The sequence below is a fragment of the Eriocheir sinensis genome, chromosome 30, assembly GCF_024679095.1.
Source record: "Eriocheir sinensis breed Jianghai 21 chromosome 30, ASM2467909v1, whole genome shotgun sequence".
NCBI classification, from domain to species: domain Eukaryota; kingdom Metazoa; phylum Arthropoda; class Malacostraca; order Decapoda; family Varunidae; genus Eriocheir; species Eriocheir sinensis.
The window spans coordinates 794,700-935,231 of NC_066538.1; the positions used below are offsets into that span (position 1 = coordinate 794,700).

Sequence of the window (140,532 nt, forward strand, 5' to 3'; positions counted from 1 at the left end):
CACCCACCCCTGAAGATCCCTACTACAACTAATGCCTCTTTAATCTCATGGGAGTCTCGTGTATAGTTTATTAATGAAGAGGCAGCGGACGAGAGGCCTCACACTCCCCCATTGACAAATAAAGGTCATTCTTAGCGCATGCGTCCACCTATCTCCTCATCCCCCGCCCCTTTTAAACTTCACGCCCATATACAATCCCATCCCATCCCAGAAAAGCTCTAACATGACCAATAGTACTTTGAGTTCATTAGAGACTCCTGCATAACTGATTTCAGGGAGTTATTAAGGCCACAAGCCGGGTTTTGCGAGGTGACAGGTGGTGCAGCATCCCGGTCCGAGCAATGACTTTGACAAGGTCGTGTGAAGGTATACTGTTCCGGACGATCTAATTTAAGACCAAGGTGGAACAATGTGACTTACGTAATATAATACTTCATAACGGGGATTCCCTAGACGTCTTGCACCTTTACCTTCCTGCATATAGGTACCAAAATCGCCCAATGCAGAGGTAATGTGTTCTCTGCAGCATCTTGCGGGGATCAATAAATGTGCGGATAAGGCCATTGAACTATGAGCCAAGGGAGCGAAATGACAACCCAGTGACTTTAGGATGCCAAGACAGATAATGGACTAGGTAGAAGGATGAAATATAACATTCAACTATATGCTAAAGGAACAAAATGACAACCCAGTGATTTTAGGATGCCAAGGCAGATAATGAACTAGGTAGGGGGATGAAATATAACATTGAACTATATGACAAAGGAACAGAATGACAACCCAGTAATTTTAGGATGTCAAGGCATATAACAGGACCAGATGGAGGGATTAAATTATATGCTGAAGCAGGTTGGAATATAAGTGAACTATATATATGCCAAAAGAACAGAATGACAACCCAGTAACTTTATGATGTCAAGGCAGCTAATAGGACCAAATGGAGGGATATTGTGAATTGTGATCTAAGGAGTAGGATGATGTATGTAGCATTGAACTCTATGCTAACAGAATGACAGCCTCCAAAACTATAATCTTTGCTGGAACAGGATGGAATATAACGCTGATCTATATGCCAAAGTAACAAGATAACCGCCTCAAATTTAAAATAAAGCAATGCAGACAATAGGATCAGGTGAAGAGATGAAATTACACTCTGTGCAGGAGCAGGATGAAACTTAGCATGTAAAAACCCTTGGGAAATACCTTTTTTTCAGGGTCAGGGAGAGCAGTCCAGTATTTTATCCGATTTGGCACCGTGTAGTCTTGGTGTGGGTCAGGAGATTGCCTTCTTGGATCAGACATATAATTAGTATGCAGCTACGTACCTCTGCCAAAGCATTTAAACACACACACACACACACATACCTTAACTGTATGGCATGTTTCATCAGTCATTTGCCTTCAGTTCATGGTTCTTTCCCTGGTCTATGCCCTAACTATTCTTACATAAATACATGAATATGGTCACAGATATAGATAGATAGGTAGATAGATGAAGGTGCCTATGTACTATCACATTCTATCTCATATAGGTTAAATAATTGAAGGCCACATGTTTAATCGTTTATTATATACCGGTTTAACATATCAAAATAGGGGAAGATGACTATCATGAATGATTGCTGTGGTTGGGTCAGTGTGAGTGTCGGGGGTCACCTTGGTATGACTTCCCATCACTCTTAACACTCATTGCCAAGTAGACTCATCCTGTCCTGCTGTGTGAAGCCATGGTACGGTAACTAATATAAATGAATAAAGGAAAGCTGTATATACTCACGTTAAAAGTAAGATCTGTATACTGATTATTATTTATTTTTCTTAAGGTCAAATTGAGGGGGTTGAGTTTTGCATGGGTACTCCTTTCCTTGAGGTCATATGTACTCCTGGGGTTGAGTTTTACATGGATATTCCTTTCTTTGGACGTCAAATATACTCCTCAATTAACCGTATTGTGACCTTGGGAGGAATGATAAACTCTTCACAAGTATATGCAGTACATCCAAATCAAATACATCTTTTTATGTCCCTTCAAAACAAAGTTGAGCTCCATGATCCAAGAAGTGTGTTGTGGTCTTCATTACGGATGTGTTGTGAGGTGTTTGTGAGGCAGGCCACGAGGCGCACACCCACCTCCTGCCACTAGCCTTGGAGGGATAGACACACACACTAGCTGGAAGACTCCCTCCTTCACATCAGAAACTTAGAAATCAAGATAATAATCAAAACATTACTCCTCACCCAAGCTGCAAGTTATTCACGTCGCGTATGAGGTATTTTTCCGATCTCTCACACTCTGAGGCATTTTCCAGTTTACGCTTTAGGTTAACCCTCGCAAACCTGGCTCCTGGACCCTCACAAGCTTCAGGGAGCAGGTCAGCGCTCTCCTCACTGTCTGTGGTCTCGCTGAGGTTCTCTCCGCCTGGTTCCCTTGGTATCACATTGTGCTCAGGCAGTTCTAAGTATCTGTGGTGGGTAGGAGGTAACATGGCTCCTGCCTGATCTTGCTGGCACTGAATGAGAGCACTTGGGGCCCTCCAACTGTCACCGGGTGCACAGGCCTGCCTGGAGGATGGCACAGAGGCTTCATTCATAGGTCTACTAGTCCTTAAGTGAGTGTTTTCCCGGACAGGCGACACACTGGCACTCCCTGATTCACTGTCACTGCACTCTATGCTGCTGCTGTGCCCGCCCTTCGAGGGTTCACTGCCCCTCCACTGTCCATCCATGCCACTGCCCTCACTGCTGGCACCCTCTGCATCCCCCGGCATCTCTGGGCTGAGTCTCCCTTCGTCCTCTTTGGCCAGCCTTGGAGGTATGTGGTGAGGCCCAGCGTGGTGCAGGGAGGGCCGGGCTGCTTCACTGGGCGGGGAGGTCCTCACACTACACCTTGAGGCTCCGGTTTTCAGGTCAACATCATCTGGGGCAATAATAATTTTGATGAAGGGAAGACACAGAAAAATATATGAAACACATTACTTTAAAGAGAATATAGAAGGTTATCTAGCTCAAATAGGTATGGACAATGACAGAGAAAGCTGACTGTCACCTTTGTTCTGAAGATATGACTCTGGATGCAAGGTCTTTGCCATACTGCCCCACTAGTAAAATAATCTCAAAAAATCTATTCACTAGTTAAACTCTGAAACATCCTTCAACTGTATTTCCTTCCTCTTACAACTCAACCTCTGAATTAATACACTTTAAGTTCAGCATATTCTTTTACTTTGTAGCAGTGTCTAACTTACCATAAGCAAGGATGAAATAGGAAAATAAAGTCAAAGCAGATGTATTTACAACCCCAACATTAAAAACTCCACCTGTGTAAAGAAGGTTTCCGGTCAAGATCTCCAGATACTCGTCCATGGAGAGGGACAGCACCTGCAGCACCTCCTCCAGACCTGGCACGGCCTGGCGACCAACCTGCTCCGGGCTGAAGGAGGTCTGGCTGTACCGGTCGAAGATGCCTCGCCGCTGACACTTGCTGCTCTCCGCCGCAAAGCTGTGGTGGAGAAAGGGTGGTGGTACCTTGCCCTCAAACCTGCTTACTATGACCTGCCATGATATACACTTTTGTACAATATAAAGATCAAAGAGAAATGCAGGGAAGTGATGCTTTGTAGAGAAGTGAGGTGCTGTAAAGAGGGAGAGTGAGGTGCTGTAGACAGGATGTGAGATGCTGTACAGAGGAGACTACTAAATCACATACAACATACATCATTTCTATGCCACAATCTAGACTATAAAGAAGTAGAAACAAAAGAAGAGAAAATGAACAAAAGCTAACTGCTAACTGTACATGACATAACTTATTTAGCTTCCATGTTTAATTAGCTTATCTCTGGCTGACTGTGCAACTTGGAGATCAGAAAGCAAAGGTTCAGCCCCTCGATGCGTGACCCAAGAGTGGTGTGCATCTGCTCGGCGTCAGAACGGACCCACACACCGTGATGCAAGGATGCTTATTTGCTCATTTCGTACTCAGTGGCAAGAAAAGCTAAAACCCTACACTACAAAACCTATGAATTAAAAGTACCATGAATCACTGATGAGTTTGGGATGTGTTTACCAGTTTACACACACACTATTCCAAGTTGTACTCGCAACAGAAGAAAACTCGGTAAATTTTAGATGTAGAACATGAACTATCAAAACACAGATAGATACGCGTTCTATAATTTGAATAATCAATCGTAGTACCCCATTAGAACTTATCCTGAGCTTTATCAGAAGAAAACCTGGTAAATTTTAGATGCGGTACATGAACTAACATCAAAATATAGATAGATATCCAGTCTACACCAATAATTAATCATTCTACCTCATTAAAATTTATCCTGAGATTATTCCGAAGAGAACCAAGTGGAACAACGAAATTAAACCGGTCAAAACAAACCCTCGCCCAGACCCTAGACAACCTCAGTCACCTTTACAAGCACGCAGGGTCGTGGTTCTTTAATCCTCAGCCTCGCAAATGCTAGGCCTCAGTTGCACTCCTCTATCACTCAGAGTTTGTGACTCGGGGACCCTTGGATAGCCTTACACGCTCCCTTCCACACATTACATACACCTATGCTAGTGCCCTAAAATGACCTCAAAATGTAACAAATAATCAATGCCTTGCTGTGGTGGTGTGTTTGCATTTCATCATGTCTCTGTTGCACATTATCTTATCATTACTTATTATTATACTGTACTGATACTACTCTCAAACTCTCACTTCTTGCTGTAGACAATGACGAGGGGCTGGACCAGCATGGCGTGGGTGAAGCCGGTGATGGGCTGCAGGTTGGGCCAGGGCAGCCGGGCCAGGATGAAGCCCAGCATGACACACGAGGCAGCAATCTGAGCGAGTGTGGTCTTAGGAGGGAAGGCGCAGGTGGTGGCCAGGTCCGCGACGAGCTTGGTCCACTCCTGTGTGACCGGTGGCGCCCTCACACACTTGAGTAGCACGGTCACGTAGTCCAGGATTGTCGGGAGTGCCACATTGGCCCTGAGTGCTGCCATGATGTGTCCAATGGTGCGCACGACGTGGCTGGGGCAGTAGGTGTCGTCGGTCACCACGCATGCCCCGGTCACTGTCATGATGGACGCGCCCGGCATGAACCTGGTGGCCAAGAGAACCGCTGTGATGCCAATGAGTTGTAGCTGATTGCTCGTCACCTGCTCCATGCTCAGGTACGCATCCACGATCTGTGTGGCAGTGTGCAGGACCTCCGAGCCTTGGAGTCGTATGTTGGCAACCTGACAGAGCCAATCCACCAGCACGTGATGCATGTGGGGGGAGATGTGCTGCTGGTAGGCCAGGGCGGAGTAGGTGCGGGAGGGAGGGCTGCTCTGGACAAACTCTCGGATCTCTGGCAGACCCTGGATTTGAGGACACCGTGACGTGGCCAGGAAGAGTGCGAGGGTGCGCGCCGCAGGGTAGTAACCAGTGAGGCACATCTCCCGCATGTCCCTGATGGCCTGCAGCTCTGTACCAGGGTCTAACTGACCTTCGTGGTGCCTCTTCTCGTAGCGCTTCCGCCAATGCATGAGACGGGCGTGTATGTCCCCGTCCTCTGTGGCCCTCTTCACCCAGTTGACCTCCAGGGCGTAGGAGTGGTCTGCGCCATCGGGAACAACCTCGGAGATTCGGTTCAGGGCGCGGATGGCCCACGACGCCTCCTTCAGCTGGGCAATAAGAGCAACTCGGGCAAAAACGTCATGCTTGCAACAATTGTCTCCCCAGGGCGGCCGATAGAGGACCCAGAGCTGTGAGCGAGGCCCCAGGCTGCCCCCCGTCTCCAGGCTCTCCAGCAGGGTGACGGCCAGCTCCCCATCCCACTCTGGTACAGCTGAAAGAATGTTGGCGAGTCAGTTTAGGGATGAGATAAAAGATGTGATTGTTTGTGACTCCGAATGCTTGGATGATGTGTTCAGAAATGCGGGAATGGGATCACTAGTAGAAAATGAATGTGCATAAATACTAGGCATCATGCAGCCCGTCCAGTGTTTTCAGTAATGTGGGAATGGGATCACTAGTAGAAAATGAATGTGCAAAAATATATGGCACTATGCAGCCCCCCTCCTACACACCTCCCTCATTGTAGAGCAGTGCCACCAGGAGCTTGATGCAGGCCTCCACGTTCCCGCAGTGCGCCGCCCTCCGGAACCAGCGTGCAGTCTTCGTGTTGGGCCAAAGCTCCTTGGTGTGTACGCGGGACCAGAGGAGGGGAGACTCTTCAATGAGGCTCTTAAGGTAGGAACTAGTGGCCAGCAGCGTGGTGAGGTCCCGGAGCGAAGCGTGCCTCAACACACGGTACACCAGCTCCAGCGGCACGCCCTCCACACCGAACTCGCTCCAGCCGGCTCCCATCCTAGGCCACACTCAGGCACCCTATGGCAATGAATGGTGCTAGGGGTCAAGGGGTCACAGAGGTCAGGAGAAGCAAAGGAAGAAAGATGATGAAAGATAATGGAGAAAAAGCAGATAAAGAAGAATAAAAACAAGAACAACAAGACGAAAAAAAAGGAAGATGAATACGAGGAAGAATAAGAACAAGACAAAAAGATTAAGAAACAGTAGAAGAAAAAGACAAAGATAATGAACAAGAACAAGAAAATAAAGATAAAGAAGAAGAAAGAAGATAGAGGAGAGAAAGAAGAAAAATGAGAATATAAAGAAGAAGAAGAGGAAGATAAAGAAGAAGACAAAGAAAAACAAGGAAAAGAAGAGGAAGAAGAAAATAAGGATAGAACATGAAGAAAAGCAAGAACAAGAACAAGAAAGATAATGGAGAAGATAGAGGAGAAAAAGAAGAAGAGGAGGAAGAAAAAGGAGAAGAAAGTGGAGACTATAAAGAGGAGGAAGAAAAAGGAGAAGAAAGCGGAGAATATAAAGAAGAGGAAGAGGAAAAGGAAGATAAAGAAGAAGAAAGAAGACAAAGAAGAACCAAGAAGAAAATAATGCACAGGAAGAAAAGTAAGAACAAGAATAAAGAAAATAATGTGAAGATAAAGAAGAAAATGAAAACAAAAGTCCGTAAAAAAAAAAAACTACAGATACCTTTAGGAAAAATCTGAGCCATACAAGTCTTCTACACGTATACTCAAATATGCACACACAACACCAGCTTCCTTTAAAACTGACTCATGGCCCCAAAAACATAACAAACCATCATTAGTGTCTTAAAAAATGTAACAAAGAACCACAAAAAAAACCCATACAGGATTATTTAAGTTTACAAAATGCTGAGTGACCACCATCCCGAGACATACCCCGCCCAGTCAATATTGCTGTTTTATGCCCTTTATAAGCTACTATAGAGGCAATTTAAATGGGTACATAGGTGGATCTATGCATATTATTCCTTTTGGCATCTTGAAAGTTCAGGAGGCGGCTTACCATAGAGAAATATTGAAGGAAAAATGCCTCTGCCTGTCCACCCCCGCACCAGCCCGCCACAACACGGTGTCTCTACCCTCTTCCTCCCTCCACTCCCCTGTTTGACATATCTACAGGGGTATTTAGGGTTTTATGGCGATATTTAGGAAGAAAATGTAGATATATGAGGATTGTATACGTAGTTGGAGTTTTTACGAGTGATCTTAGTGGTTATATAAGGAAAGTAACCTCGGGCAGGCATTCGAACACATCCACCCGCGTAATTCAAACATGTGGTTAGCTAATGGATCAGCTGGCAATGCCTTATTTAAGACCTCATATAGCTCTTTTTATCGGTCTATGGCAATATTTAAGGAGAAAATGTAGATATATAAGGACTGTATACGCATAGTTTAAATAGTATACTATATAGAGGATACGCGTATACAGACACGGCTTCACTAGGGACAAGATGGAGCTTGAGAGATTGTCATTATGAGTTACAAGTCCTTTCGTCACTGGCCATAACTTACCTTGTGGGGCAGTGAAACGTGTACTACTCAGATTTAAGTTGTAATTCACTGTGTTAAAACATTGTTGTGGTTTCATCAACTCTGAATAGACAAAGCATGCGAAGGTCAATTTTCGACACAAATAAACAAAACTTCAACCATACTTGCATTTTACTATATCTCATCACAATATACATATGTAAACAATTATTAACACAGGTGATTTCTCCCATCAACAATATAGTTTATCCTTAAAAAGAAGAAAGTGAAAAAACAAAAAATCTTGACGTGAGGTCTTGCCAACATCCAGAGTGAAGTGCGACATAATTCTGCGACCACTGTGTTAGGGTATGTTCGCCAATTTGTGGACAATATTCTAATCAGTAAACACATAAGGAAAAAAACTGCTCCAGCAAATCGAGTTAAGACAAAAGGCAGCGCTCACTCGCTCCCATCACACTGCGATGCACTTCCGAGGCAGTCCTGTGAGGTGAGTTTCATGTAACCTAAACATGATCTTGGTGTCGCGGGTGACTTAAGGTTTCTCGCAAGTCAGGCCCTTCTACTCGTATATAACGGCAGATCTTTTCCTACATGAATGCATGGTGAGTCAAGGGGTCAGATTCACATTAGTATAAGAAAATGTGTAAAATAAGAAATAACGTTGATTTTTTTACATAGTGCTCTTCCAAAAACTGAAAACTAACACTGGTAAAACAAAAATAAGTGGTATATTCTGTTAATTTCCACCCCTTGGCTCAGTGGAATGGTAAGAGTCAAGGGGTTAGATTCACACTAACATGAGAAAACAAATAAAATAAGAAACCTTGATTTTTTTTACAATGGCCTTTTCCAAAAGTCTTCAAACTCACTCTCACAACACAAGTAATATCTCCAATCAATTTCTAACCCTTGCCTCAGTAAAATAGTATGAGTCAAGGTTTTAGATTCACATTAACATAAGAATAACCTTGATTTTTTAACACTGTCCTCTTCCAAAAAACTTATAACTCACTTTCAAAACACAAGTAATATCTGCAATTCATTTCTACCCCTTGGCTCAGTAGAATAGTATAAGTCAAGGGTTTAGCTTCACATTAACATAAGAATAACCTTGATTTTTTAACACTGTCCTCCTCCAAAAAACTTATAACTCACTTTCAAAACACAAGTGATATCTGCAATTCATTTCTATCCCTTGGCTCAGTAGAATGACATTAACACAAGTAAACAAGTACAAGAAGAAATAACCTCAATTTTTCAACACTGTGCTCTTCCAAAAAAACTTATAACACTCTGAAAACACAGAACTAAGTGGTACAATCGAATTTCTACCCCCTTGGCTCAATGGAATGGCATGAACGCATTGGCAAACATACTCTAACATCACACTAACACCCTTAACACCACCACCCAGGCCCCAGACCATTATGTACAGGGCCAGGATGAGCGCTCCCTTACAGACACAACTCTCACCTAACTGACAGATGCAATGAAGGGAACTGGGTTGACTTTGCAGATAATTGGGAAGTGATGGAACTGAGTGGAGATAACCGAGTAACTGGGTAGTCTTTAGTGCATGAAAATAAGTAGGTAGTGTCTGAATAAAGATTGAAAATGTCTGAACTGAATGAATATAACTGGGTAGAGTCTGAATCCAATGGAAATACCTGGATAGTCTGAACCTAATGGAGATATCTGGATAGTCTGAACCTAATGGAGATACCTGGATAGAGTCTGAACCTAATGGAAATCACTAAGAAGAGTCTGAACCTAATGGAGATACCTGGATGGAGTCTGAACCTAATGGAAATCACTAGGTAAGAGTCTGAACCTAATCAAAGTAACTGTATAGTGTCTGAACCTAACAAAGACAACTGTATAGGGTCTGAACTTAACTGGATAGAGTTGAAACTGAATGGAGATAACCAGGAAGTCTAAAATGCATACAAATAACCAGGTAGTGTAGAAACAAAACCAAAACTGAATTGCATGAAAGTAACTCGTCTGCAAACTAATCCGACAATGATTACGGTTGGCGACAAAATATAAACACCTGATATGGTCAAAACAAAGTCCGCTGAGGCATAGAGCAGTGTAGGTAGGCCGTGATACATCCTCCTCCTTCTGCACCTCCCTTGCCCGGCCTCGCTCACACACACACACACAAACACACGCGCACGGCCTCACTCGCAGGCAAATGGGCAAATGCATGTGGAAAATATAATCAAGTAAAACAAAATAATAAGGAATGGTTGGTGATTTGTATGCACCATTGCAGTTAGTACTCACATGAAGAAGATGATGGTGATGAATAATAAGAAAAAGAAAGTAAAGAAGATAAAGAAGATAAAGATAGGGAAAAAGAAGAAGATAGATTGAGAAAAATTAAAAACAAGAAAAGGAGAAGATATAGAAGAAAAAGAAGATAGATAAAAGGGAAAAAGAAGAAGAAATATAGATTAGAGTTGTAGACGTAACCATAACTATCATGAAACTATCAATGTAAATCTCTACAACTTCCCGAGACAGCCTTCTTAAAATATAGATGGACTGAGGCTTCCAAGACTTTAACACTATGGACCTGCGAGTGAATGCCAAGGGAAAAGACATAAGAGTTGTAGACGTAACTATGAGTGTCATTAAACTACCAATAGAAATCAGACAACTTCCGCAAGAGGCTTTTAATATACAGATGGACCGAGGCTTCAAAGACTCTAATAATGGGTCCCTAAGATCTTGAATACTAATTGGAATGGTAGATACAAAACTGCCAACCGTACCATACAACAAAAGCATGAAATCATTACTTAAATAAAAAAGCAGTCAACAACACACACCCACACCCCAAACACACACACACAGGCACACACCTATACAAAAATCTCACCACCATTCAGGTTTTGGTTGAAGACAAGACCTTCTGAAAATACATAATGGTCAACCCCAAAAAAAAACCCAGCGAATAACTCAATTGTCGTTTGGGATATTAGAACAAAAAACGAACCAAATCGACATACAAGAAAATGACAAAATAAATACATGAATAAATAAGTCTACCCCAAAATACCAGTGAATACCTTATTGTTGCTTGGGATATAAGGACACAAAAACCCAAGTAGAAATTAAGCTAAAAAAAAGTGATAAATAGATAAATAAATTGGTTTACGAAATGCTTGGATGTTGTAGAAGTCGATAAACCAAAATAAACTGCAAAAATATATCAAAGCAGAGAAGGATGATAAAGAGGATAGAGAAAGATGAAGAAAAAGATAAAGGAAAAGAAATGAAGATACAGAAGATAAAGTTAAGAGAAAGATGAAAAAAGAAGATAGAGAAAAAAGAAAACTAAGAAAAAGGAAAAGGAGAAAAAGATAAGATGAAAAAATGAAGATAGAGGAAGAAGAAAAAGAAGAGAAAGATAAAAAGAAGATAAAGAAAAAAGAAAACTAAGAAAAAGAAAAAGGAGAGAAAGATAAAGATGAAGAAATGAAGGTAGAGGAAAGAGAAAAGGAAGAGAAAGATGAAAAAAGAAGACATAAAAAGAGAAAGAGGAAAAGAAAAAGGATATAAAGACAAAGAAGAAAAAATGAAGATACAGAAGACGGAGAAAGAAGATAAAGATGGAGAAGAAGATGAAGATAAAAGAAAAGCAGAAATATACAAAAACAAATCATAAATACATAAATAAACGTATCTACAAAATGCTCAAACGTTGTGAAAGTAATAAGCCGAAACCAGAACCAAAATAAACGGCAAAAACGACGAAAAATAAATCAATGACACGAAATACAAAAAAAATGATACAAATAAATGAATCTACGAAACCCTCAGATGTTGTGGAAGTCGGAAAAAAAAAGCAAAAATGACCATAAATAACCCAACAATAATAGTACGCAATACAACGCCGGAAAAAGTGTTATGGACGCCACATCATCTCTTTTATCTTGAATCGGCTTGAGTCTGGGTGTCGCGGATCACACGGCTCACAGCAAAGCTTATAAGGCAGGAGGTGACTTCAGGCCCCATGCGAGCCCGGCCAGCCCACACACACGCTCGGGACGTCTGAGGCCTGCCCGTCTTGCCCGTATGTTAGCGCGTAAAAGTCTGTCTTGTAGCGTTTTCAAAGGATAAGATTACGGATTTGCCTTTTAAATGGTCAATCTGTTACTAGGGGTTTATAAGTTTCCTGAACCAAGATTATTAAAGTTTTGGAAGGTCAGTTTTGAGTATATCTTAAAGTATGGACAATGCAATACTAGAGGGTTAATTTTTTCCAAAAAAAAAACTTACTTACTTTACCAATATATTTTTACGGGATTCAATTCTTCCTTAATCAAAAATATCTAAGTCTTGGAAGGTCGATTTTAACTACGTAATATTCCAAAGGCAAATTTAGAGGACCAACATTGACCATTACTTTCCTTGGAGATACGATTTAATCTTCAACCCAAAAATTAACATATCTTTTGAATGATCTTTTTGAGAGTACATTTTAAGGGTGAACTTTTAAAAACACAATAAATTCCTTGGAGGCTCAATTTATCCTTCAAACAAAACAATAACATAGCCTTTTAATGACCTCTTTGAGACTGTTATCAAATAGACCATACTTTCCTTGGAGGGCTCAATTCCTTCCTTGGTTGAAAAATACAAATCCTTGGCGAGGGGAAACTATCACATAAGAGCAACTTTTACACGCTCACATCCGGGCACATAACAAAAACCTCTCTCGTGTATCAGTGCTCTTAAGACTTAACCTACTGCAGCTTTATTGAAAACCTCCTCCCTCGTCTTTCTTTACATAATCACACAAACAAACACAGAAGTAATAATTCACCGCACCACCAACGCCACCCTCTCTACGTACTCTTACTGTGATACCTCCTAAAGATGATCCCTCGTTAAGTTTGTTTTTTTCTATTAAACGCTCAGTGTAAAGGTTATACAGTATTATTCATTCATTTATAAACCACCCCCACCGAAAAAAATATCTGGGAAAAAGAACAAGTACGTACTATCATTATTATTATTATTATTGTTATCCCCCTTATGTTTTTTTTTTAAGTCATGTGGAAGTACACCATCTTGCAGGCACCTGGATCACACACACGCCACGGAGGGGAAGCTACAAGGAGGAGGAGGAGGAGGAATGAGGGTAGAAAGAATGAGAGAATCAGGAACACAGGGCGGAGGTGGAGGAGAAGGAGAACAAGTAAAAGGAGGAGTAGGAAAAGAAGTTAAAGTAGAAAAGTAAGGAGAAAAACAAGGAAAATGTGGATTGGAAGAACGATAAAGAGAAGGAAAAGGAAGAAGACGAAAAAGTTGAAAAGGAAGGAAAAGAAAGATCGAGGAGGGGGAGGAGGAGAGCAAGGAAAAAAAGTTAAAGTAGAAAGGTAAGGAGAACAACAAGGAAAATGAGGATTGGAAGGAAAAGAAAGAACAAGGAGAGCGAAGACATGATGCAGAAGGGGAAGAATAGAGAGAGGAAGGAATGGGAAAACAAAGAAAAGTAGGAGGGAAGGAGAAGGAAGAATGGCAGTAGAAAGGAAGACGCAGAACAAGGAGGAGGAGGAGGAAGAAAAGGATGGAAAAAGGAGGAGCAGAAAGAGGGACAGGAGTGTAGGAGTGAGACCAATCAACTACGTCCTAAACCTTGTCAACCCTAGGTGAGCTTCGACTTAGGCCGCTGACCCTTCACCACCACCGGCCTGTTCTTGATGGTCCCTCGCCTCCGCTTGGTGGTCTGCCGGGGACAAGAAGGTAGTGTTAGGGTCGTTTGAAGTTGCCGTCCGAAAGTTACAAAAAATAAGCTTCCCGATGTCTGGATTTCTTCTCTATTCGTTGTTTACTGTCCTAGATGTTCTGAAAGCATCTAAATTCTATCATAATCATCTTTGCTGTAGAGATAAATAAAGTTGCTGCCCAAAAAGTTACAAAAATAAGCTTCCCAATGTCTAGATTTCTCCCCTAGTCATTGTTTCCTGTCCTAGATGTTTCGAAAGCACATCTAAATTGCATCTAAATTCTGTCAAGTATGTAAATAAATAAAAATGCTGCCCGAAAAGTTACAAAAATAAGCTTCCCAACGTCTGAATTTCTCCCTTCGGCGTTGTTTCCTGTCCTAGATGTTCTGCAAGCACATCTATATTGCATCAATTCTGTCCTAATCATCTTCTTTGCTGTAGAGATAAGTAAGTACGTAAATAAATAAAGTTGCTGCCCGAAAAGTTACAAAAATAAGCTTCCCGACGTCTGAATTTCTCCCGAGTTGCTGTTTGCTGTCCTAAAGATTCAGAAAACTTATCTAATATACATCTAAATTCTCTCCTCATCTTCTTTGCTGTAGGGATAAATAAGTACATAAATAAATAAAGTTGTTGTCTATAAGGTTACAAAAATAAGCTCCCATTCATCTATTTCTTTTCCCTATTAATTCTGTTTGCTGTAAAAATGAAGTTGGTGTCTTGAAAGGTTCTAAAAGTAATAATAAGCTTCCCTACATCTATCTTTTCTATCCTTTCTGTCTGAAGTATTTTGAATCATTCCTCTCTCTCTCTCTCCATCTCAGTGGGTGGAGGCAGGATGCAGGTTGGCAGCCCTGAGCCTCCCTGGGCACAGCTATCTTCTCCCACATGAGATAAGGCTGCACAATATCCCTAACTACTCTGCTGTTATCATGTCACAAGCCAATCCTTAAAGATATTCATTTTCCCTTCATAATGGCTTCCTGTGTGTGCTGAGAGAGGTAAGACTGCCACCACACAGCGAGGCTTACAATGCTAATGACATCAATGTTCAAACTACAGACAGTGGTGGGAAACAGCAAGAAACCGTGTAATATTACAGACAGTGTGAAGTAGAAGAGCAATTCTGATTGCTTAATCTGGCAACAAGGAGTTCCATACTGCGAGGACATGAAAGGTTACATCATGCACTATTTACATGTACATGAGAAGCAGCTTAATTGGTGTTCCCAGAGTCTGGGCTGACTGTGTCTGTTTGCTTTGGCCCCCGTGTGTATGTGTGTGTGTGTGTGTGTGTGTGTGTGTGTGTGTTGAGTGTCACAGTGATGGGCAGCAACACCACAGACTCTCGGCTACACTACAGCATGCTACTCTACAATTCAGCCCTTCTAAAAATAAACAATAAATAATATACAGAACAGCACAGTTATGCAGCACAGCATCTAGCAGCTACTTCTTGAGGGGGGCTCTCTTGTTACTTTCCACAATAAATATTGTGTATTTATCCCCAAGAAATAAAGAGCTAACAAAATCCCTTTAAAAACATTTCAACATCCTGAATTTGGGGTCGAGTGATTTGATGATTATTTCTACAGTGCTGCACAACTCCCAGGCCTCAGAAGCATCACACACATACCAACAGAAGAGGAGAAACAAATCATATCAAAACATTAAAACATCAAAATATCAGGAAACAAAACTGGGGTGGTTGTGGCCCCAGGCGTTAGGCAAGGAGAGATGTTCTATTTAGTTAGCATCCAACATAAAAGGAGGAGGAGCAACAGGCCCTCAAACTGTGCCTGTACTTACGTCGTGATCACTAAATGGATCCTGGGCAATGGGGGAGCAAGAAAAGGACCCGGCATTAGGCTGGATAAGAGGCCCTGGACTCAACATGATGTATATACTTGTGTAAAAGTCAAGCTGATGTAAAAGTTGGTTATGATGTTTGCTTGAGGGATAAATATGACCTACAAAAGTGATAGTAGTAGTAGTAGTAGTAGTAGTAGTAGTAGTAGTAGCAGCAGTAGGAGGAGGAATAGTAGTAGTAGTAGTAATGATCCACTTAAAAAATTGGTTAATATGACTTTTACATCAGTATATACAACTACCCTCTCCCTCTCCCTCCTCCTCCCCCCATCTCCAAAAAAGTACTTATTTACTTATTTATTTACCACTAGTATTACTTTTACTGATGGGGAAGTGTTAAGGTTCATTATTTAACTTTATTTAATGCATTCAAAACAAGTCAAGTAGAGGAATCACTGCATCACTAGCAAACCAATCAAATGTTTCTTTTAATTGTTTCTTCTGGAGTGTAGCAAATAATCAAACGAAGCCACACAGAGACTGGCACTGGCGAGGCGACAGAGAAAGCGGCTCGGAGGAAGACAGAGCTGGTGATGCACTCGAGGACACACAGAGAGGAGAGAGAGGAAAGTGTCTAAGGCTATATCCCTGGAGTGGAGAGATACAGTAAATAGCCTCTGTCAGTGTAGGCCTGTAGGGTATATATGCAGCCCTTCAAAACTCTAATGATGGTTCTGTAATAATATGGACCAACAGCTGAGAAAGGAAAGTGTCTTCATCTATATCCTTGGAAAATAAAGTGTAGTTAGTTAGTTAGTGTTTTAAGTCTGGAGTGGAGAGATAAGAGTAAATAGCTTCTGTCAGTGTAAGGTATATATGATGCCCTTCAAAACTCTAATGATGGTTCTGTAATAATATGGACAAACAGCTGAGAAAGGAAAGTGTCTTCACCTATATCCTTGGAAAATGAAGTGTAGTTAGTAAATATCTATTGTCTGTTAGTGTACTGAGCTCCCATTATGATCCCTACTCCCCTTGTAATAATATGGATAGTCAGTTAAGAAAGAGGAAAGTGTTTCAAGTTTATGTGCTTAGATAGTAAAGGGTATCTATCTTCTGGCAGTGTAGCAAGCAAAGAACCTAAGCCTTTCCCCTTCAAAAAGAAAAACGACAACACTGTTATAACACGATTTCCGTACCTATGATTTATGTACTGTGTATGCGAAGACTCTGCCCTTCAAACCGTCTCAACACTATGCTATATAAAAAAACAAGAAGGGTCATATGCTGAACAGATAATGGAACTACTAAATTATAACACGATTTCCGTACCTATGATTTATGTACTGTGTATGCGAAGACTCTGCCCTTCAAACCGTCTCAACACTATGCTACATAAAAAACAAGAAGTGTCATCTGTTAACTAGAAAATGAAACTACTAAATTATAACATGATTTACATACCATTGATTTATATATTGTGTATGCTAAGACTCCGCCCTATCAAATCGTCTCAACACTATGCTATATTAAAACCAAGAAGTGTCATATGTTAACCGGAAAATGAAACCACTAAATTATAACATGATTTACATACCATTGATTTATATATTGTGTATGCTAAGACTCTGCCCTATCAAACTGTCTTAACACTATGCTATATAAACCCAAAAGTGTCATAAGCTAAACACAGATGATGATATATTTAAAAGAAGAACCCTGGCTGCATGGACGAAGGAAAACAGATGACGATATATTCAAAGTCGAGGAAGGAAAACGCTCGCTGTCTCAATCAAGTGCATCACCCGGGTTAGTGTGTGTATCAGGACAGGGCAGGAGAAGGGAGGGGCGACAACTTACCTTCTTTGTGAGGTAAACGTTCTTTCTCTTCACCTTCCTCTGGGGGATGGGGATGCGGGGGCGGTTGAACTCGTCTGGCTTCTTCACTCTGTTGACGAGAGGATGGGTCGGGTTGTATGTGCCATAAGGATGCAGTGATGTGATTTTTGGGAGTATAAAAAACAAGTGGTCATCAGGGTCAGATTAACATATGAGGTGTATAGTGTGAATGGCGCAACCTGTCAGCTAATCGTATTTTAAAGCAACCAACAGACTATACACATTCCACACCAGTCAAATTCAGTAGAAGAGTCATGCAACTTTAGGTCTAGGAATCCCCCACTTTAAGGTTGCTTTTTCCCTAACTTGCTTCACCATAAGATACAGCAAGAATTCAGTTGCCAGTTGCAGCAAAAACAGAGTACAGTCATCCCTCAAATAGTATGGTTTCCAATAGCTGGGTTTCGGTTTTATACGGATTGTCATAGAAGATCTTTTAAGGATTTTTAAATTTCCTCCTCGTCGGGAAATTCAAAAATCCTTAAAAAATCTTCTATGAAAATTCACATAAACCAAAACCAAACTAATGGAAACCGTACTATTTGAGGGACAGCTGTACTGCCTTAATTGGTTTGGTCATCCCTTCTACACTGTACGTCTCATATTACAAGGTCCTGGGCTTTGGAAATAGTGGGAAACTAGTATTTGCAGCATCCGAAAGGCCATAATGGTAACAGCAAAGACTAAGCTGATAGGCAAGATGGGAATAGTATGATGGATTGTAATTACTCCACCAACTGCTTCATGACACTCCATCATTACACAGCTAATTATTATTCTAGGTTATCAATTTCTGTGCAGTAATTTATCATCTGGAAACCTATACACACACACAAACAAAAGCCTCATCACTACACACGCACCTGTAGATCCGCACCAGCCAGTGTTCGGTGGTGTATGCCTCCTCCAGGTAGGTCAGCTTGAAGTCCTTGTTGCCTATCACTGCATTGCGTGTGCGGTCAAACCCAGGAGGTGTTCGGAAGTCAAGCTGGAAGGGCGGGAGAGACACGAATGAGTTTTTTTCTTTTTGGTTGAGTGAGGTTAGGTTAGGTAAGGGGAGGCATAAGACTATCTATCAATATCCTTATCCACTCTCTCTTTACAAGCATCTTAATCTCTCATCTCTCTCTTGCCTCCATCGTCATTCACTCTCTCTTTACCAGCATCTTACTCTCCCTGTAGTCTCTCCCATCTCTCTCTTGCCTCCTCTGTCACATTTCTCTCTAACATTTTCTTGCGGTTCCTTCTCTTCTCCTCAACTGCCTCTTTTATCTCATCCTTTCACCACTTCGCACTTTCTCAACCTTCCCTAACCAGTCTCTTACTCTCCCTGTACTTTCTCTCTCTCGCTTCCTCTGTCACATTTCTCTCTAACATTTTCTTGTATAGTTCCTTCTCTTCTCCTCAACTGCCTCTTTTATGTCATCCATTCACCAGCATGCACTCCCTTTCTTTCCTTCTCCACACGAGCTATCCCTGAGCATAACATGGACAACAAATACATGGATAGGTAAGTAAATAGATAAATACATACATAAATAGGATAGGTTGCCAAGTGCCTCTATACAAGGATGGAAGGTGGTATGGAAGATGAACTCAAAAAACTACTACAACTACCTTACAAATTCTCTCTCCCTCTCAACTTGCCTTATCCTGCACATGCGAGGTGACATCCAAAACAGAAGCGGAAAGAAGGAAACGATGAAACAAAAAATTAACGACACAAAAATGACACACACATACACGCGCACACACACACACAAAAAGTTACTTCTACTCCTTTCTTATAATATATAGTAAATGGAGGATGATTCTCAACCCTTCACTAATAGGCAATACATATAATAATGAATATTCTATCCCTGTTAATGCAAAGGTTTTTTATTCAGTCTCCCAGGCCCTCAAAAGCATGTGTTTCTACCCCACCAAGACCCAAGATACAGCACCATGCAGCATATTTTTCAGAAGCCCCCAAAAGATTCAAGACCAGTCCCCTTCAGCATGTGCTTTAGTACCCAAATAATACCATGATTTAGCCCCCAGTAGCCCCCAGACTCAAAATTCAGTCCTCTGTATCACATGTTCCAGTACCCAAGATTCAGTCGCCTTCAGCATGTGTTTCAGTACCCAAATAATACCATGATTCAGCCCCTAGTTATATGTTTCAGTAGCCACCAGGGACCAAAAATTCAGCCCCCTGTATAACATGTTCAAGTACCCACACAATACCCAAGATTCAGTCCCCATCAGCATGCGTTTCAGTATCCAAATAATACCAAGCTTCAGCCCCTAGTTGTATGTTTCAGTAGCCCCCAGACCAAAAATTCAGCCCTCTGTATAACATGTTCCAGTACCCACACACTACCCAAGATTCAGCACCCACCTTGAGCTCCCCAAACCTGTAGTAGGACAGCTTGTACATGAGGCAGTTGAGGAGCGTGGAGGAGCCCTGAGAGTCCACCCGGAACTCCCCGCGGTCGGTAAAGTAGTCGCTCTCCTGCAGAAGGGAAAGAACACAAAGTCAGTCATGTACAGCAATAATTTTTTCTAAGGTGCTGCCTATAGAATTAGTAAGCTATCTTGAGGGGCCTGGTGAGTGCCACAGTTCGTTAGCGGTGCAGGTGAATTGTATTTTAAGTGGCTGCTGTAATATAAGTATGCAATGTCAGTTTTAAGTTTACGAGAAGGTAAAACATCGATAAGTCATTCACTATTAAAATGCAACAGGCCAAAAACCTCACTTTCCCTCACATTAAACTATAAGGATGACCTACTGACCCTAAAATAATGTGAAAGTTTGAAGTAGTAATGATTGTGTTAGTGGTAGTCCAGTAAGAACCTGTTAACTTGCCTCTAGAACAAGCACTAACAATTTATTTTTTCCATTCAAAGGTGCAACAAAAGAGGAAACAGAAAACAAGGCACAGATACAAAAAGGGCCAGCAATAAGGAATACCCATAACAAAACAAGCCTGCACACCACACCCTAACCCACCTTGATATCCTTGGGGTGCTCTCCCTCGGCAATCCGCACCATCCACAGGAACTTGTTGATGTCGTCTCCAGAGTAGCCGATCACACCCCCGAAGATAACCAGCACGTAGTCCACATCCAGGGCCGTCATGATCTCGTACGCCGCCGTCTCGTTCGAGGACATGGCCTTCCCAACGAGTGCTATGTGCGAGTTGTTCCACGTGTTGTTGTCGACGAGCGTGGTCCGGTTGGCCATCCCTGCTATCTGGTAACCGTAATCCCACCATGACATTACCCTTGCGTCGCTGGCGGAGTTCTGTGCAAGCCAATAGTAAGCCTCCCGGAAGTCGTCGAGAATCTGTCGGCTCCTGTGGGGGGAGAAAGGGTGAGGGGGTGAATTGGTGGAGTAAAAGAACAAAAGGAGATGCGTGTATACAATTTTTTACTATAAAGGAAGTAATGTAATATAAATAAGCCTCCTGGAAGTCGACGAGAATCTGTCGGCTCTTGTGGGGGATTGAGTGAGATGAATTAGTGGAGTAAATGAATAAAAGGGATGCATATTTTTTTTTGTTGCAGTAAAGGAAGTAATGTAATATAAATAAGCCTCCTGGAAAATGTTGAGAGTCTGCTGGCTCCTGTAGTTTAGAGGGCTGATGAGCAGGTGAAAGGGCAGAGTAACGGAAAACAGATGTGATAGCTGAAAGTGTCTGAGAATACAAGGCTAACTCATACCAATATTACAATTATCAAACAGTGAAATAGGTAAAGTAGAAATACAAATAATTTAAATTAACATATTACACTTAGAATTAATCACAGTGTAATAGGTGAAGCAGAAATACAAATACTATAATTAATACAAAGTCCCCTCTCACCCCCTTCACAGACACCTCCCCACACACTCACCCGTCCTGGCCGTAGGAGGCGAGCACGATGGAGGGCGAGGAGTACGCGTTGGAGGTGACCCAAGTGCAGTGGACGGAGAACATCATCAGGATCATCAGCACCGCCACGATGATCATGCTGCGGATGTTGACGCCCAGGCCATCGCTGCTAGACTAAGGGCGCAAGGGAGGAGCACAGGTCTTTATAGATGAATTTGACTGAAGGGGAAAACATTAAAGAAAGAAAAGTGTCTGAATTTAGAAAGGCAGAGGTATGTAGCAATTTTTTTTCTTTAGCTGTAACTCTGGGAAGACAATAGCCGAGAGTAGATGGCATGCACTAGATAGAAATAGACAGTAACAAGTCATTAAATTCAGTAATATACAAGTGGTGAAGAAGCTGATTCTCCAACATACACACACTCATTTTTACTGTACAAGGCTATAAAAGTTAACAAAAATAAAAAGAGAACCCTACAATATGATGCTTCTACACAAAAACAGGAGAGGCACACTACTAACCTGCTGTTCATGCTTCATCTTCCTCAGCTTGCCAGCCTTGTCGTACTTGTTATTCTTCTCTCCATCTTCCTCCTCGTCGCTGGAGTCTCCCGTTCGTGGCCGAGACTGCTCCTCCTCCTGGGTGGTGATGGTGAGGTGGTGAGGGGAAGAAGGGAACAGGAGGAGCTAGACCTAAATCATACAGTAACTCACTATGCCCACCTGTCTATCCTTATTCCCTGCACTGCCTACCCACCCACTTTCTTACCTACCTATGTCTTCAGCTCCTTCCACCTGTATACCATCACCCACCTTGCCCATCAATCGTTCTTTTTTCTACAGTAAAGGAGGGAGTTCAAGGGCAAAAATAATGAATAAGAAAGCCTGCTAATCACTGCTCCTATGAAGAAAGTAGAGATGAGTGTCCAAAAGAGAGGTCAATTTAGAGTATGGGTCAGATGGAAGCTTGCCCACACTCACCCCCAAGGAAAATGAGACCATGACCTGACCTTTCCACACAAACCTGACATGACCCTTGGCAAACCTCCCACACACCTACACAATGACCTGACCTAACTTGACTCACTCATTTGACATATATGCATCCTTCATATACCCACCTTGAGGTAGACTTCAAAGAGCCGAGAGAAGACGATGCCACCCAGCACGCAGACCACAGGGGTGAGGGTCAGCATGAGGCGCACCATGACCCCGGCGAAGTAGACGGCACTCACCGCGAACAGAACAACTGCGGGGGAAGGTGTTGGTGTTCATGTTTAATGTCGGTATTCTTAAACGCTCTCTTCTCACATCAACGCTCTCCTTAGGCCGAAAAGGAGATTAATCAGGTTCTCATGAGTGTTTTTTTCATGTTCACGGTACAAAAGAAAGGTCAGACTACCACCAGGGCCATATAACTACCCCTGGTAATGCCCCAAACTCTTACGAAAGCCTTGTCCAATACATGTACTTGGGCAGCAAAATGTTTAAAAATACGGGCTTAAGAATCTTTCACTATCTGCGGTGTCAAGTACCTACATAAAAAAACCCAGACTACCAAAACAGCAAAACCCTCGGCAACACTCACTGAACACCTTCTCGTCATTGACCGTCTTGATGCAATACCACAGGCCCACGGGGAAGGTGGCCACCAGGATGTGCAGGTCGAAGAAGAAGCTGAACCAGGTGGTGGGCTGATGCTCCGACACAGAGGCGATGATGGGGATGTGGATCTTGGCGTAACCCGTGTCCCAGAGTGAGTAGAACCTAGGCAGGGAGGCGAAAAGTGGGTACATGAGTTATTATTATTATTACCATTAGCTTTATTATTATTATTGAGATGCAAGAGACCATTGAGAAAACATAGAATTGATAGGCCCCCAAAAAGTCCCCTTGGTGAACAGACATGGGTGTGAAACTAAAAAAGTGGAGGTGAAAAGGGGGCACATGAGTTATTATTATTATCATTAGCATTATTATTGAGATCCAAGAGAGAGCATTGAGAAAACATAGAATTGATAGGCCCCCAAAAAGTCCCCTTGGTGAACAGATACAGGTGTGAAAATAAAGTATAAAGGGACGGATGAAAACAGAAGATAAGTGTTTTTAATGGGAATAAAGGGAGCTCAGGAAGGGTTGATGATTGAGAAAAAGAGGAAAGGGGGCAAGAGTGGAAGGGACTCATAACCTATCCAACCACAGGGAAATAAAGACAATGATCAAAGAACAAACAGGATGAAAAATATATGTTGCGTCTCTCCTCCCTCCTGCCTCACCTTCCACTCCAGGGCGCCACAACCCCCATCCAGGTGAGCCCCACGACCACCAGGAACACAGCACCGGCCGCCGTCCCTGCTGCCGCCAGGAAGAAGTGGCGGAACTCAGCCCGGGTCATGACGCTCTGAAGGTACTTGAGAACCGCCACAGCGTTGAGCAGGGCAAACACTCCTGAAGAAGAGGAGGAAGGGGTTAATATAAGTGAATGAAGAGTAATAAGAATCCTTCCATAGCAGGCTTTTCTATCCTTTGATCAGCTTTTCTTAATGTAAAAAATGCAAACTCTTCAGAAGCACACAATAAATCTATCTTCTTCATTTATATCCCATCTCCTGTTCATGGGGTTGGACTTGTGATAAAATACATAAATCAATAAATAAATGAAATAAAGTGTCAGGCCTAACCCCTCACCTGCAGCGGCCATGTGTTCCGAGGTACGTATGGGCTGGAACCCGACAAAGGGAACCTGCATGGAGCAAATAAGGCCCAGGATGTAGAAGGTGGTGTAGGCTGTGTAGAGGCGGTGCGAGAAGCGTCCCATCAGCAGCAGGGCGAACACATGGAGCGGGATGAGGTTGATGATGTAGACGTAGCCGCCCCACGCACTCACCATGTAGAAGTAGGAGAGGGAAGCCATCGCCGCCCAGAACAGGCTGCCCGTCTTCACCGATTTGACCTGTTGGGTGGTACAGGGTGTTAGGCCAAAGGTGTAGCTAGATGGTGAAGTGAAATTGGAACCTTTGCTGGGGTAGGAGATTATATACTCACTAATATCAATGAAAGGTGGATAGTGAGTCTTGTTGGGAGGTGATGGCATTACTTCAAGGGCATCATCAGGTGAAGTGAAACCGAAACCATTGATGGGGCAGGAGGATTACACTAACAATAAAGAAAGATTAAGAATGGTAGGAAAGGGAAGCCATTGGGTGTTGTGTTACCTCAGTCTGCAACCAGGTGAAGCAATGATATTGGAACCTTTGTTGGGCCATAGCTAAGTTCAGGCAATGATTGGTGGCTTTCAAGAGAAAATACAAGGAAGTGCAGTTGTACACTCACCCATAGATAATAAGTGAACATGAGCGCAAAGATGGCGATGCCCTCGTTGTCGTAGCTCCCAGCAACTGAGCGACTGATGTAGCCGGGCACCACGGCGATGAAACACGCAGCGAACAGCCCCGCCCCGGACGACCACACTTCTTTGGTGAGGAAGTAGGTGGCTATCGCTGTCAGGCCACTGGAGGGGAAACAGGCATTCACGTATATGTCTTTCTTCATCTTTTTCTTTTTACAGTGAAGGAAGCAGCTCTTGGAAAAACAAATCAAAACAAAAAACTTCACCAATCACTCCTCCTTCCGTTTGTATGAGCGAAAATCCATGTATATAAAAAAACAATGACGCATTAATATGTCTAAGAAGTTTCCATTTGTAGAGAAAGCAAAACTCCTTGAAGACAAAAAAAGATAACTATAATGATAAAAAATAAAGTAAAAAGAGGAGGACGAGGATCATCACAAGTCTGCCCCCAAGAATGGCAGAAAATGGACCATAAACCAAGAAATAAAAGCATAACTCACCTAAAAATTGGCGCTAGGAATACACAGATGTCCCGAATGTGCACAGGAATGTTGAGCATGTTGAGGATGTAGTGTATGCTGCCCGAGGTGAGCATGAGGCCGGGGTAGACGGTGCCCCCCACGATACGTCCGAGGGGGTACCAGGCCCTCTCATCAAACCAGTTGAGGAAGTTGTAGTAGCCATTCTTGACCATGTGCGCCGTGGCTCTGTAGTTGAACCTGGCGAAGGGGTGAGTTGGCAGCACTGTTATGATATATATATATATATATATATATATATATATATATATATATATATATATATATATACTTGTTTTCTATCTATTTCTCCGACACCCTGCTCTTAATTTATTGTTTTATTCTCTTTGTATAATTAAATCCGCCTCTCTTTTTGTTATAGTAAAACCTGTCTGATCGTATTCAGAGCCTCGTATTTACCAGTTTCTGAGCCATAGCTATTGCCAAAAAACACCAATAATTAGCCATTTTAATGATAACTATATATGAAGGCAGTTCCTGGGGTGAGGAAGCAGTTTTGGGTTGGAAATCGGCAAATATAGAAGGCTGAGTACCACAATCTGGCAACGTTGTAGACTCTCTCTCGCTCCTTCCCTCTGTCCCTCTCTCCCTCCTTCCCTGTCCGTCTCTGTCTCTCTCTCTCTCTTCCTTCTCTCCCTCCTTCCCTGTCTCTCTCTTGCTCCTTCCCTCTGTCCCTCTCTCCCTCCTTCCCTGTCTCTATCTCTCTCTCTCGCTCCTTCCATCTGTCCCTCCTTCCCTGTCTCTTATCTCTCTCTCCTTCCCCTTCCCTCTCCCTTACCCCCTCACTCACCATGGGTCAAACTCGTGGATGATGCTCTCGAAGCGTATGACAGCGAACAGCCTTGAGAGGAAGCCCGCCAGCCACGCCAGCAGCAGCACCGTGAACACCAGCAGGCTCTTCACCCCCAGGGGACTGGACATGCCCCCGCCGCCCTTACCCACCTGTGTCCTCCCCATGCTTGTAACTCCCGTGACCCTCCCTCCGTGACCCGATGACCTGACCTCCACGCCCTCAACGGCCCATCCAGCAGCCTCCCGTGTACCGCACAGCCCTGCTCGCTCCCCCTGGGCCTGGCTGTGCACCTTATTCTTCTTCTTTAGAGGTGTTCCGCTTTGTATCGCCTCTTAGGTCCTCCTCGGTACCTCCCCACACTTAGATACTTCACACGGCACGCTTAGTTACAGTATCCGGTATCCTGCCTGGCCCTGACTTGTGGCCCGCCGGGAGGTTCTCTCTCTGTGTCCCCGCGCCCTGCCCGCCTGCAGCCCTCAGTGCCCCGCGCCCCGGTGTTCCCGCTGAGTGGTCCTGCTGGCCCGCTGGTGGTGAGCCTGGGGCAGTGGTCGGGGTGAGGTGTGTGTGTGCCAGGGCCGCGTGACACACGGCGCCGATGTAAACAAACTGTGGACGCTGCCGGGCTGGCGCGGCGCTATTGGTCCCCGGCGCCGCCCCGACACCTGACGCCCGCCCTGCGCACCGCCCCTCACGCTTTGCCACGGGCACCCCTCAGCCTGCCCGCCCCCCTGCTGCCGAGGGTGTCACGCCTCCACAACGACCAACAGTCATCAGCCCCGTCTCAGGAAGACCATGGTAGCTGCCACGCCCGGGACAACCTCGCAGGACAAAACCAGGGTGAATAAGGCCTCCTGCCCCTCAACAACGCTGCTGCTTGAAAACTGTAAACATTTCTTGTGTTGTCGATATTTCATTTGAATAGGAGGCTCTTCACCGCCTCTACTTAACTCGGGTAAAGTTGAATTACGTCAGTTGCCTCGGTGATGTTATCAGCAGCCACCAAGCAGCCATTTCAAAACTAACACTAACTTGTCTCTTGCAAAAGTAAACAAATGCAATGCAACTTAGCCATGTTATAGTGGAAAAACTATTGCCTTAGTCACAAACAATTGAATTATCTGTCTTCCCTGCGGCGTTATGTTCAGCAGCTTCCCCTTATTCGTCAGGCCAGTCAGCTGTCACGGTGTGTGACAGCTCAGGTGAATGACCAGTACGTGACGTGGCTATGGGGGGCCAAGCTTGCTGTATTCTTCTTTCAAGGGACCAAGTTCTTTCAGAGAAGAGTTGGGACCTCCATATGAAATTATGAAAGAAAGAATTTAATTTGACAAACTGGGTAGCCTACTACTGCATGTATGCAAACTGCACGACCGCTCCCCATCCCCCTCTACAGATAGCTTGCATGGGCCAGCCGTGGGCCTATGCTTTGCAGAGTTACAGACCCTAATAATTATCCATGGCAAGTGTTCCTCTGACACCTTGGAAGTATTTGCCAGACCTCTCATGATTAGCTGAAGAGCTAAATGGCAGGTAAATGCGGAGGAATGAGTGGCTGAGACATGACATGATGAATGGTTAGCTTGCTTGTTACTCGTCGTGATTAGTATGATGATGGATAAATATGTTCTGGAGGGTAATGAATCTGGGGCATCGCAGAGTAATAATGTAAACGTGGCTGGCTGCGTCCGTAGACTTTTGCGCGTCACTGCCGAGGTGACGCACCTCCCGTGACACAATTTGTCCTGCAGGCACTGGTACGTTGATGGCAATCTGGTAGAAAGCTTGCTGAAAAAAAACAACACTTACTGATCGGTCTGCTGGTGCTAATGTGGCAGGAGATTTCCCAAGACTATGAAGTTGAACTAAGTGTTAATATTGTTGAGCACAGACTTTGTTGCGTAAGCTCCAGAAAGCTGCTGGAAACTTTGTGAACCAGGCTATAACGTTGTTTGGTTACTGAATACGAACATTTGGAGGACGAATGGCCATCTTTCCACGACTTCAACAAAAACTACTACTACTACTACTACTACTATACTACTTCTTTTGCTGAGAGTAGGCTACTATGCTGGCGGTGACTATAATCGATCGCTACGCGCATTAGAAAATGAAGGGAGCCCCCACAAAAAACAAAAAAAACTGATAAATTTCATGAAAAGTGGTGTTTACTGATTCTGCTTAAAAATAAAGATGAAGTTTATATAGGAAAACAACATCAATTATTATAATGAAAGGACAGATATATATGTAGATTTTACTGCATTCATTACTTGTTGTGCCTATACTAAATTGTATCAGTATTAGGTGGATAGCTTTTACAACACATGCATGTAAACCTTTTATTTTGCCGTTTAATTGTTACTTTGAATACGGTTCTCTATTTTGGGGAGAGATTAGGTAAGCTGTAGACGGGTAGCCCTTGCCCTTTTAAGGTGCTAGATTCCTTGTTGGTGTCCCTGAATGTCCTTCCATGTCCTTGGTGCTGTGTGTCTGTCAGTGTCAGTATTCCTCAAGGTCAGTGTACTTTTAGGAGACTAGGTAAAGTGTCGATGGGTAGGCCTTGTAGGTGCTAGACTGTTTCTTGGTGTTGTGTCTCATGTGCCTCCACGTTCTTGGTGCTGTGGGTCTCAGTGGTCCTCAGCGTCTCAGTGTAGTTTCTGGTGTCGATGAGTAGCTGTTCTTAGGTGCTAGACTCCTCGTTTGCGTTCTCTCTCAGGTCGTTATTCTTATAGACGCTACCGACTTTCACATCAGTTATTTCGAAAGATAAAAAAAAAGGTAAAACGGGTTCTCACGAGTATATTTTTAGAGTTCATCGTACAGAAGCCGTGTCAAACTCCCACCAGGATTACAAACTACCCAGGGAGAGGCCCACAACTCCCACGAAAGCCTACGCTGCCGACTTCCACATCAGTTATTTCGAAAGATCAAAAAAGAGGTGAAATGGGTTTTCACGAGTATATTTTTAGAGTTCATCGTACAGAAGCAGTGTCAAACTCCCACCACGATTACAAACTACCCAGGGAGAGGCCCACAGCTCCTACGAAAGCCTTATCTAATATGTGCGTTGGGCGGCGAAATGTTTAAGTACATGATCCTTAGTGTGCCTCAACGTGGTGCACCTTCACGTTGATGGCCTTGAAGTTTGGCACACTCTTGATGATCCTCTCGTCGTCGATGCGTCGGTCCAGCGGATACCCATGCGGCTGGTTGTCGGGGTACTTGCCGTCCGCACACCCGTAGTGGTTGAAGGACGTGTTCTCGTGCAGACCCTCCACGGCCGCGTCCTTGGCACCGTCGGAGATGAAGACAACCAGACAGAACTCCATGCCGTGTGAGTTGCCTTTGGGGAGGAGGAATCTGTTGGGCAGCCCGGCGCCACTCACGAACTCATCCATATCGAGTTCTTGGCCGGCAGCGAGCGCCTCCTCCGTCTTGTCGATGATGGTCTGGAAGCTGGGCACGTCGGGCACGGTGAGGGCCGACTCCCTGCTGCTGCGTGTGATGCTGTTGCTGCCCGGCGCCACTGTGGGAATAGATATTGTAGCTCGTTGTCTGATTGTGTAACGACCAGCAAAGTCTTCTCTGAACTTTACCGATCAGAAAATCTTTACTAAATCTATACCGATCAATAAATGACTTTTCTGAACTTAAGGTGATAGAAAAACGTTCTATTAGACTCTATAAATAAAATCAATGCATTCGATTGTGTAAAACAGCACCTTGAATATGCTTTTGGTTGAATAGCATGATTGAATTACATGGTATTTAACAGCAAGCAAACTATTTGGGAATACTCACGCTTCGTCCAGAACTTGTCCAGCTCGATGGCGTTCCACCTGCCCTCGTTGACAGAGAACTCGATGCCGTTGCTGTCATGCTGCGGCCAGGCAAAGATGCGCACCGTCGCCAGCACCTCCGAGCCCTTGTTGTTGGAGACGCCGATCTGGTACGAGAAATCCTTGTGGTTCAGGCGAGGAACAACGGTGGAGATCGCCACATCATCGATCTCGATTGTGTCGTCGACGGCGTTGACAAGACTGTACTCGAACTCCTCAAAGAAGGTTTCCAGGGGCTCGGCGATGGCCACGCTGTCAATAGAGACGTCGGGGAACACCAGGTCTTCCTTCGTGTACGGCTCGAGGCTATCCTTGTGCTCCCTGAAGATGTTATCCATGTACTTGTGGAGACGGAAGAACGCGGGGTCGCGCGTGGCGGTCTCAAAATGCTCGAGTACGCCAGGAGGGAGGTCGAACTTGCCATGCGGGTCACCCTGGCGGCCCAACATCATGTGGGCCATGTTGTGCAGCGCCCCGTAGTACTCCGGGTTAGGGCTGTACATGGAGGACTCGATGACGTCACCCAGCACGTCGATACCGCGCGAGTTCATAATGTTAATAATGGATCCGTCCCTGTCCGTGACGTAGCCGTGGGCGATGGCGTCCCTGATGCGCTCCTCGAGGATCAGCATGTCGCGGATCCGTGCCACGCCGTCCACGTCCTCGAAACACACGTTGTCTGGCCGTGAGGGGAAGTAGCCGCCGTACTTGTACATGGTGTGCGGCGCAAAGCCCTCGTAGATCATGTCGTCCCAGTGCAGCTCGTCAACGGGCTCCAGGTGGTTGGACAGCCTCTCAGCGTCGAAGCGCACGGTCAACTGGTGGTGCACCCAGAAGAAGTTCTCCCCCTTACGCTCTAAGTGGTAGTTTTCGTGGCCGTCATCCCACCAGAAGGGGAACTCGAGATGCCAGGTGACGTGGTGCGTGTTCATGCCCACGTCCTCGCCGAAGTAAGCGACGCGCTGCTCCGGGTTGTTCTTCAGCCTGCCGTTGGTGGGGGAGAGGATCTTGGCAGGCGTCTGCATCATCTTGGCCGTGTAGGCTTGTTGGATGATCTCGCTGTTGGTGAAGAGGTGCGGCGTGATCTCGTAGAGCGGCGGCAGCACCACGTGTTGGGTCAGCTTGGAGTGCACCACGGCGGCATACAGGGCGTACACGAACTCGCCCTCGTTCATGCGCATGCGGAAGAACGCCGCGTTACCAATATATGTTGCCCAGTCGCTCGAGTGCTCCAGGACATCGTAGAGCATGAGGGCCTCCTTGCGCTGCCGCGTGTTGAAGAGCGAGAACCAGTGGTGGCGCTGCAGCAGGCGGTGGTCCTTCAACTCCCGCATCAGGCGCCGCACGGACACGCCCTCGTCGTCGTAGGTGCCGGACATCGGGTCATAGCTGTCTGCCAGTCCGCGAAGTGCGTCGTTGCGGATGACTTCGTTCACCTTCCACAGCAGACTGTTCACGTCGTGCTGCTTCTGGGCGTTGGAGGCACCTGAAAATTAGGATGCATGACGTCCACTTGTACAGCAATCACATGTTTTCTGTGTCACATCATGGTGCGTGGAGCTAAACCACTAACTTGGCTTGAGAAATGAAGGCATAGGGACGGTGTGGACTCGTGTGAGGTGCTGAGCTGAGCCATGGATGAGGGGATACAAAATCGAAGATACTGTGGTCCATATTCTGGAACATATCCGACTCCCATGACGACTAATATCCAAGGCGAGAGAGAAGATTAAGCGGGTTTTCATGGGTGATTTTCCCGTTCAAAGTGCAGAAGTCGGGTAAAACTATCACTGGCATTACACAACAGTTCATGAAAATCCCAGCAACTTCTACGAAAGTCTTTTTAAACAGGTGAATTGAGGCGCTGATACTTAAGACTACGGGCATGTGAATCTTAATAATGGGTTCTCAAACTAGACTATGTGTCACCCCTTGCAAATGAACGCTGCAGGAATGATGGGAACACAGTCTACGTATTCTTAAGACTGTAAATGGGAGTGCCAAGTACCTCAGAACACCTCTTTGGCACACTGGTATTGGAACATAGGCAAAGTAGAGCAGGTCAGGGGTTAACAGCTAAAATGATATAACCTGAAGCTGGAGTCTTGATACTCACCCCCTGTGGAGTCTGCCATCATTCCCAGGTTAGGCCAGGCGGCAGCGGCGGCCACCAAGACGCTCAACACCAGCAGGAGCCTCATGTTGCTTGCTGGACCCGTCTGTGGTGACTGGTGACCGTCGTGAGCAGCAGTGGCCTTATATACCCTGCAGCGGTCACCTCGTTACCCCCCTCGGTCAGATAGTCCACGTACCCGAGTGTTATCTGCCTGCTCGTGTGTCCGGCTCGTCCCCCCGACCCCCGACATGTCTCAATGATCCACTCCACAGCATTTTATGACACAAGCCCTTATTCTTAAACATTTCGGCGCCCAAGCACATATTTGACAAGGCTTTTCTAGGAGTTCTGGGTATTTCTAAGGGTAGTTTTATGGCCCTGGTGGTAGTTTGATCCTTCTTCTGTACCATGAACCTAAAAGAACACTCATTAGAACCTGATTAACCTCCTTTTTGGCCTTTGAAAATAGTTGATGCGAGGCGTGGAAGCGTCTGAGAGTACCGATTATAAGACCCTAGATTCTAAAACAATTCGGGGCTTCTACACCCACATTTGACAAGGCTTCCGTAGAGGATTTGTGTTAGTATTTCCATGGGTATTTTTATGAGCCTAGCGATACTTTGATGAGGCTTCTGCACCATGAACGTGAAAAGAAACTAATGAGAAATTGACATATATCCTTTGTGACCTGTGAAATTATTTACTGTGAAAGCCAAAAGCGTAAGGAAACTTTTGCCAGCTTGGGTCGTCATTCTCACACGCCTCCGCCTCACATCAACCATTTCCAAAGGCCAAAAAGGAGATTAATCGGCTTCTCTTAGGTGCTTCTCATGTTCACAGTGTAGAGGCCCTATCAAACTATCCCTAAGCTCATAAAACTACTCATAGAATGCCCACAACCTATACGAAAGTCTTATTTTATGTGAGTGTTTGAGCCCCGCAATGTTTGAGGATACGGGCCCTGGCAGCTCCTTAACGCCATGAGTAAACATATTTTTGATGCCTTTGAGTTGGCAGCTGTTGTCATGCCGATCACACACCGATTCATATTGTGTTGTATCATGGTGTGTTGGCGAGCGAGGCCAGCAGTAATTCAGCCCCAGAGTTTGTTTGGTTTCCCGATGGTCAAAATGGGTAGCTGGTTTTATGCTGGCCAAACACCGATTCATATTGTGTTGTATTATGGTGTGTTGGTGAGCGAGGCCAACGGTAATTCAGCTGGTTTTATGCCGACCAAACATCGATTTATATTATGTTCAGAATAGTCAACATCCGTCTATAAACTCGTATTTTTTTTCGTTCCCCTTTTTTATTTCTTATTCTATTGCCACTGTCTCTTATTTTTCCCCATCCATATCTATTCATCAAGGGGGCTGTTTGGGTCTATAGCAGTTTAGTTTCCCCTTGATGCTCGTCCATGGATCTCTATAATAATGATAACGGTAACTCGATCACCAAGTATTTACCACGAGTACTTACCAACCCGACTAAGAACCGGGACCTGTGGGTAACACAACCTAAGTGAATGGAATACTACAACAGCCACACAGCAACAAATAGCGAAGCAAAAACGGGGTGGATGGTCATTGTGGTGAAGACTCATAGGAGAGGGGGCCGCGTCAAGAGCAGTCTAGAAGGTCACCCAAGGTCATTAAAGCCCGTATACTTAAACATAGCGGCACCTCTGTTCTCCTGTTTGAAAAGCCTCTCATGGAAATTGCTGGGCTTTTCATGGACTGTTTTGATGTTAAGTGATAGTTTTGCCTGTATTCTTAAACGTATCGGCATCTCAGTTGTCCTGTTTGAAAAGCCCCTCATAGAAACTGCTGGGCTTTTCATGGACTGTTTTGTGATGTTAGTGATAGTTTTTTCCATATTCTTAAACGTATCGGCATCTCAGTTCTGTTTCAAAAGCCTCTCATGGAAATTGCTGGGCTTTTCATGGACGGTTTTGTGATGTAAGTGATAGTTCTACCCGACTTCTGCATCTTCAACAGGAAACTCTGCATAAAAAAACCTTTTCAAACTTTGTTCTGCATCTTCAACAGAAAACTCGGCATAAAAAAAACCTTTCAAACTTTGTTATAATGGAAGTCCGACACGTTTAAAAGTTCCTGGGATTGTCATGGACTGTTAAATGATAACTTTACCCGACTTCTACATCTTGAACGGGAAACTCACCATGAAAACCCGGATAATCTGCTCTGTGGCCTTTTAAAAACAGTCGTAATGGCAGCCCGATACGTTTACGACTATGAACTTTACAGGGGACACGAGAAGGAGGAGAGTTCTTCTCCTCCTTATACATGATTGACAGGAATAGGGTACGGCGATAACAGGTCTTGAGCTATGTGCAAAAAAATGTTTATGTAAGGTAACTGCACCCAGAAAAAACGATTGGATACGATGCTTTTATCAAGAGTCAAATAGTCAAGTACCTGGCCACTGCTGTTGTTGGGGGTGGGGATATCTATCTGTCTGTCTGTCTGTCTATCTGGGGGTGGGGATATCTATCTGTCTGTCTGTCTATCTGTGGGTGGGTATATCTATCTGTCTGTGTCTGTCTGTCTATCTGGGGGTGGGGATATCTATCTGTCTGTCTGTCTGTCTGTCTGTCTATCTGGGGGTGGGGATATCTGTCTGTCTGTCTATCTGGGGGTGGGGATATCTATCTGTGTCTATCTGGGGGTGGGGATATCTATCTGTCTGTCTATCTGAGGGTGGGGATATCTGTCTATCTATCTAGTTACGTCACCAAAAGGGGTGACATCTTTTAGTGACGAGAACTCTAAAGTGAAAGTTAAATTAAATTCTTATATTTACATGACACACTTATATTTAATACGAGACAAAGAAAATATATTACTCCGGTATAATGAAGTTATAACCCTTAGTGACAAGGCAACAAAAGAAACAGAAAAAAAGTAAAAATATGCAAAGTATCCTCCTCGGATATGTGTCCTTGTACTTCACTGCCAAGGTGTTGTCCTCGCCGTCTGAAGTACAGCCAGTGACAGGTAGCATCTTAACATTCGGTTGAGATTAGACTCTTTCCGCCGGTGGCCGGGTAACTATTATAACCTCCGATGAAGCCCAGCTTGCTTCAGTCGAGGTGTTGAGGTGTCGAAGCGTTGGGGTCGACACAGTAGCTGGAATTGAAGTGTTGAGGTCTCGAAGTGTCGGGGTCTTGGTGGTGACGGCTGGGCTCGTGTCTCGTGAGTAGGATGGAGATGGTGGTTGATGTTGGACGAGCACCCGGAACGACCCTTCAAGGCGTCCGCTCGAGGGTCGTTACACTGTCTATTTATCTATCTTGTTTATTTTACTTATTTGTTTCACTTTACCTTGGCAGAGAAGTAACGGATAATAATCATATCCATCTTTCTTTATCTATTAACCTATCTATCCATCATCTGTTTATCTGTCTACCTATTAATTTATCTATCTATCTATCAAGCTATGTGTGCGTGTGTGTGCATGTGTGTACGTGTGTGTGAAGGTATACTGGTGGTTATGGGCGTAACACACACACACACACACACACACACATATAATGATTTTTCGGCGTTTAATTAAGTGAAGAGAGAGAGAGAGAGAGAGAGAGAGAGAGAGAGAGAGAGAGAGAGTTTATCTTTTCATAACTTCTTCATAACTATTATACCAACTCGGCGAACCTTTTACATTTTCGCGTCTTATCATATCTAATCTTAACGTCGGATTACAATGGACTTAATCAGTTAGCTTAGTTGACACCTCAGAGAGAGAGAGAGAGAGAGAGAGAGAGAGAGAGAGAGAGAGAGTAGCCCAGTAGTAGCAATAATAGTAGCCTAGTCGTAGTAGGCTATTAATAAAATGCAACGTATATAAGAGAATAAGTTAGATGATATTAAGCCTATATATTAAGTATTATTAAGAGAATATTGTCAGCAAAATATGGATCTTAAAAACTACTATGTCTGTCTATATTTATTTCCCTTTATCATTCCCATAATCATTCACTAACCCGTGTTCTGTATCCGGGATTATGATAAGAAACGTGTGTGTGTGTGTGTAGGCATTGGTGGTCATGGCAGTGGTGGTGGTGGTGGTGGCGGCGGCGGTGTTGGTGGTTAATGTAAATTCCATACCCTATACAGACGCCTTGCACAGTACGTGAGTTACTACTACTACTACTACTACTACTACTATTATAACTACTACTACTACTACTACTACTACTACTTCTACTACTACATTGGAGACGAGGTTGTGCGTTTGCAAGAGTGATATTTCTTTTTCTTCTTCATTTTGGTCTTGTTCTGACTTTTGTTCTTCTCGATCTTGTTCTCCTTCGTCTTGTTCTTCTCTTTGTTATTATTCTTGTTCTTGTTCTTATTCTTCTTCGTCTTCGTCTCATTATTCTTCGCCTTGTTCCTGTTCTTCGTCTTCTTCTTGTTCTTATTCTTGTTCTTCTTATTCTTCTTCGTCTTCGTCTCATTATTCTTCCCCTTGTTCTTGTTCTTCGTCTTCTTCTTGTTCTTGTTCTTGTTCTTCTTATTCTTCTTCGTCTTCGTCTCATTATTCTTCCCCTTGTTCTTGTTCTTCGTCTATTTGTTCTTACTCATGTAACGGTCCGAATGTGAGTGAGCGAGAGGGTATGCAAGTCAGTGAGTAACAGAGTAAGTGTAAGCGAGTGCGTGAATGAACGAGAGAATGTGAGTAAGTCAGTGAGTGACAGAGTGAGTAAGTGTGAGCGAGTGGGAGCGTGAATGAGTGAAAGAGTGAATGAGTGAGGGAGTGAATGGGTGGCTAAGGAATGTAAGTGCGTAAAAGGTTATGAGAAGATAACACGGCGAGCAAATATCATGAACGAGAGTTACTGAAATCCCTCATCTCAAAGCCTCGACCCCCCCAAGAAACTAATAACTAGTTAGTTAGGTAGGTAGGGTTTGATTGTAATACCGAGAGAGAGTCACGTGAAGAAGGGGGAGGAGCTTAGCGAGGAGCAAAGGCGAGAAGGCGAGGGCAAGGAGACCCACGGGCCAGTGAGGAAGAGCGCCAGAAGCTTGGGAGACGTGAGGATAGAGCAGATAGAGGCGGCAGCGAGAAACCACAGAGAGCAGACAAGGAAGCGGGCTGGTTTGGCCGAACAAGAACCGGGAGAAGAGACGTGAAAGCGGAGTTGAGTGAGAGAGGTGTCCATCTCTCCACTCAGCCCCCCGAAAACCACCCACGGCCTGCTGTGTGAGACTGACTACAGGATGGGAACTTGTATGGCGGGGTAACCTGCCCCTCGACTGCCCGGGTGGCCGTCCTACCACTAGTCTGGTGGCCGATATACCTCTGCCCCAAGCTGCTCCCTACATCACGACGAGCGCCCGCCTCTCCACACCAACCGGGGCCCGTCTGTCCATCACCAGGACCGCCCATTCCCATCGTGGACGTCCCCTGCCGAGCCCGACGCTCACGCCAGCTCCTGCCTCTCTTCCTCCAGCAACCAGAGCTAAGCATTATGAGTATTCCCCAAATCTCCCTTGTGCCGGTAGCTAGTTAGATTAGAGGCATACAGCCTGTCAGTCATTAATTTTTTAGTACTCCGCTAACCTTTGAAAAATTAAACTAAATACATATTTATATACAACCTTACTGTGAGTGTCATCATTTGGAGCCTGTTTTCCTGCTCATTTGAGATTACTGAACCCTTACACACATCCCCCCCCACCCACCCCTCCATAGTACATTATCACCACCCAGTTTCTTAATATTGTCTAAAGTGGTTCACACGGAAATCCTCCCACCTTCCATAATTAATCACAAGTAACGCCCTTCTGGTCACAAACCTCGGAACGAGTGTTCACTTGTCCTGAGGCCTTACCATCCGGGACCAGCTCTCGGGAATGTAGAAGACTACCACGCTACCACATACCATCTCAACCATAGTGGTCGTCAAAAGGGGATGTAGCGACACCCATAAACAAGACCATAGAGATATAAAGAGAACGCTACACTCGTGTTCTTGTTCTCTTCGCAGACGGCACACAATGGACCGCGGAAGGCACAAACGCGAAGGGGCTCGAACTAATAGTCCCCACCCAACAGAACGACAGCCTCTACACCTTCAGCCTCTACTCAAACACCTCCTTCCACCCCATCCTCACCCTCGGCTCCGTCACCCTCGACCCTGGCCAAGTGACGAGCAACAGAACGCTCACACTATTGATATCCTGCCCACCTGACGCTAATAACTGCACAGCGAAGGTAAGTAATGTATTGTATAGGTAAAAGGTGAATTTGGGAGTAAGGAAATGATATAGGTAATTACATAATAGGTAAGATTAACTACACGATGCTTAGTCTTAATATTCTGCCCACCTGACGCTTGTAACTGCACAGCGAAGGTAACGGAAGTGTCTTAATGAATCGTGTGAGGAAAGGAATGTTAGAGAAGGATTATGTCAGCAAGAAAAGAAGGAAGACAAAGGAAAAGATGATGAATGTGTGAATGAATGGAAATAAGGAAGTTAGGAGGAAGGGGGCAATAGAGGAGGATATAAAGGAAGCTAAGTAGGCTAAATGAATAAGTAGTATAATTAAGTGAATGATTACAATGAATAAGATCTTTAATAGAAGTCCACTGGTTAACAATACGATGTTTACTCTATTAAAACCAAGAACTGCACTGCGAATGTAAGGGAAATGTCTTGTAAAGTTGACAGGTGAAGTGAGTAGGCTAACGAAATTATATAAGTAAATAAATAGTAAAGTAATATGAATTTGAGTGTATAAGACTGAGTAGCATATAGCCTAGTTGTTTAATTCTTCCCATTCTCATCATTTTCTTAACTTTTCACTGTAGCCTACTAGTTTAATTATTCGATGTTCCATTTTTAATTTCCTTGTTTATCCATAGCCTACCTGTTTGTTAATTCCCTTTTTCTGTATCATATTCCTGTCAGCTGGTTTAATCATTCTTTGTACCCTTAACGTTTATTTATTGCTTACTATTGGTTTGATAATTCCCTTTTTCTTTACTATATTCTTTGTCAACGTTTATTTATTGTTTACTAGTTTGCTAATTCCCTTTTTCTGCATCATATTCCTGTTAGCTGGTTTAATCATTCTTTGTACCCTTGTTAACGTTTATTTATTGCTTACTATTGGTTTGATAATTCCCTTTTTCTTTCCTATATTCTTTGTCAACGTTTATTTATTGTTTACTGGTTTGATAATTTCCTTTTTCTGCATCATATTCCTGTTAGCTGGTTTAATCATTCTTTGTACCCTTGTTAACGTTTATTTATTGCTTACTATTGGTTTGATAATTCCCTTTTTCTTTACTATATTCTTTGTCAACTTTTATTTATTGTTTACTGGTTTGATAATTCCCTTTTTCTGCATCATATTCCTGTTAGCTGGTTTAATCATTCTTTGTACCCTTGTTAACGTTTATTTATTGCTTACTGGTTTGATAATTCCCTTTTTCTTTACTATATTCTTTGTCAACGTTTATTTATTGTTTACTGGTTTGATAATTCCCTTTTTCTGTATCATATTCCTGTCAGCTGGTTTAATCATTCTTTGTACCCTTGTTAAACGTTTATTTATTGTTTATTGGTTTGATAATTTCCCTTTTCTTTATTATATTCCTTGTTAACATTTCTCCAACACCCATATCCATTCTTTACTCTCGTTAACAGATAGCAAGATCACACACTACACGGACCGTTGCCTTGCTAGAACTTCCTTTCATCTTGAGATTATAGAAGATCGTATTAAATTATTTTCCTTCTCAAACGATACTACAAGACCCAAATTCACTCTTAACCTCTCGGCAACAGATCGGTGAGGTAACACAGACCGTTGACATCCCAGCACCTCCTTTCACGCTAATAGCAGAAGAACGTGGCAATGGAACGTACTTTATAGTGTACCACAGGCCAACGAAGGAGGGACAAGTAGGTTAGTGATTTTTTTTTTATAATAGTTGATGCTTAAGAATATATCACTACGTCTTACATATTTGCGTCACTAAAACCAGAATTCTCAGACGTTCTCGGCTCACAGCAACAAGGGAGATCATAGTTTTTTTTTTATATTCATGGTGCAGAAGCCTTGTCAAACTATTACTAGGCTTATTATGGAATCACTACGTCTTCCATATTTGTCACTAAAGCCAGAATTCTCAGACGCTCATGGATCTCACAGCAACAAGGGAGATCATGTGTTTTTTACATTCATGGTGCAGAAGCTTTGTCAAACTATTACAAGGCTCATCATGGCATCACTACTAACACAACCTCTACAAAAGCCTTGACAAATATATGTGTGTGTGTGTGTGTCCCGCTAAATGTTCATGGCCCAAAAGAAGCCTTGCCAAACTGTCACCAGGGTCATAGCACTACCCACCATGGAAATACTAACAATCTCTACGAAAGCCTTATCAAATAAATGTGGGTGTGTGAGAACCGAAATAATTGAGAATACGAGTTTGAGAAGGTGTCATGGGATCATATAAATATACTTAAGTTTCATTGTCAATAGTGAATTTGTGTGTATATCCCATTTACTACTACTACTACTACTACTACAGACGAGGCAGCAGCGGAGGAGGGGCGTTTCAGCATCGGCAAAATCATAGCCCTGGCGATCCTGGGCGTCATGATGGCCGGGATCGTGGTGGTGGTGGCGGTGTCCAGCTTCCTGTACAAGAGGCCTTTAGTGAGTAGAAGGAGTTTGATCGTCATTGTTAGTGTTTTAGTGCTATAGTGTTGGGATTTTCGTATTTTTTTACTTTTGTTCCTCTTCATCGTAGTCTTTTCAGCTTTTGCGTCTTGTTTTTGTTTGTTCTTGTTCTTCATAATGACCTCTGACCTCATAGCGTGCATAACATAATGAATTTTCACCTCATAACATAACATAATGACCTTTTCACCCCATAACATAACACAATGATCTTTTAACTCCATAACAATCTTAAGATAATGACCCTCTCACCCCGCAGCGTCGCCCCGGTGTCGTGTTCTCCCTTCCCCAAACGAGTGACAAGCGAGAGCCTCTGCTGCATCCCGCCCCGGACATATTGGAAGACGAGGTACGAGTTCGAGTGTCAGATTAAAGCCAGTAGTTTTAAACGTATCGACCCCTCATGATGTGTGTGTTCGCCCGTTTGAAAAGCCTCTCATAGAAGCTGCAGGGCTTTTCATGAACTGTTTTGTGATCCCAGTGATAGTTTTTCACGACTTTTGCATCATGAATGGGGGAAACTCCTTTAAAAACCCGGCTAATCTTCTCTGTGGCCTTGGGTAATAGTCTTAGAGGGAGCCCGAAACGTTTGATAATTCGAGACAGACTCTTTCGCCTCTAACAACAGCTATTTCCAAAGGCCACAAAGGACTGTATTTCACGTTCGCGGTGCAGAAGCCTTGTCAAACTATAACCAGGCTCATAAAACTACCAATTTCCAAAGGCTACAAAGGAGATTAGTCGGGTTCTCATCAGTGTTTTCGCGTTCACGGTGAAGTGCTAGACCTTGTCAAACTATCACTAGGCTCATAAAACTCCCCATTTCCAAAGTCCACGAAGGAGATTAGTCGGGTTCTCATCAGTGTTTTCGCGTTCACGGTGCAAAGCCTTGTCAAACTATTACGTTGGTCATAATACTACCCTTGGCAATAGTAACACCGCCTCTACGAAAGCCTTATCAAATGTGGGTGTGTGAGTCCTGAAATGTTTTGAGAATATGGACCTTTGATTGTACTTGTATTTTATTATAGTCTGAAACTTTCCATTTTCGTTCTTAACTGCATTTTTATTTAGAAGTTGAAGAGAGAGGAGGAAGGGGTAACAGAAGATCAGGGTTGCAATACTGTTTTCATTAATATTTTATGTATATGTATAAGAGGTTGACATCATAATTACTCTTATCAGACGAAATTACCCTTATTCACGGCAGGAAATGACTATGTCGGTGTTCAGTGAGGCGATAAGTCATTAATTATATCTGATAAGCTGGAAAAATTTCAGACTCGTAGATCATATTAGATATCCTGTGATTAATTGTAATACTACTCATGCAGTCTGTGTGTCTGTCTGTATGTCTGTGTCTCTCTTTTTTTTTTCTTTCCTCTTGTCTTTCTCTTTTTCTTTCCTTCTTTCTCTCTTCCTTTTTCTTTCTTTTTTCATTCGTTCTTTCTTTTTGTCTTTCTTCCTCTTCTCTCTCTCTCTCTTTCTCTTTTTCTTTCGTTCTTTCTCTCTTCCTTTTTCTTTCTTTTTTCATTCGTTCTTTCTTTATTTTGTCTTTCTTCCTCTTCTCTCTCTCTCTCTCGCTCTCGCTCTCGCTCTCGCTCTCGCTCTCGCTCTCTCGCTCTCGCTCTCTCTCGCTCTCTCTCTCTCTCTCTCTCTCTCTCTCTCTCTCTCTCTCTCTTACACATACACACACAAAAAAAGAGTTCGAACTAATGAATTCTCGCCATACTTAATCACTAAACTAACTGCCAACCACGAGTCCAGCACATGATCAAACCTTGGTGGCCCTACAGGATACACTCTGGGAGGCCGTAGTAGCAGGGGACATAGCGGCCGTGAAACTCTTACTATCCGAGGGGCTTGATCCCAGGGACATCGAGCCGCGGCGCACCACCTCCCCTCTGTTGGACGCTCACGTGATGGGGCGCCGACCTGTGTTGGAGGTGCTCCTTAACCACATCGGGCCCGCGGTGGAGGACGTCAGCGAACGTTTGATAGAGCAGGTGTTAGAGGTAAGAATGAACGTTGATGATGACGATAGTGAGTAAGTTAGTAAGATAAAGGGATAGTAAGATAAGAGAGTAAGATAGGTATGGTAGTATAGTAAGGTAGATGGTAAAATACTAAGATATAGTAAGATAGCTATAGTTAGGTATAGTAAAATTAATAGTAAGATAATTAGTAAGATAGATGGTAAGATTGTAAGATGAATTTTAAGATAGTAAGATAGATAGTAAGATACTAACATCATTCGCCATGCCCTGGTTTGTGTTACTTTTGTTGTTGTTGCTGTTTTGCTCTTGTTATTTTTTTTGTTCTTCTTGTTCGTCCTCTTCGTCACCGTAATCACTATCATAATTTTTTTCTTCTGATACTATTTTTACTACTACTACTACCTAACCTAACCTACCGGCCTCTTGCAGACTCCTACGTTCTTATGTTCATATGTACTGCTACCATCACCACCACCACCACCATTACTACCACTATACTCCTCCTTCTCAACCTTCTCCGACCACGACTATCTCTTACAGGAATGGGATAAAATGACGCGTAAGATCTTCGTGGCGGCGGAGTGTGGGATGTACCAGCACGAGGGAGGTGTGGGGGCCCTTCTGACCACCTACCAGCTCCCGGGCACCATCAGGGACGAGCAGGGGAGGTCCTTGGTGCACTACATGGCCTCCCCGACGGCCATGGACGGGCGGCCACCTTGGGAAGCGAAGGATATTGTGGCGTTCCTGACCACACATGAACATCTGATTAACGCCGTGGACTTCAGCGGTAAGGATAAGATAAGATGGCGCCACTATAAACACCTGCCTGCGCCGATATGGGCTGGGGCCGACTACCATTCAGGCCCCTCAAGCAAGTCTACCGGCGCTATAGGCGTAGACGTAAAAAAAAAAGAGGAAGTTTGTTTTTTTGGTTATGGATTTAAGTAATGATCAAACCCTTACTTTTTATTTTTAGGCTCCATTTCCTTCCACTCTTTTCTCTTTCCAAACCTCCTTCCCCTCTCTATTCTTAACCTTTCACCTCTTTATCGTTTTCACCTGTCCGCTGCGATTGTCATGGATTTGGCCCTCGTGGTAGCCTGGTAACATACAGTCCCAGGTCTTTCTCTGCCTCTGTGGTGGATAGTGGTGTGTTTCCCATATGGTATTGGTGTGCTGGATATCCCTTCACTGGTAGCCTGGTAACATACAGTCCCAGGTCTTTCTCTGCCTCTGTGGTGGATAGTGGAATGTTTCCCATGTGGTATTGGTGTGCAGGATATCCCTTCACTGGTAGCCTGGTAACATACAGTCCCAGGTCGTTCTCTGCTTCTGTGGTGGATAGTGGAGTGTTTCCCATGTGTTATTGGTGTGCTGGATACCCCCTCCCAAGGTGCAGGACTTTACATTTTTCTTCATTGAATTGTAGCACATACTTTTTGTTCCATTCCTGTAGCTTGGTGATGTCTTCTTGTTGGAAATCCACAGCCAAGGGGTTAAATAGGTTGACGATACACGACGTTAAAATAAAACTACCCATGAAAATACCCAGAACTTCTACCAAAGCCTTATCTCATGTGATTATCGTACTCAGAGCATAGTATTTACCGGTTTCTGACGCACAACTATTGCTAAGAAACATCAGGAATTAACTATTTTAACGATGATCATAAGTGAATCTCGTTATTGGGGAGAGTTTTGGGGTCGGAGGTCGGTAAATATAAGAGGCTGAGTACGATAATCTGGCAACGTTGCATGTGTGTGTTTGTGTGCTGAGTTTAAGAATAAGCCCCTGTAGATATTCCTTGGTTTGAACGAGTCTCTTACCCCAACAGGCCGCACCGCCCTGCATCATCTCGCCGCTCATCCTTACCACGAGCTGAAGAGGGTCATCTGGGGGGGCGGGGAGTGGGGTGCGGAGGAGGCGTGGGTGTCCCTGGTCCAGCTCCTGACGCAGTACGGGTGTGACCCTCGCCTGGAGGATCTGAGCGGCCGCCTGGCGCATGAACTGGCCGAGGAAGCGGGGAACGGGGAACTGGCGGTGTTGTTGGAGGAGGTAAGGGAGAGAGAGATGGATAGAGATAGATAGATAGATAGACAAAGATAGATAGATAGATAGATGGACAGATGAATAGATAGATAGATGAATACGCAGATAAACTGGTAAATAAATAAATAGATAAATAAATAAACAGATAGATAGATGGCGAGAGGGTTGCTTTGAAATTGTCATTTAAATTTTTCGTGGCACATAAGTTACAACCATAATCTTAGCGGTAATGACACTAACGGAGCCGCGTCCCCCCAGCGGTGCCAGGAGCTGGGTCCTGCGGGTGCCGGGTTCTCCGCCGTCAACCTGGGCCGGCTGGCGCGGGCGGCGTGGCGCGGCGACACCTGCCTCCTGAAGCAGCTGCTGGAAAACGTGCCGCGGCACAGCCCCAAGCTGCCCACGCCCGCGCTGGCCCTGGCGGCGGCCCTGCAGGAGGCGGTGGTGGGCAGCCAGCGCGACGCGGTGCTCATACTGCTCTGTGCCGGGGCCTCGCCGCTGTGTGGGACGGGGCAGGCCCGCCTCGCGCCCCTCTACACCTCCAGTTCTGCCAGCGGCCTGCCCGCTGTGCTGCCAGCCCTGCTGCGTCAGGTGTGTGTGTGTGTGTTTGTTTGTGTGTGTGTGTGTGCGTGCGTGTGTGCGCTAACTATTCAATCACTGACAAAGTCTTGTCCTTCAGGCATGCTATCACCAGCTGCTGTCGGAGGCGGCGCGCCCCGGGGCTGGCGGGGCCCTGCGTCGGGGGCTGGAGGTCCTGGCGCAGCACGTGCTGGTGGAGGGGCCGCGGGCGAGGTGGTTGTTCACTAATAAGGAGGGCGAGGCACAGCTGGAGGAGGCACAGTGTCTTCTGCGGGCAGCAGCGGCGGCGGGGCTGCCCTTGGCGTGCCGCGCCCTGGGCCAGCAGGACCACTGCCTGCAAACCCTGCCACCCGCCCACACGCCCATGTCCGGCGCCGCCCCCAGCGTGGTGGCGGTGCTGCTGCACGAGCTGGACATGACGCCGGTGGATGGCGGCGGGGTGTTGCGGGGCCCCGCGGCGGAGGCGCGGCGCCAATGGGAGTGTACTGTGTTGGAGGACGTCCTCGAGCGTGAGGGAGACACGGTACGGCGGGCGGCGGCGAGGCGGGTGATGGCGGTGGTGCTGGGCGAGGGGGGGCGGGGCCCCCAGCCCGAGCACGATGTGGTGGTGGCGGCAGCGGCAATGGCGGCGAGGCTCGGGCTGGCTGCCGCCCTGCTGGACATGGCGGCGTGCTGGAAGACCCTGGACCTGGCGGCGCCCGTCGAGGCGGCGTGGGGCGGCACAGCGCTGCACGTGGGTGCATTGTGGGGCCACGCCGTGGTGGCGGAGGCCGTGGTGTGTCTCGGGGTGGCCCAGGACCAGCGGGCGGCGGGGGCCATGAGTGCCGGCCACGTGGCGGCCGTGACGGGCCACGCGGGGCTGCTGGAGTACCTGCAGCAGCAGCGACGCCTTCAGGGCCTGGTCACGGAGGAGGTGTGTGTCGCAGGACTCACGCCGCGTCAGCTGCTGGCGGGCGTACGGGCGTGGGTGGCGCGGCGGGCAGCGCTCACCCGAAGCCAGGTCCTGGACGTGCTGCTGCTGCCGCGGGGCGTCGCGCGGGCCGTGGAGGTGGTGCGGGTGCGGGCCACAAGTCTGGGCGTGGCCAGCCCCAGGGGCCTGCTGCGGCTGTCGGACGCCTGGCTGCACCCCACCGAGGTGATGACAGGCCTCGAGGCAGAGGCGCGGCGGCTGTGCGGCGCCGTGGCCGCGGCGGGCCTGCCCGGCACGCTGGTGTCTGCTGGCCTCGTGCTGGGTGACGGGAGCCACTTGGTGATGCTGTACGTGTTGCAGGACGAGACGCTCGTGACGGAGGGGCCGCGAACATTGCGGCAAGCGTTCCTGAACGCCTTGACAGCAGCGCTGAACACACAGGCGGCCGCCGCCTCCGGGCTGTGCCCCGCGCCGCCTTTCCTCACCTACACGGCGGAGGGGGCGACGCTCGGCTACATCAGCGCCGCCGATACTGAGCTACAACTCTTGCGACTTACTCTCGTACCCGCCCTTCCTGCCGACGCTGGCCCCTCTCTGACCCTCGCCCTGGCCGGCGGGGGCGTGGAGGGCACGGGCGTACACGTGACACCCTTGGGCGAGGGGTGGGCGTGCCTCCCAAGCGTGGCTCTGGACGCTGCCATGGAGAGACTGCCGGACGGCTGGCGGCAGGCGTGGGGCGTGTGTCGCTTCCTGAACAAGCTGCTGGAGCCCCCCTGGTGGAGCCCCGCACACGAGGCGCACCACACGACCACGGCGCCCATCCCCGACCACGCCCTCGCCTCCGTGTTCCTGCACCAGCGGGCGGAGGAGAAGGAGCCAGGTGAGGAGGAGGGAGCCTTGGCAGTAGTGCAGAACGCGGCACAAGTGTTTGTCCGCGCGGCACAAGGCGACTTTGGGACCGTGTGGTCCGCCATGGACGACCTGGAACTGTCCCTCTATACCGAGATACGACCTGCTCCCTCTGCTGAAGTGGCCGAGGGGATCCTTGTCTATCTGAATGACCTCCTCCAGGCAGCGCAGAAGGAGCTGGAGACGCCGCGGGTCACCTTCAAGGACGTCTGATCTCAACACACACACACACACACACACACACACACACACTCAGCTTCCTGAACCCATGAGGTCATCCTGGATGGTATTTTAAGGGCATGGAAGAAAATCCTGTCCTAACGTCACTCTACACACACAAACATCACTTCCCTGCCCTGCTGATGTTCCTGTACAGACTCTGGAAACACGAACGGCATTTTTTGCCTCATCAGGAGACTGTCCAAGGACAAAAATAATGAAGCAATAAAATGAGACGAAAAGAAGCAGGTGTGCTTTTCTTTCTTCCTCTTCTTACTTTTCTTCCTCTTCCTCTCCGACCTCCTTCTCCTTTTCCTCCTCCTCCTCTTTTCCTATTAGCTTCATATTAGTTGTTTACTCAGCGCTGTAGACTTAAATTCCTTTCAACATCTCCTTTTCAGCTGGGTCCCCCTCTTCTTCCTCATATATCCCATTAGCTTAACATACATATCAGTGTTTACTCAGAGCAATGGGTTTAGATTCCTTTCATTATCGCTCTTTTCACCAATCGTTAACTCAGCGCTTATCAATGAAGCCGAACTGAATGCTGTCTGATGACCCTCCTGCCTAGCTAGCCTCGTCAGCTGTTCTGGGGCAAGATGCTTATAGATTTCTGCGCCCAAGTTCACATTTTTGGTTTTAGTAGGAGTCTGAGGCATTTCCAGGGGTAGTTTAATGACCCTAGTTGTAGTTTAATTCTTCCTCTGTTAAAGTAACCTAAGAAAACACACATGAGAACCTGACTGATGTCCCTTTTGGCCTTTGGAAATTGTTGAAGTGAAAGGTGGGAGCGTCTCTATACCGATACTGATAATGTCTAAAAATGCCGACCAAGGATATATTCGTGATAGCGTGTGCATTCAATTTACACTCGACTATTTACACCAATTATGGCTGCGTTGGCGTGGTCTAATTACAATAATTTTTTCTAATAGGTAAAGACATTAGAAGGAAACAGGAGTAGACTGCCTCCCATTCTGTAAAACTTATGTAGCTGTGTTTACTGTGTTACTGATGTGGGTGTCAAGTGGTTTCATGGTACTAAAAACTGCTGTGGGTGTGTTCATATCCTTAACTGCTATGGGTGTGCCTCGCGTGGCCCTCTGCTGCTATCTACTAGTATGGCTGTGTGTCTTGTGGTCGTGCGAGTCCTTCCACCATCGGCGACACCCGCTGGCCTTGGAGAACCAGCCCGCCATGTCCGGATAGCTGCCGTTGCCGTCCCGCCCTCGCGTCACGCCCACCACGCCGGCGCGCTCACTCGCCGACCTAGCAGGACACGAGAACACATACAGAACAAGTTTTGACGGATGGAGGGAAGCGAGAAAGAGAAGGAAGTTTGTTGTCCACATGTGTCTGCAAGGGAAGGAAACGGACACATAATACACAGCACGCACACTAAACTGATACACCTCTGGAATATTACCCTCAAGAAAACAAGGAGAAAAGGCGACAGTATCTTAAAGGTTAGGATGTTTGAGTGATGCATAAAACCTCCTGGCGTTGATAATATTGAGATAAGACGAATTCATGCTTAGGTTAGATTAGGTTAGGGAAGGTTAGGCTAGGCTATTTCTTGTGTATATCAAACTTCGTGGCATTGATTAAGCAACGGTACTTTCACTCTCCGATCTATAGTTTATATTATCAAACTCTTCGAAGGCTTTGAACATGTATTTAAAAAGACTCTCGGAGAAGCTGTAGGGGTTCTTGAGCCTGGCGGTAGTTTTGGAAGGCTTCTGCGTCGTGAACGGGGGAAAAAAACACCCATGACATCCGACTCATCTCCTCTGAGGCCTCCAAAACCGATCGTAACATGAGCCGGAAACGTTTGATAATTCGATGGCAGGAGGAGGAGGAGGAGGAGAAAAGACAATTACAACCATATTCACAACGAAGTAGAAACGTAGAGACACCTAACCCATTATTCCTCTTAGACGTATAGAAAGGCTTTAGTGCAGACTGACCTGGTGACGTTAGGGACGGCGAGGGAGGCGGGGTCATGCAGCTTGGCGCAGAGGTCACACACGAACGGGAGGAACGGATGACCCAGCTCCACCGTGTAGTACGGTTTCCACGCGAAGTACCTGAAGCATACACATCTTTAAATAGATAGATAGATAGATAGATAGATACAGACAGACAGTCATAACCCAGTCAACACATTTCTCTACACCAAAACACTCCAGTACAGTACCAGTATTCTCAAAGGTATCGGCGCCACTGTACTACGCCTGTTTGAAAAGCCTCTCTCAGAAGTTGTTATTTCCATGGACTGTTTTGTGATGGTACCAATAGTTTCACGCGGCCTCTGCACCCATATTAAAGACCCGGTTCCTCTTCTCTGTCATAATGGGAGCCCGATACGTCTAAGAACATGGACCCAGTAACCAGCTCTTCCCGCACCTGTTATAAGCTTCCCTGTTCTCGGCGACTCGCTTCAGGTACTCTGCCAGCTTCTTCGGGGAGGGGAAGGCCAGGGCGTCGATGTAGGAGTGTGGGGGCGCCTCGTTCAGATAGTCCCCGCCCCCGAGCACCACAGGAATCACATCCAACGTTAGGGCTTGATAAAATTTCTCTGTGATGTAGTCCTGACCTGGAGAAGGGAAGGAAGGATGGGTGTGTAGGGGAATGAAGGGAAGAAGGAAGGAATTAGAAGGGAGTGGAGGAAGGATGTGAAGGGGAATGAAGGAAGGGAGGAAGGATTAGAAGGGAGTGGAGGAAGGATGTGAACGAAGGGAAAAAGAGGAGGAAAAGAAAGGGATAGGAGGATGGGAATGTGAAGAGGGAAAGGAAGGGAATGTGAAGTAAGGAAGAAGGGAAGAAGGGAGAGGAGGAAGGGAATGTAAACGGGGAAAGGAAAATGAAAGGAGGAATTAGGAAGGGAAATGAAAAAGGTATAGAGGAGGAAGGGAATACGAAGGGAAAAGTAAGAAAAGAAGGAGAAAGAAGGAAAGGGGGAAAGAAAATAGGAAAGAAAGGAAAGGAGGAGGGAAATTAGAAAGAGAGAAGAGGAAGAGGAAGAAGGGAATAGGAAGGAGAAAGAAGGAAAGGAAGGAAGAGGAATTAGAAACAGGAGAAGGGGGAAGAGAGAAGGGAAAACACACACACACACACACACACACACACACACACACACACACACACACAACTCCACCTCCCCCTCCCCCCACTCACAGATGGAGTTCTCAAAGGCGAGGTAGAACATGTAGCCCTCGATCATGGTGTTACACTCCGTCTGGTTGAAGGTTCCCACCCACTTGTAGGAGAGGTTTCGCCCGCACTTTTTGCTTCCACATCGCCCGTACACGTCCACCGATATGTGTCTGCAAAGGGGGAAATCGGACACATAAGACATAAGACACGTAACACATAAGGAGCAAGTCATCACGTATTTGTTTGATCTATATGTGTCAGTGACTAACTAACTAACTAACTAACTATGCTTAACTAACTAACTAACTAACTAACTTAACTAATCAACTAACTAAGCTCAACTAACTAACTAACTAACTACCTTCCACCCAGTAATGGAATAACTAAGCCCACTAATACATACCATTACGACCTCTATGTTATTATGTAGGTGTGTATATCTTATTAAGACACTCATTTGACCATCTGTTTCATATTTCACAACCGAGTTTATAGTGTGTCGCCTTAACTCTGCGAAAATCTAAAGGTCATATTCTTAAACATTCCGGCGTCCAAGCACACATTATTTGACAAGACTTTCATAGGAGTTTCAGGCATTTCCAGGGGTAGCTTTATGACCCTGGTGGTAGCCCGAGTCTTTCTTCTGTACCATGAATCTATAAAAAACATTCTCGAGGACCCGACTCATTTCCTCTTTGGCCTTTGGAAGTAGTTGTTTAGTAGTAGTAGTAGTAGTAGTAGTAGATAAGTAGGGAGTAGTAGTGAGAAAAGATACCGCTCTCAACGCAACTAATGGATGGAGGCCCGTAGTAGTAGTAGTAGTAGTAGTAGTGGTAGTAGTAGTAGTAGTAGTAGTAGTAGTAGTAGCGTCTGAGAATACCAACCTAACACTTCTTACTAACCCGTCCCGCTTAACTAACCACAAATCCGCTAGTAAGTATCAATATCACGTATGTATGTTATTATGTACGTGTGTGTGTACTTTATAGAGGCACTCACTGGACCAGCTCCTTGACGAACCACTCCCGCCTGGACGCTGTGTTGCAATGGCTCACGGCCCACGCCACAAGCTTGTTCTGCGACTTTCTGGCCCAGTAATCCTTATCTGCCGGGGGATGTAAAACAGAGAGGGTTTAGTAGAGGGTCTTAGGGAAGGACAGAGAAGCATTGAAGACGAACTAACAGAGGATCTTATGAGAGGGTAGAGAAGAATTGAAATCGGACTAACACGCATGTACAATCTACAACAGAGAGTCGTTTAGGGAATAGAGAAGCAGTGAAGCCAAACTAACACATATACAAGCTTCAGTGGAGGGTCTTACGGGGGAACAGAGACACAGTGAAGCCAAACTAACACATATACAAGCTTCAGTGGAGGGTCTTACGGGGGGATAGAGAGGTAGTGAAGCCAAACTAACACATATACAAGCTTCAGTGGAGGGTCTTACGGGGGGATAGAGAGGTAGTGAAGCCAAACTAACACGCAGACAGACTTCAGCAAAAACTCTTATGGAAAGCCTATGGAAAATTCGACAACCCCCGCACCTCAGTTCATAGTTCAGTTTATAGTGGCGCTACTGTGATGTATAAGGATGATTCAGGCTTGTAGTGAATATATATAAGCTCGTATTCTTAAACTATTTCACCTCTCCTCCCGAAATTGACGTCTCTTTCGGCCACCTCTTTGGATTCTTTTTAGGAGCAGCGAGTAGCGGGCTTTTTTTTTATATTATTGTTTCCTTTTTTTGTGCCCTTGAGCTGTCTCCTTTGTTGTAAAAAAAAGAAAATGTGCAAGAATCAATCTGGGCATATGGAATTGGCGAGGGGCAAAATTTCGCTAAATATTTACTTTGTGACGAAACGGATTTGGGGAAGCGCCAATATACGAACGCGAAATGAAGAACTGAGAGTGAGCAACCGAAAATAAATAAAAAATAATAAAACTAAACAACAAAAAAATAACTTCCCATTCACAGCATAACTTAAATGTATCACTCTCTTAGTTGACCTGTTTGGAAAGTCTCTCGTAGAAGTTGCTGGTATGTTCATGGACTGTTTTGTGACCCTAGTGATATTTTTACCTGTATTCTTAACGTATCGACACCTCAGTTCGCCCGTTTGGAAAGCCTCTCGTAGAAGGTGCTGGGCTTTAAATGGACTGTTTTGAGATCCTAGTGATAGTTTTACCTGTATTCCTATGTATCCGCACCTCAGTTCGCCCGTTGGAAAAGCCTCTCGTAGAAGTTGCTGGGCTTTTCATGGACTGTTTTGTGACCCTAGTGATAGTTTTACCTGTATTCCTATGTATCCGCACCTCAGTTCGCCCGTTGGAAAAGCCACTCGTAGAAGTTGCTGAGCTTTTCATGGACTGTTTTGAGATCCCAGTGATAGTTTTACCCGTATTCTTAGCGTATCGGGGCCTCAGTTCGCCCGTTTGGAAAGCCTCTCGTAGAAATTGCTGGGCTTTATATGGACTGTCTTGTGACCCTAGTGAGAGTTTTACCCGACTCCTGCACCATGAACGGGAAACTCACCCATGAAGACCCGGTTAATCCTCTCCGTGGCCTTAAGAAATACTCGTAATGGGAGCCTCATGCGTTTAATAATATGTACCTTAGCCTTTGAAGAGCTTGGTAATGTGGACCCATGAACGGATGTCAAAGGAAGAGAAAAATAGATAATAGATATGCTTTCTGCCTAGCACCATGCGTATAGAGCCTCTTGAACATATTTGCACACCCGAAATTGACCTCTCTTTCGGCTACTCTTTACTTTTTACTTTTGTGGGAGCGGCGAGTAGGGAACTTTTTTTTGTACTCTCTTTGTTGCCCTTGACCCGCATCCCTTGAGGTAAAAAAAAAACAACCTTCAGTTAATAGTGTCGTAGTAATGGCGGACTAACTAACACTTGTACCAGCTCAGTCACGTCCTAATTTGTCTGCTCCTGTGTAGTGCTAACGAGGTAGAAATTGGAGGGTAATCAAACTTCTGTCAAACACATGCACACCTGGGTAAATACATACACCTGTGACACACACACACACACACACACACACACAGAGTCAACATCTATCTGAGGACTTATTTGCTGAAAAGTCACAAAATTTAGGACTTTACTAATTTGACAGACTGAAGAAACAGCAAAATGGTAAAACTCTCCATGTTTATCTATCTATCTATCTATCTATCTATCTATTTATCTATCTGTCTGTCTATCTATCTATCTATCCATCTATCTATCTATCTATCTATCTATCTATCTACCTATCTATCTATCTTACCGGGGCCGGGGGTGACGGGGCGGGGCGTTATCACACCGTAGGGCACCACAATGTCGGAGTCTCGTCTGTAGGTCATGGTCCAGTTGAAGACGCCGCTCAGATTGCTCAGTTTAACCTGCGATTCTAGGGCTGCAAAACACACAGGCAGAGACAGATAGGTAGACACACATAGAATAGGCAGGGTAGGGTAGGCTTAGCTAGTATGCAACAGGTGACATTCATGAAGCTTATGTATGGAGAGAAAGACGAGGGAGAGAGGGGAAGGGAAGGGAAGGGAAGGGGTGGAAAGGAAGGGAAGAGGGAAGGGAAGGGGAGGGAAGGGGTGGACAGGAAGGGAAGAGGGAAGGGAAGGAAGGAAAAGAGGTGCAGTATATTATGTATTCATGAATTTTATGTATAGGGATTAGGTTTTATGATTGAATCTTATATGTAATAGAAATGTATGATGGACAGTGATACAATACATACATACATACATACATACATACATAATCTAAGTTTTGGCGGCTTTTTCTTTATTTGTTTTTGATAATGTATTTCTGCATGTCATTTTTCTTTTATATTTGTTTGTATATTTTTTCTACTACTTTTAACACTACTACTACTACTACTACTGCTACTACTACTACTACTACTACTACTACTACTACTACTACTACTACTACTACTACTACTACTACTACTATAACTTACTGGAGGGGGATTCGAGGGAGAAGAATATCCAGGGTTGTCCAGGGGGCCGAGTCTTGGGCAGGGCGTAAGCGGGCGCCATGTCGGGTGGGTGGAAGAGCACGGCATCCACTGAGTCAAGGAGCTGATGTTCGTAGACGAGCTCGCACCTACTCTCCGGGCACTGGCGGGATACCTGTCTATAGGAATGATATATAGGGCCGTATTATTAAACCCTCGGCGCCCAGACACACGTATTTGACAAGGCTTTCGCGGGAGTTGTGGCCATTTCCAGGGGGTACTTTTATGACCCTGGTGGTGGTATGACCCTTCTTCTGTATGCCATGAGCGTAAAGAAACACTCACTCACACACACACACACACACACACACACACACACACACACACACACACACACACACACACACACACACACACCTGAAGAAGATTTTTTCCCACGCGAAGCTGTACTGGCGCCAGAAGGTTGTCCAGGCCAGGATGCGTTTAGGCGGAGGGCAGCGTGCAGCACCCTCCCCTGCCTCGATCCTGCCACCCCCGCCGTCCTCGCCCCAGCCTGCCAGCTCTTTCTCCCTCACCTCCTTGCTAGATAGACAGACAGATAGATAGATAGATAGATAGATAGATATAGTCAGAGAACATCAGAGTAATGAATAAGTGTGAATGGATATGTCAGTTGTTCACATGCCTTGTTTAGTAGTAGTAGTAGTAGTAGTAGTAGTAGTAGCAGTAGTAGTAGTAACAGAGGGAGTGTAGCAGTGGTAATAGAGCCAACCACCAGAACCCACCAAGAAAGACTACCGGAGCTATAGGCGAGAGGTTAAATACTACTACTACTACTACTACTACTACTACTACTACTACTAAAGAAATAAAGAGCTAGATAAAAAAAACTTATTTATATTTTTCGTGGTTGTTTTTTTATTATTGCTTTTCTTTCTTTTCTTTCTACAGTTTTCCATTACGGTTCTTATTCTACTCCTGTATCTTTCCCAAACGTTTACATATAACCCACCGAGTAGCCTTTATTTCCCCCCCCCCATAGGGTCATATTCTTAAACATTTTGCCTCCCAAAACCACATATTTGACAGGCTTTCGTAGGAGTTTTGCAGGGCCTTTCCAGGGGTAGTTTTATGACCCTGATGCTAGTCTGATCCTTCTTCTGTACCATGAACCTAAGAAATCATTTATCAGAACCCGATTGCTCTCCTTTTCGGCCTTTGGGAAGAGTTGGTGTGAGAGGGGGAAGCGTCTGAGGACACCGACCCATGACTGCTAGAATTGTTCAAATATAAGTTATGACCTCCCCTCACGTTGTTCCTTTATGGCAGTGGTCAGCACACTCAGCTCATAATCGAGAGAGCACGGGTTCGATTCCCGGGCGGAGCGGAAAAAATTGGGCGGCTTTTCCGATACCCTACGCCCCTGTCCACCCAACAGTGAATGGGTACCAGGTATTAATCGGGGGTTGTGTCCCGTCTCCTGAGATCTGTTTCCTTCTCCTATAATTCCTTCCCCTTCTGTCTCTCTCCGACATATGACCACAGATGTTGTGCCGACTAAACGAAACTTTCCAACTTTCCAATTCTGCCAAGACCTATATCTGTATGTATCTATGTAATCTTTTGGTCTAGTGTTGTGCCTCGTTCTCTAGTTTAAAGCCCGATTTCTCAATGTATCAACGCTTCAGTTCGCCTGTTAGAAAAGCCTCTCGTAGAAGTTGCAGGGATTTTGAAGGACTGTTTCGTGATCCCAGTGATATTTTTACTCCTTGCTTGACTCGGAAAAACTCATCTATGCTTCTTTACTAATGAGACTTTCTATACAACAAAGTGAAAGCTTTCTTTAATTTTTTATTTAAGCCAAAAGTTGCTGGCTATCATGCGTTTGAAAATTCCCTAAACTTAACCTATCCTAACCTAACAACCTAACAGAAAATTCATCTATGCTTCTTTGCTAATGAGACTCCTGCACCTTGAATGGGAAAATCACCCATGAAAACCAGGTTAATCTTCTCTGTGGCCTTGGGAAATAGTACAATAGGGATCTCGGCACGTTTAATGATATAGACCACAGTGTCACATATAGAAGAAAATAGTGAATAATAAGTCTTAGATCACCGGCATCGATAATGACCGAGATATTTGTGCCGGAAGATGTTTAGTTATACATTATTTAGATTCACGTGAAGGGAGGATGCTAAACTTACGGGGCGAAGTGGCGGGTGTGCTTGCGGGTTCCATCGAAGAGCACGGCCCAGAAAGTGAAGACCACCACCACCACCACCACCGCCACCTGCACCGCCAGCTGATTGCCCCGCCGCTCCGACACTCCCATGACTACTCCGGCCAGTTGTAGTCTGGCTGGAATGGAGGAAGCCAGGTAGGCGCAGGTGTTTTATCAAGGGAGAAACACACACACACACACACACACACACACACACACACACACACACACACACACACACACACACACACACACACACACACACACACAACTGTCTACCTGATATTTGCGACGTTTGTGCCACGTGGTTGATGCAGCAAGTGTGTGGCTGTGCGCCTAAATACGGATAATACCAAATAATTTATTTCAAGAAATATTCGATCTCGGGCGTCATCTGGCATTTATAAGAGGAAGGGCACGTGTGTGTGTGTGTGTGTGTGTGTGTGTGTGTGTGTGTGTGTGTGTGTGTGTGTTCCATGGTAATGAGGCTAGGAGAGGAGTCTGACCAAGAATTTGTTTCATTTGAACGCGTGGTGATGATAATTGTGTGGGGTGTTCACCCTCGTGTTGGTTGCTGACGAGCCTCACGGCTGTCCCAACAACAAGAGACCGTGGCCACAAGCAGACCGTGCGGGCCGCGGCGCGCCACGCCCCCCGGACATGGCGTCAGCATGACGTATATTGTTACCCAGTGGTCGGGGTCAGAAGGCAGAACTTGCCGAAGCCACTCAAGCCAGGTCAGTCCGACCGGGACGGGACCTCCCCAGCGTTAAGAGCAAGGAAGTCCGAGTCACTCCGCGCTCCGGAGGCTTATTGTTCGGTGTATGGTTGCAGGTTGCTTTTACTACTGTTTCGAGCTCCTGGTTTGGGCTGAGAGGCTTGCACTACGGTATATCTCTGTCCGGAAATGTTGAATGTTTATGCAGTTTTCACGCTTTTATGTTAGTGTTGCTTTTATTGTTCCTACCAAAATAGGACACAGAAGATACAGACAAATAGATACACTGATATGAAAGATGAGCCATGTATTTGTTCCTGAATACGCATTTGATGTCGTGAGTAGATAGTGGGGTAGATAAAATGTGCATGGTGAATGGTGTGTGTGTGTGTGTGTGTGTGTGTGTGTGTGTGTGTGTGAGGTCAATAACTGGCCTAGATTTATCCTGTTAACGCGTGTGACCTCTTCCTTTCCTGGGGTGAACAGTGTGTGTGTGTGTGTGTGTGTGAGGTCAGTAACTGCGGCCTAGAAATATCCTGTTAATGCGTGTGACCTCTTCCTCTCTTGGGGTGCAGCACGGGTCGGCGGCCGGCGGTGGTGGCCGCGTGCCTCCTCAACCTCGTGCTGAGCTTCCTGTTAGCCGCGGCGCCGAACATCACCGTCTACATCATCCTGAAGGTGGCCATCGAGACCCTGCAAGTCCTGTACTACATTGGTACCTTCGTGACAGGTGAAATGGCCGAGAAAACCTTTAGTACTTAGCTGTCCAACTTCCTAATGTAAGAGATGACCAGTATCTTCATTATTTCATCTCTCCTTCGTTTGCATTTCCTCCTATAGTATGACTTACGCTCTATGAGGAAGGAGGTGCCAAGAGAAGAGTATCAAGACACTTCTCCACCCGAAATTGACCTCTCTTTTGGCCACTCTTCACTACCCTATTTTATAGGAGCAGAGCATCGCGAGCTTTTTTTGTTTTCATATGTTTTTTTTCCCCTTGAGCTGCTTCCTTTACTATAAAAAAAGATCTAATGAAGGTGGCCAAACCCTCCTTTCCTATGGCTCTGATACTAATGTTCCGTACCTTCGCCAGCCATGGAGATCTGCGCCCCCAGCCAGCGTAACTCCGTGGGCGCCCTGTTCATGCTGCCGTGGTCCTTCGGGTACATGCTGATGCCGGGCCTGGCCTACCTGGTGAGGCCCTGGCGGTGGCTGCAGGCCGTGTGCGCCTCGCTCTTCCTCATCACCATCGTCTACTTCTGGTATGCCTATGATATGGGTTTCGTCATCGGGTTTCCTATAGTCTGTCCGTCCCAGTGAGTGCCAGCAGTAGTGTTTAGTAAATGGCAGCAGCATCATGCATTCACTTGATCGTGATAGTGTGAGGCCGGCAGCTTATTGGGAGTTTATTGCAATAAATTACGCGATTTCCCCGGCGGCAAGAAGTATAGCAGGAGAACGTGTCTAGGGCGCGTTTGACGAAGCTGCCGCTGCGTTGTGACCGTTGTTGTTTGCTGCGTTCCTGGAACGAAATATTTTTGTTCTATATTGGCCGGAACTTTGGTAAAGCTTACTTGTGATTGGTTCCTCGTAAGCCTGTTAGGTTCTCCGAGGCGCTTCGGGTTCTCCGCTCGGCGGCGCGCCTAAACAGGACCACGCTGCCACCGGACGAGCGGCTCCTGGCCGCCATGCAGACCATCAGGCAGAGAGTGTGTGCACGTGTGTGTGTGTGTGTATGTATGTGTGTGTGTGTGTGTGTGTGTGTGTGTAAAACACCAAGTAGTAGGTTCTATTCAACACTTAAAGTTATCTGCCTCTAGTTATAACAACCAAAAGCATTATTAAATAACATTTTCATAATGTCATCCTTAGGGTGACGAATATGATGATTCCTGCACAGATTTGAATGTTAGCATTCGTGAAGTTCATCGGCCGTGGCTTGGCGGGCCGACGGTGGTGCCGCGGCCCAGACCGAGCCCGGGCCCAGCCAGGTGTTCAGTTGTTGTTTGGTTCCTCAGGAAAGACGCCGAGCCTCCGACGCCTCCACCACCTCCACCACCAGCACCAGCTGTCTGCGCCGCTACAGCCGCTACCTGCCGGTGCTGCTGCTGACGCCCGGGCTGCGGAGTAAGGCCTGCGTGGTGTTCTACCTGTGGGCCGTGGGGGGGGGGGGGCGTCCTACAACGGCCTCAGCCACTACGCCAGGATTCTCAGGTGAGGGAGGCGAACAGGGTGACCACTGGACGGGGGCTGAGGGGTGGGCGGGACGGCTGGCGGTGTCAGCCCGGTGTTGTTAATTGTTTTCAAGCAGTGATGAAGACGGACGCTGGTGACTGCTGCACGGTGGTTCGGTGGTTCCCTGGCCAGCAGGGCCAAAGTGATGATTATGTTGTTCCTAGACTAGAGCTTTCTCGTGTTGACAGTCAACCGAGGCCTGGACGCTCGATCATTACTGACGCATGACGCTTCAGGCCGTTATCAGGGTTGGCCGTTATGACGCGCCGCGACCCTCGTGATGTGACGCGGTTACGCTCTTTTGGCAGCACGGACGTGTACCTCCACACGTTCCTGGTGGGGCTGGTGGAGGTGCCGGCGCTGCTCTGCCTGTGGCCGGCCATCACGTGCCTGGGCCGCCGGAGGACCCTCTCCTTCCTGCTGGCGGTGTGCGCCACGTCCATGGCAGCCGTGACGCTGCTCATCGCCACGCGCAAGGGCGGGACAAGCGAGGTAGGCCGCTGAAGGGCGTTGTGGCGGGGCTCTCACAGCCACGCGGGGCGCGGCACAGCGTATCATGTTCTTGACAAAAAAAAAAGTTGAAACCCAATTTTCAAAAGCCTGTGTCAAGATTTTGTCTAAACTCATTCTCCATGCAGATATATACTTGATCCCTGAGTGTAGGCGTCCGGAGATAGTGCTCTGCGGACACACTCACTCCGCGCGGCGCGTGACACACTGCTAACACTGCTGTTGTTGTTGTTCTTGTGCCGCTGCTGCTGCCGCAGGGGGAAAAGCTGCCCTGGGCACCCGGCGCCCTGTGTAGCCTGGCAGCCCTGGTCGGGGCGGCCCTGGTGTTCCTGCTCCCGGAGACCACCGACAGGAAGATTACGCAGCGAGACGACTGCCGCGACGACTCCCCCGACCACGACACCCCCCTGGAGGCCCTCAGGGGCAAGGCGCTGGCTTAGGGCAGCGCGGCGCTGGCAGGGGCCGTGGAACAGTACTCGAGAGACCCTGGGGCGGAGAGGAAAACTCACCATGTACTCAGGAAGACCTCGCCGAGACGACCACACGGTCCCGGGGCGGCGGTTAGCGGCGAGGCGGTGACTCAGGGTTCCGGGCTCAGGTCAAGGGTCTTCAAAGCAAGGGTCGCGCCCGTATCAGGAAACGGCAGGCACGCCGCTCTCTGTATCAGGCTTGCGAATGTGCCGTGGGGATAATGCTTCAAGTATAAGTGTCCTCTTTGTCCTCTTGTGACGCTGGCGTCCTGTGTCGTGTGTCCTGGGCGACTTCGCCTCCGCTGTTCCCTGATCTGAGTAGGCTGTCAGGCCGCGGCTCACACCGCTGTGGTGGCCCCGAGGCTGACTAACGAACACTGCTTGTACTGGAAATGGACTTTATTGCTTCTCAATTAAATTGCCTGAGTATACAGACAGAGGTATTTTGAATTATTCAGTATTCCCTATTTGTAAATTTTGTAATGGCTCCTATTTTAACACTTAAATACTGCTGGGAGTCGAAAAAGATTTACAGTGCATCACTTAGCAGATGCACGGATAACATAATCAGTCATATGCTGTGCAGCTCAAACGACGGTGGTTATGGAGGATCGAATTCCACATGATATCCTCCAAAAAGATTACAGCGATTCTCTTCCGTTCTCGCAAGGTTACAGTTTTGTACACTGGTGACAGCGAGCTGTTGACTAGAAACAAGGCTCACCACTGGACAGTGGGTCTCCACTATCCGCCCCACGAAATTAAGGAAGTAAAAATAAGACACGCACAGGGGTAGGAATTCAGTATACAAGGAAAATAAGTTCATCATACAATACGGGTGAGCTTAGTATATGTACGTGGCTACAAACACGACGCTTGTCTCAACACTCACAAGGAATTTAACATTACAGTCTTATTTTACGAACTACGAAGGTGGTTGGGGAGACGCGCTCATCTTAACATTATCTTAAACTAGCGCATTCATTTTTATTTCACTCCGGGTAGCCCTTCACATCCTCAAACCCTCTGACGAAGTTCTTGGCGTCCTCCTTCACCTTCTGGGAAAACGCCACGGCCCAGAACACGATGAAGAAGATCACATAGGCGGTAAGAATCAACCTATACCCGACCTTATTGACCAGCTCGGGCATCGGTCTACCCCAGCGATAGTTCAGCTTCTCTTTGCCCCGTTTCTTCACGTCTCCGCTGCTAAACTCCACTGGCACGACTTGAACCGGTGAGAAGTTCGAGAAAGACGACTTGGACTCCTCACCGTGGCCGTAGTGATGGTGATACTCGACTAACGTATGCGTCATAATGGTTAGGAAGGCGAAGAGGATGGAGCTGAAGAACCAGACATCGATGAGCTTGAAATATGAGGTTTTGGGCAGACTGTCGCTCACTTGGGAGAAGAGAGTGGAGAGGACGAGCAAGGCGGTGAGGGAGACCATGATCCTGTTCTGAAAGTCGAACCATTTGAAGGAGAAGGTGGCGAAGGAGATGATGTTGATGAGGGTCGTTGGGATGAAAACTGTGACCACCTGTTGAAAGGGTTAGGTTAGGTTAATTAGGTGTGTAGGAGAGAGAGAGAGAGAATGCCAAAGAATGAAAGAAAGAATGGAAGAAACAAAAAAAAAAGAAAAAGAAAGAAAGAATGAAGAAATGATAGAAAAAGAGAGAGAGAGAGAGAGAGAGAGAGAGAGAGAGAGAGAGAGAGAGAGAGAGAGAGAGAGAGAGAGAGAGAGAGAGAGAGAGAGAAGAAAAAAAAGAGAAACGAAATAAATAAAACTAACAACAAACGAAAGGAAAAACATACGAAAGAAAGAAAGAAAGAAGGAAGGAAAAAAAAATATATAAGAATGAAAGAAATAAACGAAAAACAAACTGAAGTGTAAAGAAATTATGAAAACTCGAAGAAAACGAAGAAAAACGTAAACAACAACATTTTTTTTACAGCTAAAGAAACAGCTCTAGGCCAACAAAAAAAAGCTGTAAAAAAAAAAAAAAGCCCGCTAATCCCAGTTCCTACAGAGACAAAAGTTATAAGCAATCCGATCCCATCTCGTACCTGCGTCGTGTAGAGGTGTCGCATCTGAACCGAAGTCTCGAGGCCGCTGTAGGGTTCGCTGGTTTGGTATCGCCGCGTCTCCATCCCGCCAATCTTGTACTCGCGGAGGTTATCGCGACCCTGAGGTGAGGCTGGACTTTAGTGCCTGATACTTAAGCGCTACAGACTATCACATCAGTTATTTCTAAAGGCCAAAGAGGATGTAATATGCGTTTTCATGAGTGTTTTTAAGAGTTCATGGTATCGATGCCTTGTCAAACTCCCAACAGGGTCGATAAACTACCCCTGAAAAGGCCCACAACTACAACAACAACTAGCCTACTACTACTACTACTACTACTACAACTTCTATATTTAAACCCTAACTAACCTAACCCAACCTAACCTATCCTAACCTAACCTAACCTAAGCTAACCCGCCTACCCGCCTATTACTACTACTACTACTACTACTACTACTACTACTTTTAAACCCCATATACCATCACTAACCTAACCCAACCTAACGTAAGCTAACCTAAGCTAACCCGCCTACCGTGTATATCGTCCCGGCCCCGTATTTCTCCAGCGTGACGTAGGTTTCTGTATTCTTGTTGACCCTGAAGACCATGGAGCAGTAGTCGGTGTTGAAGGGGTAGTAGAAGAAGTTGAAGCTGCACAGGAAGACGATCGTGTACTTCCGAGAGTTGCGGATGTAGTTTTCCCGACCCTCGTAGATGCGCGCTGAGGGTGGTAGAGGATTCACGCCCATGTTAAAAGTATAAGGGGTAGAATAGTGTTGCTTTGGCTTGCTGTATAGGCAAAGGAGAGATAGAAGATAGTGCTTATGTGTGAGGAAGGCGATCATGTACTTCCGAGAGTTGCGGATGTAGTTTTCCCGACCCTCGTAAATGCGCGCTGAGGGTGGAAGAGGATTCACGCCCATGTTAAAAGTATAAGGGGTAGAATAGTGTTGTTATGGCTCGTTGTATAGGCAAAGGAGAGATAGAGGATAGTGTTTATGTGTGAGGAAGGCGATCGTGTACTTCCGAGAATCGCGAATGTAGTTTTCCCGACCCTCGTAAATGCGCGCTGGAGGAGGAAGAGGATTAAGACTATAAGGAGTAGAATAGTGTTGTTTTGGCTTTTTGTATAGGCAAAGGAGAGATAGAAGATAGTGTTTATGTGTGAGGCGATCATGTATTTCCGAGAATCGCGAATGTAGTTTTCCCGACCCTTGTATAGATGCGCGCTGAAGGAGGAAGAGGATTAAGACTATAAGGGGTAGAATAGTGTTGTTTTGGATTGTTGTATAGGCAAAGGAGAGATAGAAGATAGTGTTTATGTGTGAGGAAGGCGATCATCATATTACCTAAGTGTGTATATTACCAAGGAATAAATGAGATAAATATTGTGTTAGTGTATGAAATGAGTGGTATTGAGAGCTGCAAGAAGTGAGATAGAATTTATTGATTTATTTATTTTACGTTTCTGCTTGTGGCGACGGTATGATGACCTGATGGTTGGTCCCAGCCCGTTATGGCGCAGGCAAGTGTTTATAGTGGCGCCAACTGCTGTTTATATGTGAGATAATGAATATAATAACGCTGCCTTGAGTTATATCTACGTGTGTGTGTGGGTCGTTGAGGAGACAGACATTATGCAGTGCTTATGTGTGAGTGTTTGCATTTAATCGCTCATATAAAACTGGGAGTGTTAGATCGGTATTTTAAGACACTTTCGCTCCTCACATCAAAGGTCAAGGAGGGGGTCAGTTGGGTTCTAATGAGTGTTTTCTTTGGTTCACGGTATAGAAGAATGGTCAAACTACCACCAGGGTCATACAACTACTCCCGGAAATGCCCAAAACTCCTATGAAAGCCTTGTCAAATATGTGTTCTTGGGCGTCGAACTGTCTTGTAATACGACTCTTAAGGCTGGTATTACAAGACACACTTCTCCAGCATCAGCTATAAGTAAAAGGAGGGAGGATCAATCAGGTTCTAATGTCTCTTTTTTTTTCACGGTACAGAAGAATGGTCAAACTAGCACCAGGGTCCTACAACTCCTCCGAAATGCCCAAAAAACTAAAACTCCTTCAAATACGTGTTCTTGGGCGTCGAACTGTCTTGTCATACGACTCTTAATGTCTGGGATAAATGGTGTAATAGCGATGATTTTGGCTCGTAAACTGCGCTGCGACCGAGAAATTGAAAGAGAAAGGCAGCGATTATGTGTGAGTGTGTTCTAATTGGGCGATATTTTGATGGTAATTTGCCGTGATTAACCCTGATTGTGCGAAATGACTTTGAACACTTAATCACATACACTTTTCTCTCTCTCTCTCTCTCTCTCTCTCTCTCTCTCTCTCTCTCTCTCTCTCTCTCTCTCTCTCTCTCTCTCTCTCTCTCTCTCTCTCTCTCTCTCGACCCCCTCCCCCTTCCCCCTACACACACACAATCGTACCCACTCTGGAATTCTAAATAACCTCCTCCCTCCCTTTCCCTTCCTCCCTTTTCCTTCCTCTCCCTCCCCTTCCCAATCCTCTACACACACAGACATAATCGTACCCTCTTAAAATCACCCTTCCCCCGCCCCTTCTCCTCTCCCTCACCCAATCCCTTATACACAGAATCGTACCCTCTTTGGAATTCTGAATATCTCCCTTACACTCCCCCGTTCTCCCTCTCCCTCTTCATCTCTCCCTCCACCCAATCTCTTATGCATAGAATCGTACCCTCTTTGGAGGTCTGTATATCGTCCTCCCGCGGGTTTCCGATCCTCTTGATGGTGATCTTGCTGGCCGCGTCCACCACCGTCTGCAAGTTGTTCTCCGCGTTCAGAAAGTCGATTGTTGGAACCCAGATGTTTTGTGCCTGTTGAAGGGGTGAGGGGATGAGAAGACGGGGGAAGGTGGAGAGGGGGGAGGAGGAGGAAGGGGTAAGAGAGAGAGAGAGAGAGAGAGAGAGAGAGAGAGAGAGAGAGAGAGAGAGAGAGAGAGAGAGAATGAAAGAAAGAAAGAATGTCAAAGAAAGAATGGAAGAATGAAAAAAAGAAAGAAAAAGAAAGAAAAAATGAAGAAATGAAAGAAAAAAAGGAAGAGAGAGAGTATTCTAGTATATTCCTTGTGTTACCTCAGACGGCAGGATAATATTGAGTTGCCTGTCGCTTCGAAGGTGTTGGAACCTAAGTCTCTGGTCCCTCCACAGCATCAGAACCACCATCTCGGCCTTGAACCTGCCCTCGATGGCGTTGATCTCGAGGAAGGACCTGAGGGCGAGGACGAGGACGAGGAGGACGAGGAGGAGGAAGAAGAGGAGGAGGACGAGGAGGAAGAGGAGGAGGAGGAAGAGGTCGAGGAGGAGGAGGAAGAGGAAAATATGTAAGTGTTCGTTTCTTCTCCTATTTGTTTTTATTTAATTTTTTACTTTTTATCTTTCTTTCTTTCTTTCTTTCTTTCGTTCTTTCTTTCTTTCTTTCTCTCTTTCTTTCGTTCTCTCTTTATTCATTTATTACTTTCTTTCTTTCTTTCTTTCGTTCTTTCTTTCTTTCTTTCTTTCTTTCGTTCTTTTTTTTTTCTTTCTTTCTTTCTTTCTTTACTCATTTATCACTTTATTTTTACGCTGTCATAATTTTTTCCTTTTTATCATTAATTTTCTTACGTTTTCTGGACATGTACCGAAAGGCTGATTTACAAGATATATTTTTTTCCTTCTCGTTCTTGTTAGGCAGCGAATTAGGGGGACAAAATGGAGGATACTATGCATATTCGCTCTTATTGTCTCTTATCATTAGGCCGTGAATGGGTGATAAGGGAGTTGGGGAGTCAGGTCACCCGTGGCTGCCGGAGTTGCCTCGTCGGGGTTCACTGTCTGCCCTTGCTGTAGATCCGACCCACATCTCGCCCTCTATGTTAGTTGCCTTCCCTTCCTGTTCCCTTCCTTGACCTTACCTGAGCGTGATGTTAAGGAAGACGGGCAGGGGGGCGTTGAGCGTGAGGCTGGGGGGCGGCAGCGTGGACTGGTAACCCTTGGGAAGGTTCACCGTGGAGCAGTCAAGTTCGTCTGAGCCGTCTGGACATTGCACTCGCCTGTCACATACCTATAGAGGATAACATTATACACCTGGCGCTTCTCCTATGTAACCTGCACCAATACTAGCCAATATGGACCGTAGGCAGAAGGAAATACAGACTTTGGAAGCCCGCTTTAGAGATTGCCAGCGCAGGGGGTGAAACCGTGACCTATAATGTATTGAGGAACCCGTGGCGAGACGAGTCCATTTACATTGCTTCGTCTACTTAAATTAAAACAGAAGGAAATACAGACCAAGGAAGGCCGTTTTAGAGATTGCCAGCGAATGGGATGAAACCGTGACCTTGACTGTATTGAGGAACCCGTGGGAAGACGAGTCCATTTACATTGCTTCATCTACTTATAACAGAAGGAAATGCAGACAAAGGAAGGCCGTTTTAGAGTTTCCCAGCGAAGGGGGTGAAACCGTGACCTATACTGTATTGAGGAACCCGTGGGAAGACGAGTCCATTTACATTGCTTCATCTACTTATAACAGAAGGAAATGCAGACAAAGGAAGGCCGTTGTAGAGTTTCCCAGCGAAGGGGATGAAACTGTGACCCTCAGCAATACGAGCTCATTCACATTACTTCGCCTATCATCGTTACCTTGTTGATGACGATGCAGGTCCCGTCGTCACAAGTAAACTCGTCGTTCTTGGCGCACTGGGAGAGCGTGAGGGAGTGCTGCTGGTGCTTTTCGCGGCCGCAGAACCCGTGCGAGAACTCCCAGCTGTGGCGCCCGACGGGGAAGTCCAGCGAGCCGTCGTTGTTCATCTCCGCGAACTTTTCACTCATCTGAGAACGAGCACGCGGGGAAGGGGAGGAAGGAGGAGGAGATTAGGGTCGGTACTATAAGACACTTTCGCTTCTCTCATCAACTATTTCTGAAGATCAAAGAGGGGATCAATCGGGTTCTAATGAGTGTTTCTTCAGGTTCATGGTACAGAAGAAGGGTTAAACTACCACCAGGATCATAAAACTACCCTTGGAAATACCCAAAACTCCTACGAAAGCCTTGTCAAATATGTGAACTTGGGAGACGAAATGTTTAGTAATACGGATATAGGCTTGTCACATCAGCTATTTCTGAAGATCAAAGAGGGGATCAATCGGGTTCTAATGAGTGTTTCTGCAGGTTCATGGTACAGAAGAAGGGTTAAACTACCACCAGGATCATAAAACTACCCTTGGAAATACCCAAAACTCCTACGAAAGCCTTGTCAAATATGTGAACTTGGGAGACGAAATGTTTAGTAATACAGATATAGGTTTGTCACATCAGCTATTTCTAAAGGTCAAAGAGGGGATCAATCGGGTTCTAATGAGTGTTTCTTCAGGTTCATGGTACAGAAGAAGGGTTAAACTACCACCAGGATCATAAAACTACCCTTGGAAATACCCAAAACTCCTACGAAAGACTTGTCAAGTATGTAAACTCGGGCGACAAAATGTTTAGTAATACTGCCCTTAGTAGGTCTTGTATTCTAAAAAAATATCCTTTTAAATTCCATAATAAAGAGAAGGAAGAAGATAGGACGCACAAGAAGGAGTAGGCTAAGTCTTCTATTCTAACTTATATACATTTCAAAACCGGAAACCTAAATTAACCTACCGACTTACGTTATAACACCAAGAAAATTTAAACTACTTTTTTTTTAGTAGCTCCTTGCGGAATAGCTCTACGGGATTTGCTTCGTTCCTCTCACACACAGAGCTACACTAGCCTGGTAGCAGCGACGTGCCAAATTTGTGGCTTTACCGTGTAGCAGCGACGGGCCAAATTTGTGCCATGATAAAAACCGCCCAAAATAGATGATACGTAAACTGATCACATATGCTTTGATATACATTTTGAAATGGTTTGTGTGAGTGATGATTTTTTCTCATTTTTCTCGCTTAGAGGGACCATTTAGAAACATGATCCCTGCTGCTACCGGGCTAGGATACGAAGGGACTACAAGAGGCGTCTCCGCACCATTATGTTCTGCAGGCGCCACATCCGCTCCTCGGTGTAGTAGATGTGCGAGCGGTAGTAGCCCCTGAAGTAAGGCTTGCCGTTCCGCGTGCCGGCCATCACGAAGCGGTCGTCGTAGAGGGTGGAGTCACAGATGCCGCGGAACCTGTAAACGGAGACACAAGCCTATACCATTCCTTTTCTTTGGCATTCTTTATTGAGGGGGCCTACTGGTTAACCCTTCCCGTTAGTGGTGCAGGCAAGTGTTTTATAGTGACGCTGTTCTTGCTTGGTTCATGCTGCCCCCTGGAGCTCCACTTGAAACCCTTTAGAGAGTTTCGCCAGAGTCCGGGTTGATAAGAGGTCATCAGGACAACATACAGAGCAGGCGAGTAGACAGCGGTGTAGTATATAAGGCAACGGAAGGGGGATAGTCAAGGTTACACGCCACTTAACACAGAAAAAGGTGTTTGTACGTATATATATAAGCGAGATAGCACCGCGAGTCTCACCTTAGGAAGACTGGCAGCTTGAGGGTACACAAGACGCACACTTTGTAGCTCTTCCGGCACGACTGGTCAGCCCAGCCACCCTGTAATGCGGGAGAGAAAACACTCGTAGAGGGGAAGAGAAGAGAGGGAATCATATACCCTCACGAAAACACGTAACATCATATCAGTAGCATTATTATTATTATTATTATTATTATTATTATTATTATTATTATTATTATTATTAGTAGTAGTAGTAGTAGTAGTAGTAGTAGTAGTAGCAATAGTAGAAGTAGTAGTAGTAGTAGTTGTAGTAGTAGTAGCAGTAGGAGGAGTAGGAGGAGGAGGAGGAGGAAGAGTCCCCACCTTCAGTATCCTTCCTTTCATCACGGTACAAGTCTCGTGGGCGACGTTGTTTGGCTGACCCGGCGCCCAGTTGAAGTACGTCACCTGGACACAGATATATAGACTAGAGTGACTTATTATACACGATACCGCTATAGTCACCGAACGAAAGGCCGATATACGCAAACGATGATGGAAAGCAGACGAAAGAGCTTGAACTTACATTCTCGCCCGTGCCGTGGTGGACCCAAACATTGTTCTCGTTCTTGGTGATGCCCAGCCAAGTTAGTGGTTCGCCCTCCACGGAACACTGCTCCGTGGCTTCGTCGGCTAGACCGTACACCACCTGCACACACACACACAGACCAACGTTGCCAGATTATCGTACTCAGCCTCCAATGTTTGCTTTCAGGGGTGTTGTTGTGGCTATATAGATACGTATGCGGAAAAGAGTGAATATAAACCGTTTCTAGCATAATTTGACTTCGTGAGAGTGAAGAAGTTGAGGGTTTTTGCGAATGCTTGTCTGTCTATCTTGTCTATGGTTAACTATTGGTGTTTTTAGGCAATAGCTACGAATCAGAAACCGGTAACTACGAGGTTCTGAGAGATATGTGTGACAGACAGATAGACAGACAGACAGACAGGTGAAAAAAGAGGAGAAATGTGATTAGAATAGGTGATTATGAATAAGCATGTCCATGAATCATATATCCGCACGAAAACGCGTAACAGCATATCAGTAGCAGTATTAAATTAATCTACAGACTTGCGTAATAACATCAAGAAAATTTAATGTGAATAAGGGGGAAGAGAGAGTTTTTTTTCCTTCTCTTTTTAACATCAGAGAACACGGCCACAAAAAGGGTACAAAAAAAGCCGCTACTCGACAAAAGATAAAATTAGAGTAGCCAAAAGAGAGGTCAATTTAGGATGGAGAGGTTGAACAGTAAGACCTCTCACCCACCTCCTGCTCCTCCAAGTTCCTGGGGACGACGATGCTCCCCCCGAAGGCCTTGCAGAGCCCCGCGGCCGTGGTGAACTGCATGTGGTTGGGGAACATGAAGAAGGGCAGCGGCACCACCATGCACGTCTCCTGCAGCTTCAACTCCGACTGGGAAGAAGGAGGAAGAGAGAGCTATATGGACATTAGACGAGAGAGAAGTGATAGAGACGCACGTGCCATTTCCACGAAGACAGAAAAGGGTGGAAAAGGAGAAAGAGAAAAAGCATTAGAAGAGGCAATTATGAGACTGAGAAGAAGGAAGAGAGAGAGAGAGAGAGCTTGTCAGGATATGGACGTCAGACGAGAGAGAAGTGATAGAGACGAACATGCGATTCCCACGAAGACAGAGAAAGGTGGAAGAGGAGAAAGAGAAAAAGCATTAGAAGAGGCAATTATGAGACTGGGAAGAAGGGAGAGAGAGAGCTTGTCAGGAAATGGACATTGGACGAGAGAGAAGCGATAGAGACGCACGAGCCATTCCCACGAAGACAGAGAAAGGAGGAAGAGGAGAAAGAGAAAAAGCATTAGAAGAGGCAATTATGAGACGCGAAAAAAAGATAGAGAAAGATAAATTGTTTTGAATAGGCTATTATGACGCGAAGGGAAGGACAGCAAAGAGAAAGGTTACTAGAATAGGCAATTTAGACAAGAAGGAAGAGAGGTATAGTCAAGGTTACACCCACTTAACAGAGGAAAAAGGTGTGTGTACGTATATATAGAAGCGAGATAGCAACGCGAATAAAACAAAATCATTAGAATTATCAATTTATACGAAAAGGAGGAGACAGGACAGAGAGAGCGCGAAGGAATAGACAATTTAAAGCAGAAAAAAGATAAGTACACATACACAAACAAACAAACAAACACACACACACACAAACAACCCCCCCCCACACACACACACATAACCCCCCTCCCCCCCCTCCCCCCCTTACTCACCACGGAGGAGTCTTGCCCCATCTCAAACTCCGCCTCGTCCCAGCTCAGTACGTCCCCCTTACCCCGCTCCAGGCACCGCGTCACCCTGGCCATCTCCTCACTGCCCATCCGCCGCGACCACACGTTCAGGTCCGTCACGGCGCCGCTAAAGAGGATCGAGAGGACCTTAGATAGTGTTAGGTTGATAGGAGGTTAGATAGAGTGTTATAGTGTTGAGAGGAGATTAGATAGTGTGTTTTGGGGTTGAGAGGAGATTAGATAGTGTGTTTTGGGGTTGAGAAGAGGTTAGATAGAGTGTTTTAGCGTTGACATGAGGTTAGATAGTGTTAGGTTGATAGGAAGTTATTGATAGAGTGTTTTAGCGCTGGCATGAGGTTAGATAGTGTTAGGTTGATAGGAAGTTATAGATAATGTGTTATAGGGCTGAGAGGAGGTTAGATAGAGTGTGTTTTAGGGTTGAGAAGAGCTTAGATAGTGTTATAGTTGATAGGAGGTTATATAGAGAGTGCTGCAGTGTTGATTTCCAGCCGCGGTAGTGATAGTTAGTGAGTTGGTATTGCTTTCAGGGGTGTTGGTGTGTCTATATAGATACGTATGCGGAGAAAAATGAGTATAAACCATTTCTAGCATAGTTTGACTTCGTGAGAGTGAAGAATTTGAGGGTTTTTGCGAATGCTTGTCTACCTATCTTGTCTATCTTGTCTATATTATTATCCCTACTACTACTATTACTACTACAACCACCTCTACTACTACTACTACTACTTTTTTTTTACAACAAAGGAAACAGCTCAAGGGCACACAAAAAAGGAAACAATAATAAAAAAAGCCCGCTACTCGCTGCTCCTATAAAAAGAACCAAAAGAGGTGGCCGAAAGAGAGGTCTATTACTACTACTACTACTACTACTACTACTACTACTACTACTATTACTACTACCACCACCACCACCACCACTACTACTACTACCACCTCTACTACCATTCCCACTACCACTACTCACCACAGGGATTGCGTTGCGTCATAGATGTCAGCCGCCGCGTCCTGGTCCTGGCCTAGCACCAAAGTTCCCTCAGGCTCCATCAAGACAACACTCCCAGCTGCCGTCTTCGTGGTAGTCCCGTCCCCAGCGCTAGCATAAGTACCCTGTGTTGGAATATGAGGTATCAGGCTTTATTTACAAGTACACGATAGATAGATAGATAGATAGACGGATAGATATATTTCTCATTCTTCTCATCTTTCACAGTTGTTCCCTTCCCTTCTCTTTCTTTCGCTTCCCTTTCCTTCCCTTCCCTTACCTAACCCTTCATCTCAACCCTTCCCCTTCCTTCCCTTTCTCCTTCTAAACCCTCCCCACTCAACTTCATTCTCTACCCCTACTCATTTTTCTCTTCTTTCACCGTTGTTCCCTTCCCTTCTCTTTCTTTCGCTTCCCTTTCCTTCCCTTCCCTTACCTAACCCTTCATCTCAACCCTTCCCCTTCCTTTCCTTTCTCCTCCTAAACCCTCCCACTCAACTCCATTCTCTACCCCTTCCTCTTCATCTAAAACCTACTCTGCTACACTTCCCCTAACCTCAACCCTTCCCCTTCCCCTTCCTTTCCTTTCTCCTTCTAAACCCTCCCCACTCAACTCCACTCTCTACCCCTTCCTCTCCCTCAACTTAAACCCCTCTCCATCCCATTCATTCCCTCTCACCTCGATTCTCTCCCCATTGAAGTACAGCGCGATAGGTTCCGCCGCGGACAAAGCCACGCAAAAAGCCGACCATTGCATCAGCGGGGTTACCAACTGCGTGTTAAGCCTCCGACCCGCCGCTGTCACCAAGACCTGTACGCCCAGCCGGTTGTGATCTGCAGAGGCGGAGAAAGGGAAGCTTGTTGCAGTGAAGGGAAAGGCAGTGTTAGTTTAGCATAGTTTACGTACTTTACCTTATTTTAGCTACTTCAGTTTACATTGCAAAGAATAGAGTAGGGGGGGTTATGCCACTTAATATTGTGCATCTAGGTTAGTATAGCTTAGGTGAGTTTTAGATTAGTTGAGGTTAACTTAATATGTGGAACGGATAGAGGAGTGTGAGAGAGAGAGAGAGAGAGAGAGAGAGAGAGAGAGAGAGAGAGAGAGAGAGAGAGAGAGAGAGAGAGAGAGAGAGAGAGAGAGAGAGAGAGAGAGAGAGAGAGAGAGAGAGATATATATATAGAGAGAGGAAGGAAAAATAGATTACACAACGTTACCATACAAAAGCCCAATCGGTCACTCTCCCTCACCTCCTAATCACCTGCCAGCACACACAAAAGACAGCCTGTATTACCTTCCCCTTTTTGGTGTCTAGGGAATGTAAGTTCGATGACTATCCTTACCTGTGACAAAGTTATACACCTGAGGCCTTAAGGGAACATGTGCTAAGTGCCTTTGTATGTGATAAAAGATAGATAGATTGACTGAGTGATGGAGAGAGAGAGAGAGAGAGAGAGAGAGAGAGAGAGAGAGAGAGGGGGAGACATATTGGTATAGATTATAGGAGATAGATATATAGATAAATAGATAGATAGATAGATAGATAGAGAGAGAGAGAGAGAGAGAGAGAGAGAGAGAGAGAGAGAGAGAGAGAGATTGAGAGAGAGAGATAGATATGTGTGTGTGTGTGTGTGTGTGTGTGTGTGTGTGTGTGTGTGTGTGTGTGTGTGTGTGTGTGTGTGTGTGTGTGTGTGTGTGTGTGTGTGTGTGTGTGTGTGTGTGTGTGTGTGCGCAAACTCCATCATATGTCCACAATTTACGTTGAATATTATGGGTTTCACTTTTTCGTCCACGTCCGAATTCACGCGAACTTAACCTATTTGAAAATTTGCTTAACCACGAAATATAAAGAACAATGTATTTTTTCACCACTAAAATACCGAACTAGACTCTCGCTTGATCCCTTACTGTAAGAAAACAAAAGAATAACGAGTCGAAAACAAAGAAATATAGATGCGATGAAGATCAGCAAGTCGAATTTACACGAACCGAACCTTTTTTAATATTTGCTTAACCATGAAATATAAAGAACAATGTATTTTTTCACCGCTAATACCAAAGTAGACTCTTGTTTGATCCCTTACTGTAAGAAAAAAAAAGAATAACGAGTCGAAAACAAAAAAAGTATAGATGGAATGAAGAATAACACGTCAGGTCACAAGTATAGACGGAATGGCAGTGAATCCTCTCTGTGGCCTTTGGAAGTGGTCGTAATGGGAACTCGATACGTTTAAAGATGGTATTCTCAGACGCTTCCAACTCTCACGTTATCTATTTCGAAAGGCCGGAGGGGAGATTAATCGGGTTTTCATGAGCGTTTTTCCACGTTCACGGTACAGAGGAAAGGTCAAACTACCACCAGGGTCATTAAACAACCCCTGGATTTTTTTTTCTTTTTTTTTTTAACGTCGCGGCCTATTGCGCCGGTAGGCTTCTTTCCGGTGCGGCCTGATTGTCGGCCCAAGGCTTCTTCTCGGTGGGTCCTGATGATCGGCCCAGCCCGTTCTGGCGCAGGCGAGTGTTTATAGTGGCGCCATCTTGCATTGGCTCATGCTGCCCTCCCGGAACTCATCTTTAATCCTAGAATCTAGAGTCCTGGTTGATAGGTGGTCTTCTGGACAGCATGTGGGTAGTTTTAAGCCACTCGGCGGCTGCTGAAAAATCCCAGCTTGGTGGCTCGCGTGCTCCTGAACGCGGCGCCGTCACTCTTTCGACACAGCCACCGCCTCCGTGAAGGGTCGTGAAGTTGCCGTCCGAAAGTTACGAAAAATAAGCATCCCGATGTCTAGATTTCTCCCCTAGTTGTTGTTTCCTGTCCTAGATGTTCCGAAAGCACATCTAAATTGCATCTAAATTCTGCCCTAATCATCTCCTTTGTTGTAGGGATAAATAAGTACATAAATAAAGTTGCTGCCCGAAAAGTAACAAAAATCAGCTTCCCGACGTCATGAATTTCTCCCAGAGTCGCTGTTTGCTGTCCTAAAGACTCCGAAAACTCATCTAGAATACATCTAAATTCTGCGTGTGACGAAATATGTGCTCTTGGGCCCTAAAAAAACCCAAAGAATACAGCCCCAAAACCCCAAACTCCGACTCACCCGTTCGAATTTCGCCTTTCGGACTAAAGTAGGAGAACACAGTAACCTCCGGGCGGTAGTAGAAGATTCTGAGCCTGTAGCAGATGGTGACTTCGGTGAGGGCTCGAGGGAAGCCGCCTTGCCACCGCGCGAAGCTGGAGATGTCGGGGATGAAAGATTCCTGCAGACTTAACACCTTGATCCTCCCCTCCTGCCCTGAAGAGTGATCAAGAAGACACATAAAGGATTGGATAGTTTGGTGGAGGATTTAGAGGACCAGCAAGACATAAGAGTATTAGTAGGACATTCAAATCTACCCTCCAGCCCTGAAGAGTGATTAAGAAGACACATAAAGGATTGGATAGTTTGGTGGAGGATTTAGAGGACTAACAAGACATAAGAGTATTAGTAGGACATTCAAATCTACCCTCCAGCCCTGAAGAGTGATTAAGAAGACACATAAAGGATTGGATAGTTTGGTGGAGGATTTAGAGGACCAACAGGACATAAGAGTATTAGCAGAACATTCAAATCTACCCTTCAGCCCTGAAGAGTAATCGACAAGACGTATAAGGGATTGGATAGCCTACTTTGGTGAAGGATGAAGAGAACATGAAGGAAAAAGGAGGATTGATAGGACATATAGGGAAGAGGAGGATTAAGAGAACATAAGAGGATCAGTAGAGCATACAAGACTACCCTCCAGCCCGGAAGAAGACGTGTAAGGGATTGGATAGTTTGCAGGAGGATTTAGAGAATACATATAGGACAGAGAAGGATTAGAAGGCCAGATGATCAGCGTGTAGGCATAGTGAGCCAAGGGACGTAGGTTCGAATCCCACCGATGCACGCTGGGAATTTTCAACCATCGCTGAGTGTTTGAAGATCACCCACATGCTGTCCAGACCTTCAACCAACCCTAACTTCAGCGACTTCGGTCAAGAGGAGTACTTATTAATCCCTACAGCAAAGAAGATGATTATGATAGAATTAAGATGCATGGGCAAGCAAGAGTCATTTACCACGGCAGCCACTATAAATATAATTCACCTAAGAGACCCCTTAAAAACAATAGGAGCCTGGGACAATGACAAACGTTTCCCAGTAAGAGAGAGCAAGTATTGCGGCCGGTAATTCTGCGGTAAACATCGTGACAGTAACAGGCCCCGATAGCTCACACCCAGCGCTGCACCCCCGTCTGCCATGCTAACTGTTTACGGTCTTCGGATATAACACGTTGTAGTTTGTTATAGTAGCTTGATGGAGTGCGTGTTGCTTGCTTTCAGCCCCTGTGTTTGTCGGGTTCTTAATAGCCGTGACTTTAGGGGAAATTGAGTAGTTTATTTTGTGTTGTGTGTTGGTGTTTATGATTGTGTATTTAGCAACTATGTATGGTTACTAATACTACTACTACTACTACTACTGCTCCTTATTCTTCCTCTTTCTTCATTTCTTCTTCCTCCTTCTTTTCTTCCGCTTCATCCTCCTTCTCCTCCTCTCTCTCCTCCGCCTCTTCCTCTTTCTTCTAATTTTCTTCCTTCTGCTTCTTTTCTTCCTCTTCCTCTTCCTCCTCCTCCTCCCATTACTACTACTACTACTACTACTACTACTACTACTACTACTGCTACTACTACTCACCCTCGGTTTGAGCAGATGCAGGGGACGGTAGCAGGAGAAAGCCCACCACCACCACCACCACTGTTGCCACCTCCCCGTCACTTCCCTTCGTCTCCCTCACTCGACTTGGGTTCCACATCTCTCTGGTTCTTGGTCCTCCCCTTCACGCTGTATGCTATTCCCAGCGTCCTCTAAGGGAAATGATTATAAAGACTGGTTTGGTAATGTTGATGTATGGTTTAGGATGACGGAAAGAAGTGCTGTAGTTAGGTCATGTTTCAGGTAGAGGAGGATGAGGATGAGGAAAAGGAAGGAAGGAAGGAAGGAAGAAAGAAAGAAAGAAAGAAAGAGAAAGAAAGAAAGAAAGAAAGAAAGGAAGAAAGAAAGAAAGGAAGGGAATAAAAATGAAGGGAAAAAGGAAAGGAAGAGAATGGAAAATGAACGAGAGATACAATGTTTAAGTGACCTCTAGGAATAAAAATGGAAGTTAAGTAACATTTCAGTACTAAAAGCCTGCAGTTAGTTAGTTGCCTGTGGGACATTCGCTTGAGTACACAGGCTTAACTTCCTTGTAAGATCAATGTTAATATGTGCTGGGGACTTTAAATTGATTCCTGCTGCCGCTACTGTTATGGGGTGAATGGAGAAGCAGGCAGAGACACAGACAGGCAGGCAAGCAGGCAGATGAACGTTAATGGAGGAATAGCGAAACGACGGGTAACGAAAGAAAAGAAGGAAGGAAGGAAAAAGGAAGAAGAAAAGAAAAATCGGGAAAGAAAAGGAGAAAAGAAAAAGGGCAGGAATTAAAAGAACTGAAGAAAGAGGCAAGAATTAGAAGGAGAAAAGAAAAAGGGAAGAAATTAAAAGAAGAGAAGAAAAAGGCGAGAATTAAAAGGAGAAAAGAAAAAGAACAGAAATTAAAAGAACAGAAGAAAGATGCGAGAATTAAAAGGAGAAAAGAAAAGAACAGAAATTAAAAGGACAGAAGAAAGACGCGAGAATTAAAAGGAGAAAAGAAAAAGATCAGGAATTAAAAGAACAGAAGAAAGACGCGAGAATTAAAAGGAGAAAAGAAAAAGAACAGAAATTAAAAGAACAGAAGAAAGAGCCGAGAATTAAAAGGAGAAAAGAAAAGAACAGAAATTAAAAGAACAGAAGAAAGAGCCGAGAATTAAAAGGAAAAAAAAAGAAAAGGCAGGAATTAAAAGGAGAGAAAAAAAGTCGAGAAATAGCCCGCAAAAAAATAGGAGAAGAAAAAATAGGTTAAAAGTTACTCATATAGACATTTTTTTTCGTCATAACCTATTCAAAGGATCAATATTTTCGTAAATCTTGCTACATAACTGTTCTGCTCTTTAAACGCAATTATTTTAAAAGGAAAAAAGAGAAAAGAAAAACAGAAAAGGAGAAAAGAAAATAGTTAAAGTTATTCTGAAGATATTTTTTCCGTTCAGATTTACCCCAAACATAAGTAGGCTATTTTAGAAGAAGAAAAGAAAACAAACACGGAAAAGAAAAGGAGAAGATAAAAGGGATTAAAAGTTACTCCTGTTAGCCCTTGCACTGTCTCCTCTGCTGTAATAAACAAAACAAACAAACAAAAAAATAACCTATAGACACTTTTTGTCGTCCAAACTTACCCTAAAGATCAGCATTTTTCTATATCTCTTCCATACCCTTTCTGGCTGTGCTGTTAAGTGCGCGGCAACATGACTGGAATGGCTAACAAACTCCAAACATATTCACGAGGTTGTAGAGCCACGTGCCACCCTTTAATAATGTATCCTGTTTACCCTAACATTATGCAACGGTATGCGAGCTGCTGCTTTCTCTTTGTAACCCTGTTTCCTATGCTTCTTACGGATAGAAAAATGTGTACTCGAAATGTTTGCACCGACTATAATATGTTTGTGTGACTGGAGTGTGTAAAGCTATAGAGCAAAGTCCGTATTCTCAAACATATTGGCGCCTAAGCACACACACACACATTTGATAAGACTTTTATAGGAGTCCTGAGTGGGGTGGGAAGGGGACGGAGAGGCATTTCCATTGATAGAAGTTTTATGACCCTGGTAGTGGTAGTTCGACAAGGCTCCCGTATATACCATGAACGTGAAAGGAAACAGTCATGGGAACGCTATTTATCTCCTATTTTGGACTTTGGAAATAGATGGAATGACAGGCACTTCCATTGGTAATAGTTTTATGACCCTGGTAGTGGTAGTTCGACAAAGCTTCCGTATATACCATGAACGTGAAAGGAAACAGTCATGGGAACGTTATTTATCTCCTATTTTGGCCTTTGGAAATAGATGGAATGAGAGGCAGTTCCATTGGTAATAGTTTTATGACCTTGGTGGTAGTTCGACAAAGCTTCCGTATATACCATGAACGTGAAAGGAAACACACATGGGAACGCTATTTATCTCCTATTTTGGCCTTTGGAAATAGATGGAATGAGAGGCAGTTCCATTGGTAATAGTTTTATGACCCTGGTTGTGGTAGTTCGACAAAGCTTCCGTGTATACCATGAACGTGAAAGGAAACACTCATTAGAACGCTATTTATCTCCTATTTTGGCCTTTGGAAATAGATGGAATGAGAGGCAGTTCCATTGGTAATAGTTTTATGACCCTGGTAGTGGTAGTTCGACAAAGCTTCCGTATATACCATGAACGTGAAAGGAAACAGTCATGGGAACGCTATTTATCTCCTATTTTGGCCTTTGGAAATAGATGGAATGAGAGGCGGTTCCATTGGCGGCTTTATGATTCTGGTGGGAGGTAAATTGACAAAGCTTCTATGTATATACCATAAACGCAAAACACCAATAATTAACCATTTTAACGATATCTATATATGAAAGCAGTTATTGGGGTCGAGGAGGCAGTTTTGGGGTCGGAAATCGGCAAACATAGGAGGCTGAGTATGATAATCTGGCAACGTTGGATCATGTGCGAGATAGAACTTATATGTAGCTATGGCGTATGCCCCCTAACCTTACCTATACCTTTCTGAATGAGGTACGACAGTCTGGCAACGTTGATTCATGTGCGAGATAGAAGCGTCTGAGGATACTAACCAAGGCATAGAAGAAGTACTGTTATTGTAAAAAACTAATATGTAGCTATAGCGTATGCCCCCTAACTTTACCTATACCTTTCTGAATGAGGTACGACAGTCTGGCAACGTTGGATCATGTGCGAGATAGAAGCGTCTGAGGATACTAACCAAGGCATAGAAGAAGTACTGTTATTGTAAAAAACTAATATGTAGCTATAGCGTATGCCCCCAAACCTTACCTATGCCTTTCTGAATGAAGTACAACAATCTGGCAACGTTGGATCATGTGAGAGATAGAAGCGTCTGAGGATACTAACCAAGGCATAGAAGAAGTACTGTTATTGTAAAAAACTAATATGTAGCTATAGCGTATGCCCCCTAACCTTACCTATACCTTTCTGAATGAAGTATAAGTTAAGGTTACATGAACAGCACCTTCCTCCTCCTTAGTTGAATGAAATCGTGTTGGTAGTACTATATTGGTTACTATATTAATCTGGGAACTCCCGCAGCTAGAGTTGAGGTAGTGAAAACTGGCTTACCGTTACTGTTGACTTTTTGCAGCGGAGAAACACTTGTTAGATTTTGCCGTAAGGGTGAAATAAAGTATTAGTGTTCTTTTTACGTGTTAACTCACCTAAGCAGCAGTAGTAATAGTAGTAGTAATAGTAGCAGTAGGTAGTAGTAGTAGTAGTAGTAGTAGTAGTAGTAATAGTAGTAGTAGTAACACACGGGCTCACAATGCAAGCTATTAGTATTCATAAGATGCAGTGCCGTGACGTGGGTGGAGGAGGAGGAGGAAGAGGGAGAAGGGAGTAACACAATACTATATCATCGTGTCTCGCTGCATCATTTTTGCCCACACTTATCAAGCCCCGTGAGCTTCATCAAGGAGAACGTAGATAAATAGACTTCGCCCCGTAATCATGCCTAACACGTCACATGTGTCACCACGGTGTAAATTAAAGAAGAGAGAGGAGGGGGGGAGGAGGAGGAGGCAAAGATAGCTATTCTGATACTGATATTAAATGAAGAGAAGAGAAGGAGAGGGTAGGTAGGTGGGAAGGAACGCAAGGATAGCTACTCACCGTGACGACATTCACTCTACACTTTTTATTTTGTGTATGAGGAAGCAGGGTGAGAATTATACCCGCAAAATGTAATATACATAGAAAAATAAACACTAGTGATATTAATTGAAGAGGAGGGTGGTTAAAACTACCCACATGCTGTCCTGAAGACCGCCTATCAACTCGGACTGAAGCAAAACTCTCTACAGTGGAGCAAAATTGAATTCCGCGGGGCAGCATGAGCCAAACAAGAAGGTGCCACTGTAAATACTTGCCTGCGCCACGAACGGGCTAGGACCAACCAGCAGGCCCCATCACGATAGCCTACTGGTGCAACAGGGCGAACGTAAAGAAATAAAAGTATATATTTACGGTATAAGGTGGAGGAGAAGGAAGAAGAGCAGGCATATATACGTAGTTGCTATAATTGTTAGTGTCTGCATGGTGGGGAGGGGAAGAGACCCACTTCTTTATACATCGTCCGTAACAGCACGCATCAAATGTCGCGTGCCGTAGCGTGGAGAAAGTTGACTCTCCCTTCCTCTTCCTTTCCTTCTTCTCTATTATTCCTCTTCTTTCTACTGCTTTCCTTCTTCTTCTCTTTCCTCCTTTCTCTTTTTCTCTCTTTAACCCGGTAGCAGCGACGGGCCAAATTTGTGGCTTTACCGTGTACCAGCAATGGGCCAAATTTGTGCCATGATATAAACCTCCCAAAATAGATGATGCATAAACTTATCACACATGCGTTGATATATGTTATGAAATGGTTTGCGTGAGTGATGATTCTTTCTCATTATTTTACTTAGAGGGGCCTTCAACCTAACCTAACCTAACCTAACCTAACCTAAGAAACATGACCCCCGCAGGTACCTCGTTAAGGGCGGGAATCTAGCTCGCAGAGGCGCCCAATACTGTTTAAACTTAAATCGGTATTCTCAGACACTCCAGCTTTTCACGTCAATTATGTTTCATGTTTTAAAGTATCAGCTCTCCTCCCACTGCGACTATTTCCCAAGGCTACCGAAAAGGCTAACCGGGTTTTCATGGGTAGTTTTCCAGTTCAAGATGCAGACGTCGTGTAGAACTATCACCAGCATCACAAAACAGTCCATGAATATCCCAGCAGTTTCTACGAGGGGGGTTTTGAAATAGGCGAACTGGGGTGGTGATATGTTTAGAAATACTAGCATATAGGTCGGTATTCCCACGTCAACTATACCCAAGGCCCGTGAAGGAGATTATCGGGTTTTCGTGAGTATTTTTCACGTTCGTGGTACAGAAGAAGGGTCAAACTACCACCAGGGTTATAAAAGTACCGCTGGAAATGCCCAAAACTACTACGAAATCCTTGTCAAATGTGTGTGCTTGAGAACCGAAGTGTTTAAAATACCTAACCTAACCTAACCTAACCTAACCCAACACTCTTACGAAATCCTTGTCAAATGTGTGTGCTTGAGAACTGAAGTGTTTAATACCTAACCTAACCTAACCTAACCCAACACTCTTACGAAATCCTTGTCAAATGTGTGTGCTTGAGGACCGAAGGGTTTAAGAATACCTAACCTAACCTAACCCAACACTCCTACGATATCCTTGTCAAATGCGTGTGCTTGATGATCGATGTGTTTAATACCTAACCTTACCCAACCTAACCTAACCCAACACTCTTACGAAATCCTTGTCAAATGTGTGTGCTTGATGATCGATGTGTTTAATACCTAACCTTACCCAACCTAACCTAACCCAACACTCTTACGAAATCCTTGTCAAATGTGTGTGCTTGATGATCGATGTGTTTAATACCTAACCTTACCTAACCTTACCTAACCTAACCTAACCCAAAACTCCTACGAAATCCTTGTCAAATGTGTGCGCTTGAGGACCGAAGTGTTTAAGAATACGGACCTGTAGTGTCGTGGTGGCTGAACGAGCTTACCAAGTCTTGTGAGATGGAGGTTGTCAGGGACGGGAGAGGCGAGAGAGGGAGCTCTGGACATGGATCGAGGGAGTGTGTGTGTGTGTGTGTGTCGCCCCTCTCTGACAGCCGCTAAGAGGAGAGTTGGACTTCCTCGCTACTCACACCTAACCTGAAGTGACTGACGACGCCTGCGTGCTAGTACTCATTCATCTGGCCACTTATAATGCATTGGCGAGTCCTGGAATGATAGTTTTTTTTTTACAGCGAGGGTGGCAACTCACACACACACAAAAAAATATATAATAACAACACTGCCAGCGATAAAAGAATAGAGAAAGAGTGGCTAGAAGAGACTTATGTATATACTGAAGACTTCGGGGCCCAAGAACGCATATTTGACAAGGCTTTCTTATATAGGAGTTTGGTGGCATTTCCAGGGGTAGTTTTCTGACCCTGGTGGCAGTTTGACCCTTCCTCTGTACCATGAACCTAAAATACCACTCATGAGAACCCGACTGCTCTCCTTTTTGGCCTTTGGAAATAGTTAAAGTGGGAGCCAAAAGCGTCTTACAATACGGATCTTACTCCTGTAATAATAATAGTACGTTCACAGGCCTGGAAATTGACAATTGTGTGTGTATTCCTTGCCTACGTCGTTCCTGCGGTATTTAAAGAGTGAAAAGACTTTTGTGGCATGCCTCTGACGTATTGCTGTGATTATAATGCATTCACAGGCCTGGAAATTGATAGTTGCATGTGTATTCCTTGCCTACGTCGTTCCTGCGGTATTTTAAGAGTGAAAAGACTTTTGTGGCATGCCTCTGACGTATTGCTGTGATTATAATGCATTCACAGGCCTGGAAATTGATAGTTGCATGTGTATTCTTTGCTTCCCTCGTTCCTTCGTCAGTTGAGAGAATTTGAATCATTGAAAAGAACTTAGAACACACCTCTGACTTGTTCCTATACTTAAGATACATTTACAGTTCTTAAAAGTCATAATTACGGACATATTTAATCACTTTTTTCGTTTCTTCGATACATTCTAAGGATGAAGAAAATTGTGGATAACCTCTGTGACATATTCCTATGATTAATATACATTTCCATTCCTTTAAAGCAATAGTTACGGATATATTTAGTAAGATTTTTCGTTTTTTCGACACATATTAAGAATGAAGAGAATTTTGGACAATCTTCTGACTTATTCTTATGATTTCGATACATTTACAGTTCTTCAAAGCAATAGTTACGGACATATTTAGTAAGATTTCTCGCTACTTTCGTTCATTGTCAAGCTAAAGAGACTCGAGAGCAAACAAACCTCGTATTCATCGATTTTACTTTACTTCTCCATAAAGAGCATTGAAATTCATCGTTATTAACATATACTCTGCGCCTTCTTGGTCCTGTGGTATTGTCAGGGCGAAGAAATTCTGGAGAAATCTTCGTATTTAGCCTCATATTTTGAAACGTATCGGTATCCTACTTCAGTTCACCTGGTTGAAAAGCCTCTCGTGGAAGTTCCTGGGCTTTTCATGGACTGTTTTGTGATTCCATTGATAGTTTTACCCGATCTCTGCACTCAGCTGCCCCGCGGAGGTGCATACATCACTGCGTGTGCCGAGTACCCCGAGCATGACTCACAAGAATCCCTTGCAAGAGTTACCCAGCATCTTCACTCTTTCATCCCTCACGCTGGTGAACTCCGGAACAATCCTCCTTCATTTGCATTTCCTCCTGCCTACGACTTGATCTCTTTCAAAAGGAGGGTATCAGGACACCTCTCCTCCCGAAGTTGACCTATCTTTCGGCCACTCCTCTAACTTTTTTTAGGAGCAGTGAGTAGCGGGCTTGTTTTTCAGTGTTGTTTCCAATGTTCTCCGTCCCCACATTTTATTTTCTTCTTGTCCGGGGGGAGGCCGGCAGGTACCGCCCCCCTCCCTTGTTGTGCATTCCTTCCTACCATTGTATCTTTTTAGTTTCATGGTGCTACCTACACATGTACTAATAGTTGTATAATCACACACTGTCCTGCCTGGGGGTTGGGATGGCATGTTCCTCCCATCTCCCTTGTTGTTTACCTGCAACAATAAACTATCAGTCAATCAATCAATCACATCTGACACACAACCACCTGTAATTTCTTGCATTCACATTCATACACTGCGCTCGAGCTTGGAAGAGATCACCATATTGTTTTTGCCGATTTCTTACCAAAAACTACCGCACCCACAAAGATAACGATTTGCATTTATAATTATTGTTAAAATAGGAAATTATTGATGCTCTTTTTTGCAATATTTATGGGCCAGAAACCGGAAAATACAATGTTATGAGTACGACAATCTGGTAACGTTGGGCGACACAAGACAGGACACAAGAAGAGGAGGAGGAAGAGCTGTCATCTGTCATGGCGCGTACAGTTTGACTCCCGTGCACCAGGCAGCCATATCTTGTACGCTTTCCAAGACACCACCGCGCCACAGGGACGTGAGGACCATGGGCTAGGATAAGGGTAAGGAAACACGTGTCTGGAATTAGTTACAATATTATATAGACCACTAAACAGCATAATGGGAGCCGTGGGTGTTCTGGAGACCAAATTTCCTCTTCCAAATTTCCTCTTCTGAGTTTTGACAATTTACAAGATGAGGGACGTGAGGAAGTTGTGCCAGGATAAGGGTGCGGCAGTGTGTCGATCCCTGGAGTAATTTGACGCTATATATATACTCTACTAAATGGCCCGGGGTGAAGATTGGTATTATTGAGGGACAATTTACGGTTTCACCCATCCAACGATTTTCTCACGTAATTCATGTTTTTCTGGTGATAGATGTAATGAATTGCACGATTTTGTACCTCATTTCCGTCGCAAATGTCTACTTTTCGTGTTTGTCATATTTGTTCTTGAATGATGTTGTGGATGTAGCATTAAGTATGTGTTCTGGTAGTGAGTTCCATGTATTTACAACTGTGTGTGAAAGTGTTTTGTGTTTGTGTTTTGTTACATCTCTGTATATTTGTTTGGAGTGGCCACTTCTTGTTGTGTTTGTGGTTTGGAAGAGTGTGTGTTTGTGTGACAATTTTTGGGGTGAGGAATTGCACATATCAGGCTCTGTGAGATTATTGGACTTATAACCATTTGTACCATGAAGAAACTATTATTACAACTCTTTATGTGAGAACTAATTCTAGCGAGATCCTTTAGTTTCTTATCTATTTCTACATTTTTTACATTTGTACTGCTCGAGGTGGTTGCATCTAATGACCCCTCTCCAGCCTCTACTGGGTGGGGGTTTTCTACAATCTTCCCGTTATTTATCATCCAGTTTTCATTTCCAGTCTCTCGTTTCTTATCGACCATTGCAAGGCAGAGTTTATTGTTCTCACATTGTTTCGGTCTCATGTCAGGTGATATGTAGATGTTGCCCTCTGTTGGGTGCGTATCACGGCTCAGAGTCCTTAACTTCTTTGCATTTCTCAGCATCTGGCTGCGGCTTCTTTCATTCTCCACTTTAACTTTTAGCAGTCTGGGTTTGTTTGTTCCTTGCTGAGTTTTCCGACCAAGTCTGAATGCCTGTGTTATGTTGACTCTGTCGACTTCTAGGAACTGTCTAGCAATGGTCTGGATGTCTTTGTCTTCTTTTTTCATGGCAGTAAGTCTATCCTTGGGTTCAGGTACATTATGAATTATAATGCACTTCTGTCTCTCATAGAATTCTTCCATGTGCACTTCTATGGCTGCTGTAACTTCCTGTTTTACTAGCTGGACCATGTCTGCCCAGATATCACTTACTTGTCTCTCCAGGCAGTTTAGCTTTTCAGTGATTAGGTCATCAGCACTGTTTGAGGTTTTGACTGAGGCATCAACTGTATGGTGCTGTATGTTGACCTTTTGCTGCTGTTTGGAATTTTTCCATTGCTGAGAGAGGCAGCTACCTTCACATGGCAGGACTGGCAAAACCACATGGTGTCACAGTCCTCCCCACTATAAGTCTGACCCAAGCTGACAACATAAACCTAAGTGTATTTGTAAGCACAGTGTAGATTAGCAGAAAGTGCTGCATGAGATAAACACAAACAGAGGTTAAAGAAAACTTGGAAGCCATAGCAGTAGCCAATCATCACTCAACTTGCAAACACACTTAGGTTTATGTTGTCAGCTTGGATCGGACTTAAGTGAACAGACCATAATGCTGTCAAAGTGTTGTCTGGTCAACTTGGAGCATCTGAAGTGGACCCATCTCTCACAACAGTTACACTCAATGCTTAATGCGTTGGTAGCTATGTTCTTTTCACACTCTGGGCACTGGTCACAGTTGTTGTTTACATTCTGCTTGGGGCAGCTGGGGCATGATCCCCCAGGTCCTGGCTGGTTTTTGCACATTTGGCACGGATTTTAGGTTTGCATTGTGTGTGATATGGAGGAGACTAAGGACTATGAGATACAATACTTATCTGTAAATCCCTTCTTCACCAACTGCTTCTCTGTTGTCACAAGTGTATTCTGTTCCCTTCAAACCTCCTGGCAATGAATAGGAAAGAGTGTAGAGATCATTTTATTAAGTAGTATGGGCTGGTTGCATACATCACTCACTTCTTCATTAAATCCTATGACATTACAAACTTGTGCACTGAGGATAATTTTCCGTGCTAAGTTCATTATTACATTCTTGACGGCCCTGCAGAGTGCTGCCAGCATAGTGGGGCTGAAACCACTTTGGTGGGAAGCAGTAAATATGGCAGAATTGTTATCAATACAGAAGGCCTGGCTGCTTTAATTCCTTTTATCAACATTAATTATACCCAACACTTGTAAGGTAACTTATGGGGGTCTTTGCTCCCCCTTGACCCTCTATTATTTTGATCTGACCAAATGAAACCTAACTCAACCTCCTACGGGGAGGCCTTGCCCCCCTCAACTGCCCCATTATTAAATCCAGCCAAACGAGACGACTCTGTAGTGACCCGGCTGTTGCGGCAAGCTCCTAACCCATTCAGCGAGGGGTAAACAAAGGTGCAGCTCAAGCTTGAGCCTTAGGGAGGCCAGGTGACCTGGGAGGTGACACTGAAATCATGTGAGGTGCCTCAGGGCAAAGAGGGGTTGGCAGTTTGCCACTTGGCAAAAGCAAAAAAGCAGAAAAAATCTTAGTTAAATCAGTAAAAAAGTACTTGTTCTTGGATTTGAGTACAATACAAAAGAAGTCGTACTTGAACTCGAGTTCAGTTGTAAACCTGAGTACTTGAACTCGTACTTGGATTCGTGATATTGCAATGTAATCGCATTTGGACTCGAGTACAAAAAATGTGCTTGAACCCAAGCCTGGTGTGAGCCCCAAAGTGTTTGAAGAATATAGACTTTGGCCTTATTGCTTCCTCCATTCCTCTACTTCTCTTTCTCCCTCTATTCATTCATCACTCACATCCTCCCTACATTCCTTCATTTCTCTTTCTTCCTCCGTCCTTTCCTCCACTTATCATTCTTCCTCTCCACAGGTGGCTGGACGAGCAGATACACACATCATTCGCTGCCGTGAGGACACACCCGTCTCACCTTTGGCAAGACCTGGGATGATCTGTTTCTGGACACAACTTCTTGGACCTTGTGACCAGGAAGAGCAAGGGGCACTGACCAATGAGATAAGTCTATGCATCATACAAGCTGTTAGAGCACTGAGGGCGTGTGTTGGCTGTGAGCTGAGGATATGACATCACCCTAATACGTGCATGATTCTGGCCCAAAGTAATGGTGGAACAGGCATATCTTTTTAATTTTTATTCTTTTTGCAAGGGTTTATATAGACTTGCATGTGTTGGTCTTCTTCCATTCCCCATAATCCTTAGTAGCCTTGAATTCATGCCCAGGGTTTGCCATGGATCTTTGCTCTACCTCCGTCAGCTTGTTTTATCGATAGCCAACTCAATCATTTTTACACAGAGAGAAAGACAGACTGAGAATGTTAAATGTAAAAGAGCGGAACAGCTGGGTGTCATAAGCCAGTATTGTCAAACTCCTTCGCCTCTCACATAAATTATTTTCAAAGGTCAAAATGGAGATAAGTTTGGTTCTAATGAGTGCTATTTAGATTCTTGGTACAGAGGAAGGATCAAATGACCACCAGGGTCATTAAACTACCTCAGGAAACGCCCAAAATCCTATGAAAGGCTTGTCAAAGATGCGTACTTGGGCGATGAAATGCTGCCAAGTGTTACCAAGGTGGGTTGTGTAGCAGTAATGGTGGGAACATCCTTGTTTTGAAAGTCTCCATACGTACTTGCTTGTGTCGGCCTTGTTCTGTTATTGGTGGCACTGCATTCTGCTCAGTATACCATCCTCTCTCCAGGCCCAAGATCCATAGGTCATATACTACTACTTTGTCATAAGTCTTGTCCACCTTTATTAATATCTATTTAATGATTTTTATGTAGGTTGCTTTCAGATTTGTTTGTATTGTGCGTGCTAATGATTTGGGTGTTTCCAGGCGTGTGGCGGCAATGGGGTGCCAGCCAGGCCGTTGTGACGGTGCTCATCATTAGTGTATGCCAGGCACCTGACCAGGGCGTTGGTGACACAAATCAGTGCCCTTCCCTTTCGTATTGTTTGTGCCAGTGCAATCTGCTGTCCCTCGCCCATCAGAGTGATGTCATGTCCTCCAGCACACGGTCATCACACACCTTCAGTGCTCCTGTTGCTTGCACGGTGTCCCCTCACTCACTGGTCACCAGGTGCTCTGGCTGTGGGGCTCACCCAGTCCCATACACAGCTCTTATAAAACAGATTTGCTTCATGTTTGAGTAGTTCAATAATGTATGCCATTGTTTCAAGTGTGAGACTTATTTTCACCCATAATTAAAGTAGTGACCTTAAAGCCAGAGCAACTTGTGACCAGGAAGAGGAAGGGGCTCTGACCAATGAGACAAGTCTGTGCACCATACAAGCTATTAGAGCACTGAGGGCATGTGTTGGCTGTGAGCTGAGGACATGACATCACCCTAATGAGTGCATGGTGCTGGCACAATGCACGGCCAAAAGAAAATGAACATATGGTCAGGTGCATGGTGGACCTTAATTATGAGCTCCGTTCATCCCATCTGTACTCTCCCCCCACTGTACTGTACTTCCCTGTACAGTATACAGCAGATTAAGGCCGGCATCAACAAATACTATTACTGATGATCCTTTTCGTCTTAACACAGAAACAGAATAGTCCAAGGATGATCCACCCCAAACAGATGACAGACAAGCCCTCGCCATCTGCTTTTGTCAAGTCTGTATCAATGTCATAGTCTACACAACATTACTATGCAGGAACACTTGAGCATCCCAGAGAGTGCTGCTTCTCAGCTGACCAATGGGACTTGATGACACTTTCTCAGTTTTCTTGTTTATTTTGTTTCAAACAGGAGGCAGCGAAAATATAATGTCAGCCTTTCTTAACATCTAAAACACGTTCACTGTCACGTAATATTTATTATAATAGTTATAAAAGAGAGTAAAGCTAATATATATATATATATATATATATGAACATACATATGGATTTTGCAACATTAAAGTAGTAATCTCAAGTCAGTTTAGATTAGAGCTTAAATAGGTCAGTAAAGAGTAGTGAGTATGTTTTGTGGTATAACAATCAACAAGAGCTGGGTGGTCATCACACTGGGACCACACGGCTGGGCAGCAGCCTGGCGGGGAGGCTGAGTGGAGGTGTGCAGCAGCCCTGGCTTGTGCATAAGCATTGCAGTGTTGGCTGGCTCGTTACTCCAGGCTTAATATGAACAGGGTGGTTGAGAATCCTTTACAAAGTAGAGCACCACGACAACCTACCTCCAGCCAGACAGCAAACGCTCACTTAATATTCTATCACTGCTCTCACCTCACTCTCAACACGACCAAGGCTCAAATCAGAACCACAGCAACAATGAACCCTGACGTACACTTGCACACAAAACAATTGATCCACCTCACTCTAATCTCATTGCAGGGACTCAGTGGCCCTGTTTGGCATCTCCCATCTAGCAACTCATCTCCAATCTCCCCTCACCCCCATGTGGCACTGTGCAGAAAGGGAGCACTGAGGCTAGAGCCAGGTGGATCGGTGTGCCTGGCCGGAGTCATGCCAAAGTAACACTCCTCAGGAAGGTGTACAAACAAGGCTCTGTAACACATGTGGCAGTACAGCAGCAGGGAACTGTTGCTGATGTACTTTGATGAGCCAAGCCACATGTGTGATGACAGGACTGGCCATTTTGTGATACATATGACAAGATACACACAGAACACATGATAAAGTACCACAAATTCTTATTTAAAAAAATAGCCAGATTTTAAGGTATAGGGAAGATACATGACTGTCCCTCTTGAGATACATGATAACACATCATAAACAAATTCTTATATAAAAAATAGCCTGATTTAAAGGTATGAAGTACAAGGAAGATACATGACTGTCCCTCTCGAGATACATAACACAACACATCGTAAATCAATACAAACACATGTGAGAATTGCCGTTTTAGAATCTAGAATTGTAGATGAAGTCCAGGGCTGTCAGTGGCCTCTATCATGAACACTAAAATGAAGCTCACACACACAACCAAACACCTGCCATTGATCAAACTTATAACCACTAAAGCATCATTTTAAGTTACATGACTAAACGAGATTCGAACACAACATCGTAGGGCTGTCACCACCATCATTGTTAGTGGAGTGCCGTATCCCACAGGAAGTCAGCTGCCATGGAAAACCACCAGTCTGTAGGTCCAGGAATTCCTACCATGCACCGTCCAACGCGTGCTCATGTCGGGAAAAGTACGAGGGTACGTAAAATAAACTTGTCGAGTGTTTGAGGAGATTAAAATGTGATATGGGAAAAAGAACGTGTGTAGAGTTCAGATAAGATGAAATTGCAATGAGATATGAAAATAAACTTGTCTATTGATTGAGGAGGATCAAACTACGTATTCTTAAATGTATCGACCCTTAAGTTCACCTGCTTGAAAAGGCTCTCGTAGAAGAAGTTGTTGGGCTTTTCATGGACTGCTCTGTGATGCTAGTGACAGTTTTACATGACCTCTGCACCCTGAACTGGATAACCACCCATGAAGACCCAGTTAATCTTCGCTGTGGCCTTGGAAAAAAGTAGTAATTGGAGCCTGATACCTCTAAGAATATGGACCTGACACTGCACTGAGATATGAAAATGAATTTGTCCAGTGTTGAGGGGATTAAGATGTCCTCTCTGCCTAAATTCCGACTTGCCGTTTCAGTAGAGGAAGGAGCATGGGGGCAGAGAAGGACCACATGACTCTGAACTACTGGACTATCGACATCAATCTTTTCCGACATGAGTACGGATTGGAAAGGCACCTGTACCAATCAGCGGACAGACCCTACATAACTTATCCTTAAAAAAAACTTCGGAGGAGAAATTTTGGAAGAGCACTTGGAACACCCCACCACATCCCTCTCCTGCTAGTATGGTTAAAGAACACACACACACACACACATTCACTCACACACGCATGCCTTGTCAACCCCCCCACCCCACCCCATGGCCATGTGCGCCCTAGTATGTGGGGTTGTAGGGCGGCTGTTTCTCCGTGTACATTGGCGGCTGATCTGTTGGAAAGGAAGGGAGAGATGGCGGTTAGAAGTGATAAAATACATAAATAAAAAAATAAATAAAAAAGGCTGTTCGAAGTAATGAAAATAAATGGTGTTAGAAGTAAATAAATAAAGAAAAAAAAAGGTTGTTAGAAGTAATGAAAATAAATGCTGTTAGAAGTAAATAAATAAAAAAAAAGTCTTAGAAGTAATGAAAATAAAGGATGTTAGGAAAAAAAAGGCTGTTACAACTAATGAAAATAAATGCTGTTGGAAGTAAATAAAGAAAAAAGAAAAAAAGTTACAGGTAATGAAAAAAAAAAAAAAAAAGAGGTTGTTAAAAGTAAAAAAACAAATAAAAGATGCTGATTGAGTGATGCTTTTGTACTATAATTCCTGCTTGATCTTCACCATTATTATTATGATTACTACTATTATTACACACACTATAATCAAGTAAAAAAACATATCATACACAAACAAACGAGGAAATAAAGAAAACTGAATAAAACAGCAAATATAATACACAGTATGTAAACAATAATAAAAAAAAAATAAAGGAAAAGGCACATAAACCCACAAAACAAGTCGGTAACACGTTTAACAAGTAGACAACATACCTGGGTACGGCTGGGGTGGGTAAGGCTGGGGCGGGTAGCCGGGCTGGGTGGGGTATGGGGCGGGCTGGGCAGGGTACAGGGCGGGCTGGGCGGGGTACGGGGCACCTTGGGGCGGTGGGGCATAGCCCTGGGGCTGGTTCTGGAGCGGCTGCATCACTGACACATCCGGGTTAGCTGTCGGAAAGAGAGGAAGAAATGAATATAGGAGAATATAAGAGAGAAGAGATAATATGCGAGAGGAGATAATATAGGAAGAAATAATAGAGAAAAGAGAAGAGAAAACATTGAAGAGAAAAATAATAGAAGGGAAGAGAAGAAATGAGAAGAGATCACATGACAGAAGGAGGAGAGAAGAGATAATATGCGAGAGAAGAGGAGATAATATAGGAGGAGAAAATATTGACGAAGAGAAAAAGAAAAGAAATAATAGAAGGGAAAAGAAGAAATGAGAAGAGATCATATAAGACAGAAGAAAAGAGAGATGAATATTGGAAGAAAAAAAAAATGTACACTAGAGTTTATCATGAATAGGTAGAATGTGAGGTGACTAACTAAGCTTAGAAATGAATGACTGGGATGAATAACTAAGCTGTGAGGTATTCCGGAGGTTACTGTTCAAAGTGTAAAGTTACAACCCTTCAAAAAGAGACACTTGATAACCTATTCCCGGGATCACTTACGGTTGTGCACGGTTCCCCGGTTGCGCTTCTTGTAGATGAGGCAGAAGGGGCAGAGGCAGCAGCACACCACACACACCACGATGAAGCCCAGGATGATGGCAGCGATCACACCCAAGATTGTCGGCAAGCTGTGCAGGACGGGAGTGTTAGCAGAGGATAGATGAACCTGCTCTTTGTCTGAGCAGATCCACAGCACAACACATTAGCTTTTTTCTGTTCTCAAACTAAACACATTCCCAAGTCTATTTGTTTTTCTATACAGTGCAAATGGCTTGTTGTGGTATAAAAAGAAGCCAAGAAACAGTAATATGAGAAATTTCTGCAAACATTGGGGTTTGTAGAAATCCTGACAAGCTTGGGGAAGTATTTCGTTTGTATTGGACAATGAAACTCACCCTTTATATGCCTTTCACACACAAACACACAATAGGCTATACACATCATTCCCATCCACAAACCAGCCATCACTAGCTAACACTGCACCTACAATACATACTTCAATTCCTAAATGGTTGTGGCTCTCAAAAACAAAACAATACACTATCCAGAGAGGTGAGGAAATCAAGATCTGCATATGGGAGGAAACAGATGACTTGGAGAGAACAAAAGATGAATAAACATGGATGTCAGAGACAAGATTAGTAAAGAAAATAGATAGAGAGATAGGAGTAAATAGCAAGACCTGAGGTAGCTACACAGATAGTCCAGGCAACACACATGCAGTAATAATATAAAAAACACCATCTCCGGCACTAAACAGAGCAACTCCAGCACACTCTTTGGAGCTTATCTGAACAGCAACTGGAATGGTGCAAACCTATACACTGCATTAACCTATGGGCATGCTGACTGGGGCATGAACAGCAAACAAACACCCATGACTGAGGAGCTTGTGCTGTCAACTGGATGGCCAAGTAATTGAATGGATGACTGATTGATTGACTGACTGAATACACGATGGACTGACTGATTAACTGGGGTATTATCATGGCGGCGTAACCCCAGTGGTCATATGGGGCCAAATAATTAAAAGCAGATTGGTTATTTTATGAGATATTTATAGTTAAGGGTGCATAATAAGTAAATATAAAATAAGATAGGCAAATGCAAATTAGCAAGTTAGACCTCTGTGAAATGGTATGAGGGAGTTATGGTATTCAGTGAGGGTTATTGTCATGCTGCACTTCCTCCACAGCCCCAAGTAGGCAGTGACAGCCATTAATAAGAGAGGCAAGCTGCTGTGGTTAACATGCACGCTGGGAATGCCGTGGAAGGGTTCGTCAGCTCCTTCACTTCAGCAGCGGCTTCCTGGCTGTGGTGCTAACTTCACACCTAGGCTAAATGTTATTTTCCTTGCTAACAGCCATGCCTGTTAAATATTACAAGACAAAAGGAATAAAATTAGCTTCAAATACACACTTCATTTTGAATTTTTACACTTGTTTTCCTCCCAAAGGTTTACAGATAAATATTAATGTAAATTAACTGCAGGAAAAGTTTTTTCAGCTTAAAAGAAACATTAGTTGAAAATTTAGGTGTGAGACTTCCATGTTCCCTCAAGGTCCCAGCGCTGTGTGGGGTGGCCAGGAGGCAGAGGCATCACCCTGGGAGCCAAGGCAAGACTATCAGCAGGTCAAGCAGCTTGCAGGTGCAGGAGGCAGGGCTGCTGGTTCACCTTGATCCAACACACAGTAACTCCAAGCCTGCCAAGCCCTGGGCGGTGCACCGGAACACACACACACTTACTGCCCTCCCGTCGGGTCAAGCTTTTTGGTGGCCTTCTCTTTGACTTTGTCTTTGACCGTCTGTTTAGCCTTGTCCTTGGCAGCCGCCACTGTGCCATTGACCTTGGCCTTGACCTTGTCCTTGGCCGCCACCACAGTGTCGCCGATCTTGGTCTTCACCTTGTCCTTGGCAGCAGTCACTGTGCCGTTCAACTTGGTCTTGATGCGGTCCACAGAGGAGCTCACCCCCTCCTGCTGCTGCACGGTTTGGGGCACCACCGGGTCTGGCGGGGCCTGCACCTGGGCCAGGGCCACAGGGACTGAGGGGACTCTGCCAACACCAGGTGGAAAGTTTACCCATGAGAGGCAGACACAAAGCAAGCCTCAAGGCCTTCAAATGGGCTCAGGGAAGGCAGGGAGGAAGGGCGCATGCATGTGTGTGCAGGCAGGCACCTAGAGACACACACACACACACACACACACAAACACACACCAATAATAAAATAATAAGGAATAAAATCTTTTCAAAATCAATAAGGGTCTACACACACTTCAGCTGTCAGAGGAAGAGTAACAGAACACTGATCTTCACACACTCACACTCTGGGTCACTGGTGCACCCTCACCATGCAGGGACTCCCAGGCGGGCCACGAGGCACTCAGGCAGACACCTCCACACATGCCTCACTCAGGGGCACACAAAGCCTTGCCTGTCCTGCCACACGAGCCTCACGCACCATAAGCAACAGGTTCAGGCTTAAACTGGAGTCTTAGGATGCAAATCCTTCTCTTTAGAGCCAAACATGTGGCTTTAAATATACAAGACAGTGGTGGAGGATGTCAGTGTATTTACTTTGATCGTTCAGCAGCTTTATGCCTGTCGACCATGGGATGAGGTGAAGCTGGTCTGCCATTCATCCACATACCAAAGCCTCGGTCTCAATGCACGGGTGACGGTTTGCAGCGCCGACAGACTTACGGTGACTCGCCTATCCGGTCCTTCACCTTCTGCTTGGTTTTCAGCTTTACCCTGTCAACCGCCCCACCAATACCCTGCTTAATGCTTGCGATGGTACGGTTGAGCTTGTCTCTGAGGTTGGCGAGGATGCTTCTGCTACTGCTGCTATCACTGCTGTCCTGCTCTGCTTCAAGCTTTGCCGGGACCAGGGATAAGTTACCCCCGTCCTTCTCCCCTGTGGCTCCTCTGATGATAAAAACCGTCACCGAGCGGTCTCAAGTGAGGGAGCGACCTGGGTCATGGTGTGTGAGGAGTCTGTGCATGGTGGTGAGTTTGTGCCACAGGGAGACAAGTGGATGTGTCTGGGAGGTGTGCCCGAGGCTGACCCGCCACTCCCAGAGCCCTGAACCCAAAGTGAGTGTGTGTGTGTGTTGCAGGCTATATGACCCAACCTGTCCCAATGTTAGGCTGATAAAAAGCAAAAAAGATTAGACTTCCATGGAGCCAAGCCAACCAACCATCCTTCCTCACCTCCCTTCATAACTCGCCAAAAAGCATAATAAAAGAACTTCAGGAAAAATGCACATCACTTAAAGGATAAAATAATGATGAAAGCCAAACCCACTCGACATAGGTTAGACTTCCATGGAGCCAAGCCAGCGGACCATCCTTCCTTACCTCCTTTCATAACTCACCAAAAAGCATAATAAAAGAACTTCAAGAAAAATGCATATCACGTACAGGACAAAATAGTGATAAAACCCACTTGGCATAGGTTAGACTTCCATGGAGTCAAGCCAGCGGACCATCCTTCCTTACCTCCTTTCATAACTCACCAAAAAGCATAATAAAAGAACTTCAAGAAAAATGCATATCACGTACAGGATAATATAATGTTGAAAGCCAAACCCGCTCATCGTAAAATCGTCGTGACCCACCAAAGATAAGCAGAGAGAGAGAGGGAAAAATATGACTCTCTGGAAATGCATACAAGATAACAACATGAGAGAGCTTTTAAGGACAGAGATAAGAAGCCAACCCAGATTTCTGCCATGTTAAATCACTTCTCCTTCACCTCCTCCTTCCTCAATTCTTTCAAAAACTCACATGAAGTAGAGCCACAAAAAACTACAAAATATATGCATGAGAAACAAAACAAGATGAATGTAGACAGAAGGAAACAGAAGACGGGAGGAGGTGTAATAATAGACATGAATTTTCCAAAGCCAAGGCACACTTTTCTCACTTACCAACTCACCAAAGAGAAAGAAGCACACAAAAAAAACTCAACCAAAGGAAAATATATATACAAGGTAACATAAAGAGATTAATAAGGCCATTACCTATATCAGTCAAGTGTGGTAACAAGGCACACTCCAGGGCTAGTGATAAGGGCTAACAGGCACACTACGTCATCTATGGTCCTACGCAGAGACATAATATAGGGCAGTGTGGCTATGTTCATCACCAGGCACCAAGTCGTTACCAGGACAGCTGTATGAAATTTAAACTGATGCTGGTATGATAAGAGTTTTTAGTGTGTTTTGGGTACTTATTCGAGACCCTGATGATAGATACCCAGCACACACACACACACACACATTAAAAACACTACTATACCAACGTCAATTTGAATTCCGAGCGGACCTTCTCGTAAAAGCATGGTAACATAACATAACAAAGGAGTGTGTGGCTATGTTCATCACCAGGCACCAAGTTGTTACCAGGAGAGCTGTACGAAATTTAAACTGATGCTGGTATGATAAGAGTTTTTAGTGTGTTTTGGGCACTTACTTGAGATCCTGACGATACCTAGAACACACACACACACACTAAAAACACTACTATACCAACGTCAATTTGAATTCCGAGCGGACCTTCTCGTAAAAGCATGGTAACATAACATAACAAAGGAGTGTGTGGCTATGTTCATCACCAGGCACCAAGTCGTTACCAGGAGAGCTGTACAAAATTTAAACTGATGATGGTCTGATAACGAGCACACACACACACTAAAAACACTACTAAGCCATTGTCAATTTGAATTCCGAGTGGTTCTTCTCAGGGGTGTGGAGTCGGAGTTAAAATTTTCCGACTCCGGGAAATTTTAAAGTTGCGACTCCGACTCCAACTCCGGCCCCCATGCCCCTCCCCTCTATTACAAATATCTATTTTTTTTTTTTTTTTTTTATGCTGCCTGTAGTGTTAGTAGACTTTCTTGAGGTCCCTTTTCTTACATGTATTTAGATCCAAATTACGTGTACTCTATATCAACAACATCTAGATAATGTAAAAGAAAAAAATTACACAACTCCATTACACGATAAATGATTACGTTAAGGAGTCGGAGTCGGGGGTGTATTTACTGACTCAGACTCCGAATCCACACCCCTGGTTCTTCTGGTAACAAGGCGCCTGTGATGAGGGTAACCACGCTCCCCTATTCTAAGCCTCTGGTCCTACCCTACGCAATGGGTCAGACCTTCAACCATACAGTACTCGGGGCAGAGCAACCACAGATGTTTGAAAGCACACATACCACGATCCTGGCCACTCTTGTGTTGGCTGTTCAAAGAGATTAGTGGTTATAGAATGCTTAGGAGAGAGTGAGATGAAAGATGGTGAAAGAATGATAGGGTATGTACACCAGGTTTGTTTATGCATCATCCCTATCTGAACTCACTCCATACCAGGAAAAATTCGTACTCTGAAAAACTTTGAGCTGAGGAACAAAGCCACACTACAATAGACAGGAATTTAACCTGGTAGCAGCGACGGGCCAAATTTTTGCCATGATATAAACCACCCAAAATAGATGATACATAAACTGCTCACAAATGCGTTGATACATATTATGAAATGGTTTGAGCGAGTGATGATTTTTTTCTCATTTTTCTCACTTAGAGGGACCTTTAACCCTTAGAGTACGGGTGGCGATATATTTCTCTGGATGGTGTGCACGGGAAAAATTTAGACATTTAAGAGGTGGAAATGGTGTCTTTCTTCTTTGCAATAATTGTATATTCATCTAGTATATATGGTGGTGTAATAAAACGTCTCTCCTAATAACAGTAAAAAAGTTATGACAGGCGAAAATATTGCTCATTTTCTCGTGGCCGTGACGTGTCGCGTGGAAGCACCCCACTTGCTCTCTCTCTCTCTCTCTCTCTCTCTCTCTCTCCCCCCCACCCTACTTGCCCCTCCCTCCTCTGTCAATGTCACTACCATAGCAGTCATCAGAGTCACTGTCACTTTGATTCGCCCGTGCTCTACTTCCGGCCGGAGCAGAGGAACTGCTTGATGCGTCACGAGACATGACAGATGTATTCCGAACAAAAGTGGAAAATGATTTGTAGCCTTCAGCAGGGCGCACGCTGAGACGAATGAGTGTGTACGGATGCCAGATGCCTCCACCATTTTTCTGAGTCAAGAACTGGCGGTATATTTGAAATGTAGGGAGCGTAAAATGTGATCACTATATATATGATCCCCGTACGGGTGGGGCGTGTGGTAGCGCACTTATATATATGATCGCCGTAATGTAAGGGTTAAGAGACATGATCCCTGCAGCTACTGGGTTAATGTGAATCAACTTGAGAAGATCAGTGACTTAACGAGATTATCATTATTTATCATTGTATTCCAGGGGAGGGCATCAAGGGAAAATAAAAAGAATTAATTTAGCCCCAAAGTAAGTCCTCTTGATGAGCCAGTGTGGATAAAAGTCACTTAATATCAATTTTAGGGGAATCTTTTCTATCTAGTAGGACTGAAATTAGCGCTATTAACATGTTTCTTGCGGACAGGAGCACAGATTGGAATGATGCTTACAAGTGGCAAACACACCCTTATGAAAACACAATATGCACTTTGAAAACACTACAAAGCCACACAGAAAACATCCCTTGCATATAAGTTGCTATGCTTGTACAGTTGAATAATTCTGTAAAATCAACTGAAGGAGAATGAAATTTGATGATAAACTGTCTAGTGATGTTAGTACTGCACACGGCTTCCATATCTATCACTGTTACTCACTACACATTTCCAACACATGACAGAACAGGAAACACACACACACACACATACTCACAGACTAGCTTCCATATCCAACACCTTTACTAACTACACATGACAGACAACAGACACATCTAAGGGAAACATACACACACACACACACACATACACAAAAACACAGACTACACATTTTAACACAAGACAAGAGAACAGACACAACTAAGGGAAACACACACACACACACACACACACATAAACTAACAGGCTACAACACACCTCTACTATAACAAGGACAACACACACACACAACCTCCTGCAGCAACACATTCATAGTCAGAGTCCATGGATGAGGAATGGAACGACTAAGGTAGACTCGGTAACGTCGACAAGGAAACAGTCTCATCTGGAGTTTCAGTTTTGGTAAAAAAATCATTGTATTTGTATTTCTAAGTATAACGCATTCAAGTCAACATAAGGAGGAAAATTGAATAGATAACTTCACAGATATCCTCTAGAACTTCATCTTGGGACCTCTTGACACCAGCAATTAAGGAGATAGGAGAGTAGAATGTCTTAAGAGCCTGATAATATTCAAGTTAATGGATGGAGCCATTGTCAAGTCCATCCCTCTGAAAAAGCTATGAACTTCCCCCAGCAAGACTGAGACAATGATCTGCTAAGAAGTATCAAGCAACTCAGGCAGGAAGCATTTGCCACTCCAAGGGATTTCCAAGGTGTGTGGCTGTACTGTACTGTACCACCACCACCACACAGACAGAAAACTCCCATCAGTCCCAAAGTGATCCCATTGAAATAACACCTCCATCTTGCTTGAGTTTCTTTGGTACCTCGCATTTAATAGGTCTTTTTTATGTATGAATGGAAGCAGCTCAAGGACAACAGAAAATGGGAAGCAAAAAAGCCGAAAGTGAAAGGAAGTTAGAATTTGAGAAGCATGAAGAGGTCAATTTTAGATGGCGAGGCATCTTGATACTTTTGTCCTTTTTTATTTTGAGCAGCAAGTGACTCAGCTCAAGGGCAAAGAACAAACACAGCAACACAAAAGCTCACTAGATGCCGCTGCTCCAAGAAATGCAACAAGAATGAGAGGCTGCAAGAGAGGTCAATTTCAGATGGAGTGGTCTCTTTTCTTTTTAACAGCAAGGGAGGGAGGCAGCACAAGGGCAAAGAACAAACACAGCAACACAAAAGCCCACTAGACGCTGCTACTCCGACAAACACAACAAGAATGAGAGGCTGCAAGAGAGGTCAGTTTCAGATGGAGCGGTGTATTGATAGTTTAATTTTTTCTCATCTTTTTTTACAGTAAGGGAAAACAAAAAAACCCACTAGACGCTGCTGCTCTAACAAACACAACACAAACAAGAGGCCGCAAGAGAGGTCTACAGCACAAACACACACACACACTATGCCAGACGCACAAGGATGGAACACAAACAGAGGCAATAGTATGCATTGTTAGTCCACTTACTTATCTATGAAGTCGTCCAGGAGCTCCTCGTCGATCTGTGAGATGGTTGAGCAGCAGTACTTGTTGTCCCCATACCCACAGCAGTACTGCTTCGAGGCATCTCCGTCCTCGGGGCAGTAGAAGTACTCAGTCTGCCCAAAGAAGTTCTCGCGAGTGCACCGTGTGGCCGACCCTGCGCAAGGCAAAGGGTGAAACAAACGCACACACACACACACACACATGCACATAAACATATGAACACACTGAATATGATGTGAGTTTGAACTAGAAAAGCCAGGATGGTGAAAAAAAGGAAGAGTTCAGAAATATAAATATAAAATACATAAAAAATTCAACGATATACACAACTAAAAATATATACATGGATATTTATGAAGTAGGGAGAGGATGAAACAAAAGCGCACACACACAATATGACACATGTTTGAACTAGAAAATGCTTGGATGGTAAAAACAGAAAATTCAGCTGATTAATCGCCTTTGTGACCTTTGGAAACAAGAGTAAGATGTTTGAATGTATGTATGTATGTATGTATGTATGAATGTATGTATTTGTATATGTAATAAAAAAATAAACCAAACTATGAAATGAATAAGTGTTAGTAGTAAAGTAAGATGTATGTATGTATATTATATGAGTATGTAAGTATGTATATGTGTGCATTTATGTATGTAATAAAAAAATATGAAGTGAAAAAAATAGAAGCTGGAAAAGTAAGAAGTATGTGTGTATTGGTATGTATATATGTATGTATATGAATATTAATCAGTAACAATACAAACAAAAGAAATTACAATGGAGTCATTAACAATAGAACTTTTTTTTTTTTTACCTCCTGAGCAGTAAATGTCAAGTGTCAGGTTTTGTTACACTGCATGACTCACAAGGCCACACACACACACACACACACACACACACACACACACACACACACACACAGGGATATGAAACAGATGAATGATTTTACAGTTTTCTTGGCCTTCTATGGTCCTCGAGTCATGGGGGTCAGGTGGATGGGGGAGGAGAGAGAGAGAGAGAGAGAGAGAGAGAGAGAGAGAGAGAGAGAGAGAGAGAGAGAGAGAGAGAGAATAGTAATGGGGAAGGTCATCAAAAGTCACGTGACCTGTTTCGTGAAGGCCCATGACTCACGCCCTCGCCAGGTCAAGGCCACCAAACTCTCAATGGACTCCTCGGCGTTCCATGGTCCTCAGGTCACGTCAGGGGTCAGGAGGTCCAGGTCATGACACACAGGGTCACGAGAGAGAGAGAGAGAGAGAGAGAGAGAGAGAGAGAGAGAGAGAGAGAGAGAGAGAGAGAATATCCATGGTTCTCGGGTCAAATGGTCAGAGGTCAAGAAGAATGGGAGGTCACAACACGAGGTAATGAGGTCTGTACTGGTCTCATACACGTCTAATTTCCGCCACTTCCGTTCCTAACAAGGCCATCTCCATTAATTAAACCACAAGATGCCCCTTAATACCCCTTTCCTAGCCCCCCGCCATGGCTCACCCGCGTGCAGGAGGCAGAAGAACAGTCCACCGCTTATTAACAGCCTCCTCGCGCCCTCCATGTTGAAATATTAGCACTGTACGAGGAGGAGAGGAGAGCCACACGTCCTTCTTCTTCGTGATGCTGGGCGAGACTATTTGTTGTCATGACGTCACGGAGGGAGGAAGGACCAGCGGTGACGTCACGAGCCTTTACGCGGTTGCTAGATTGTCGTACTCAACCTCTTATATTTACCGACTTCCGACCCAGAACTGTCTTCTGGGCCACAATAACGAGATTTCTTTATATTTATCGTTCATATAGTTAATTTCTGATGTTTCTTGGCATTAGTTAGGCGTCAGAAACCAGAAAATTCTATGCAGAGTACGATAATCTAGCAGTGGTGACGTCACGAGCCTATACACCGTTGTCAGATTGTCGTACTCAGCCTTTCGTATATGTCGATTACCAACACAAAACTATCTCCTCCACTCCAAAACTGGCTTCATAAATAGATATCGTTAAAATGGTTAGTTATCGGTGTTTCTTGGCAATGATTATGAGTCAGAAGCCAGAAAATGAGATGCTCTGAGTACGATAACATGGCAACGGTGTCACGGAGGAGGAAGGAAGGAGCAGCCTATGACGTGTCTGGGAAAACTCATGAAGCCTTGAACTACATATTTTCCTCCCTTCCTTTCTTTCACGGCGAGGGAGACAGCTCAACGCCTGCTATAAACTGCTCAGACGAGAGAAAAAAATCTGTGACGTCATAAGGGGCGGGCCGATGAGCTGTGACGTCACGGGAAAAAGTTGGTATTTCCACAACAATGATGACTGTTGTGGTATTTTTGGTGCGTTCACGAGAGGAAAGATAAGGAGAGTAGTGTCACTGGGAAGATCTCTCTCTCTCTCTCTCTCTGAAGATAAGTCCATAAGCAGAGATGATCAGAATTAGGACCTGCGAGCGATAAGATAAACAAAAACAAAAGGCTGAAATAAAATACATTAACACCAAACAAGGAGGAGGAGGAGGAGGAGCAGAGGAGTCGTATACCGTAATAGGAGAACGCCGAAGACCGACATATCCTGCGCTACCACTGAGGAAATGCTGAATAATAAGCTAATAAGGCTAATTAAGCAGTGTCACGGTATGAACCCAGCGCCACACCCTTCAGGATTTCCGCAGGCTGTCCTTGGCTATGCGCGGTACCGTAGTTTGGCGTGCGGCCCCGTGGAGTTTGTGAGGCAGAGGTGGTGTCCAAATATATAATTACCTGACTATGATAGTTTTTTGTGTGTGTGTTTTGGTACTTCTTCGAGATTCTGACGATGGCTAGAGCACACACACACACACACACACACACACACACACACACACAGTAAAAACACTATTAGCCTATACCAACGTCAATTTGAATGCCGAGCGGAACTTAATTCTCGTAAAAGCATGGTGCCTGTGATAAGGGCGAGGCTCAGAGAAGCTTGGGTAGCCTATAAGCCTTCACACAAACCCCCCACCCACCTCAGCTTGTAAATAAAGAACTCCTAACTTCTACTCCTAACATTTTTATTCACTATACGCCAGGCATGGAGTGAATGCAAGGGTTGTGTATTTGAATATAAATACAAATACTTCACATTCCAATGGATAAGAATATGAATACACTCAAATACGGTATTCCAGTGTATTCCAATATGAGTACTGAATAGGAATACTCCATCCCTGACATACATGATGAAGGATAATGAAGGAAAGGCTGGTTGAATATGGAGACTGGACTAGTATAGCTTAGCTTGGGCCCTGTAGACTACAAATAGGTAAATACAAATTGATTACCTTCCAGACCTCCCTTCTAATTCCTTCTACTTTTTACTACTACTGCTACTACTACTACTACTCCTGCTGACATAATTTATCTAGCATAGTCCATACCCTCCAGTAGGTGAAGCAGGAGGGAGACCTGGAGGGTAAGCAATGAGTAGGGTGGATAAAAATATTAGCAGGAGAAGTAGGAGGTAGTAGAAGTAGTAGTAGTAGTAGTAGTAGTAGTAGTAGAAGATAGAAGAAGAAATGAGACTTGCAGTGTATGGTGAAAATATATGAATAGGCTCGTTTTTTTTTTTTTTTTTTTTTTTTTACAAAGAGACAGCTCAAGGGCACACACACACACACACACACACACACACACACACACACACACACACACACACACACACACACACACACACACACACACACACACACACACACACACACAAAAAAAAAAAAAAAAAAAAAAAACAATAATAAAAAAAAGCCCGCTGCTCGATGCTGGAGGAATGACAACCGGTGACCAGGAACTCGACCGTCACCGTTGCCGCCACATTCAAAGTCGCTTTATACAAATATCTTATATTCACTAAGAAACATTTATACATCTTCCTCTCCACTGTTATTGCTCACAGTAATTTTTTGTATAAAGTACAGATAACATAATACAGCGTCACCTTAATTACACCTGCGGATATATTACAGTATGATACAGGAGTCCAAACACATACATACAAAATATATTTCACTCCCGGCAACAAACACATTCACCACTGACGCCACGGAGCATTGAATCGTTGTCGTTAGCGTGAGGGAGACAGAGGCAATGGTCCTGCTGAGGCTGTGCGGGGCGTGCAGGCGTGGTGTGAGGACCCCACTCGCACTGTGCCGACTCTGGCCCACGACAACCCAGGGTGAAATGTTAATGTGGAAATGTCGCATGTGCTCGGAAAGAAAGAAATGATCGCTGGATGCTGAGTCGCCGTAGTGTGAAAGGGGCCTAACAGTCGCTGGGTTTTCATGGTCTAGAGTCGACATGGTGTGAATGGGGGCTTAAGCATCGAGGCTCGCCGCGACAACACCTCCCCGCATGCCCCCAGCCACAGACACACGGGCACAACTTTTGAGGCATCGTTTCGTGCCGTCAATGCTCACAACAGGCAAACCTCAAATCATGTAGTTTCCCAAAATACGAAAAAACAAATTCAAGTTCACAGTGCATATGCTTAAAATATATTCCAAGGTTTTGAGTTCGTGTGTGAAAGGGTTAGCACGAGAAAATGTATGTATGTAGGTGTGTAGGTATTTATAAGTGTTTTGTGGGTGTGAGTCGTGTCTCGTAAATGCCGAATGGAAAGTGAAATCAGCAACAGTCGAGGAAAAAATAATACAGCAAAAACATTCAAGTCGTTAAGCAGTTTTGTGGATATGAATCTTAACCCGGTAGCAGCGACGGGCCAATTTTGTGGCTTCACCATGTAGCAGCAACGGGCCAAATTTGTGCCATGATATTTACCCCCCAAAATAGATGTTACATAATTTGATCTCAAATGCTTTGATATATATCATGAAATGGTTTGTGTGAGGGGTGATTTTTTAAAATTTTTCTTGCTTGGAGGGACCATTAAGAAACATGATCCCCGCTGCTACCGGGTTAATCTCGTAATTGCCGAATGGAAAGTGAAATCAGCAACAGTCAAAGTTATTATAAGGCAAACACATTCAAGCCGCAAAACAGTTTTGTCAGTATGAATCTTATCTTGTAATTGCCGAATGAACTGAATCAAAAAGAAGTAGAGTGTATAAACCCTAACTATTTTACGGATCACAAAATAATGTATTCATAAGTGTTTACTTGTTTACTTGCTGAATAAAAAAAGTGAAGTGCATAAACCCATAAGCGTTTTCGCCAATATAAATTTAAACCTTATACTCGCTGAATCAAAAAGAAGTGCAGTGCATCAACCTCAAATATTCCAAGCTTTGAAATTTGTTGAAAGACGAGAAGAAAAAATATAATCGTGACTGTTTATGCCGAGGTCTGTGAGCCACAAATCTCTGGCTCAGCGTTGATGAGGCCGAGTGCCGCCAACAGCCAGTCCTGGGGCGGCGCAGAGCAAGAGTGCGACCGAGAAGACCGATGCAGTGCAACTCTTCGTACTCGGATTAGAATGACAGTGAAAGACCAAGAATGGGACGTACCGAAGACCGAAGATTTAGTGAGTTATTTTGTTTTACGTGAAAATTCATCAACATTAAATTCTTGAGTTCTGATCAACATTTAACATTATACGCTAGTTTCTATATTTATATATTTGTATATATATTTATATATATTTATATATCTTCATATATTAATGTATATGTAAATCTGAATGTACACATGAAATAAATAACTTAGCACATAAAAATTTTTAATCGGTAAATTATTATTCGGGAGATGTTGTATCGAGCTGTACAGGTGAGGCAGCGCCGCCACACGCTGGGAGGGAAGAGGAAATCAACCACCACGATTTAGGTGAACACAAACAAGTTCCCAAGACAACTTAAGCGTCAAAAAGGAAGACACAAGGGTTCCTATGTTATCAGAGCAATCAAGAAATCACAGTTTTGTCTTTCTTTATCAATTCTAGTGAAAAAGTTTTTGCATCAACACAGTGGAGCGCCTTGAGCTTCGCCTTGAGCCCTGCGGAGTGGCCGGGCGGCGGTGGCGATGACGGACCGCCCCCGGCAGGCTCAGGACACCAAATAAAGCTTCTCACGGATTGTCGCTGAATGTGCTAGTAATCGCTACAGAGTCAACTAAAGTCAGGCTAATTTCTTTACCTGAGATCAGGGGAGGCCAGCACCCACTCAGTATATCACGCACACCCCAGCTGCCTTGTATGTGCTACCGTCCCAGCTCCACTAAGGCACGAGTGAGAAGGAATACTGTCACCAACACAAGAGTTACGCTAAGCTGCCAACAACACCTTGAGGCTCCCCTGCGCGGCCTAAACAGCTCTTTGGTATCGGGAGGGGAACGCTACCCCCCCCCTCCCTTCTTTGAGGCTAACAGGAGTCAACAAGTCTTCACGCTACACGGGTTAGGTTAGGTTACATTTAGCTGCACCAGACGGGCTCAGTGGCTGCCCTGTTTTGACGTGTAACAATGGTAATAATAAGCACGAGTTGCCATTCAGTAGCTGCGGTAGAGGTCAGTTAATCCGTAAGTTTTTTTTTTGATAATTTAAAACTTCGGATTCTGAGCAATTGTTTCCCGTCACACTTTTCTGCGTTCGAGATTTCCGACTGTCATTTGTTTTGGGATGATTATGGTCTGTATTCATAAACATATCAGGTTCCTATTACGTCCATTTCCCAAGGCCACAGAGAGAAGATTAACCGGGTTTTCATGGGGGTGTTATCCTGTTCAAGATGCAGGAGTCGTGTAAAGCCATCTCCAGGATCACGAAACAGCCCATGATAACCCCAGGACCTTCCACGAGAGGCATTTCAAACAGGGGAACTGCGGCGCCGAGACTTAAAAAATACGGCTTATAATTCACTTTTACACAGACTCGGACTGCCAGGATTTCCGCGTAACCAAAGCAATGCAAATTAGTGGACTTCTACCACCACGTTTGTACTTGATTTTTCTTCTCGGTCTAATCAAAACACATCAACAAATTTTAGACAGTAACAATGACCCATACAATCTCACACACACACACTTGCTGCTCTGAAGGTAAATATTTAAAGCCAACATTAATCACTTTCTTGTCTGAGTCACGAAGATCTCCGGGAGTGGCGATCCAGCCCACGTCTTGTCTCATAAGCTTCCAGACGGCACCCAGAGCGTCTTGGACTGTTCCTGGTCGACGCACGACTTGACCTGCGTGCTGGTGTAGGGCAGGTTGACGGCGGCAGCGATCACGGCTGGAACGGGAAAAACAGTGACATTAACTTAGGGTCAGATTATGGGAAAAACAGTGACATTAACTTAGGGTCAGATTATGGGAAAAACAGTGATATTAACTTAGGGTTAGATTATGGGAAAAACAGTGACATTAACTTAGGGTCAGATTATGGGAAAAACAGTGACATTAACTTAGGGTCAGATTATGGGAAAAACAGTGATATTAACTTAGGGTTAGATTATGGGAAAAACAGTGATATTAACTTAGGGTTAGATTATGGGAAAAACAGTGACATTAACTTAGGGTCAGATTATGGGAAAAACAGTGACATTAACTTAGGGTCAGATTATGGGAAAAACAGTGATATTAACTTAGGGTCAGATTATACTAGGAGGTTAAGTTAAGTATGGAATGTACACAGAATCACAAAAGTAGGTATATAAGTATTGTAAGTAATTAAGTGGGTCTCCCTCTGAGTGTTAGATTTCCGCATTTGTTACTTAACTTAACCTCCCGGCATTACATACACAGGAATATAAGGCGACTGCAAGGGGACAATTAGCCAGTTATTTACCTTTATTATTATCATTTAGCCAGTCATTTATTCCATTTATATCTCTTAACTGTTTGCATGCACCACATCAGCTTCATCAACATTTAGATATATTTTCAGTTTTTCTCTACGGCAGCGTTGTTTTTTTTTCAGTTTTCCTTCCTTTGCTCTTGGATCCAATTCCCTCAACAGTTCCTTGCCTTCATCTCCCCAACAGCTCCTCTTCTCTATCTCCCCAACACCTCTTCTTATCCCCCCCAATAGCTCCTCTTCTCTATCTCCCCAACACCTCTTCATATCCCCCCCAATAGCTCCTCTTCTCTATCTCCCCAACACCTCTTCTTATCCCCCCCAATAGCTCCTCTTCTCTATCTCCCAAACACCTCTTCTTATCCTCTCCAATAGCTCCTCTTCTATATCTCCCCAACACCTCTTCTTATCCTCCCCAATAGCTCCTCTTCTCTATCTCCCAAACACCTCTTCTTATCCTCTCCAATAGCTCCTCTTCTCTATCTCCCCAACACCTCTTCTTATCCCCCCCAATAGCTCCTCTTCTCTAGCTCCCCAACACCTCTTCTTATCCCCCCCAATAGCTCCTCTTCTCTATCTCCCCAACACCTCTTCTTATCCTCTCCAATAGCTCCTTGGCTCAATCTCCTAAAACACTCCCTCTCCTTAATCTCCCCAACAGTTCTTTCTCTCTAATCCTTGACTCATCTTCCCAACAGTTCCTCTTCCTCTCCTCTCCTCTCCTTGCCCTCCCAAATGGCTCCTCCCTTAACCAACTCAATAGTTCTCTAATCCTTGACTCATCTTCCCAACAGTTCCTCTTCCTCTCCTCTCCTCTCCTTGCCCTCCCAAACGGCTCCTCCCTTAACCAACTCAACAGTTCTCTAATCCTTGACTCATCTTCCCAACAGTTCCTCTTCCTCTCCTCTCCTCTCCTCGCCCTCCTAAACGGCTCCTCCCTTAACCAATTCAATAGTTCTCTAATCCTTGACTCAATCTTCCCAACAGTTCCTCTTCCTCTCCTCTCCTCTCCTTGCCCTCCTAAACGGCTCCTCCCTTAACCAACTCAACAGTTCTCTAATCCTTGACTCAATCTTCCCAACAGTTCCTCTTCCTCTCCTCTCCTCTCCTCGCCCTCCTAAACGGCTCCTCCCTTAACCAATTCAATAGTTCTCTAATCCTTGACTCATCTTCCCAACAGTTCCTCTTCCTCTCCTCTCCTCTCCTGCCCCTCCCACCTGCCCCAGTCCTCCTCCTCCCCTCACCTGATATAACATGCTTGTACTCCTGCTCCATCTTGGCCGCCAGCTCGTACATCTCCTTGGCCTCCTTCTGGGATATCCTCCACGTGGGTGGGTGGACTCCACACACTCCCCCTGGATTGGCTTGTGGAAACTGAACTTGAGCAGCAGCAGCATGGGTGTTGTGGTGTGGTGGTAGCCAACTGACGACAGCCTCCAGGATGTGATGATGACAGGACAGTAGGGGGGGTAGGGAAACAGTTTAAGAAAATAATCAAGCTCCATACTAAGATAGAGTAGCTGCAAGGGAGATGCTTGAGGGTGTAGGAAACACCTCCCGGATCTGGAAGTTTTAGGAGTTAAATAATCAAGATACTAAGATAGAGTAGCTGATGTCCAGGATGCCGAGAGAGGGTGAGGGAAACAGTTATCTAAGAGTTAGTTAAATAATCAAGATACTAAGATAGAGTAGCTGCAAGGGAGAGAGAGGGTGTAGGAAACAGTTATCTAAGTTTCTAGGATGCCGTGACAGCTCTGGGGTAGGGAAACGGTGCAAAAGAGTTAGTTAAATAATCAAGATACTAAGATAGAGTAGCTGCAAGGGAGAGAGAGGGTGTAGGAAACAGTTATCTAAGTTTTTAGGAGTTAAATAATCAAGATACTAAGATAGAGTTGCTGCAAGGGAGAGAGAGGGTGTAGGAAACAGTTATCTAAGTTTTTAGGAGTTAAATAATCAAGATACTAAGATAGAGTTGCTGCAAGGGAGAGAGAGGGTGTAGGAAACAGTTATCTAAGTTTTTAGGAGTTAAATAATCAAGATACTAAGATAGAGTAGCTGCAAGGGAGAGAGAGGGTGCAGGAAACAGTTATCTAAGTTTTTAGGAGTTAAATAATTAAGATACAAAGATAGAGTTGCTGCAAGGGAGAGAGAGGGTGTAGGAAACAATTATCTAAGTTTTTAGGAGTTAAATAATCAAGATACTAAGATAGAGTAGCTGCAAGGGAGAGAGAGGGTGCAGGAAACAGTTATCTAAGTTTTTAGGAGTTAAATAATCAAGATACTGAGATAGAAGGATTGATGAGGTGTATGAAACAATTATCCAAGTTATAGTCAATGAGCCGGTCAGGATACTTATTTTTTTATTCTTTCATATAATCTAGTTCATATACAGTTTTTTTATTCAGTAGTGTCAAGCAAGCTATCCACGGTTAAGTCAGTAGTATGTATCTGTGTATTGCTCTCAAATGAATCTGTAATATTCATATGTATATTTTTATGATAAGTATTTTTTGACATATATTTTCTTCATAGGCACTATAGGTGAAGGCGTAAAAATAAATAAATAAATAAATAAATAATAATATAAAAAACTCATGCAGCAGTTTTTTCAGTGTCTTTTACAATAACTAAAATACAATAAACAAAAAAATAGCTTGTCCTTTACCATAACAAACACAATGAACAAAAAATAACTTTTTTTTTACCATAACAAACACAATGAACAAAAAATAACTTGTCCTTTACCATAACATAAACACAATGAACAAAAAATAACTTGTCCTTTACCATAACATAAACACAATGAACAAAAAATAACTTGTCCTTTACCATAACATAAACACAATGAACAAAAAATAACACAATAAACACAATAAACACAATAACAAACACAATAAACCAAAAATAACATGTCTTTTACCATAACATAAACAAAATAAACCAAAAATAACTTGTGTCTTTTACCTCAACTACAACACAATAAACAAAAAATAAGTGTCTCACCTTGTCGCAGATCTCCTTGACCTGGCTGACGGTGGTTGCCTCGAAGTGTGAGCCGCGGCGCCGGTAGTCCACGACGAGGTTCTTCTGGACGCCTTCCTCCAGCTCGGCGGCGGAGAGGCGACTCACCTCGGGGACGCACCTGGTGAAGTTATGGGGGTAGTCGTGGCACAGCTTGTCACACACCAGCTCCCAGAGAGGACCGACGATCACCACGGGACGCCGCACCAGGTCTGGGAACAAAAAAGACACATTCGGTTCATTGGGAGTTCTAAAAAAATGAATGAATATTTTTATGTATATTATACCTATGTGTTACTCCATATTTACTGAACATGCAACTCACAGTCGAGGCGCTCCACCCTGATGTAGGAGTTAGGGCAGAGGTCGTCGTGCAGCGGCGCCGTCTCGGTGTAGGAGTTGAGGGAGGCGTCGGAGAAGCTGGCCAGCTCCTTGGAGTCGCGTGAGGATGAGCGTGAGTGTTTCTTTCTCTTGAAGAAGGAGCGGCGCGCGGAGGTGAAGCCACGCCGCGAGGAGTCCATCTGCAGGTCCCCAACGCTGCGCTGAAGTCGCATCTCCTCCTCAACCCTGCGGCAGAGAATCATTGTTATTATAAGAGAAGAAGAGGATGAGAGAGGAGAAAGAGGACAAGAGAATTTAGAAGATTATAGAAATGGAGGGACTGAGGGACAGGGTAATAAATAGAAATAGCTTGAGATACACAACAAACAAATATAATAAAGTAGTAAAGTAATGTAGAGCAAAAGTAACTGGCAAGTGAGAAAGTAAGACAACACAGAGAGAAACAAAATGAAGTGAAAGTGAAGTAAAAGAGGAATGCAAAGAATGACAAAGCACGTCTCACTCACTTGTCCTTGCTCGGAACGGTGCCCCACTGCCGCTTGTGTCCGTCCTCGTCCACCACCCAGGCCCGCCACAGCCCCGGCACGTTGTTGAACATGGTGTTGTCCACGTACAGGATGTCCTCCTTGCGAAACCTCAGGTCGGACGGGTCACCGGCGTCACCCAGGCGGTCAAATTTTGCTCGGATGTAGAAACTGTCGCCTGGCTGGTCCTGAATCTCCTCGTATCCTGGAAAATATAGCAAAGTAGTATTAGATAAGGTAGTTACTTATTACAGAGATGATACGGTAAGAATGAATAAATACTAAAACACAAGACAATTTTTTTACCCAAAGTCTGTTTTTTCACCCCTTAACCCCTTCACTCCGCAACGCCAATGTCAGCATTCGACAGGCATTATCGTATGGAAAGGGCTCTTCCATTTCCTCTTAAGAGGTTTAGAAGAGGATTAAGAGGAAATGGAAGAGGATTAAGAGGATTAATCCTCCATTTTCTCTTAACCCTTTCCATACTCTGACGCAGACGTCTGCATCACGTGTTGAAAGGGTTGAGTCTATTTCCTTTAGCCTACTAAATACAAAGGACAAAAAGCTCGTACTCACTCAATACTGTATCAGAAAATGAGGTTAGTGTAGCCCAAACTGAAGAAGGGGCACAATACAGCAATCATTTAAAACCTTTTTCAAGCCTTAAGTCTGTCAACTATACTTTAAAGCAACATGAACACTAGGAACACTCACTCTGGTAGTTGTACTGGACTAGCATGGTCACGTTGTCGGCTGGCTTGGCTAACTCAAAGGCTGCCTGCTCTGCCGTCGCGTGCCTCAGGTCCACCCCATTGTACTCCAGGATGTGGTCGCCGGGACGCAGGCCGGCCCTCGCTGCGGGGGAGTCGGGCGGCACAGCGTGGATGAATATTCCCAGCGCGTTGCCGCCGACCATCTGGATTCCGAGGTTGTGGGACTTGATCAACTCGAGGTAGACGAGACGAGGTTCCCCGCTGATGTTGTTGCCGCTGCCCCCGCCGCCGCCGCTGCTGCCGCCCCCTGTGCCCCCTCCCCCTCCCCCACCTCCTGTACCGGTGCCCCCGCCCCCACCACTGCCCCCGCTGTTGTCACTCCGCCTGAGGAAGGAACGGAGAAAGGAGTGAGTCTGGCATTCAACAAAAACATGAGAAAGAGGAAGAGGAGAGAAGAGGAGAGGGGAGGAGAGGAATGGAGAGGAGAGAAGAGAAGAGGAGATAAGGACCTCTTCAACACATCCCCCTAACGAGACTCACCTGGAAAAAGTGTCCTGTCGTTTCAAGGTGTTCATGACATGCGCAATTTCTGGGCGAGTCAGAGTGGACCGCGCCGAGGGTGGAAGCGAGTGGTCCAGGGTGTCGCGCAGGTCCAGGGGTCCGCGGAGGGTTGACGTGGTGGACGGGGGGAGGTCGTCATCGTCCCCGGGGTGTTGGGTGTCCAGGGGGGTTGGCTTGGGGGAGTTCCGAGGCGTGGGGGTGCCCAGCCAGGACCCGTCGACGCTGCTTCCACTACTGCTTCCCTCCCAGCAGTCAGCCTCGTGGTATTCTGGCATAGGGGAAGGAATTGAGTCATGTGTTAATGCCTGGATAACTCGTGTGTGTGTATTTACCTAGTTATAGTTTTACAAGGCCTGGGCTGTATGCTGGTGTGGTCCCATCTCCGTATCTGCATTTATCCAACTTTTCCTTAAAGCATTGCACACTCTTTGCCGATACTACATCCTCACTTAGTCTGTTTCAAACCTCTATATTTCTTTGCAGGAAGCTATATTTCTTTATGTCTCTCAAGCATCTTCCCTTCCTCAATTTTTTACTGTGTCCTCTTGTGTTCCTGGAGGTAATTCCTTCTTTTAGTAGTAACTCCTCATTGTCTTCTTCTTCCATTTTGCTCAATAATTTATAGATTTGTATTAGGTCTCCCCTTTCTCTTCTTTGTTCTAGTGTTAGTAAGTCCATTTCCTTTAGTCTTTTAGTGTATATGTGTGTGTGTGTGTGTGTGTGTGTGTGTGTGTGTGTGTGTGTGTCAGTGTGTTCCCTCTCCAGCAGTCTGTTTTGGGGTGTTCTGGCAAAGGGGGAGAAGGGGGTGATAATGTCTTGAGTTCTTGTATGTTTGTGTATGTCTCTGTATGTTCTATTTTTCTGTCAGACGTATTAACGATAAAGTAAATAAAACAGATGTCAATGAAAGTATAGCAGTAAATCAAAGCATATAAAAGTTAGATTGCTCACTGTCAGGGTTGTACTGGACCAGCATGGTGACCGAGGTGCCGCACTGGGAGAGCACCATGGAGGCCGACTGCTTGGTGGCCGACCTCATGTTGATGCCGCACACCTCCAGCAGCTGGTCACCAACGCACAGCCCAACCTGGAGGAAGGAACAAACATATATAATCATTAAGCTGTTTTCTATTTGAGAGTATAATTATGTATCTTGATTTTGTTCTCGTTCGTTTGCTTGTCATGTTCTTTATATATATGGCGATGTGCGAAATAAAATTATTATTATTATTATTATTATTATTATATTGACTTGGTGACTTTGGTGGAGAGAGAAAGAACACACACACTGATTTGGTGATTTTGGTGAGAGTATCATCCTAATAACCTGTCTACTCCTTCATTGCTTTCCTTTATTGATTGTTTTTGTCAATTGCAATATTTCCCTTTATGCAGGACTTGAAATAATCTGGGAGGAGGAGGAAAAGGAGGAGGAGGAGGAAAAGGAGGAGGATAAGGAGGAGGATGGGGAGGATAGGATAGGATAGAAGAGGATAAGAGAGGAGAGGAGAGGAGAAAATATATGAGAAGAGGAAAGGAGAGGAGAGAAGAGAAGAGGAGGATGAGGAGAGGAAAGAAAAGCAAGGGAAAGGAACAGAGAGGAGAGGAGGAGAAGGAAGAGAAGGAAGAGGAGGAGGATGAGGAGCAGGTGAAGGAGGAAGGGGAGAGGAGAGGAGAGGAGAGGAGAGGAGAGGAGGAGAAGGAAGAGACGGAGGAGGAGGAGCAGGTGAAAGAGGAGAGGAGAGGAGAGGAGAGGTGAAGGAAGAGAAGGAGGAGGAGCAGGTGAAAGAGGAGAGGGAAGAGGAGAGGAGAGGAGGAGAAGGAAGAGACGGAGGAGGAGCAGGTGAAGGAGGAAGGGGAGAGGAGAGGAGAGGAGAGATACAGAAGGGGGAGTCACTTACCCGTGCTGCCAGGGAGTTGATGTGGACAGACGACACGTAAACGCCACCACTCTCGAGGCAGCGGATCTGAATGCCAAGCTGCTGGGAGGACTTCTCAATATAGATGTTCCTTAAGTCCCCCGGGTTAGGCCTGTGAAGAGATTGTGTTGTTGAATACTTGAATACCGCACCCACACACACCCACCCACCTCCTCACTTAAACTCTTCCCTTCTCTCTTTTCCTCTCCTTTTCTCTACACTCCCTCACCTACACCTATTCCCCCATTACACGCACTCTATTTACACATCAACACATCCTGGTGAACTGAACATGTCTTGCCCTGAAACAATCTTATACTGTCTGAGTCTGCAAAACACCCTATGAAATTCAACGCACCCTATTTACACCCTAACACACCCTACTTACAAGCCTCTAAATCACACCCTATTTACAAGCTAACACTCTTTGGAATGCCTGAACACACCCTATTTACACCCTAACACACCCTACTTACAAGCCTCTACATCACGCCCTATTTACAAGCTAACACTCTTTGGAATGATCACACCCTATTTACAAGCTAACACTCTTTGGAATGCCTGAACACACCCTATTTACACCCTAACACACCCTACTTACAAGCCTCTACATCACGCCCTATTTACAAGCTAACACTCTTTGGAATGCCTGAACGCACCCTATTTACACCCTAACACACCCTACAATCCCTTAACGCACCCTATTTCAACCCTAACCCAGCCTGGCACACCAAACACCACCACATCTTACTTCCGGTAGTCCTGGTAGTGAGGGCTGTGGACCGAGTGGCTGATCTGGGTGATGTGCGGCAGACCCTTGTTGCTGCTGCTGCTGTTACTACTGCCTCGGCCGCCACTGTTAGTTCCGCTGACGCCCACCATCTCCACCGAGTAGCTCAGAGGCATTGGGGACCCTCTCTCGGAGTTCCGCTCGACGCTGCTTGCTTTGCCTCCGCTGCTCTTGCTGGCGACACTGGCGTTGCTGGGTATTCTGGGGACCATATAGAAGAAGAAATATGTAGTTGTTTAATGTCTATTCTTGCCTATTTGTTTGTAGGAGCGGCGAGTAGTGTTTTTTAAGAAATTTTATGTACTCTTTTTATTGCCCTTGAGCTGTGTCCTCTGATGTTAGTGCAGAATAAGTAACATGTAGTGATTTTATATTTATTTTCGTATGTGTTTGTTTCTATTAAAGGTACAGAACAGGTAACATACAGTGATTTAATGTCTTTTCTTGCCTATCTGTTTGTACTGACAGTGCAGAATAGTAACATGTAGTGATTTTGTTTATTTTATCATGTGTTTGTTTCTATTAGTGGTACAACCAACCTTACCCAACTAACCTAACCTAACCTAACCAACCTTACCCAACTAACCTAACCCAACAAACCTAACCTAACCTAAACATCCTCACCCAACTAACTTAGCCTAACCTAACCAACCTCACCCAACTAACCTAGCCTAACCTAACCAACCTCACCCAACCAACCTAACCAACCTCACCCAACTAACCTAGCCTAACCTAACCAACCTTACCTTACTAACCTAACGAACCTCACCTTACTAACCTAACCAACCTCACCCTACAAACCTAGCCTAACCTAACCAACCTCACCCAACTAACCTAACCTATACTAACCAACCTCACTCAACTAACCTAACCTAGCCTAACCAACCTCACCCACCTAACCTAGCCTAACCTAACCAACCTCACCTTACTAACCTAACCTAACCAACTCACCAAACTAACCTAACCTAACCTAACAATCACCTTACTAACCTAACCTAACCAACCTGACCCAACCAAATGCAGCCACTTACCGAATCCTCTCATCTTCTTTCCGAGGCATCGTCCCCATGGCAGATCGCTGGGAATCGTGGTAGGGCGGGGGGCAGGAGTGGTGGGGTAGGGGGGGCGGCTCCTCGGACCCCACACGGTATGGATGGATGTGCAGCGTGCGAGGCTTGTGGTGGCCCGAGAGCTCAAAAGACGGCGACGGGGAGTGATAGAATGCCCCACTGCCGACTGAGCCAATCACCCCTAATGGACTAGGCGACGAGGTGGGCCGGCTGTCGTAGTAGATCCTGTCTCTGGGGTCGCGGTCTGGTCCGGGCGAGGAGAGGATGCTGTCGCCGCTTCTTGATGACGGGAGAAAGTTTGAGTGTCCGAGGGAATGCATCGGCGGTGAGGAATATCGCGCTGAAACTGCACTTACCGACGAGCTGATGGTGCTGTGTGGGTACGTATGCGTGTGTGTGAGGGAGAAATGCGGGATTGGGGTGTACTGGGGAAACGCCGGGGGGGACTGAAGCGTGGGTATGGGTGGGGAGTAGAGACCGGCATGGGGGTGTGGGATACGGGAGTGCGAGGGTGTGCGATCGCCGCCATGGTGCAGTGACGTGGGTCTCGTTCCGTAACAAGGAGGGAGGCTAATGGACTGCTGCGGGTTGGGGTCGACAGGGGACATATTACTCTCACTGTCCCTCTGCGGATACTTAATAATATTCCTCTTCACGTAATACTCCAGCTCCTCTTTCCCGACATTTCCCGAGGTGACGGAGAAGTCGATGGAGGAGTTATCCGATTGCGTCAGCGAACTCAACTGGTCTCCACGCTCCGATTCCTCGTTCTTCCGATCAACCGATGAGCTGTACACTTCCTGGCTTGGGTACACACTTCCCGTCGACTGTGGGCTTGTGAAAACCTGCGCGGCGCTACTTCGAGAGCAGGACTTGATCCCCGTGCTGTCGATGCCCTTGTAGATGCTGAACTGTGGGCTGCGGGGGCTGCTCGAGGGGGGTCTGGAGCTGGTCATTGTCCTTGTGCTGGAGTGATTGTTGTGGTGGTAAGACTCAAAGGGTTTAGAATCGTGTGTGTATTGGGAGGAGTTGAACGAGGGGAGAAACACGGATATCTGCGGACGTTCCTTTCGGTGGTGCGTGTATACGACGGTGCCGGTGTTAGCGTCCCAGGTGCTGCTGACGCCACCTTTGTACTTGGGCCATGTTCCGCCGGACTCCTCCTTCTCGCGCTTCTTCGATCGCTTGGTGGTGCTTGTGCCCCCGTTGCTCTCGCTTTTGTGGTGGTACAGGTTGTTTACGGAGTCCAGCTGGGCGATGGCGCTCTCCGCTTCGTGATCGAGAACCGACGTCATGTGCTTCTTCTTCTCCTCTTTGTCTCGGCTTTCGCTACGGCCGTCCACTCGCTCCCGGCTGTGTCGTCGCGGCCGTACCATGTTCTTGATGAGGTCGAGGGGGCCAGTCACCGTTCCCTTCTCCCCGGTGGCCTTGGTGACATTATAAACCTTTTCGTTGCTGCCGTATCGCTTGCTGCTTCCGTCCTCGCTGTGCACGCCGCCAGACCCCGGGACAAGCTTCTTCACTAGCTCCCGACTCCCCGCCCGCCCCGAACTCACTCCGGAATCCTTGGAGGGCGAGGTGGGCGAGGAGTACGGCCGTGAGGAGGAGGTTGATTTGTCGTCCTCGGTGATGTTGTGGCCGCTGGAGGATGAGCTGAGGGGCGCCGAGAGGGAGGACGAGCCGTGTGACTTGAGGGTCGTGAGCTGCACCACCTCGCCGGCTGAGTCCAAGAGCCCCTGCACCTCCTCGCAGCTGCTCAGGTTGTCCACTGGCTTGCCGTTGATCTGGGGGGAAGGGGAAGGCTAGGTTTTCTCTACACATGTATACTATTAAATTCAGTTCATGTATCATATCTAAAATTTTCCTTTCCTTGTTAGTGCTTTCTCTAGATTGTATATACTCATAATTTCTGTTCATGTATCATATCTAAAATTTTCCTTTCCTTGTTAGTGCTTTCTCTAGATGTATATACTCATAATTTCTGTTCATGTCATATCTAAAATTTCCCTTTCCTTGTTAGTGATTTCTCTAAATGTATATGCCTCTTAAATCCTGTTCATGTATCATATCTAAAAAAAAACTTTCCTTGTTAGTGCTACCTCTAAATGTATATGCTTTTTAAATTCTGTTAATGCATTTCTCTTAACATTTTCCTTTCCTTGTTAGTGCTTTCCCTAACCATATATGCCTCTTGAATTCTTTTTATTTTTACAACAAACGAGACAGCTCAAGGGCAGCAAAAAGAGCATAGAAAAAAAAAGCCTGCTACTCACCGCGCCCGTAAGACAGAAAAGTAAAGAGTGGCCAAAAAAGGTCAATTTAACGCATCTTTAACATTTTCCTTCCCTCACTGGCAGACACAATACATGGGAGTCACTTACGTTCAGCACGCGGTCGCCGATGGCCAGGCTTCCCTCTCGTGCTGCAGGGCTGCCAGGGAGGATGTTCGCAATGTATACGCCGGTGTGCAGCATGAGGCCGTGGTGGGAGGCGCGGGGGCAGTGCAGGTGGGCCGTGTGCAGGCTGCGGCCACCACTGCGCCGCCGCCGGACTGTCATGTGGATCCAGCCGCCGCCGTTGATCACCGCCGCGTAAACACTCTCCCGGTCCACACCCTGGCAGTCCATGCTGTTCAGACGCACTATTTGGTCGTGAACCCTGAGGAGGAGGAGGAGGAATACATAGGAATACATAGGAAGAACAGACACCAGAAGACCTATCGGACCACAACAGTAAGAGACGGTGGACAGCATTAAAACATGGATTATATTAATGGACTGAACAAAATTAATTAATGATATAATATGATGTGTGTTTCATTAAGTGGCGAACCAATGATGATTACACGCGTCATCGCCGGAGTGCGCGATGGTTACTGGAAGGCTTTCTCTGATAAATGACTCTGGCTTTTCTGTTCTGAATGCTTCTACTAATGCCATTGTGGTCATTTTTCATATCATTTTTTTATTAGTCCTTGAGTTGCCTTCACATGGTGGATAGTGGATGGTTACTGGAAGGCTTTCTCTCATAAATGACTCTGGCTTGTCTGTTCTGAATGCTTCTACTAAACGCCATTGTGGTCATTTTTCATATCATTTTTTATTTGTCCTTGAGTTGCCTTCACACTAAGAGATGGTGGATGGTTACTGGAAGGCTTTCTCTCATAAATGACTCTGGCTTGTCTGTTCTGAATGCTCCTACTAACGCCATTGTGGTCATTTTTCGTTCTTTTTTTATTAGTCCTTGAGTTGCCTTCACACTAAGAGATGGTGGATGGTTACTGGAAGGCTTTCTCTGATAAATGACTCTGGCTTGTCTGTTCTGAATGCTTCTACTAAACGCCATTGTGGTCATTTTTCATTTCCTTTTATATTTGTCCTTGAGTTGCCTTCTTTTCTGTATATAATAATACAAAAAGAGGAGGATGGGAGGACGACAATTAGTAATTAACCCGGTAGCTGCAGGGATCGTGTTTCTTAATGGTCCCTCTAAGCGAGAAAACTGAGAAAGAATCATCACTCACGCAAACCATTTCATAACATATATCAATGCATTTGTGATCAGTTTAAGAATGAGCTATTTTAGGAGGTTTATATCATGGCAAAAATCTGGCCCGTCGCTGGTACACGGTAAAGCCACAAATTTGGCCCGTTGCTGGTACAAGGTAAAGTCACAAATTTGGTCCGTCACTGCTACCGGGTTAAAGGATGTGCCAGTAAGCTTCCACACTCACCTGAGCTTCCCCTCGAATGGTCCGTCCTTGGTAACACTGGTGACGTACACAGCTCCGTCGCCGCCGCCGCAGTGAGGGTCATCGCGGCCGCCCGCCACAACAAACCCAACATCGTTCGCAGACACAACACTCTGGTAAGGGAATAAATTTTGAGTTAACCTTCAGCTACTGTGTGTGTTTGCTATATCCCTTTTCTATTATTGGTCTGGGATATCTGATTTAGCTTACCTTACCTTACATTACCTAACCTAACCTAACCATACCTTACATTACCTAACCTAACTTAACCTAACCTAACTTAACCTAACCTAACCTTACATTACCTAACCTAACCTTACATTACCTGACCTAACTTAACCTAACCTTGCATTACCTAACCTAACCTAACCTAACCTAAGCTAACATAACATTACCTAACCTAACTTAACCTAACCTAAGCTAACCCTCCCTATTTCTGGTCCAAGGTAACCATCAGATACTTTATTTACTTTTGTTTGTTACTTTCTGTTACTTTTTGTTACTTCTGTTGCCGTGTTCATCTTCTGTGACTGTGTGTATCAGATCTCCCTCCTTCATGTATTCCTCAATCAATCACTTCACCTCCTGCTCTCATATCTGACTCTCCTCATTTTCCATTATTTATCTGGTTTGAAATAAGTATGCTTTGCAGAGACTAAAACCCCAGTGCTAAGGATAGTTATATGTCATCATCTCTCACCAACTTGCTCAGCCTATTGGTCAGAAGAGTCTCTATGCACGAGTACTTACAATTGGAATATGCAAAGTTTCTATCTCCCATTCTTGTAAGTCTGTGTCGATGGCGGAGTCTCTGGAGTGGTTGTGTGGCGGCAGATGTCTCACGACCTTCTCCTGTTCTGCCTCAAGCCTCTCTCTGGTTACAACACGAGAAAGTCATTAATAAACAACGTAAACATTCATTCCTTATACACAGAACCGGTAGATAATTACAGGTGAGCAAGAAGATATAAAGGAAGAGAGATTTTCGTAATATGAGGGTGGGAAGGAGGTACAACAGAGGAAACAAAAAAAAAGAAGAAGAACATAGGAGTAGAGCAGGCAGCCAGGCAGGGTAGGTAGGCAGGGTACAGGTGGGTAGAAAGGTATGCCAATCAATCAGCAGGTAAAGAAGAAAGCAATATTATAAAATGTCTTTGTAATTATTTAGCAGCAAAAATAACAACCTCACTTCAGCTCCTACAGTTTCTTTGACGATTCATTTCTCTGTTTCCTCATTACAGAAAACAAAGCAAAAATCCTTTCTCTGATAACCATAAAAGAAAGAGAGAGAATAAAACAACTATTCCTTAAGCACAACAACATAAAAACATCTTGGTAATTATTCCACAGCAAAAAGATCACACTCACTTCAGCTCCTACAGTTCCTTTGACGTTTCATTTCTGTTTCCTCATTACAAAGAACAAAACAAAAATCCCTTCTCTGATAACAACAAAAGAAAGAGAGAGAATAACACAACTATTCCTTAAGCAAAACATCAAGAAAAAGATGACCCTTACTTCAGCACCTTCAGTTCCTTTGAGGTCTCGTTTCTCTGTTTCCTCATTACAGAAAACAAAGCAAAAATCCTTTCTCTGATAACCATAAAAGAAAGAGAGAGAATAAAACAACTATTCCTTAAGCAAAACAACAACAAAGAGATCACACTCACTTCAGCTCCTTCAGTTCCTTTGAGGTCTCATTTCTCTGTTTCTTCATATCGTCAGAATCTCGCAGAGCTTCGGCCAGCTCCGACACCTTTCTGTCTCGCTCTCGTCGCAGCTTGTCACAGTGAGCTCGGATGGACTCTCTTTCTTGGACGATTTTGTCACGCTCGCTGAAGGCCCAGTCTCGGCGCCGCTTGGACACCTCTGCCTCCTGTTGTGCCTCTGTGGTGCGCAAGACAGCGATGAGCACACTTACAGCACTCGTAAGTATATAGTCCGTTAGTCTACTCATACACGTTCAGTTAATACCTTTTTGCACTATGTAGTCTCAAAAATTACTATATGTGGATTACTTCATATTGGTTTTCAAGTAGTAATATATTTCAGTTATATCATATGTTGACCACCAAAATATTATCTTCTTTTCATTACATTCAATATTTAGTATAGACCAATGGCACAGCTCGGGGTCTGCATATAACGAGGCAAAGTTAACAAATAAGTCCAAAGCCTATTGCTAATAAATAATTCACTATTTTGTTTTTCTCAGGATTTTGTACGGTGCGCGAGGGTCTGGAGCCACCCCAGCCATGCCACTGATGCAGACCTACTGATTCAAACACCTTCAAACTAGTCTCAAAATAGCTTGTAAATTCTAGCTGACTTCAACACCAAGTTTAACATTGTAAGAATCTGTTTATCATGAAATATTTATTAACTCCAGAAGTTTTCTTGATCTGTCCTAGCAGCCTCACAAAGAACATCTACATTAAGGCAGTCACTGAGACCAGAACACTACCAACAGTGACACAACTCTCACCACCACAAACAACTTAACGGCTAAGTCAGGGGCAGAAATTCACCCTTCACCTCATGTAGCCGACCTCACTAGGAAAATATTGCTACCAACCCTTCAGAAATTTTACAAAACAATCGCATATTTGCATAAAAAGTGAAATGCTACTAAGACATTGGACAAAGAATGCTGTTAATTTTGCCAATGACTGGTCACAAGAACACTTCACTCAGCCTTGCATTAAATATTACTACTTAATCCTCTAATAGATAACTTTTGTTCTAGTATTTTGATTGCCTTGAGTGTTCAGTCGTCAGTGAATTTCATCCCCTGCAAATAAATCTCAGTCCAAACAATACAACTTTCTATGAGCAAATGATAGCCACGGCTCATACAATACCTGCATTGCTACCAACTAGAACAAGCTGCAAAAAACATGTGTTAGTAATCAAACTACTAAACGTCATTACAAGGAACTGGTCTGGAAAAAAATGCCCAGGGTAAGAAACAACAGTGAGACTTATTCAACAGGAGACCCAAAGAGGAGGAGGGACAAGAATGCACTACCCTTTACTGAGAACAAGGCGGAGGTGGGTTGTCCTGGCCTTGCTGGCGGGAGACTCAAAGCCGCTCACAAAGGCATTAGGACTTTGTGACGGGTAATTAAAATTTTGGACGGACTGGTCATTAAAATTTTGGATATAAGTTTATAGTGCACAATACACTGCTCTTAACCCAATAGCAGCAGGGATCATGTTTCTTAATGGTCCCTCCAAGCGAAAAAATGAGAAAAAATCACCCCTCACACAAACCATTTCATAATATATATCAAAGCATTTATGATCAGATTATGTATCATCTATTTTGGGGGGGTTTATATCATGGTACAAATTTGGCCCATCGCTGCTACACGGTGAAGCCACAAAATTGGCCTGTCGCTGCTACTGGGTTAAGATTCAACAAAAGCTATTAAGTTCAGTTCCATTGGTATACCTTGATGGGGGTATTTAATAATGTATATACGAGCCATCACAATACGCTGCTCTTAAGGTTCAACAAAAGCTATCAAGTTCAGTTCCATTGGTATACCTTGATGGGGGTCTTTAATAATGTATGGATGAGCCATCACAGTTACTGCTCATAGTAGAGAAAAAAACATGCTCTGGAGAACTGAACAGATGTATAAACGAGAACTGTAAAAACATGGTTATCAATATGATCAAGAAGTGGCTGCCATGTCCTGCCGGCCCAGACAACCTCACCTCCGTGTCAGAACCTCGTCCAATGACCAGGAGATAAATAATACTGTCTCATGCAAAACTCTCGGGAAAATACTGAAATAACCAGAAAACTCTACTCCATGAACAGTCAACGCAATGATCCTCGTGTGCAGTGGAATATATAAAATTATGAGACATGTTTCATTATTAACATGTTCTTTAAATGCTGTCTTTCCTTGGCAGCGTTCAATGGGGCAAATATTTAGGTCATAAAGTACAAGTAGAAAAATAAACGTATATATTACAGAAATTCAAAATGGGCAAATGTTTAGGCCATAAAGTACAAATAGAAAAATAAATGTGTATATTAGATAGAAATTCAAAACAGTGATGATGGGAGAGGCTCAGAATGTGTTCCCCGATTTGTACGAACACTTCCAGTACGTAGAAACAGCAGCAAGAAAGGAGGTACTATAAACTGAGGCAGAAAGATGAAATTAGAGAATATAAGAAAATACTGGTATGCGTTAAATAGAAATTCAAAACACTGACAATGAGGGAGATTTAGAATGTGTTCCGTGATATGTACGAACACTCTCAGTCGGTAGAAATAGAAAAAAAAGACGGAAATCTGAACACACACACACAAGATTATATATTAAAAAAAAAAAAAAAAAAATAATAATAATAATAATAATAATAAAAAAAAACAATATAAGGACAAGACTGACTCCGTACACTCCCTACGAAACTGAAATACGGCACTCACATTCTTAGACGATACAATACCTATACAGAGACACAGACGAGACTAAGCCAGCACAGGGACAAGACTATATTCCATACACACTTATTGGACAACACAGACCCCATACACACTTATTGGACAACACAGACCCCATACACACTTATTGGACAACACAGACCCCATACACACTTATTGGACAACACAGACCATACACACACATTGGACAACACAGACCCCATACACACTTATTGGACAACACAGACCCCATACACACTTATTGGACAACACAGACCCCATACACACTTATTGGACAACACAGACCATACACACACATTGGACAACACAGACTCCATACACACTTATTGGACAACACAGACCATACACACACATTGGACAACACAGACTCCATACACACATCCTAAAGCACTTAAAACACTGAACAAACTCACACTCACACTCCGAGACAACAAAACGCCTTCACAGAGACACAAAACGACACTGAACTCGACACAGGGACAGGATTCTACACCCCACACACACACGCACACACACACACACACTCATTACTAAAGTACCAACACTTGTAGACAGAAAACATCTTCAAGTACGCACACAAAACGACACAAATAGCAACAAAGGGACAAGACTAAGTAACTCCCATGCACACACAGACGAAGGGGCCAGGCACAAGGGATGCAAAGAGAGTAAGGGAGAACTTGCTGATCAATCCAGCATTTGTTTTCATCTGTGGCAGTTCTCTGGGAGAGTGAGGAGGAGGAGGAGGAGGAGGCAGAGGGGAGGGAAGGGAGAGTGAGCGGCCTATCTAACACACAGACTTTTATTCTTCCTCCTTCATAATACTGAGCTAAGTAGAGCAAGAGTAATAGAGTAAAAGGCTTGGCTAGATCCATGAGCTTGAATTATCTGTGACTGCCATGGTCAGACTCTGCTGTGAAGTCAGTTTGGGGCAGGGATGGGTGAACACAGGAGTTGTGTATTTAAATACCATACAAATACTTCAAATTCAAATGAACATGAACACGAATTCAAATTCACTGAAATGGTTTTAATTCAAATAACACAAAGTTATGCAACAGTAACATGAGCTCCTAAGCCTGTGCCGTACACGGCCACTACACGTCCGCCCAGGAGGCTGGACTTGTGAGGAACAACGGCTGGTATTTCTGGTAATATGTTTTGAAGTATTCGTCAGATTATTCACAGAATACGAATATTTTTTCCTTGATTTCGAATATAAATGAGGAGAATTTGATTTCTATTAATAATTATTATAATACGAATATGAATACACCCAAATACGGCATTTGATTGTATTCGAATATGAACACCAAATACGAATACTCCATCCCTGGCTTGGGCAGGATCTGTGTGGGGAGTCCCTTGACCATAGCCTTGCTAAATCATATTCAGTGTTACAGAATATCTGATGCACTATTTCAAACAGTACACTGCTGACACATGAGAGAGAGTGAGGTGCTGGGGTTCTGCGGCAGCACTGTGAACAGGCTCGGACACCACCCAAACAGACTTCACATTTGTGTTGGACTACAGTCAATACATGTAGTCTTGTTAGAGGACCAGGGAGGCACACACACTTCCAACACACACAAACATACACACACACACACACACACACACTCATGGTCACAGTAGCCTAACACTCTCGGTCTCTTCATTCCTCTCGGCCTCAAACACTCACACACACACACACACACACACACACACACAGTCAGCAGTCACCACCACGTTCACAGCCACAAATATTTCATCATTATAAAGAAAAAAAAATGTACACAGTGAACTTTTTTTCTGTACAAATGTGATGGTGATGGAAGCAATGGTGATGATGTGACACTATGATTTTTTATGGTGACAAGCAACTCTAGGGCATGAATGTATCCTTTCAATTCTTATCTATGTAATCTGTCTGTAGCTCTGATGTCCTCTTAGCTCTCTAGGAATTACCCTTGAGAGGACGGCCATGGCAGAAGAGTCCAGTTGTTTCCTTTCACATGCTAATTTCTACCACTAATCACATCCTGTCCTTCCATCTCTCTATAGATTCACAAACCTTCTGCCAATATTCACCTCTCTCCTTCCATCTCTCTATAGATTCACAAACCTTCTGCCAATATTCACATCCTCTCCTTCCATCTCTCTATAGATTCACAAACCTTTTGCCAATATTCACCTCTCTCCTTCCATCTCTCTATAGATTCACAAACCTTCTGCCAATATTCACATCCTCTCCTTCCATCTCTCTATAGATTCACAAACCTTCTGCCAATATTCCCATCCTCTCCTTCCATCTCTCTATAGATTCACAAACCTTCTGCCAATATTCACATCCTCTCCTTCCATCTCTCTATAGATTCACAAACCTTTTGCCAATATTCACATCCTCTCCTTCCATCTCTCTATAGATTCACAAACCTTCTACCACTAATCACATCCTCTCCTTCCATCTCTCTATAGATTCACAAACCTTCTGCCAATATTCACATCCTCTCCTTCCATCTCTCTATAGATTCACAAACCTTCTACCACTAATCACATCCTCTCCTTCCATCTCTCTATAGATTCACAAACCTTCTGCCAATATTCACAACCTCTCCTTCCATCTCTCTATAGATTCACAAACCTTCTGCCAATATTCACATTTCTCCATATATTTTTCAACCTCTCCTTATATCCATTCCTCAGTTCTATAGATGCACCTACTCACCTTCTACCACTAATCACATCCTCTCCTTCCATCTCTCTATAGATTCACAAACCTTCTGCCAATATTCACCTCTCTCCATATATTTTTCAACCTCTCCTTATATCCATTCCTCAGTTCTATAGATGCACCTACTCACCTTCTACCACTATTCACATCCAATCCTTCTATCTCTCTATAGATTCACAAACCTTCTGCCAATATTCACATCCTCTCCTTCCATCTCTCTATAGATTCACAAACCTTCTGCCAATATTCACATTTCTCCATATATTTTTCAACCTCTTACTTATATCCATTCCTCAGTTCTATAGATGCACCTACTCACCTTCTACCACTATTCACATCCAATCCTTCCATCTCTCTATAGATTCACAAACCTTCTGCCAATATTCACCTCTCTCCTTCCATCTCTCTATAGATTCACAAACCTTCTGCCAATATTCACCTCTCTCCATATATTTTTCAACCTCTCCTTCTACCTCACTGATATCCATCCCTCAGTTCTATAGATGCACCCTCACACCCTCTAACACTATTCACAGCCCTTCCTTCCCCCTTCTATGTTCTCCAGTTCTATCAGTTCCTCTTCCCAGGTGATGATGAGGTCACTGTTGATGGTATATGTGTTCACTGTGCACCATTCCAGTAGCCCCAATAAAGGCACAGAACAAGGCGAGCCAAATGGGACAAGTCACATGCTCCCCTCCCTACCAGTCAGTGTTGGGGACTGACTGAGAGAGGCCGGGCATCCCTCCGTCCCTGAGCCCTGCCTGTGTCCACTCTTATAGCCACGCCTGGTTAGTGAGGTGTCTCGATACGCCCTCAAGTGAACCTATGTGGCATTGATGCTTCTTTCTAGTTAATTGATGTGTGGTCCAACGGATAAACAGACATGGATACAAGAGCGGACATGGATAAAAGGGATCATGAACCAATGGATGCCCAGCCTATGCGTCTAACTGATCGGCAGAGGGACGGACATGCCTTCCGCCGTATCGAGGGACCATGCAACTATGACACGTAAATAGTGGAGGGACAGGGGTGGACGGGGGAGGACAAGGGGACGAGATATGATAATTACCTGCTAGTCTTTATCCGTAGCGTTGTTGGCCGAGGTTTGAGAGTTAAAAAAGGGGGAGGAAAACAATACTGGGACAATAAAGGCATGAGATGAAGGTGAGAGGACTTGTCATCATTATGGGTAGGGAAGAATAATGTCAAAAACGAACAGTTCCAACTAAAAAGTCACTCTAGAGGCTGACTGGTTGGTGTGGGGTATGATCCTACGTATGTCTTGAAAAAGAAAAAAAATAGTTTAGCGTAAGTTTCTCTGTAAGTGCACAATGGAGGGTTAGTGTGGCAAAGAATGGAATATCACAAAAAACAATGGAACTAGGATATAACGGGGTACTTAGCTATATAGTAATGATTAGTTAGTACTCAGAATGCCTATACATACTTATACAATAATGAAGGGTTAGTCTGAGGCAAAGAATGGGATATCACTAAAAATAACAGAACTAGGATATAAGAGAGCACTTAGCTATATAGTAATGCTTAGTTAGTACTCAGAATGCCTATACATACTTATACAATAATGAAGGGTTAGTCTGAGGCAAAGAATGGGATCACTAAAAATAACAGAACTAGGATATAAGAGAGCACTTAGCTATATAGTAATGCTTAGTTAGTACTCAGAATGCCTATACATACTTATATAATACTGGTTAGTCTATGCGTTTACCTATACTAAATATATCAAAATAGTTTAGCGTAAGTCTCTCTGTAAGTGCACAATGGAGGGTTAGTGAGGCAGAGAATGGGATATCACTAAAAACAACGGAACTAGGATATAACAGAACATTTAGCTATACAGTAATGGTTAGTTAGTACTCAGAATGCCTATACATACTTATATAACACTGATTAGTCTATGCGTTTACCTATACTAAATATATCAAAATAGTTTAGCGTAAGTCTCTCTGTAAGTGCACAATGGAGGGTTAGTGAGGCAAAGAATGGGATATCACTAAAACAATAAAACTAGGATATAACAGAACATTTAGCTATATAGTAATGGTTAGTTAGTACTCAGAATGCCTATACATACTTATATAACACTGATTAGTCTATGCGTTTACCTATACTAAATATGTCAAAATAGTTTAGCGTAAGTCTCTCTGTAAGTGCACAATGGAGGGTTAGTGAGGCAAAGAATGGGATATTACTTAAAAGAACAGAACACTTAGCTATATAGTAATGCTTAGTTAGATACTCAGAATGCCTATACATACTTATATAACACTGATTAGTCTAGACGTTTACCTATGCTAAATATATCAATATCCAACTAAAGTCTGTTCACTTAAGTCTGACCCAAGCTGACAACATAAACCTAAGCGTGTTTGTAAGCACAGTGCAGATTAGCAGAAAGTGTTGCGTGAGATAAACACGAACAGAGGTTAAAGAAAACTTGAAAGCCACAGCAATAGCCAATCAGCACTCAGCTTGCAGACACACTTAGGTTCATGTTGTCAGCTTGGGTCAGACTAAGTGAACAGACTATAAGAATTACGTCAAGGCACAATGCACTCTTTCTTCTGCTCTTTGAATATAACTTGTAGCATTCGCCTATGTACTTGAACCCAAACTACTATATATCAGTGCACAGCTATATTAATGCTACTTCAATACGTTCAATACGCTCTTTAGTTTGCCGTCTCAATATAACTTAGGGCTTTCATTTATACTTTGTAGCATTCGCCTATGTACTTTAACCCAAACTACTATATATCAGTGCACAGCTATATTAATGCTACTTCAATACATTCAATACGCTCTTTAGTTTGCTCTCTCAATACAACTTACAGCTTTCATTTATAGTTTTATCGATACTATAATATACTACTGCATATCTCTTTGAATTAGCTGCAGAAGAGGATAGTTTGGCCACCTTGGTCACACGCGTCACACTGTTACCAAATTATCGTACTCAGCCACTCAGCACATCATATTTTCCGGTTTCTGACTCACAACTATCGTAAACAAACACCAATATCTAACGCTTTTAACGATAACTTTGACTGGAAACACATTATCTGTCTGGGTGCAAGAGTTTTGGGCCCTGAAAGTGATAAATGCGATGTTCTGAGTGCGATATGGTAACACTGCACGCACCACATTGTTAACGAAAGTGCCGGGTGAGCTTCAAACTGACCCTGATACTGCTGTTTTTTTGTGTGTTATAGGGAGGTAAATGTGTGGGTAGGTAGGTATTTAAAGCACAAAAATCACTATCATATCCTCATCAATCTGAAATACATGCGGCTCATTTCGTAATAACATGGCATGTGATAAAGCTCGTCAAAATCCCCTACTCTACGACTCTGGTTAAAACTCCTGGTCGATTTCTGGTCAAAAACAAACCCGGTGCGACAAGAGAAGTAAGTGACAGCAAGGTAGGTGAGAGGGCGGAGTTGCACACATACCTTGCAATTCACTCTGTAGCTTCTCAATGGTCTTGCGCAGGCGGTCGATCTCCTGGTTGGCCTGATCAAGGTTGTCGAGGCGCTCCTTCTGGGCCTTGGCGTAGAGGTCGTGCGAGGAGGGACCGAGATCAGGGCCGCTCTTAAGGGTGATGTCTCTGTGGGAACAAGGAACATGGAATTGATTGTGTCGTGAAAAATGAGGATAAAATAATAAATGTGATACAAATAGGTGTAGCTTGGAATGTAATTAATTGAGGCAACGAAAAGATTAGTGGCAAATTCTGTTATATGGTTTTGAGTAGAGGCTGAAGGAGACGGTGAGGACTGAGAACGATGGGTGCGGGAGCAATAATAATAGTAGTAATAATCGATAGTGATAGTTACAATAGTAGTAATAATAGATAGTAATAGTTATAATAGTAGTAATAATAGATAGGAATAGTTATAATAGTAGACAATAATAGTGTTAATAATAGAGAATAATAAGGACTATGAATGAAAAAAGGACCATAATGAAAAAGAAGAAGAAGAAGGAGAAGAAGAAGAAGAAGAAGAAGAAGATTGTTAAAAATAGACAATAACCTAAAATAACAATACCGCTCTTTTCTACCATCTCTCTTTTTTTCTTTTGTCTGGAGCAGTGTTTAACGGGCTTTTTATATTGGTGCTTTTGTTTTTTCCCCCTTGAGCTGCCTCCCGTTCTATAAAAAAGTGTTACAAGCGTCCGTCCCTCACCTCTCCTGCTTATAACTGTCGTAGTCCTTGTAGGAGCGCTCCCACTCCTTGTTGGTGTCCCCGTTGGCGCCGTATCGCTCCCGCAGATCATTGCACTCCTTGATGGCCTTGTCGCGGTCGTGCAGGGACGCTGCAATCTCCCGCTGCAGCATCTCAATTTGAAGTAAAAGGGATTCCCGCTGAAATGACGGGAGTGGGGGACCAGGAATTAGGGCTGTTGGCGGCAAGGTTTAGGGAAGCTGTTTTGTCTAAAATTAGAGAGTTGTGTCTTGAAATTGTCTCTCTGCAGCATCTCAATTTTTAGAAAAGGGATTGGCACTATGATTGATTGCAATGATGATAAATTGCCGTGATGATGAAAAGCTGAAAATAGAAGTTGAGGGCCACTGATGCTCGGAAAAAAATAAAACCAAATGTTTCTATTAACCCCTTCAACACGAGGATGCGTATACTGTGTCCTTGCATGCCCCGTACCATATCCGAGGACCCGCATGCTGCGTCCTGGCTCGCTTTAGCCAATATACGAGTTATTTTATCTCTGTGTTTATGCTTACATCTCAAAATTATCAATTAATTTATGTTTCTTTATGTGCACCATTTAATTCTACATGTTTTCATATATAATACATGATGATTATGTTGAGTTTATGGCTGAAAAATTGTTATATTCAATAGCGACATTTGAAATTTGGCGCACATGGCGATGCCGAATACGGCGCGGGGCGCTGTTTTGGCCCGACCGTAGTGAAGGGGTTAATTCAATGAGCCCCAAGTACACAAAACATCCTTTACAAACATCATCATCAAGAAAAATCTCCATTGGTTCCCAGCAATCTCTATCTGCCTCACCTCTTTGCTGGAGTTGTTGGAGGTGCGTTCTTAATTCAATCAGTGTTATTAGTTCAGGGAGGCAAAAAGTACACCAAACCTACATTAACTTTACAAGAGCTTAGCGGAATCCCTGTCAGTTCCAAGTAGTCTCACTCCGCCTCACCTCTTTGCTGGAGTTGTTTGTGGTCTGCTCGATGTTCTTGATCTTCTTGCTGGCCTGCGAGAGCTCCTCCTGCAGCTTGTCCATCTCCTTGTGCACCGTGTCCCTCTCACTCATGACCAGCGTGTACTCCTGCATCGCTGCGTTCCTCTCCTCCTGCAGAAGACACACACATTCTCAGCTCTTGCTCTTTCCTCTAATAGTTTTGTTTAACCCGGTAGCAGCGACGGACCAAATTTGTGGCTTTACCGTGTAGCAGTGACGGGCCAAATTTGTGGCTTTACCGTGTAGCAGTGACGGGCCAAATTTGTGCCATGATATAAATCCCCCAAAATTGATGACACAAAAACTGATCACAAATGCATTGATATATATTACAAAATGACGTGTGTTATGATTTTTTCTCATTTTTCTCGCTTAGAGGGACCATTAAGAAACATGATCCCCGCTGCTACCGGGTTAAGGATTTCTGCAACTATACACCATTTGCAGGGCCAGGTATAGAACGATTGGGTGAGTATTATTTTCCCTTACCTGAAACCTCTTAAGATCCTTGTTGAGGTGTTGTCGCTGTATAATGTGGGTGTTCATCTCCTTCATCATCTCGTCATTTTTCTCTCTGGCCTGCAGGAACACGACACAACAACACATTAGCTGGAGTTGTAAGGTGGCTGAGACCCGCATTCTCAAACTTTCCGGCGCCCAAGTACACATATTTAACAAGGCTTTCATGGGAGTTTGGGGCATTTTCAGGGGTAGTTTAACGACCCTGATGGTAGTTTGACCCTTCTTCTGTACTGTGATCCTAAAGCAACACTCATGAGAACCCGATTGATCTCCTTGTAAATAATTGATGTGAGGGATGGAAGCGTCTGAGAATACCTATCTGAGGCCCATCTCAGTGACTGTACTAATACCTCGCAACTGGTAGCTTTAGAGATCAGTATCATTGGTACATAGGACATTAATATATATGAGTCTTCGGGATGAGTTTGGGAATGCTTATATTATGGTACTGTTAAGGTCTTCAATATAGCATAACTGGTGCCTCAAGAGTTCAGTGTTATCAGTATGTACAACAGCTTGCCTTTAATGAGTTTGGGATTGCTTATATTATGGTACTGTTAGGGAATTCAATACAGCATAACTAGTGTCTCAAGAGTTCAGTGTTATCAGTATGTACAACAGCTTGCCTTTAATGAGTTTGGGAATGCTTATATTATGGTACTGTTAGGGAATTCAATACAGCATAACTACTGTCTCAAGAGTTCAGTGTTATCAGTATGTGTGACTCCTACCTTTAATAAGTCAATGGGAATGCTTATATTATGGTACTCTTTGGGTCTCAATACGTAACTTGTGTCTCAAGGTTTCAATGTTGTTAGTATCTATGAGAGTTTACCTTCAATAAGTCTTCTTGTAGCTTGTTCTTCTCTCTGAGGGCGGAGTCCCACTCGGTGATGGCCTTGGTGCACTGTTGTTTGAGGCAGTTCTTCTCCCTCACCGCCTCGTTGCACTCCCGCATCACCTCCTCGTACTGTTTCTTTGTTGTGAGACCTTCTCCCACGCCCACAAATGAAGATGCTCCGCATCACCTCCTCGTACTGTTTCTTTAAGCGTGAGACTTCTTCCTGCACGGCCACGGGAAGAATGATGGTAAATAATGACAATAATAATAATAATAATGACTGTTGAATACTAATACTACTCCCGCATCACCTCCTCGTACTGTTTCTTTAAGCGTGAGACTTCTTCCTGCACACCCATGGGAAGAATCATAGTAAATTAATAATGATGATAATAGTTGTTGAATACTACTACTACTACTACTACTACTACTACTGCTATTATACAAGAAAAAGGTAATATAAACAGGATGACCTAGTTCAATGTTCTTTTCTCCATCAACAAACTAAAAAACAGAAAATTGAGGACCTAAGGGAACAGATATAACAGAAAAATGCTCAATTACAACCTAAAAGTATCTATTTAGTGCTAGATTTACATACAACAAGGAACATCTACTACCACTATTACTACTTCCATTACTTCTTCTTCATCTTCATCTACTCATTAAACTTTCTTATTTTTCCTTATCGGGTCGAACAAGCTATGAGTCTTCCACCACTACTACTACTACTACTACTACCAATACAAATAATACTAATAAAACCAACCTTCTTACATACCTGAGTGAGCTCCAGTTTTGATATATTATTGGAATGTGATGCAACTAAATCCGAGTATCTCTTTCTGATGGAGTCGTATTCATCCTTAATGGCTTCGTACTTGCGCATGGTGGTCATGTAGAGCTGGTTGATAGCCTCCCCTGACCCCTCTTGTGTGATGGCCTCCTGTATGGGGATACCGACCCACACACGCCAACATTAGTACCTGGCCAGGAGAGTTACGGACGCGCCTAAACCAAGCTAAAAAGGCTGAAATAATACTGGCAGCTCTCCTAACCTAACCCGGTGTAACAAACTTAATCTAAACAAGGAAAACCAAACTAGTGATAGATTGATCTTTTGACATATCTGCACCTCAGTCATAGGGGTATAAGGGTTGAAAAAATGACTTCATAGGTCTGATCTAATATAAATAATACAGCTCTCTAAACTAACCAAACCTAACCAAACTTAATCTAAAACAGGAAAACCAAACTAAACCAAAAGATCTTGACATCTTCCTACCCATGCACCTCAGTCATAGGGGTTAAGGAAATATTGACAACCTTCCAAGCTAATAGGTCTGAAATAATACTGACAGCTCTCCTAACCTAACCCGGTGTAACAAACTTAATCTAAACAAGGAAAACCAAACTAGTGTAAGATCTTTTGATATGTCTTCTACCCATGCACCTCAGTCATAGGGGTTAAGGAAATATTGACAACCTTCCAAGCTAATAGGGCTGAAATAATACTGGCAGCTCTCCTAACAAAACAAAACTTAATCTAAAGAAAGAAATCCAAACTAGTGTAAGATTTTTTAACATATCTTCTACCAATGCACCTCAGTCAAAGGGGTTAAGGAAATATTGACAGCCTTCCAAGCTAATAGGGCTGAAATAATACTGGCAGCTCTCCTAACAAAACAAAACTTAATCTAAAGAAAGAAAACCAAACTAGTGTAAGATTTTTTAACATATCTTCTACCTATGCACCTCAGTCAAAGGGGTTAAGGAAATATTGACAGCCTTCCAAGCTAATAGGGCTGAAATAATACTGGCAACTCTCCTAACAAAACAAAAAACAAAAACAAACAAACTAGTATGATATCTTTTGACATATCTTCTACCTATGCACCTCAGTCAAAGGGGTTAAGGAAATACTGACAGCCTTCCTAAATTTACCTAGTCTTTTATTATAACTTTTACTTACGACCTCAACCAAACTTAATCTAAACAAAAAAACCCAAACTAGTATAAGATCTTTTGACATATCTTCTACCTATTTTTCAGAGACTTAAGTAAATTTGGCTCTGTTCCCTAAGCTATCCAAACTGCAGAGACTTAAGTAAATTTGGCTCTGTTCCCTAAGCTATCCAAACTGCAGAGACTTAAGTAAATTTGGCTCTGTTCCCTAAGCTATCCAAACTTCAGAGACTTAAGTAAATTTGGCTCTGTTCCCTAAGCTATCCAAACTGCTCTGCTTTCTATAGCCTAACCCTGTGATCCTAAAAGTCTGGTATTTACAGAATGAAACTTGCTGGACTAAACCCTGACCATTGAAATTAGTGTGTCTAGTTCACAGAAAAATGAACCTTGCCAAACGCTAAAGCCTAACCAATATATAACTTCGCAAATGCTAAACACTGACCATTATGAAACTTCCCAAAGCCTTAAACCTCAAAATGAATCAGTGTCTATCTATGTCTATAAAGAATGAAAACACCTGACCAGTAAATACAAAAACCTAATAAACATAAAAACATCATAAAACTTCCCAAAGCCTTAAACCTCAAAATTAATCAGTGTCTATCTATGTCTATAAAGAATGAAGAAAAACCCTGATCAATATAAAACTTCCCAATAAAGAGTGAACATCATAAAACTTCCCAAAGCCTTAAACCTCAAAATGAATCAGTATCTCTCTATGTCTATGAAGAATGAAGAAAAACCCTGACCAATATAAAACTTCCCAATAAAGACTGAACATCATAAAACTTCCCAAAGCCTTAAACCTCAAAATAAGTCAGTATCTCTCTATGTCTATGAAGAATAAAGAAAAACCCTGACCAATAAATATAAAAACCAGAGTCTACGAAATCACCAACAACACATTTCCGTAAAAAGTCAACTACTACGTAACTACTTGATTCAAAAAGAGCGAGAGAGAGAGAGAGACGGGCAAAATGCAAGTAATATGTACTGAGCGAGGGCTGAGATAACACCAGACAGAGGAGACACGACTGGAGGAGTGTTCGTAAGCAAAGATATCAAGCTCGGAGGGTCGCGGAAGCTTGACTCGACTTAGATAAAAACGTCTCATAACATAATCAAACATTCAGAGGCGAGAGAGAGTAAACGGACTTAGAGGTTAATAAAGTTGGCATTCTGGAGTATATGTGATGGGGACTCTACTGAAGTTAATAGTTGCTGTTTGTTATGAGGTTACAATGTGAGGTAGAGGAGTTATTACTGAACTATACATTGATGGAGATGTGTATACGTAAGTTCATGCTGGTGGGAGTGTGTCGTAAAGGGCGGCTGTAATTTTTTATGGTTGAATGTTCGTAACTTATTGTCTATGTCATTCGTCGAGTCTTAGTTCCCGAATGACGTGAAAATACTATATATGCCTAATCAAAAGTTGGGCCGACAGTATTTCTTTGCTTTTTTTAATTTTTTAAGAATGAATGGAAGGAGAAAAATCATGAAAATCTCCTTACTTGACAAAAAAAGAACTGCAGTTATTTTCATGAGCCAATCTATCTATCCCAATTAACCTGGTAGCAGCGACGGGCCAAATTTGTGGCTTTACCGTGTAGCAGCGACGGCCAAATTTGTGGCTTTACCGTGTACCAGCGACAGACAAATTTGTGGCTTTACCGTGTACCAGCGACGGGCCAAATTTGTGCCATGATAGAAACCCCCCAAAATAGATGATGCATAAACTGATCACAAATGCGTTGATATATATTATGAAATGGTTTGCGTGAATGATGATTTTTTCTCATTTTTTTTGCTTAGAGGGGCCTTTAAGAAACATGATCCCCGCAGCTACTGGGTTAATACTATGTTCTTGGTGGGGAAAAAATCTTAACTTGTATGAAATTTGTATGTATGCATGTATGTATGTATGTTATGCTCACCAACCTGCTCACACCTTTCCAGTCACTAATCGCATCAGGAAAAACTTAAGAAAATTGAGCTGAGAAACACATTTGAGTTATCCCTGAAATACAGACAACAGAACACACTTCACTGGAAACCTTCAATAA

At 44.3% G+C, this 140,532-nt stretch overlaps 9 protein-coding genes and 3 long non-coding RNA genes across 30 annotated transcripts in view; 3 read left to right on the plus strand and 9 right to left on the minus strand.

Moving 5' to 3' along the window:
- Positions 1-1,551: 1,551 nt before the first annotated feature.
- On the minus strand, positions 1,552-7,514 carry LOC127005375 (cyclin-F-like). The gene is made up of 5 exons (XM_050874179.1): positions 7,385-7,514; positions 6,076-6,376; positions 4,718-5,834; positions 3,318-3,499; positions 1,552-2,917 (listed from the first exon to the last, which is right to left on the minus strand). Exons 2-5 carry the CDS (start codon positions 6,353-6,355, stop codon positions 2,235-2,237), a joined length of 2,262 nt encoding a protein of 753 aa, XP_050730136.1. The 5' UTR covers positions 6,356-6,376; positions 7,385-7,514; the 3' UTR covers positions 1,552-2,234.
- Positions 7,515-8,028: 514 nt separating this feature from the next.
- On the minus strand, positions 8,029-26,463 carry LOC127005374 (dolichyl-diphosphooligosaccharide--protein glycosyltransferase subunit STT3B-like). 4 transcript variants are annotated; one of them, XM_050874177.1, is made up of 15 exons: positions 25,872-26,463; positions 25,043-25,261; positions 24,524-24,701; positions 23,879-24,143; positions 23,467-23,638; positions 22,779-22,957; positions 22,312-22,439; positions 21,713-21,829; positions 21,213-21,364; positions 20,326-20,671; positions 19,714-19,827; positions 18,194-18,318; positions 17,292-17,379; positions 16,631-16,689; positions 8,029-13,621 (listed from the first exon to the last, which is right to left on the minus strand). In XM_050874177.1, the coding sequence occupies exons 1-14, from the start codon at positions 26,036-26,038 to the stop codon at positions 16,669-16,671; spliced, it is 2,271 nt and encodes a 756-aa protein (XP_050730134.1). In that variant the 5' UTR covers positions 26,039-26,463; the 3' UTR covers positions 8,029-13,621; positions 16,631-16,668. The 4 variants fall into 4 exon arrangements, with proteins under 4 accessions (XP_050730134.1, XP_050730133.1, XP_050730131.1 ...); XM_050874176.1 differs by lacking the exon at positions 16,631-16,689 and adding an exon at positions 16,764-16,822; XM_050874174.1 differs by lacking the exon at positions 16,631-16,689 and having other exon boundaries at positions 25,872-26,462.
- LOC127005373 (uncharacterized) lies at positions 26,443-48,266 on the plus strand. The gene is made up of 10 exons (XM_050874173.1): positions 26,443-26,711; positions 37,840-38,066; positions 39,647-39,767; positions 40,399-40,526; positions 40,810-40,899; positions 42,347-42,565; positions 43,088-43,337; positions 44,386-44,606; positions 44,859-45,188; positions 45,277-48,266. Exons 4-10 carry the CDS (start codon positions 40,467-40,469, stop codon positions 47,206-47,208), a joined length of 3,102 nt encoding a protein of 1,033 aa, XP_050730130.1. The 5' UTR covers positions 26,443-26,711; positions 37,840-38,066; positions 39,647-39,767; positions 40,399-40,466; the 3' UTR covers positions 47,209-48,266.
- Positions 28,819-31,978, minus strand: LOC127005376 (hemocyanin subunit-like). 2 transcript variants are annotated; one of them, XM_050874181.1, is made up of 3 exons: positions 31,830-31,978; positions 29,676-31,199; positions 28,819-29,255 (listed from the first exon to the last, which is right to left on the minus strand). In XM_050874181.1, exons 1-3 carry the CDS (start codon positions 31,912-31,914, stop codon positions 28,999-29,001), a joined length of 1,866 nt encoding a protein of 621 aa, XP_050730138.1. In that variant the 5' UTR covers positions 31,915-31,978; the 3' UTR covers positions 28,819-28,998. The 2 variants fall into 2 exon arrangements, with proteins under 2 accessions (XP_050730138.1, XP_050730137.1); XM_050874180.1 differs by having other exon boundaries at positions 28,819-29,400.
- Positions 48,177-56,695, minus strand: LOC127005377 (alpha-(1,3)-fucosyltransferase C-like). The gene is made up of 9 exons (XM_050874182.1): positions 56,549-56,695; positions 54,759-54,923; positions 54,345-54,520; positions 53,652-53,780; positions 51,370-51,475; positions 50,392-50,540; positions 49,621-49,810; positions 49,182-49,301; positions 48,177-48,483 (listed from the first exon to the last, which is right to left on the minus strand). The coding sequence occupies exons 1-9, from the start codon at positions 56,674-56,676 to the stop codon at positions 48,324-48,326; spliced, it is 1,323 nt and encodes a 440-aa protein (XP_050730139.1). The 5' UTR covers positions 56,677-56,695; the 3' UTR covers positions 48,177-48,323.
- Positions 56,696-59,132: 2,437 nt separating this feature from the next.
- On the plus strand, positions 59,133-60,935 carry LOC127005708 (uncharacterized). Of its 3 annotated transcripts, none has more exons than XR_007758872.1 (3): positions 59,133-59,497; positions 59,827-60,010; positions 60,286-60,935. XR_007758872.1 is itself a non-coding variant. In XM_050874826.1 (3 exons), the coding sequence occupies exons 1-3, from the start codon at positions 59,190-59,192 to the stop codon at positions 60,466-60,468; spliced, it is 588 nt and encodes a 195-aa protein (XP_050730783.1). In that variant the 5' UTR covers positions 59,133-59,189; the 3' UTR covers positions 60,469-60,935. The 3 variants fall into 3 exon arrangements, 2 of the variants coding, with proteins under 2 accessions (XP_050730783.1, XP_050730784.1); XM_050874826.1 differs by having other exon boundaries at positions 59,133-59,410; XM_050874827.1 differs by lacking the exon at positions 59,133-59,497 and having other exon boundaries at positions 59,777-60,010.
- A 129-nt stretch (positions 60,936-61,064) lies between these two features.
- On the minus strand, positions 61,065-77,246 carry LOC127005707 (uncharacterized). The gene is made up of 17 exons (XM_050874825.1): positions 77,090-77,246; positions 75,473-75,667; positions 73,056-73,210; positions 72,359-72,501; positions 71,356-71,500; positions 70,378-70,524; positions 69,634-69,756; positions 69,432-69,515; positions 69,087-69,166; positions 68,596-68,740; positions 67,227-67,415; positions 66,497-66,645; positions 65,679-65,814; positions 65,282-65,420; positions 63,101-63,288; positions 62,567-62,686; positions 61,065-62,039 (listed from the first exon to the last, which is right to left on the minus strand). Exons 1-17 carry the CDS (start codon positions 77,205-77,207, stop codon positions 61,491-61,493), a joined length of 2,805 nt encoding a protein of 934 aa, XP_050730782.1. The 5' UTR covers positions 77,208-77,246; the 3' UTR covers positions 61,065-61,490.
- Positions 77,247-85,440: 8,194 nt separating this feature from the next.
- LOC127005379 (uncharacterized) lies at positions 85,441-92,557 on the plus strand. The gene is made up of 2 exons (XR_007758448.1): positions 85,441-85,637; positions 88,619-92,557. It is a non-coding gene; the product is annotated as an uncharacterized LOC127005379 (long non-coding RNA).
- Positions 90,574-103,897, minus strand: LOC127005378 (protein shisa-5-like). Of its 2 annotated transcripts, none has more exons than XM_050874183.1 (6): positions 103,734-103,897; positions 102,224-102,395; positions 95,779-96,087; positions 94,033-94,160; positions 93,353-93,526; positions 90,574-92,747 (listed from the first exon to the last, which is right to left on the minus strand). In XM_050874183.1, exons 1-6 carry the CDS (start codon positions 103,792-103,794, stop codon positions 92,695-92,697), a joined length of 897 nt encoding a protein of 298 aa, XP_050730140.1. In that variant the 5' UTR covers positions 103,795-103,897; the 3' UTR covers positions 90,574-92,694. The 2 variants fall into 2 exon arrangements, with proteins under 2 accessions (XP_050730140.1, XP_050730141.1); XM_050874184.1 differs by lacking the exon at positions 95,779-96,087 and adding an exon at positions 96,736-96,960.
- Positions 103,898-106,091: 2,194 nt separating this feature from the next.
- LOC127005380 (uncharacterized) lies at positions 106,092-111,339 on the minus strand. The gene is made up of 2 exons (XR_007758449.1): positions 111,252-111,339; positions 106,092-109,443 (listed from the first exon to the last, which is right to left on the minus strand). It is a non-coding gene; the product is annotated as an uncharacterized LOC127005380 (long non-coding RNA).
- Positions 111,340-111,594: 255 nt separating this feature from the next.
- LOC127005733 (disks large homolog 5-like) overlaps positions 111,595-140,532 on the minus strand; it is a 139,375-nt gene continuing 110,437 nt past the window's right edge. Inside the window, exons 10-31 of the mRNA XM_050874845.1 lie at positions 137,280-137,444; positions 136,686-136,721; positions 136,493-136,618; positions 135,625-135,714; positions 135,094-135,246; positions 134,100-134,278; positions 133,365-133,519; positions 124,372-124,588; positions 123,452-123,575; positions 122,684-122,814; positions 121,332-121,608; positions 118,912-120,734; positions 117,842-118,081; positions 117,073-117,202; positions 116,123-116,258; positions 115,151-115,439; positions 114,612-114,994; positions 113,877-114,099; positions 113,354-113,595; positions 113,011-113,240; positions 111,745-111,761; positions 111,595-111,625 (exon numbers count right to left, since the gene is read on the minus strand). Coding sequence (XP_050730802.1) covers positions 111,595-111,625; positions 111,745-111,761; positions 113,011-113,240; positions 113,354-113,595; positions 113,877-114,099; positions 114,612-114,994; positions 115,151-115,439; positions 116,123-116,258; positions 117,073-117,202; positions 117,842-118,081; positions 118,912-120,734; positions 121,332-121,608; positions 122,684-122,814; positions 123,452-123,575; positions 124,372-124,588; positions 133,365-133,519; positions 134,100-134,278; positions 135,094-135,246; positions 135,625-135,714; positions 136,493-136,618; positions 136,686-136,721; positions 137,280-137,444 — 5,397 coding nt within the window. The remainder of the gene's footprint in view (positions 111,626-111,744; positions 111,762-113,010; positions 113,241-113,353; positions 113,596-113,876; positions 114,100-114,611; positions 114,995-115,150; positions 115,440-116,122; positions 116,259-117,072; positions 117,203-117,841; positions 118,082-118,911; positions 120,735-121,331; positions 121,609-122,683; positions 122,815-123,451; positions 123,576-124,371; positions 124,589-133,364; positions 133,520-134,099; positions 134,279-135,093; positions 135,247-135,624; positions 135,715-136,492; positions 136,619-136,685; positions 136,722-137,279; positions 137,445-140,532) is intronic.
- Positions 124,595-130,950, minus strand: LOC127005381 (uncharacterized). 12 transcript variants are annotated; one of them, XR_007758458.1, is made up of 5 exons: positions 130,305-130,950; positions 129,741-130,116; positions 129,637-129,688; positions 129,377-129,532; positions 124,595-129,222 (listed from the first exon to the last, which is right to left on the minus strand). It is a non-coding gene; the product is annotated as an uncharacterized LOC127005381 (long non-coding RNA). The 12 variants fall into 12 exon arrangements; XR_007758454.1 differs by having other exon boundaries at positions 129,741-130,253; XR_007758461.1 differs by lacking the exon at positions 130,305-130,950 and having other exon boundaries at positions 124,595-129,325; positions 129,377-129,428; positions 129,481-129,532; positions 129,585-129,656; positions 129,761-130,298.

Excerpts from the sequence above, each read along its gene's own strand:
- LOC127005378 (XM_050874183.1), bottom strand. The coding sequence starts at position 103,794 with ATGGAGGGCGCGAGGAGGCTGTTAATAAGCGGTGGACTGTTCTTCTGC. Across the intron at positions 102,396-103,733 it reads CTTCTGCCTCCTGCACGCGG|GGTCGGCCACACGGTGCACT; the intron begins GTGAGCCATGGC and ends TGCCTTGCGCAG. Across the intron at positions 96,088-102,223 it reads CTGGACGACTTCATAGATAA|AGTCCCCTCAGTCCCTGTGG; the intron begins GTAAGTGGACTA and ends TGGTGTTGGCAG.
- LOC127005375 (XM_050874179.1), bottom strand. The coding sequence starts at position 6,355 with ATGGGAGCCGGCTGGAGCGAGTTCGGTGTGGAGGGCGTGCCGCTGGAG. Across the intron at positions 5,835-6,075 it reads ACTGCTCTACAATGAGGGAG|CTGTACCAGAGTGGGATGGG; the intron begins GTGTGTAGGAGG and ends ACATTCTTTCAG. Across the intron at positions 3,500-4,717 it reads GTCATTGTCTACAGCAAGAA|CTTTGCGGCGGAGAGCAGCA; the intron begins GTGAGAGTTTGA and ends TCTCCACCACAG.
- LOC127005373 (XM_050874173.1), top strand. The coding sequence starts at position 40,467 with ATGATGGCCGGGATCGTGGTGGTGGTGGCGGTGTCCAGCTTCCTGTAC. Across the intron at positions 43,338-44,385 it reads TAACGCCGTGGACTTCAGCG|GCCGCACCGCCCTGCATCAT; the intron begins GTAAGGATAAGA and ends TTACCCCAACAG. Across the intron at positions 44,607-44,858 it reads TGGCGGTGTTGTTGGAGGAG|CGGTGCCAGGAGCTGGGTCC; the intron begins GTAAGGGAGAGA and ends GCGTCCCCCCAG.
- LOC127005376 (XM_050874180.1), bottom strand. The coding sequence starts at position 31,914 with ATGAGGCTCCTGCTGGTGTTGAGCGTCTTGGTGGCCGCCGCTGCCGCC. Across the intron at positions 31,200-31,829 it reads GATGGCAGACTCCACAGGGG|GTGCCTCCAACGCCCAGAAG; the intron begins GTGAGTATCAAG and ends CCTAATTTTCAG. Across the intron at positions 29,401-29,675 it reads GGACAAGTTCTGGACGAAGC|TGGCGCCGGGCAGCAACAGC; the intron begins GTGAGTATTCCC and ends CTATTCCCACAG.
- LOC127005707 (XM_050874825.1), bottom strand. The coding sequence starts at position 77,207 with ATGTGGAACCCAAGTCGAGTGAGGGAGACGAAGGGAAGTGACGGGGAG. Across the intron at positions 69,516-69,633 it reads ACCACGGCACGGGCGAGAAT|GTGACGTACTTCAACTGGGC; the intron begins GTAAGTTCAAGC and ends ATCTGTGTCCAG. Across the intron at positions 65,421-65,678 it reads ATATTATCCTGCCGTCTGAG|GCACAAAACATCTGGGTTCC; the intron begins GTAACACAAGGA and ends CCCCTTCAACAG.
- LOC127005374 (XM_050874174.1), bottom strand. The coding sequence starts at position 26,038 with ATGGGGAGGACACAGGTGGGTAAGGGCGGCGGGGGCATGTCCAGTCCC. Across the intron at positions 22,440-22,778 it reads CAATGACGAGAAGGTGTTCA|TTGTTCTGTTCGCGGTGAGT; the intron begins GTGAGTGTTGCC and ends CTTCCCCCGCAG. Across the intron at positions 19,828-20,325 it reads AGCACCCCAAGGATATCAAG|GAGAGCGACTACTTTACCGA; the intron begins GTGGGTTAGGGT and ends TCCCTTCTGCAG.
- LOC127005377 (XM_050874182.1), bottom strand. The coding sequence starts at position 56,676 with ATGGGAGTGTCGGAGCGGCGGGGCAATCAGCTGGCGGTGCAGGTGGCG. Across the intron at positions 53,781-54,344 it reads CTCCCTCGAATCCCCCTCCA|CCCTAGAATCGCAGGTTAAA; the intron begins GTAAGTTATAGT and ends TGTGTTTTGCAG. Across the intron at positions 51,476-53,651 it reads CCCCGTCACCCCCGGCCCCG|ATAAGGATTACTGGGCCAGA; the intron begins GTAAGATAGATA and ends ATCCCCCGGCAG.
- LOC127005708 (XM_050874826.1), top strand. The coding sequence starts at position 59,190 with ATGTTAGCATTCGTGAAGTTCATCGGCCGTGGCTTGGCGGGCCGACGG. Across the intron at positions 59,411-59,826 it reads GCTGACGCCCGGGCTGCGGA|CACGGACGTGTACCTCCACA; the intron begins GTAAGGCCTGCG and ends CTCTTTTGGCAG. Across the intron at positions 60,011-60,285 it reads GCAAGGGCGGGACAAGCGAG|GGGGAAAAGCTGCCCTGGGC; the intron begins GTAGGCCGCTGA and ends CTGCTGCCGCAG.